Source organism: Cuculus canorus, chromosome 25 (assembly GCF_017976375.1).
Source record: "Cuculus canorus isolate bCucCan1 chromosome 25, bCucCan1.pri, whole genome shotgun sequence".
NCBI lineage: Eukaryota > Metazoa > Chordata > Aves > Cuculiformes > Cuculidae > Cuculus > Cuculus canorus.
Window position 1 is genome coordinate 4318081 of NC_071425.1, and position 138561 is coordinate 4456641.

Genomic DNA, 138561 nt, shown 5'->3' on the forward strand with positions numbered 1-138561 from the left:
ATAATAAGATAATAAATAATAATGAGGACAGGCTGAGGCAGTTGGGGTTGTTCATCCCAGAGAAGAGAAGGCTCTGCGGAGACGTTAGAGCAACTTCCAGGACTGAAAGGGGCTCCAGGAAAGCTGGGGAGGGGCTCTTGATTAGGGAGTACAGGGACAGGACAAGGGGGAACGGTTTTCAGCTGAAAGAGGGGAGATTGAGATGAGAAATGTTTTCCAGTGAGGGTGGGGAGGCCCTGAGGTTGTCCAGAGCAGTGGTGGCTGCCCCATCCCTGGAGGAGTTCAAGGCCAGGTTGGATGGGGCTTGGAGCAACCGGATCCAGTGGGAGGTGTCCCTGCCCATGGCAGAGGTGGAACTGGATGGGCTTTGAGGTCCCTTCCAACCCAAACCGTTCCACAATTCTATAATATCAGCAAAATAAAACAGACACCAGACCCAAGATGAAAACAATCCAGCAAATCACCAAGAATAATTATAGGAACATACTGAATATTTCTTTGATTTACCATTAACTCTAGTAATGAGTCAGACAAGTGTTCTAATTGCATCCATGAATAAGCTGCTCTCTTATAAACGGCTTCAGATCTGCAGGAAGGAACTCTTCGTGTACGGAATCAAATGCAGAGGGAGGATTTTAAAGAGTAAACCACTTCAGCAAAACACTATACACGTAGTCATTGCTGCTTCCCAGCGATATCAGTAGGTCAGGGAGATTGGAAGTGGATGGGCTTTAAGGTTCTTTCTGACCCAAACTGTTCTGATTCTACTAATCCAAGCAGTGCGGCACAACGTGTTGCTAGAGCTGACTGTCCTTTAGCCAGCTTGCACCGGTCCCAGTGTAGAAAAGGCTCAGGCACTCCCTAAGTCAGTGAATTCTCACGAATATTTGTGCTGCTGCTGCAGGGATGCGTAGAGAAAGCCCTTGGCCAGACAATGCTGGAATCCAGCTTTCCCTCTGGAAGCCCTGTGCCACACTAACACACACCCCAGGTTCTGCGAGCACTCCTACAAGCAGGGAGCGACCGCTCCGGAGAGAGAAGGAGGCAAAGCAAGGCAGAGTTCCAATAAACTAAAGATGCACTTTCACAATTGAGTCCCTTTCCAAACAATAATTGACAAAATGCAGTGGGAGGGCTGGGAGCGCAGGCTAAAAGAGCTCCCGGAGATCTCTGTACAGTCCATCCAGGACAGAGCCTGCTGTGGGCATCCCAGCTGCTGCTGTCCTCTCCTTCTTCCACCTCCTACATCTGTTACATGGATTTGCCACTTTAATATACTTCTAGAGCCAGCCTCAAAGCAGGTCATTTACAATGCATAATGACTACATGGCTCTGGAGTAGATGCATTTAATATCTCTACATTATACCACAGAAAGTAAGCTCCCCCCTTCACCTTTTTGAGCAGACGCTGCCATCCGTAACCTATCAGGAATGCAAAGATCGTTCCCTGGGAAACAACCACCACCACTGTTACCTTGTGTACTGAGGAGTCTACAAATCAGGATGCAGAGCTGGAAGTGGAAGCAGTGCGGTGACACCATCCTGCATGTTCAGGTTGTAGTAAAAACTGCCATAATTTAGCAACAGTGTTAAAGGGGATTCTTAATTATACCCCACCCCCAACTGCTTTAGCCCTCTCCAGGCTAAACAGACCCAGCTGGAATTCCTAGCATATGGCCTCTCCCAGCATAAGAGTCTTCAAGGTGTGCACCATGCAGGTGTTTCCAATATCAGCAGCAGCTGGGGTGGCCCCGGGCTCTTGCAGGTTAAAGAGTTCTGAGCAAGAAATTTTTCCCTCCCTTACCAAGGAGGGAAAAAGAAGAGTGATAACACGGGAAAAAGAAGAGTGATAACACGGTTCACTCACTCCCTTATGTGGGACGTGTCTGGTATAGCAAAAAGGCACCAGAGGGACTGCATACACATTTAATTCACATGTGCTACTCTGTGTTCCAGGACGCTGTTCTGTTCTCTGAAGGACCAGAAGGCCCCTTTGAGAAGCAGTAGAACCCTACATCAAAATCCAATATTGCCAAACATAAAGGGCTTTTAACTACTGAGTAATATTTTTACTCCGATGCTTAATTACCCCCTCCAGGCCGCAAACCTTTCACCGCTGTTTCAGTCTGCAGCCTCCATGATAGCTATGAAACAAACAGCAATGACACATTTATTCCAACAACGTTAAAGTAACCGAATGGGCTTTGTCACTACATAACTCCATGCTGCCTAGCAGCAAAATGTAAAGGACAGTCTGAATTGGTAATGGGCTGCTTACTCTCTGCCGGCCTCCACATCAGGATGGCTGATAAGCATGCAAGATAAAGCTAAACCTAATTAACATACATGAATTTTAACCAGGAATCCATTCCCATAGATTAGAAAAGCCCTCAACAGCCTCTGCGCCCCCCTCTCGCTCCCTCCCCAGGCTTGTTAACAGTTTCTCTGGTAAGATAAGGCAGCCTCACAGAAAGACTACAGCTCATTTGTGCTGGTGAAAAAGCAGGAAGAGTCCCAGAACACCTTGGCAGGGCCTGGGGCTGCACCAGATCTCAGATGCTAAGGTCAACAAGATCCAGGCTAAATGCTTTTCATGAGCCTGCCTGGTGCTACAGCTGCGATTCCTACTCTGCGTAGCTGAAGCAGGCGAAGTAAAGAACAATAGAATCCGTGCATGGTATAGCCAGGCAGCTGGCAAAGTGCATTACCCAGAATCAGATGCAAAGAATTCTCAACACCTTAAGGGGAAAAAGGGATGGGCTTTCACATAGCTACTGCTGTGTCTGCGAGACAAAGCCAGCTGGTTACTGCACCAGTGCAAGGTTAGCTCTCATTAGCACAGAATGTACTTTGTTCCCTCAAAGTACTAAATTCCTCTCCTTTGCATTAGGAATTAATCAGCATTAAATAGCCTAGAGAAAAGGGAAAGAATTAACTCCTCCCACCTCCTCACATAGTTTTGGAAACTTCCAAATAACAAACCATTACTTGGATGCACAGGCTCCTGCTGATTCAGAGGAAGCATGGCCTGAAGGTGGTGTCACCTACTGACCAGAGGCTGGATCAAAGCTCTGTGCCCAACTGATCCTTCCGGCAGCTGGGACGGTAAGGACAGAGCGTGCACACTGAGCAGCAGCACAGCTCAGAAGGCCTGGAAGTTGGCCCTGCTGCAGCTGCATTGAGAAAAGCTCTTGTTAAGTTACAAAAGCGGAGCAGTTTAATTACAAATATAGAACTTCCCTGATGGCAAAGCCTCAGGCAAACCTGCAGCAAAAACCAAGCTTTCTTTTGTTTCTTCCCTCTCTCCAGTGAACAGCATAAAAGGCATGTGTTACTTCCTAGGGCAGCGTGCACGCAGGCCCTTTAACCAAGCGCTGAGCTCTTTAATGACATTTGTCTGCTCCCTCAGTTCCCTCTGTCACCTTCAGGTGATCACTGTAAAAAGCACAGTCTGGCCCAGCCACGCCTCAAAAATGCATTTACCTTAGAGGCTTCTTGCCCTGGGAATTGTCAAATCCAGATGCTATTCCATGTAGGAGGAAATGCAGCTTGGTCCTCATGTATAACACGGCATTTTCAACCCTATTGTGGCTGTGAAGCTCCAGGTGGTGGAGCTTTGTTACTGAAGCTGGAAGTTAGACGAGAGAAATCAGCATGGATTCCACACTGAATCTGAGGCCACACCATCTCCTCGGAAACTGCCTACTGCTCTGGAAGCATATCCTTCCTCTACTAGCTACCTGTTTATTCAAACCATCTCACTTCATTCAAATCTTAAGCACGATGCAGAGTATTACAAAAGTTTGCAGATGATACTTGATTCGATCTAGATTTTCCACAGATGTTAGTTTAATTACCTCCAAGGAAGAAGGGTGACGTCACAGGTGTCGTTCCTAAAGAATTATCTAGCTGGAGCTAGTGTCTTACCTGCTAGAAAGGATGACCTTTCTGTCAAGATGTGAGGGACAGTTTGACAATGGCAGAGGCAAAACAGAATTGCTTGGCCTTTTACTCCATGTAACAGGCAGCATTTAGTCATCCTTCCAGCTATCTCCTGTAATGGAGACTAAGAACTTCCCCCCCCCAAACCAATGTGGGCTCTAGAGATAAGAGCAGCACCAGCTTGATGGTGAAGCTGTGTGGAACAGCCTCAAGAGTTATGAAATATTGTCACACAGAAGAAAACAGTGATGTACATCACCTGAGCAAATGCTCTCAGCACTGACACTACCGGTAGCAGTACCTTATCTGACTGCATTTGCCTCCATTTCGCAACTGCAAGGCACTCGATAACACGTTTGCATCTCAGGGTAATAGAAATTACAATTCTGATTCCAGCTCTGAAATTCTAATTCACAGTTTTGACTCCTCTAGTCTTCACACCTCCCCATTCCAGCAGGCTGCATCTCAAATATTCTTTTAGTGTATGGCTCAATGCAGAAACTGAGTGATGGATTCACATAGGAGCTAAACAACGAAGCAAAATACTTGCCAAAACAATTTTATTTCCTTTGAGCATTCCAATATTTATAAACATACTTTTTATAACTTCCCAAGATAACCTAGCAGCATCTGACCCCAACAGTTTTCTGAACTTAGCTACAACTCTTTTTTTTTTTTTTTTTTTTAAACAACAGCTTTATGAAAACAGATTCTGCTCTGAGAGTACAAAATGATTTATGAAATGGAATTGCTTGGCAACAGAAACAAGCAACATTTTCTCCTATAAAATGCAATTTATTTTATTTTCAGTCTCATTTTACAGGCAGGGACTATTAGAAGCAGATTCTTGTAGGGCTTATTATAAGTCACTGGGATACTAAAGTGCATCTGTTTATTCTCTCTTCCTCACTGCCACATACACTTCTCAGAAATCAGAACGACGACATTGGTATAGGCATGTGGTTTTAAGGATTGGCTTACATAGAATCAAGTGTTGGCTTTTTCAGGGGCTGGATTTGCCTGGTTTTAGGGCAAGTTGGCTTTTTTATATACAAAAGGAGAGCCATTTGTAGTTTTCAACACAAATATAATCCATGGCCCAAGATTAACCAGGCTGATGCGTTAGTAATCACTAACTAATATTCCACTGGATTGGTATACACCCTTACGCAAGGTATGTGTGTATGCAAAATGAAAATATGGAGGTTAATCGGAAGTGCAATTAAGATTTAATTCAAGCCCTGAGCCCAGTATTACTCTTAAATGCCTGTCTCCAAAACAGGAACTGGCTGCAACGGCACCTCACCATTTGAAGCAGCCGTATTCTACATTTTCTAAGTTTTTACATTTGTTTTACATTAATATAAAGGTCTATTTTGAAATAGAAATGTTAATCCTTAAAGAACAGTGGGTAATTCCATTTTTATATGGTAAAGTTGTTTAAGTAACTTCATTGTTAATAAGAATGTAGTCATTTTACTCTGAACAAGAACACTACCTGCACATAATTTCTGTGTAAGTGACTTAAAACCTCCCAGTCTTTAAAATAATTACCAGACTATCAGCACTGATGAGAATTTCTGAGCGATGCAGATCACCCTTAGGACACAAGGTAAGCGTCAAACTCCTGGCACTCGAAGAGAGCGACACTGTCCAATACCCACTCCCGAGTCACTATGGCAACGTTGTTCTTTTGCTGGAGTGCTGTAAGACAAAGACACAAATGATAAAACTCTTATCGACAAGTCAAAGCAAGCTCAAGGTGAACCTACCAAGGGCTTTCAGATTAAACTCTGTCTTATTTTTAGCATTTTAAAGGCATTGCCAAAACACCAGAGTCTAAACCCAGTGGTGTGTCACTACAACTCCTTTGAACGATGCAGGGGATATGGCTGCTCCAAAGGAATAGCTGTTTGGCAAATGGTCAGGCAGGCAGCTTTGAACAGCACAGAATAAACACTGAGAGCAAAGAGTGCAGTCCTTGTTATCTTTTAATTTCAGACCTCGGTGACAGAGCCTCTGTTCCTGTCTGCTCAGGCACACTGAGTATGTGACAAGCAGTGAGGCTCATTAAGGGAGAAGCAACAGAAAATTACTGAAGTGCTCCCAGCCTGTTCTTCACCGTTTCAGGATTTTTGTCTTTATTTTCTCAGTTTCCTGGTACCATGGAAACAGCTGTTGTTTGCACACCATCCTGCTGCTCCATCTTTTTGTTGAATTGTACTGCAACCTAACTAGCTCTCATTCATCCCATAACTCCCACTATCAGATTTAGAAGTAGAACCACAGAATGGTTTGGGTTGGAAGGGACCTCAAAGCCCATCCAGTTCCAATCCCCCTGCCATGGGCAGCGACACCTCCCACTGGATCTGGTTGTTTAAGGCCCCATCCAACCTGGCCTTGAACACCTCCAGCCACCACTTCCCTGGACAACCTGGGCCAGGGCCTCCCTATCCTCATTGTGAAGAATTTCTTCCTAATGTCTAATCTAAATCATCCCCCTTCCAATTTAAAGCCATTCCCCTCATCCTAACACAATATCCCCTCGTAAAAAGTCCCTCCCCAGCTTTCTTGTAGCCCCTTCAGGTACTGGAAGGTCGCTATAAGGTCTCCTCAGAGCATTTTCTTCTCTAGGCTGAACAACCCCAACTCTCTCAGCCTGCCCTCGTATGGAGGTACTCCAGCCCTGAGATCACCTCTGTGGCCTCCTCTGTACCCATTCCAACAGTTGCATATCCTTCTTATGTTGAGGATTCCAGAACTGGACAGAGTCCTTCAGGTGGGGTCTCACCAGAGCAGAGTAGAGGCAGAGAATCACCTCCCCTCAACCTGCTGGCCACAGGCAAGTTAGTTGGAACACTTCTACTTTCCAAGTCTCATGGTTTCTTTGGAGCATTTTGATTAAAAAGAAAACAAAACCCAAAAAGTGTAAAGCTGTATCAGTTCATGCTTTGTAGCTAGACATTCTTTCCAGACCAAGAGAATCTTGTCCCATCTGAAGTGTTCTCCAACATCCTACAAGGGCATGCTTCCCCACCTTTCAGAAAATGTCTCCAACCAGAAAATTTTCTGTACAGCTGAGGATATGCAGGATAATCAAGCCAAGAATAAGATTTCCCTGTCAGATTACCTTTTGAGACACTGTTGCCAATTCTTGAGACAACATAACTCCTCCTTGCAGATTTTTCTGCCAAACCATACCTCCATCTCCAGATGCAGCAGGATTTTACTTTCCCTATAAACCTCTCTGATATTTAACTATTAAAAAGACTGAGGTGATAAAGATGTTCAATGTGTACCACAAGACTCCATTACAGCGTGTCATTTTACCTGTATAATCCATGTCTTCTGTCCAAGCATCTGGCTGCACAACCACGACAGCAGTAGAATTCTAGGATTTCAAGATAAGGAAAGAAAAATGCTACTGTTATCTCTCTGTCATGAAATCACTCTCACACCTATCTGCAGCAAGTGATAACTGGGCTGACTTTGCTTCAGAGCGTCACTTCAGATAGGGCTTTAAGAAGTCATCGTAGAGGGAGGAAGGCATTAGGTCCTAAGCTTTTTCTACAAATTCTCTCCAGGAATGCTGTGATTAAGTTAAGGCACTAAAGGCTTTTTGTGCTAGGAAGTGAGGCTCCGTGCTGGTTTCAAGAGAGATTAGCTATCTGTCCTACAGAGCCTAGAACACAAGAGCGGTTGCGGTGCAGCTCGGCAGCATTCCTGTGCAGACAGTTCCCTCTGTACACAGCCCTTGCTAAGCCCAGGAAGGTCATGTCATCTTTCACCATGTTGTGCATTACACAACTATAGAACGTTGCCTTTGGCGAGCGTAACGTTCACTAACGCTTACCGTTGTGTGTGTGAACAGATGAAGTTGCTTCACCACTGAGGCACCACAAAGGTCCACCATCCTTTCTAGATGTTCTGAAGAAATCAGATAAACAGTCTGTTACTCAATGTTTTATACCACATTGAAATTGACACTGTTCCCTAAGCCCTCATGTGTTTGTTCCAAAATATTATCATAATTTGAAAGAAACATAAGCCTTCATAGAGTAAAGTCCTTTCACTTTCTAACCTGTTGAGGAACATCAACTCGCCCTCCTGCCTCACTCTCAAGTGACGATTAAACCCACCAAAGCAAATCCTGGAAAAGTAAAACACCACACGCCCAAAACTTCAAAGAGAAAGTCACTAACAGTTTATTTCCTCTTATCATAAGGATGTAAGACATGCAATTAAAAATCAGAAGTTCGAACTGTGATTCTCTCTCATTAACAAAAGTAGCCAAAGTATTTAATTTCCACCAATTTGTTGAATTGGTAGTGAAGAAGATAAGCAAGTCTCTTAAATACAAGAGCCATAACTGATGATTGCTGCAGCAGGTGAAAGCACTGCATCCTCTGTAGTAATTATGGGAAATGTCAAGAGATAGGAGGATATTTCACCAGTCAAAAATAAAGTTATACTGGACAAATCTGAAAGTATCTGCTGAATAAGCCACAATACATGGGAAGAGAGGAACAAATATTATAAGTAGAAAAATTCTAGCTTAAATTTTCAAAACATCTACTATACTTTGTTCAGTTTTAAACTCTTGAAAAGAGGCTGTCCTGCCCAGCCTTTTCTTTTATATCAACTCCTGGCTTTGTTTTGTGTTTCATTTCTAACATCTACTGCTATAGAGAGATTACACTGCGAATGTGTCAACTGCTAGAAAAATGATATGTGGGAACTGTTTACTAAGACAGAAATAAAAAATGCTCAAGTAGAAGCGTTCAATAGCATCTAAAGCAATTACCAGGCAGTATGATATTAATGCTTTTCCCTTATCACTAGAGAATCAGAGATAAACTAGATAAAAGACCTGCTTTAAAATACAGCAACATTGCCAGAACATTTCCCTGAGGATATTGAAATAGAAGAGCATGCCGTTTCCATTCAGACCAACAGGATAAAGTTCTTTACACGCATGGTACCTCATGTGGGTATTTCGAAAGCTTCAGATTAAAAGAGCTACAAGACAGCCCAAGAAGAGGTCAAACACAAAACTCTGCTGAATGCACACAAACCCCCTCCAAATAATTTTTTATGTTAAGAGTTTGTTTAATCCCACTAAAGTGACACACCTGTAGTCATATCAGTGAAAGGACCATAGCAACAGATCTCAAAGTCTTTAAAGATCTGAAAAACAAGAATATGTTAATAGAATACATACGGTATCTTTAAAGGACAATACTTAACATGCTGGTTTCATTACACTGCTAGGACTGGTTATTGAGGTATCACTATTTCACAAAGTATATCTGAAGTTCTTTCTAACTTACAAAACAGAAGAACATTATAAAAAAAAACCCCAAAGTTGTATCATCCTATCCCAATGTTATAAAAAGATAGTGTTCACTGTAGGTCTAGTGAGTTACTTGAGTGTATCTGCTCTGCTGCTGCCAGAGCTCACCTGGCATGTACAAAAATGCTTAATTTGTACAACTCTGTACATATGGAACAGCAAAGAAATTGGAAGAAGTTCCAGACATTCAGCTAGCACAGCCACATATCTGAAACAGTCACAGCAGGACAGGGTACTCCTCTTACCTTTCCAGTCAGACACTGTCGAGCCCTCTTAGGGCCTTGGTGGTTTCTGCCATTGACTACATCTCCTCTAACTTCGAAGTCCTCCTGGAATATAACAAACAAGCAATCAGAAGGTTTGCACCAGAAAGCAAGCATTTCTGCTCATTAGATATATCCATACTGTGCCACTAATATGACAGTCATCAAAAATCTGTACTGGAGAACGAAAATCCAAATACCACCCAGCAATACAAAAATCAGGGTCACACCAAATAAGCCATTTCTGCTTGGAAAGATGGTAAATGTTGGGACAGGTTTTCAGTAGTTGGCTATTCTGAAGTTTCAAACAGAACGATGTATATAGCTATGTTCTAACATCATTTCCTCAAGCAAACAAAGGATCTTTCCCTCTGTGCTGTAATCTATCAACATCACTAGGAGCCCTTATAAAAAACATGCCTATAACCTGTTCGACAAAATAATAGGGACCCATTGTCTTTAATAACAATGAATACATTTAGCCTAAGCATGGCTTTTGGTCCTAGCATTTGGTAAAACAAGAAGCCCAGTTTTCAGAGCCAAATTTCCATATAGTAAGTGTTTAGACAATATCTGAGACTACTAATAGGTCTATCAGCGTAACAGCACTCCTTACACATTGGACATTTCAGTCTTGAGATATGAGACCTACCTCATCCAGTACCCTTCCTTCTTTGAAAGACTGAATCACCCCTAAGGGAAAAGATCAGAAGAGGACAAGTCATTTTATTCAGTAAAATTGTTTTTCCACTGCCAACAGTCTGACTTAATTGCTATGTTAAATTGAAGGTACTTGTACTAAGGGAAACTGAATGCGGTGTGACGCTTGAAAGAAGTCAAAGAATTTTTTACCTTTCATAAATAATATTAATTTTGCACTAACAGATACCACACATCTCAAAGATTTAAATTAAGAGGGAGAAAAAGCATTTGTGAGGGCGGAGAGCAGTGTGGTTATTATGAAGCAAGAGATGTATTCAGAGAAGAAAGAAGCTTGATATTGTTGTTTGTTGAGTACATTTGTGGTAGAAAAGCGGACCCTTTAGCTCAAAAACAAGCTGTACTCACACTGATAACTGACTACCCATTTTCTTCCTGCAATACCCAGAAAGTATTTCAGTGTCCGTTCACACACCAGCTCTTTATCTGCAGAGAAAATGAGAATAAGGTCTCTTTCAGTTTTGCCATTAATGAACAAAATACTAGTCAAGACAGTGCACACTAACAGCAAGATTCAGTGCTAACTGACAAACTTCTAGATGACCAGACATTTCAGATCATCTACTCTACCAGGAGAGGCACAGCGGCAGAAGGCAGATTCAGTAGAGAGCTTAACTATAACCTATGTTTAGGCACAGCAATACAGTAACTTAATTTTAGTAATGAACGCTATGCCTTTCCGAAGTCAATATAATGCAGTTTCAGAATACATTTGTCAAATGTGAAACACTAGTATTATACTGAAGTTTCCATAAAGTTCTTTCAAGCTTTTAATAATGGATTCTTGAGCTCTACTTGAGCAAAAACTAAGTACCTTAATGAAGCACACAAATGATAGCTATAATGAGATGGGAGTACTGCTCTGTTCTAATGGAGGCACGCCTTCACTATCACCTGTCAACAGTTATATCTACAGTTAAGCCCTGCTTTCAGTTTTCTATCAAGGGTAAGTTTCTTTTCTAAATTTAGAATGAAACAGTTTTTACAATCCTTGCAAGGAATTAGGAAATCAAAATTGCATTTTATTTCCAGAATGCCTGTATTGTATTTCTTTAGGAGCTATCTCACTTTCTTTCTGGTTGGTTCTGAACTACTTCATGCTAACCTGCTGTAAACACCTGAAAATTGTGCCCAAACAACTAGATATTAAGAAACTTTAACTTCAATTCACACAAGGAACCAAAACTTACCCTTGCTCTGATTCCCTGAACAAGAATAAGAGAGACTCCCAAGCTTAAAGAAACTATCATACAGAAGAAAACAATTAATACTTTCTCAAAGTTATTCAAATTGATTGCTGAGCTGTCTGCTTGGTGGTTAGCCTAGAATTAAAATCCTACATGAAGTGCAAATATAGGATTTATTCACATAGCTCCCAACAAACCTGTTTTCATGATGACGTGGGTTGTTCCTTCAGTCATGTGATTTGTTAAAGTGCTCTGGGTTTTTCTTGCAAAATTCTGGACCATCAACTGAAAAACAGTTAAGTAAATTAATAACTAGCAAGGCAGATAAAACCTCAACAAGTCTAGTTTACAGGAGAACATGACAGTTACTTAAAGTAATGGTTTTATTTGTGTTGGCACACAGCATGTACTTTTCCTTAAAAGTTAAGAATTCTGGCACTCTTCAACAGCCTAAAGTAAGGAAGACCTCTTGGTCAGTAGTTTATAAACTACAAGCCATATCATCCTGGAAATAAATTGTAGAAACAGGTTTATTAACAATTCGGATGATTAATTACAGAAATCCTCATTTACGGGTCAGAATTTGGGGAAAGAAGCAACACCAGAGAACACCAAGGGAACTAACGAGCCAACCAGTACCCTTCCCCTCCAAGTCTTTCTAGAAACACAGCCTTCTTGCTTTGGAATAATGTGGTTTTCCCTTGGACAGTAAAGCAGTTATTTAAAAAGTTCAAACTTCACTAAGCTTAATAGCACTATTTACAGACAGCAGAGAAGAGAAGGCTCCGAGGACACCTTATAGCGACCTTCTAGTACCTGAAGGGGCTCCAAGAAAGCTGGGGAGGGACTGTTTACAAAGGCTTGCGGGGATAGGATGAGGGACAATGGGTATAAACCGGAGAGGGGCAGATTTAAGCTAGACATAAGGAAGAATTTCTTCACCATGCGAGTGATGAGGCCCTGGAACAGGTTGCCCAGGGAAGTTGTGGCTCCCCCATCCCTGGAGGGGTTCAAGGCCAGGTTGGATGGGCCTTGGGCAGCCTGAGCCAGTGGGATGCCCCTGCTCATCGCAGGGGCTTTAAGATCCCTTCCAACTCTAACTGTTCTATGATTCTATGATTCATATTTTTAGGGGAGAGAGTTTGACTTGAGCTGCTGCATTACTGAGCTGCAATCCCTGTTAGTTTAGTTTCCCTTATACTTAGGCCTCCCCATGCTGAGGACTATCACGGGAAGCAGGAATAATTAACAAGTGATCTCCAAAACTTGCGAAATATACTTACATGTTCACTTTGATTCAGACCTGATGCCACAATCGACATTTCCTTCCTGTCAGTCACAACTGGACTTGTAGCATTTTCTTTCCCAGCTGCATTGTGCAGAGCAGATACAGGAAAACGCACACTTCTCTTCGATTTACGCTCTTGAGCGCAGCTTTTATCAGCATTCTGAGCTACAACAGAACTATCTGTTGCTTCTGCTGCTCGAGGGTTAAAAAGTCTTGCCGAGGAGGAAGAGTTATTTGGACTCCTGGTCACATTTCCAGAGAGATTTGATAAGACAGATGTACTGTTTGGCCTGCTTCCAGATTTCTGCTCATCTGTGTTTCCTGAAGGAAAACAGAAATTACTCCTTGAAACAATTTCATCCTTCTCGCAGTTGTGGTGGAAGGCTGTTGCTCTGCCTTTTAAGTTTAGATGTTGCAGTCCTTTCCTCTCCTTATTTGTTTATTACTTCCTCTTTGCCTCTATCACTACTTTTTCCTGATCTAGAGCCACGACACTGGAATACTTGTGAAACTTAGTAGTATATCCGTGAAGAAGCACCAATTTATAAGTGAGATGGATAAGAACTCTCATCACTATAAAAACACTGTCCAGCCCCATCCCAGTGGGCAGCTGGACAGTCGGCTACCAAACGAAAACTATCGTCTTTTTAAACTGACCAGGAATATATAACTTAAAATCCTTGACTTAAAAGAAAAAGTTGTATCTTGCTGGTATGTAAAAACACAAAAAAAGCAGAAATCGGAATGTGTTGGATTTCTCTTAAATGTTACCTGCTTCAAGGCAATGCTGACTATATTCCTGCACTGCTTCCCGCGCGGGTTTTGTCTTTTCAGCAGGAGCTTTGTTCTTCAGAGTGTTGTCATGCTGAAGGCCTTTCTCCAAATCTGGTCTCTTTAAAAAACTGGATTTAGAAGAGCGAAGTGACAATTCTGAAGACCTAGAGAGAGGGAAATTGGTTTTAACTCTTTTAAGTATCAGAACCATGTTTAAGTATCAGAACCATGTTGCAAAAGCTTAGTTGTTGTGATTTCTCTTTTATAGATTTTTCAAACTCAAAACACTCACCTTTCTCTTTCTAACTCTTTGGTTTTACTGTTGACAGAATCACTTGGCATAGCATGGAACTCATTGGCCGAAAATCCCATTGAACTGCTGCATTTATGATTTCCAGAATTTCCTTGGGAGGCTGACTCCCCTCCTTTAAAAAAGAAAAATAATTCTTAAACAAGCAAAATCAAACCAATTGTTGTTTCTTGAGGTAAGAAGTCAAGCATTCTCCAAAAATCTCAATCCAGATATACTTCAGAGAGGCAAGTGCCCCAAAACAGATCTCCACACAAAATACTAAGCCATTCGAGGCACAGCTACCAACGACTTTTATTTCACATATTAAATCATCTACAAAACTAACATGTCAGCTCTGTATTTGGTGAAAAAAGTAGGAAATAAAATAGACTGGAGGCAAATTTACACTATCTAGTGCAGTCTGTTTATGACATCACCACGTTACCATATCTCAGCTCGCAAGCAGTTGAGAAGCATTTACTTGACAGCTAGAGATGCCTGTAATTTTTATTAAACCATCAATAACTCTAATAAGTTTTATGCGTCAGAAATCCATATTCTAGCATAACAATTTAAGCAAGCATTACATTAATGAAATTATTCTTATTAGTTTTCCCATCTGAAGGGAACTAAACCATTGATCTGCTGACTTAACTGTGGATGGACTGCGAAAGATTATCTTACGAATTTGGCCTACTGGAACATCTCCATCTCCCCTCTTTCTGCTGAAATCCCTTCCTCCTTGTCCTATCCCCTCCCTGATCAAGGGCCTCTCCCCAGCTTTCTTGTAGCCCCTTTCAGGACCTGGAAGGTTGCTATAAGGTCTCCTGGGAGCCTTCTCTTCTCCAGGCTGAACAACCCCAACTCTCTCAGCCTGGCCTCACAGCAGAGGTGCTCCAGCCCTTGGATCATCTTTATGCCCTCCTCTGGACTCACTCTTAGCTTTAATGAGCTTTGTTAACTAAGCATGGATTATAACCAGTCTCTCTTAGTATTGAGTGTGCTGTTAATGTTTCAACGGCTCGAGATATCCAAAAGATGAACTAGAAAGAAGGCTAAAAGCGCAGTGCAGCTGTTAAAACAGTAACACAGAATCAGACGAGGATTACAGCAAGTGTCTTCCACAATAAATGGCCGTTCTTCCCTGTCAGGAATCCAGGTACCAAAGCAGCAGCCGCGGAAGGGAAGGATGCTTTACCTCAGATTTCTGAATGAATGTAACAAAGCGCTGTGTATCTTTCAAAGGCTCAGCCTCTTTGCTTTTTCTGTCGTAGCTTCCTTTTCTCCATGAAGGAGAGACTACAGACTACACTGACAACAGAACCCAACTCACCAACACACAAGTAGAAGACCTCATTCAGAAGATCAAAAGCACTCTACAGATCGCTTTGTGATATCTGACTAGCACCTGCGGCAGAGATGAAAGCCTTTTGAATTTAGATAGAAAAGGCTCCACAGAGAAAACCATACATGGTAGAGTCATGATAAGACAATAAATAACTTTGAATTCCAGGGTGTTGAGTTATTCTAGCTGCCCTCGGAAAATAAAGTTAAATGACTGAAATGAGACAGCAGAATTACAAATAAAGTTTTAGGCATTTATCTAGTGCAGTTTATCTAAGGGTTCAATAAGTGTTACATCTTCTAAACCTCTAAATCAGCATCAGGTGCCTTTCTATAACAACACTGAGAAGTTCAACAATGAACATCTAGCCCTACTGTAGGATTTGTTCAAAGAACACTCTACGCTCTTTTCCAGACTGGTTGTCAGAACAGCAATCTCAGTTTCTTTCTTGCCTTAACAAAGAAAAACCTTAAATAAAGCCCTTTCACTACTACTTACACAGCTGGCAGCAACTCCCTTTATCCCCAATACACAATAAACCTTTGGTGATTGCTTTGCCATTCGTTCACTGCTTTATGCACTTCCCAGCTGGGAACTCTGTGTTCATGTTCCATTCAGCAGGTTTACACACCACAACAGGTTTTCTCCTCTACTTTACCATCAGCAGCCTGACCTGGGCAGTATTATTTGATGGCCAATACATACCTGGCCTAATTTCCTCCTTGTTTCCTGGTATCATAGAATCACTAGTTTGGAGAAAACCTTTGACATCATCAAGGCCAACCATACTTGTCTGCTACTAAATCATATCCCTAAGCACTTCATCTACCTGTCTTTTAAATACCTCCAGGTACACTGAAGCACCATTTCTCCCACAGCATTAAAACTCAAGTCCTTTTGGGTGTTCAGCCACTTTCTCTGTCCTTTACCCATTTCAGTGAAAGAAAACAAGAGCAAAACTAGAACTGACAGTACAGCAATGCAGATCAGTCCACGAGGCCTACTCACCACTTGTACAGCCACAACAGGTAACCTCAACCAGGTCTGTAACAACAGGGTTTTAGACAACGTATAGTACCCAAGTCATTAATGAAACGTGTACATCTCACTGAACGGTAAAATTTAGTTAAAATTCTGCTACTGTATCAATTTTAAAGCACTATAATTTGTGGTAGCGGGTAAAAAGAACTACTAGTAGTGACACAATTGTTTGTAAAACAACTGGGAAAGGTTTTCATTGCTTTTTACCTCTTTCTTGTCTCATGTGTTCCATTTGAAGCGTTCCTTCACTACTGGAATGTGGCAGTTTCTTATGGAGAGGTAAAAGTTCACAGTCCTCACTTCCATGCTGCTTTAGCACTGCTTCAAGTACAGCCATTTCTTGCTGAAGTTTCTTTAGGTTATTTTGCATAACATTCTTCTGCTGCAAAGGAGACACAATCGTGCCAACATTAGCAAACACCGTTTTAAAAAACAAGGTTAGTTTCTCTAACAAATGCCTGAAAATTAGAAAGAGAATCATAGAATCATAGAACAGTTAGGGTTGGAAGGGACCTTAAAGATCATCTAGTTCCAACCCCACTGCCATCGGCAGGGACTAAGAAGATTAGTTTGAATTAGCTTTTACTATGTGTTCAACACACTACATCAGAAGCAAAAAAAAAAAAAACAAGCCAAAAAACAAACCGAAAGTCTGTGGGGAAAGCTTAGAGCAGCTTCTGATATGGAAAGGGGCTCCAGGAAAGCTGGGGAGGGGCGCTTGATCAGGAAGTGCAGACACAGGATGATAGGGAAAGGTTTTAAGCTGAAAGAGGGGAGATTGAGATGAGATCTTAGGCAGAAATGTTTTCCTGTGAGGGTGGGGAGGCCCTGGCCCAGGTTGCCCAGAGCAGTGGTGGCTGCCCCATCCCTGGAGGGGTTCAAGGCCAGGTTGGATGGGGCTCGGAGCAACCGGATCCAGTGGGAGGTTTCCCTGCTTATGGCAGGGGGTTGGAACTGGATGAGCTTTGAGGTCCCTTCCAACCCAAACCATTCCATGATTCTATGAAGCAAAACCAGAGCAGATACCTGTACCTACAGATACTTGTAGGCATCTAGGTAATCTAGCAACACAAACAATTACAATGAAAGCAGTTTCCCACTCTACCAACTTCACAGCTTTCATCTACTTGCTTATGTCCTAGAACGCAAACTCCTCGCAGATTTTAGTGTGCAATTTTATTTACCTGTGTAGTAAGGATTTCACTCTGAGAAAATGGTTCATATGAATCTTCTACATAACTTGTTTCACTGTCATAGCCAGATGCTTCACCTTGAAGAAGGTGGAAGAAAATCTGAGTTAGTTAAAGCAAAAGCCACCCCAAACACTGTTCATAATCTCTTAGCAGACAGACCCATTAGCCAACTGTTAACTAGAATGATAGAGTGACAAATTAAGCTAGAAGCACAGGTCTACTTTAACTGAATGTTTCAAACACCATGTCACACATATGGCGAAGTTAATGCAACTCGGAGAGTTTTAATAATGATGAAAGAGTCCTAAATATTTATGAAAGCCCTAAAAAGGTCAAAATAAGCACTACAGAATTCTACAGCCAATTTCAACAAACATTTCACCTAGGGAAGCAGCTTAGGGAGGCTTTATTAAATTTTGCTGAAAGATGCAAGTTGAAGCAAGGAAGTGAGCGTCAAGCTCAAAAATTCGTTCCCATCAGACAGACTCAGTCTGGCCTCTAGTGCCCAATGAATTTATTTCCACTCCAAACAAAGAATACAGGAAACTTAATTCCAGGAATAAATCACCAAGTATTCCTATTTTTTCTTTGATTGTTTAGGGCTGATAGGGTCCTTTCAAAAAGCAAGCATGACATAAATACAAAACAAAGTTCCCATGCAAACATCAAAAACCCAGGTGCAATGAGATTACAAACCCTGCTGCAGAGACAGAAAATCTGGTTAGTACCTAGGTTTGCTCCCACATTTGGGTCTTCTTGGCATTCATCTTTGAAGTTGGTTTTGGTTCTTTTCAGCGTTCCATTACAACTTTGAAAAGTTTCTTTACTCTCATTCATGTTGCTCACTTCTTTGGATGTATGATCTTGGATGGAAGGTTTCTTCGGCTCTTGTGCTCCATCAGCTGATCCTTCAGACACATTGGACTGGGAAGAAAATAAGTTGACAGAGCACTCTGACTCCTGACTCGGTGAGTCACACCCATTGCTTAGGGCAGCTGCAGGCAGCTTCTGCAGATCATTGTCACCAGGACTCCTGTTGCGAGGCAACGTCACGGGGCTCACTGAAGACTCCAGCACAGATGCCACTTGTTCATTGATCTGCAAAGGTGTGCTTACCGATTTGCCAAATATTAATGCCTGAAAGCATGGCAATTCTTCATCGTCACTAGACTCTTCATCTGAAGATTGCAGTTTCTGCGCTTTTCTTCGAGGTCTTTGAATACTTTGTGATGTTGGCACAGAACTAACATTTCTATTCTGTAGTTCTTTTACCAGGGCATTGCCACTACTTTTTACAAACACAGCAGATCTCTCTCTCTTATCGGTGTCGGAAAAGCTGGTGTTCTCTCCAGTATCATCACAGCACAGTAAGCCATCAGGTGTTTCAGATGAACCTGTAAGATCACTGTTGCCTTTAAGAGGATCTTCTTGAGCTTCTGAAACCGAACACTCTGGCACTCCTGAGCCAGCAGCTTGGGTTGCTGGTTCTTCACTGCCCTTCACTTGTTTTCTTTGTCTTTTGCTACCTTTTTTCCCAGTGATTTCATGGTTGAATTCAGCAGGCCTTTGCTGACCAGTTGCAGGACAGATCATGGATCTTGACTGAAAATGTCCTTTGCTGTCAACAGTTTCAGCCTTTCTGGCTTGATTGCTTTCTGAACAGGAGCATATTGAATCAACTGTGCTTAAACTGCTTCTTTTGAAAATGCTCTTTTCTGTATCACTCTGATCACTTTGATTTCTTTTACTTTTGACTGGATTCTGTTTCAATTCCCTTTCCATCCCTGTGTCAGCTGACATTGTCATTTCATTTCCCCGCTCTCCCTTTTGCAATTTGTTTTTGTCTTCAGCCCTAGCAGTACCCATTTTTATTGGCATCGGATTCCCTTGATTTCCAGCCTGTGAAACATCATCTTGATGTTCCTCCACGCGCATAAATTCAGCGTTGCTGACAGACGAAGTCACAGGACTAGCACAAGCAGATTCACAGGTCTCGAGCTTTTCTTTCTCACAAACCTTACTCAAGTTTTCAGCGGTTTTCTCTTCCTGCAAGTTTTCTGGGCTTAAATATTTGCTATGTTCATTTTCCACCTGATCAGCACGTGGCATCTTTACAGTTTCAGCAGCAGCAGTCTCTACTGCACATGCCCTCATGGGAGGATAAAGGCTAAATGACAGGCGTTTTGAATGCCTAAATATATTTCGCAGATACTGTGTGTCTAACTCACTGTCTTCAGCTTCCTTGGTCAATTCTGAAACCTTTTTAGCCATTGGCAGCTTCTCCATTCCGCAGTCCTCTGGAATATTTTGTGTATCATGTCCATTATCCTGGGGAAAAGCAGTACCCGATTCAGTGGGCTCTTCAGTCTGCTGGGAAACAGGCTGCACAACAGTCATTGAAAGAGACTGCAGGAGGGAAGGGCGACCTTGTATTTCGCCTTCTTGAGAACCTGCATCAGGTGAAGCGGAACAATTTGAATACTGATGGGAAGATGTAGGACTGAAGAGGCATTTTGCAGTTTCCGCAGCATCAGATAAATTCTTTAGTTTAACCTGTATTTCATTTTCTTCAAGATCGCCACCCTCCAGGCCAGCAAGTGGTTTGCAACTTAATGTATCCTGGGGCTCACACAGGTCCTTGCATTCGGAAGTGTGAACTAACACATTCCTTTGGACTCCAAAGACAGACCCTTCATAGTCACTGTCAGACTCTCTTGCTCCCTTAGTTACTACTCCTTTTCCTGACTCTTTTTTCATTTCTTCAGTAAGTAACTGAAGCCTCCTGCTGCGCCTGACTTGTCTTTGCTCAGAATCAGCTTTCCTTGCTTCTTCGCTGCTTGGATAGCTGTCAATCTGTGGCTCAGTTGGATCAGGAGAAACAGTGTTTCTATCCACTACTAACTGTAGAGCACACATGGTTCTAGTAGGATGCCTACATTTTTTTGATGCAGAATTTCTCTTTTTAGTGCTTTTCTGATCACAATTATTCAGTTCAAATTCCCCGTCATAGAGCTTGCCAGTCACCTTTTCAGTAGCTTTTTCCTGTACGGATCCTCCTCCTTCCTGAAGTTCTCCTAATGTATTATCTTCTCTGTTCTCAGAGAGGTGACTCTGATCAACAGCAGAACTTTCATCATATCTTTTCTTTTCAGCCTCTCCAAGGCGCTCGTTAACACTAACACCCAGAGGGCACCCGTCTGCCTCTTCTGTATCTGTTCTCTTGATGAAATCCTCAGGCTGCAGGACACAGGCACTCTTCCTTTTCCGTTTCCGTCCATCTTTGCTGGAATTATTCAAGCACTCCTCAGCAGCAGTCACATCTTCCTTTTTTGTGGCAGGTAAAATGTCTCTCAAGATAATAGGGGGATTTGATCTCCTCTCTCTCTTGTATGTTTTCCCAAATATTCGGTCTTTAATGCTATCTGCTGTTTGTTTCGACAATCTCTTGTTTCCTTCAACCACTGCAATTTCCATGGAACCTACCATAGGGTCAGTCTTTTCTGAAATAGAAGAATCCTTATCTGATAAACATGTATCTCCTTCACCCGAAACATCAGTTTCTCCACTAGAATCGTCCTGCGAAGACTTGGAAGACAGAATCTCATTGCTTTTTGAAAACCATTCGTTGACTTTCTGAATGCTTCGCTTCAGTCTCTTCCTAGAGACTTGATTCAGGGTACTATCGTGTGGTGTGTCTGGCTGAAGTACTTTCTCCAGAGGAGGTTCTTCTTCATGGAAAGAATTGTTCTTGGAGTCATACATTTCCACAGCTTCCACACTTTGTTTAATATCTATTTCTTTGCTTTCATCCAACCTGCTCTCTGAGCTATCTTTTAAGCCAAGCTCTTTGCTTTTACTATTGCACTGAACTTGCTCCACATCCATTTCTTCTGTGTTCCTAAAGAAAGATGAGTCCCCATCCCTTAAGGGACTGGCATCACCCATTCTGTCACACTGTTCCGTGAGTATGTCTACAGCAGGAAGATTTAAAGGAGAACTTTGACATTCAGTCACATTCGCTTCGCTAGGTTTGGCATATTCAGTGATGCTCCGAGTGCCTTCCTTTGACAAATCACTTTCACCTGAAGATTTATAGGTATTATAAATTATTAAGTCAAATTGTACAAGCACAAGAACAATGATAAGCTTAATGGCTACTTCGTTTTAAAATAAATGTTCTTCTTTCTGCCCAAAACAGAATATTACACTGCACAAATTTCCCACCAGAGAAAGGGAGAAAGATCAAATTACACAAGACATATATTCATCCAACTTCTTACATGGATTACCAGTCACTGCTCTCAACTTCTATTACAAGGGATAATACAGCTCATGTAGAACAGAATAAGTTTTGCACTTTGATCAAGTTACTTTTCCCCTTCCGTTCCTCTGCACAGAATATCCACATTTTAAGTGGCTAGTCTACAGATATAGGCTTGTATTACCCTTTCACTACCTGTAGGCATCAACAAAACTACAATATACAAGACCGCAAGCATATGTACTTAATCATGTGAAACTGAAATGCTAACTTGTGGTCTTGCTTTCAAGCTTAATCATTCTTGTTATCAAATAACACACACACCTGTGACATTTGGTAGAATTAGAATTATGTCTTTAGCACCCAGCTCGTCAGGCTGTGCATTGGAAGAATACTCAGTCTCCTTCTCAGCACTCTTTACTTCTTGTAGCTTTTCTTGAGACAAAATCTGAAGTACTTCTTTGTCTTCTAACCTGTTGGAAAGAGAAATCTACTTTCCCTACAGAGAAAATTACAATAGACATAATGGAAGATGATACTTAATGTTCCCTTTTTGCTCTCTGAAATAGCTCTTAGAGAAGTCACGCTGCATGACTGACACTAACAACAATTAGATACCTTCAAAGTTTCACACCATTTCTTCAAAACACCTCCTCACACATTCCTGAATTTAACATTTTCTTTCTAAAGCATAGTACATGCTTTTCTCTTCAAGATCTAAAGCCCGTGGAAGCAACAGAACATCTAGAAAACAGGTTTAAAGCAAACAAACCAATGGGACTCAGCTTCCTGTTCTACCCTGATGCCCTCAAAGTTGAAAATCACTTATCAGCTTGAAGAATTCTATCAGTCCTATGCTAAAAAACTAAAACATAGGAATGAGAATATTGAACTACTGTCTTTAGAAAACATGAATTTCTTGATCACCTTTACTTACCCAGTATCGCTTCCCCTTTTAAAAGGCTCTTCTGATGAATCAGATCCTAAAAACAAATCAGCTGTTACTCTGTTTGAATTCAGAGAAAGATGACTTCTGTTTATTATCACAGAAGCACGCATCCTTAGTTCTTTCTAGAGATAGATTGTTTCAACTTTTATCAATGAAATCAAGTCAGTTATGCAGTATTTTACCCAATTATGATTTCTATGTATAAATATCCCCGTGGCTCCAGCATAAGATTCTTTTCAACTACAGTGACTGACAAAGGCGAGCCACTAAGAGTTAATTAGCTAAGAGTTAGTTCCCAGTTTCTAAATTCCAGATAAGACAGCTGATAATATTTAGAAATTTGAACTGCAAGTCAGAGCAATGTATTCCAATATTTGTCTCAGATGCTTTGATCAATCTTGGAAGAAGCCAGGATATAGAGGCATGAAATATATTATTTTCTCAATTAGATTTCATTATCATCTCTGCTTATTAATGACAAGCACTGACAATAAGGCCTTCTAAGTTTAGAAAACAGTAGTTACCATTTGTTATGACAACTATGACTTTTTCACATCTGTAAGCATCTTCTCTTTGGATCTGGACACTGAGTCTTAGAGGCTTATGACAGCAGCATTATTTCCTACAATATAATAAATTATGTAAACCCCCTTTGATTTACCAACTTCGAATTGTGCATCATTTATCCCTTTGATCTCATTTTGGGCGTTAGGGAGAAATTAGTGTTTATAAAGACTTTGAACTTCATCACATTTCGTTACTTTGCAAGCACTATATGTAAGTTCAACAAGTGTGGATCTACAACAGATCTTACCAAGCTCTATATAAACCCCTTTTTCTGAGTCACGCTTCCGGGCTTTGTTTCCTACGGGACACCTTTTGACTCTGGTGTCTATAAGCTCTGTATCCACATTAGCTTCCTGCTGACAGGAGAAAAGAAAGGAAGAGTTATTTATGAAAGTAGGCAAAAAAAAAAAAAAAGTAGTAATTAATTAAACTACAGCAGGAAGAGGCTGATACATATCAACCAAGTATTTAAATTGGCAGCTTCTAGACAAAAATCATACTATAATACCGATATTAGTAATGGAAAGTGTTAATAATAGTAATTGCCACACATTCAGCAGCTCAAATCACTAACCATTTTATGTTACTTGATATTCTGCTCAGCATCAAGCAGATGAGACAAGAAACAATGTACCATGAGCAAACTGGGACACACAGTAATCACCCTAAAAGTTGGGTAGTGGCTTAAGAATTCTTAAGACATTCACGGTCTTACCACTAAAAAAGCAACCTGATGATAGCTAGCCAGAGTCATGAAACTACCAGTTGAAAAAGCTTTCAATCCTAGCTTCAGTGGCAGAATATATTATGGCAACACTATCTTTAATTTCAGGTCATTTTATGCAAAACAACTTTTTAAAGCACGTTAGGAAGAAAAAAATATTTGTGTATCCTTGTCTGGAATAACATTCAAGTTAAACAGCGATCTGAAAGCAACCCAAAACCTCCTATTCCATTAACTTTTTATGTGTACATTTACATATTCTGAATGAAACATCGAACAATCCACAGAAATAATACAGAGAAAAGAAATACCAAGGTGCAGTTTTCTTGGCCATTTTCTTTCGCACTTTTTTTCCTCTTTCTGAAGCCCTTACTCTGGATGACAGAACTTTGCTCACACAGGGACTCAGCAGCAGGGGCTTCTCTGGGTGTTTTAGGGAAGCGATGACCACTTAAAACTGAAAAACGTCAAAAGGAAAATAAAGCAAAAATATTTTCTTACACTGAGCACAATGGGTATTATACATCCATAAAACATCCTTGCATAGACCCTAAGAAGCTAGCACACATACAGCTAAAATACAATTATCGAAGGAAGAAATCTAAGTGAATTATTAGTCTGATTGCTCTTCTGAGCACTCTTCAAGTATTAAGCAAAATATTGAACTTGCCATCTAATTTTCCCAACCAGTTTTGCTCATATGTATTTTCTAGGAAGAAAAGGATCTAACAGCAGTCATTTTAGAATGACTGGACAAGTTGAAAAGGATTATAAAAGAAAGCCTAGTTTTTCTAGCACAACATACTAAGAACAAAACCCCAAACCAAAACTCACAAACCATCACCCGCCCTCAACAACAATATCGTTTCCCCAAACATGTTTCCCCAAACATAAACAAGCATGTGTCTGACTTGCCAATGCCCTTTACAAGGCGAGAAGTAGTAGAAAAGACAAATCTGGCTCCAAAACGATACATCTGAATGGGACAAGTTAACATGCACTGTTGTAGCACTAATTCAGGTTCTAAGACTGTATCTAAGAGTAAAAGCTGCAAGACTGGGCATAACGAAGAGCAGGACTTTGCCTATTGGATACATTCAACCATACTTCAGGAACTGAAAATAAGATTGGTTTGAGTCATCAAACGCACGGTAAAAAACCCTATTGTAGGAAAAACGTGGGAACTTAATGGAATTTATGCTTCTACATCCAAAAAAAGCTTTCAGTAGTTCTTCCTGCACAGTAAATAAGATATCCTGCAAATAATTACGATACAAATGTCAAAATATTGTTAAAAAAAAAAGGGAGGGGGTATACATTCACATCACTTACACTTCACTCCAGTGTCAAGCTCAAATGCACGGATAGTTTCCAATAATCCCTCAATTAGTTGTTTAAATCTGGAATTTTCTTTCAGACTTCTGAAATAACATCACCACATGAGTTGTTTTAAGACTTAAGTATGGGTCAACTACTCACAGTTCCTATAATGATTCTAAGCCCACTTGCAAAGACATGTTACCTTTTGGTGACTTCAGTCTTGCACAGAGGACACTCTACCACACCTTTATTCTTTTTGCTGAGGAGTTTGAACATGCAGAACCTAGGAAAAAAGAATAATCACAATGGTAACAAAAGGACAATTCAACTTTCTTTACAACCGAACACGCACCACTTTGTAGAAATCCTTCATTATCAAGTTGAGTGCTTATATTCTTGTTCTGGTGTTACGATGAATTAATCAACCCCCTTTGACTCAGCTGTGAAACTGCAGTTATTTCTTATTCAGAATTGATTTTTCCCCTAAAAAAGCCACACATTATGTTATCAAAACACACTATACATCATTAGTGGTAAAGACAAGACATACGTGCAGAGAATAAGAACAGATTGACTAAACACTCCAATTACAAGTTTTCAAACCTACCTGCAGAATATGTGATCACATTTTGTTGAAACTGGCTCTTGTATCACATCCAAGCTACGAAAAGAAAAATGAAGGAAAACAAAAGCACAGAAGTTACATGAAAATAGCAGGAACAAAATAAGATTCAGAAGTAGTTGCTTTTCTGAACTTAAAAAAGAAATTTAAAAGGATATTGACTGGAAAGAAAAGCAGGCAGCGCTGGACAATCTTTCAATTGAGAACCAGGTACATTAACAAATGCTGTCATTATGTGATACATACACATCTACTCGCTCTTCACAAACTGTCTCCATTTTCTGGAAGCGCTAGTTCAGTGGGGCAGGAAACTTAGTGTCAGAACACCGGTTTTCTCTCTAAACCCATTCCTGTCTAGCATAGTGTGAAACTTATCAGTTAACTTGATACTAAGGCTTTCAGAAAAGCCCTAACCAATTCACCTGTTCAACTCACATTAAACTATAACCTACCTGCAGCGTATACTAAAAAAAAATGAAAAATCATTTTAAAAGGTACTGATCTAATGTAAACATACATTATGTCACAAACCCAGCTACAGAGTAAGGTTCCAGAGTTTCACAGACTGTGTATGTCCATAAGGAGCCTCCCTGTGATTGTGTTCAATCCACAAGCCAGCAGCACACAAAAAACTTATTCAATTATTCCAAGTAAACTGCCAAAACAACCTATCTTGGACAAAAACAACCAAAATGAACATAACACTTTTATAATGGAACAGTTTAACTTGTGCCTGCAGCAAAATACACACCATGAGCCAAAGGCAGCCTCACATTACTTTCACATGTGTTATCTATTTCTCACCTCATTAATTTCTATTTGGGGATGTTTCAGTACTTTAACTTGCCATAGTAGAAAAGAAAATTTATACCTTTATGCCTTAATGTCACATATGAAAATAAGGCGAGAAGGGCCAAATCTCAACATATTTACAGCCTACTGCCCAGTTAATAGGTGCCAACAAAATTGCTAAGCGCATCAAAATCTTGGTTTTGAACTGCCATCCACAATGGGCCTTGCTATTTCAGCTAAACAGGACACACTTCCATGACATTTATTGCACAAACACAAAAAATAGTAGACAGTGAGAATCTCCATTCCACGTTGAAGCTTCCTCCCATTGCTCAGGAGCACCAGACAGTGTAAAATCGCTTTCTGAGATAAAGAACAGCAGATGTAAGAAGCCGTTTCTATTCTGGCTCCTGTAATGTTGTTTCTTAAGTCAATGAATAACCAAACAGACCAGCCCACGGCGCTACATCAGCAGAAAGCACACTGCCTCTTCAAAAGAGTTCAGATGCCAGTTTTTGACATTCTATGCTTTCTGCTCTGTGCCTGTCACAGAGGTTATTAACAACAGAGAGATTCTGGTTTTCCCATGACCGTAAAGCAAAATGTTTCCAAACAGATTTAAAATGTAAGGGTTTAAAAGCATTTGCCACCATAGACAAAATAAACTTCAGCAGTTTCATTGAACGGAGGCAAGAGTCTTCCAAAAGCTTCTCAGACTTTCTCGGTACTGAGGCTTTAACTAGAATCTATGCTATGTCAGAGTTTGCATTAAAGAACTACAGACCTCCCTACCTTTGAGAGACAAAGAAAAACATGCAAGTTGCTTTGCAAGCAACAATCTAATCCAATCAGCTAAGTTTTTTTTCCTCATTGGATAGAGAGCTGGTGCTTTTAGATTGCAATAAAAAAAAGCAAAATTTACTAGAACATCAGAGCGAAATACAGGCTCTGTATAGCCCTTTCTCACTTGAACTTTAGAAAAGACAGATATGTTTAACTCTAAAATGCAATTCTTTTTGTTTCCTGATAGCCCATAAGCCTGACAAAACATTTGAAAAGAAAGGAACAGAGAAATGAAAAAAACCCAAAAGACTTATCAACTCTACAAATACAGGGCTCACTTTATTCTCCCGACATTACCATATTGGGCATTCCAAGTTCTTCTGCATAGCTGAAAGCACATTTTGCACATCTCCAACAGCAATCATTGAGAAGTCCATCCTTCACATCCAAAAATACTACACAGGGAAAAATAAAAAGTGATCAGCTTTTTGTTTCTGACCTGTTGCATGCCCTGACCACGTTTTCTCCTGTATAGCTTTTCTCTATAGTGCTGAACAGCAACACATCACTTCTATTGCTTGACCAAGGGTTTACAGTGCTGGTGGAGTTCGGACTGCGCAGTTAAAACCTTTCAAGTTTCTTGTAGTCAAAGCAAACTGAATGAATTTTCAGAAGCAGCATTCAAGAGAAACACAGCAAGAGTACACAAGCACAAGAGCAAAAAAAGTAGCTTTCCCAGTGGAAGTTGTTCAGCCTGGAAAAGAGACGGCTGTGGGGAGACCTTAGAGCAGCTTCCAGGACTGAAAGAGGCTCCAGGAAAGCTGGGGAGGGGTTCTTGATCAGGGAATGCAGGGACAGGATGAGGGGGAAAGGCTTAAAGCTGAAAGAGGGGAGACTGAGACGAGATCTTAGGAAGAAATGTTTTCCTGTGAGAGTGGGGAGCCCCTGGCCCAGGTTGCCCAAAGCAGTGGTGGCTGCCCCATCCCTGGAGGTGCTCACAGCCAGGTTGGATGGGGCTCGGGGCAACAGGATCCATCTGGAGCACTGTGTCCAGTTCTGGAATCCTCAGCAAAAGAGAAAGATGGAGCCGTTGGAACGGGTCCAGAGGAGGCTACAAAGATGATCTGAGGGCTGATAGAGCACCTCCCATACGAGGACAGACTGAGAGAGTTGAGGTTGTTCAGCCTGGAGAAGAGAAGGCTCAGAGGAGACTTTATAGCGACCTTCCAGTACCTGAAAGGGTCTACAAGAAAGCGGAGGAGGGACCATTTACAAGAGGTTTGTAGTGATAGGACGAGGGGGAGACTGGAGAGGGGCAGATTTAGACTAGACATAAGGAAGAATTTCTCCACCATAAGTGGGGAGGCCCTGGCCCAGGTTGCCCAGGGAAGTGGTGGCTGCCCCATCCCTGGAGGTGTTCAAGGCCAGGTTGGATGGGGCTTGGAACAACCGGATCCAGAGGCCCCTTCCAACCCAACCCATTCTAGGCCTCTAAGGGAACGCAAAGGAGGCAACGGACCCCGAGGTCCGGCGCCCCCTCAGCGAGCCCTGAGAACAAAGAGAACCCCCCTGGTCTTGGGGCGGCGGCGGCAGTTCGGGAGCAACGACCCCCGCGGCCTCAGCCCCGCCCGTCCCGTCGCCTCAGAGCTCTCCAGTCGCCGCCGGTGATGCGCACCAGGACGCTATCGAGACAAAGGCAGACATAAGCTCAGCCGCCCACCCCGCGGCCACTCACCGCCCTCAGCAGCCGCTCTGCGCCATCGCACTTCGCGCCTTTTCCGCCCCAGGCCCCAGCAGCCAATCCCGCTCCTAGGCTGGACCACGTGATCTCAGACGCGCTTTCTTATTGGCTGCTTCTCCCTCCGCGGCGGGGTGGGGCAAGCAGAGACTCTTTCGATTGGTTTTCCTGCCCCCTCACGTGATCCCCGCCGTGTGTCTCTTAGCGGAAGTGCGTGTCCTCCGCCCGGCTCTGTTTGTTGTTGTGCTGCCGCGGCGTCTGGCCCCGCCCCCACAGCCAATCAGAGCGGGGCAGCGGGTGATTGGCAGGCGGGACGGCCAATAGCAGCGCGCGGAGGGCCCGCGGGGGGCCGCCCTCAGGCCGCCATGTTAGATCGGCCCGGTCGCTGAGAGGGGCTACGCTGCTTGGCCGGAGCGCGGCATGGAGCCGCAGGTGAACCTCTGTGTCACCTGCCGAGGGGACACCCAGACCTTCCTGGTGGCCGACTCGGCGCACACCACCTGGGCCGATGTGGAGGCCATGGTGAGCGCCTCTATGGTGCCTTCTCCTCTTTCTCTCTCCCCCCGGGGCCTCCCCGTCTCCCCTCAGTTTCCTTTGGGCCCCCCTTGCGTCCTCCCCAGTTTCCCCACGGGCCTGTCCCCTCTCTCCCCCAGTTTCCCCACGGGCCTGTCCCCTCTCTCCCCCAGTTTCCCCACGGGCCTGTCCCCTCTCTCCCCCAGTTTCCCTATGGGCCTGTCCCCTCTCTCCCCCAGTTTCCCTATGGGCCTGTCCCCTCTCTCCCCCAGTTTCCCCACGGGCCTGTCTCCTCTCTCCCCCAGTTTCCCCACGGGCCTGTCTCCTCTCTCCCCCAGTTTCCCCACGGGCCTGTCTCCTCTCTCCCCCAGTTTCCCTATGGGCCTGTCTCCTCTCTCCCCCAGTTTCCCCACGGGCCTGTCCCCTCTCTCCCCCAGTTTCCCTATGGGCCTGTCCCCTCTCTCCCCCAGTTTCCCTATGGGCCTGTCCCCTCTCTCCCCCAGTTTCCCTATGGGCCTGTCCCCTCTCTCCCCCAGTTTCCCCATGGGCCTGTCTCCTCTCTCCTCCAGTTTCCCTATGGGCCTGTCCCTTCTCTCCCCCAGTTTCTCCATGGGCCTCTCCCCAAATTTCTCCTGGGACACTTTCCCTGCTTTACAGGCATTTGGAATTGATGTTGTTTGCTTGGGTTTTGTCATTGACAGTAGTTTTTACTCCTGTTGTGGACTTAGACAGCCATGAAAAGCCTCTTCTGCATAAAGTTGCTCGCGGGTTTCTGTTTTACCATGAGAGGCGGTGGTCTGGCTGTGTGCTTTGCTCTTACCTGCAGTTATGGATTGTAGAATCACAGAATGGGTTGTGTTGGAAGGGACTTCAATGCCCATCCAATTCCAACCACCTCCCACTGGATCACATTGCTTCAAGCCTCATCCAGCCTGGCCTTGAATCTCTCCAGGGAAGGGAGCCTACATGGAAGGTGCAGACTGTTTACAAAGGCTTGTAGTGATAGGAGGAAGGGCAATGTTTTTAAACTGGAGTGGGGCAGATGTAGACTAGGCATATGGAAGAATTTATTTGCTCTGAAAGTGGTGAGGCACTGGCCCAGGTTGCCCAGGGAAGTTGTGGCTGCCCCATCCCTGGAGGAGTTCAAGGCCAGGTTGGATGGGCCTTGGGCAGCCTGAGCCAGTGGGAGGTGTCCCTGCTCATGGCAGTTGGGTTGGAACTGGATGATTTTTAAGGTCTTTTCCAACCCAGCTATTCTGTGATTCTAGGGATAGGGACAGCCACAACTTTCCTAGGCAACCTGTTCCTTGGATGCTTGGTTTTGGCACTGTCTGTAAAGTGCATTCTGTTCCTCTTGTATTCTGTTCTTCTACTCATTCCTGTAGATACACTGAAGTAACACTTGGCACTTGCTTATTGAACATTTCCCTGAAGGCTTATCTCTGCTCTCAGGGGTACTGAGTCCCTAACATACGTTTTTAGTTTCTTGTTTTCTGGTATGTGTTAGTTGAGAGACAGCAACTTTCTTGGTTGGCCGGATATGAAGGCAGCTGCTGGCGTAGGTTTGTGTATCATGCACTTGGAGAGGTTTTGTTTGGATGTTTATTTCCAGTGCTATTTAGCGAAAATTCCTGTAATTAGAAGGTGCATTGATTTTATTTTCTCTGTTTATTCTGTTGCAACTGTTTGGATTTTTTAGCTTGCTCTTAAAGTTGCATTTCTTGCGAATATTTTATTTTCTCTTTCACTGTTTTATTTAGCTATCGCATGCTAGTGTACCTCATAAGAGGTTCTTGCATTGTGAATTACTCAAGTTCAAACTGCTTCATTTTCACTCATTGTGTTCTAGTCATCTGGAAGAGGCACCAGTTCAGGCTTAAAACACTTGATGTTAAGTAAACCCTGCAGGAATGTCTGAACTATGCAGAACGCTGCTTGCATCACAGCTGGAAGCAGGTTGCTATGTAAGCACAGTGTTGCCCTTAATCCTCAGTAGCCTGAGAGCAAGAGTGGGAGTGTTCAAGGCATGTTCTGTATGACAGTGTTTCTCTAACCAGGGTGGTAGCGCTGGGTGCCTCTGTGCTTTGGTGTGCTGTGTGGATTACTGTTTTAAGGGGGAATCTGTTAACTGTGCCTTCTTTATGTTTTAATGCGTTATTAAAGATGTCTGATATTTATAAGAGGTGACCTGATCTCTGGTTCTAGCTGGAGTTTTAGGGGAACAGCCTGCGGTAGGTAGAGCAGATACAGACCATGGCTGCTGCTTGAGGGGCTGAGTTGTTTCTCTTGCTGCACTCCCAGAATTAATTTGGGATATATGACTGGAAGAACCTGCCGGCGGAATTGCAGAATGTGTGCAGCTATGGCATTGTGCTCTTGTGCTGCTGTGTGACTCCCAACATCGGCTGCCTTCTCAGGCTGCTAGAGTTCCTCTGCTAGGTCCAGGCTAGCAAAACCTGGATAGAGAGCAGTTTGTTTCAGAGAGAATTTCTGTTGAGCAAAATACACCTTGGCAGGTAAATGATACAAAAATGTATGTGAGCCTTAGAGTGTTACTCAACACAGGGAAACAACTGTCTTCGCTTATGGGTTGTTCGCTGTTTTTTTCTTTCTTCTTAATGCAGTCTACAAAGTAGCTGCTCGGCTTTATTCTAATTCTGATCTCTCTAATGAGTTTAAATGTTCAGATGTGCAGTGTATCAGCTAGTGCGTGGTAGAATGAGATACTGCACTGTTTTTAATACTTCAATTAATCCTAGTTTCTCAAAACACAAATAGGTTTGGGGAGGGGGAGAAGTTGCTCAGTTGTGAGCTGTTTTCCCGGTGCTTTATAATGTAAAAGTTAGCACTTGGCAACAGTGGGCTTTGGCCTTTTTATATGACAGTGTTTACTGGGAGTTCGTTAGCCCTGAGCTAGTCCTCTGCTAATGGAAAGGTTATTGTTATTTGTTTTAGGGTAAGCATTAACTAGAGAAGGTGAGATGTGAAAGAAAAGAATTGTTTTCATTCGAGGAAGTTAACAAACGCTGGAGGCAAGCAAAGCACTGGGGAGAGCTGTTCAACTCCAGAAGAATGGATTTGGTGAAACAGTGTTAATTGCCACTGACAACTGAAGGGAGGCATGGGGAGGGTTAAAATATATTTCTCAGCTAATAATCCTGATTAACTGAAAACATTTGTAGTCCTGTTTCATTGTGGTTTTGTGTTTTTTCCCTTACAGGTTAAAGTTTCATTTGACCTGGACAACATTCAGATCAAATACATCGATGAGGATAACGATGAGGTAAGACAGCCCCCCTCCCCCAAATGGGTCTGCTGGTATATGACTGGTGTGAACCTTTCTGCATCTGGATAAGTAGTGGTGGGTCCTTTAGGAGTGTCTGTTATGCAGTCCAGAGGCGATGCTTTTGCTATTTTGATAAGAAAATGGGTGTTAGCCTGGTGTTTTAATTCTAAATGTAGTAAACTTATTCTTAAATATATATTTTTAGAAGCTCCTGCTCTGTGCTCTGGGATGAGGGATGCTTCTCTTGAGGGACTCCTGATTTTTTGTTTTATCAAGAGTAAGGGAGTTGTAGCCGTTTGTGTTTGCAGCCATGGTAAAGCCCTGTCTCCTCAATCTCCGTTCCTTCCTCTGAGAAATGTAGGTCCTTTATCGCTAGCATATGTTCGCTTCAGTGATCTGGTGTACTCAAATCCTCGGCTTGTTTCATGCAAATACTGTAATCTCCAAGCAGATTACTGACTGCAAAAACAAATTGGTTACTTCTGGTTGTCCTTGTGGAGTAACTTCCAGCTTAGCACAACCTCACCCTCTCATATTCTTTTTGTTTATCTAGAGATTTGTTCTGTTAAAGAGCTACATTCTACTCTAAAACTTTGCAGACTGTGTTCTGCTACCTGGTTTGTTGCTCTGTGAAATTGCAGAGACAGGGATCTTTGTCTTTTAAGATTTTCCCCTAGGGGGAAATGTCAGGATGCGTCCAGCAATGTTTCAGGGATGTGTTCTCCCCTTGTTTTCCTGTGAGTATATATAGATGCATCTGTGAAAGATCTTTTTCAAAGGCTACTAGAGTAAACATGATTCAGAATCATGCAATGCTGTAGTGATTAAATAGCTCCTGGTATTCGTAATGTCTGTGTGCAAAATTGGTAAGTAGGGGACCTGTAGGCGATGGGCTTGGTGTGTATTTAAATCAAAGGAACAGTGAAGTGTTTCCTGTTGTGTGTTAGAAGCAGATGGGTCAAACCTCTGTGTACGTGCATAGCGAACCCAGCAGTAGCAGTGCCAGCTCTTTTCCAGTAGATGGGACCACACTTGTTCTGGATGCCAGAAACCTTGCTTATTGTGCAAATCTAGTAGAGAACATGATCTGCTCCTCAAAGCCACAACCCTAATTAATGAATAGACATGGCAGCAATAACAAGCACCCTGAGGGGTGTGGTATTTCGGAAACTCTGAAAAATACATGTATTCTGAAAGCATGTTAAGAGAATTGCGGTAATATATCAGGGTTGTCACTCACTGCTGTTTCTCTTTGCAGGTCTCTGTGAACAGCAAAGGTGAGCTGCTATTTTCCTGAAGTGGAATCAGTAAAGACACCCTGCTTCTGTTCATGTGTTTGGAGAAGCAGATGAGAATGCTTTGCTTTTTGATTTTTGGATTTTATGTGTGGTTGGGCAGGAAATTGTTCCCAAAGGACAACGTTTTGATCCATAGGAGCAAATTGGAAATGGCTAAATTAATGGACTGATAAGTCCCTAGGCTGTGAGAATGTTTGCTTGTTGCTGTGTATAAAACTTCTTCCTTCAGTAGCTCTATTTTTAAAGAACTTACAGAAGGTATGGGAGACACTTCTTGATGTAAGGGTCCTCAGATGCCGTGTGCTAAACTTAGATCTATTGTTTGAGACAGGGAAAACTTACATTTCTTTCCCTTTTTCTTTAGAGGAATACGAAGAAGCTCTGAAGGTAAATAGTCTCTGACTTTTTTCAATATATTGACCCTTCTCCAATTAAAATTGATGTAGCTGAGAAAACAATAACAGCATTACCTGACCCATGGAAGTCAGAATAGCTCAGTTTTCTAACTTTGGATACTAGCTTGAATATTTTGCTACATTTTTTTTTCTATCCAGGCTAATCTTGATTTGTATAAATTAGTTGAATGGGGCAGTTGTGGTTCAGGGCTCAGAGCAGCCCATTCATTGGGTAAATGACTGGCTTTCTCAAACGCTTAAACAGTAATCCCGTGTTTGGAGATATTAGGCTTTAATGAGATCCCTTTAAAAATCTTGCTGGACTCTAATGTACTCTTTGACTATACAACTTGAATTGGTGTCAACACTTGGTTATTTTATAAGCAGTTAATTTTACTTACACAAAAGAAGAATTGAATTCCTTTAGATTTCAGTTATAGGATACTAATGCTTTCAGAACTTTTTGTTCATGGTCTGAATGTCAAATCTGATAATAATTAGAAAATAGCAATACATTAAAATTTACTTAAAGTGCTTGCCCAGAATCTCTACTGGTTACTGGCTCCTAGGAACAACGTTATGGTAGATTGAAAAATTCCTGCAGAACATCTGCATAATTAACCTTTTGCTTGTAATAAACTTTTTAATAGCTTGTTAGTAACCTTTAAGGAAGGTAGAATAGATTCTCAGCTGACCATACCTTGTATTCCACTCACTGTCTCTGTGTCTGTGTTAGTCTTTCGCCAGCCTTTCCATTGTAGTGCTGTGTTTTCACAGGATATGTTGGTTGTAAGTGGAGTAAATATTGGTCTATTTATGTACTGTTTATTTAGATCGCAGTTAAACAAGGAAATCAACTTCAGATGACTGTGTATGAGAGAAAATCTTCTCCGAAAGAAGCCTCATATTCTTGTTCTTCACAACTGTGTGAAAAACCTGTGGTAGAAAAGTTGGCATCAAAAGATGAGAAGAAACCTCTTTTGTGCTATTCCATGCAAGCTCAGGGGTTGGAAGAAGACATAAAACGTGAGAAGGAGTTGACAATTCAGGTAGGATGCAGAGCTGGATTGTATATTCATCAAAACAAAGAATCCACAACTGTAATTCACTTTATAAACTGATTGTCATCTTTACCCATCCATAAAAATTGAGTTCAGAAGTTGTTCTTCATTTTGAGCTATATGCATTTATTATTATTATTATCATTATTATCATCATCATCATCATCATCAAATTACTTGAATAGCTTCAAGAGGATATTTTGATGCTGCATTTAGAAAGACAGGTTCTTAAGCACTGATCATTCTTAAGCATTTTGGTAAACAAAGCACTTGGTCTCCTGAAGGCTTGTTTGCTGTCTGGTAACTTCTGGCTGACTTGATTTCTTTGGATTTCATGTGAAATTACACTCACATGCTAAGAAATCACAGAAATCTTTCAGGAAAATGTCAGTGCCTGCCTTGTCTTGCTTTTCCAAAGAGCTTGAAGAGGTTTTTCTTTTGTAAAGACACTTGAGGGGGGACCTCTTCGGAGGTGGTTTACTTGTTGTATTGAGGGTTTTCTGCAGCCTTGCATACTTAAGGTTTGTGACTTATTTTTGTGGTGTGTTTGTTCTGTTTGTTTGGGTTTTTTTTTCCCCCAGGAAAAGCTAAATCAAGCTACGACAGAAAGAACAGATGAAAATCCTCCAGAATGGTTTACTAGCTACTTGGAAACAGTAAGTGTGTTTTCTTCTGAATGTTAGTATTCTCAAAGGAACACACAAGAGGCCGTAGGTGGAAAAGATAACCGTGATGCTTAACTGATCGCACTTGCTCTCAGTACTTGTGACCAGGATCCTAAAGGGCATTTAAGCATCTAATTGCTTCACTTTTGTGGTGATAAATGGAAACTAGTTGTCTAACTGTGACTGTACAGAGTAGGTGTTACCTTAAAAAAAAAAAAAGTTTTCTACTTGTTAAAAGTGGGTGGTTGTAGTTTATAAACTTGATTGGTTTCAGTGTATTTTTAAGCAGCTCCTGTGCTGGAGTCGTTGTGGTGCAGGGCACTCGGAGAGCGTGAAACACCCTGCTGCTATCGGAGGCTCTTGTTTGACCAGTTCCCGTAGGGTAATACTTTGAGTTTCCGGAGATTTGAAGGTCGTCATTTGATAGCCTTGCTTTTCTTGATTGTTCAGTTTAAGAAAATACTTTCAGGAGGCCAGCCAGTGTAACATTGATTAGTAAGACGTGGGTGTTAACTTCTTGGGAACAGCTAATAAACATCGCGGAGAAGCAGTTAGATACAAATGCTAAGAGTTAATTAGCTAGGGTGTCCTTGAAACTGAAAGGTACAGTGGTACAGTACTATTATATATATAATAATATATATTCATTTAAGCTTTTATTTCTAGCATCATCCTTCCTTTGCCACCTCTTCATACAAACTAAAATTAGAGGAATTTAATGATTGTATTTTAAAACATCCCTGCTGGATAAAGTCAGGACTTGATGATGGAGACTCCAGAGGCATTTGTTGGGAGTTGTGTTAATTGTTTCAGATGAGTTTCCTGCCCTTCGTGCAAGGTTATGGAAGACTCTTAATATTGTAAACATAGATGTATGATTTTTAATTTGCCTTGTTAAAACCTATAGACTGGTATTTTCTAAAATCCAAATCCTCTGAGAAGTACGATACTTGTTTCATTTCATCTGGAATCTGCTTGGGGAATGAGTAGTGGATTCTATGCTGCTTTAATGTGTGGGTTGGGAGACTTGGGACAATCTAATCCAACTTTTGAAGCTGCATAGGTGGATCTCATGCATGACTACTTTAATTTTTTTCCAGTTCAGGGAACAAGTAGTTAAGGAAACTGTTGAGAAACTGGAACAGAAGCTGTATGAGAAGCTTGTTCATCACAATCAGCAACCGGATTTTTCTGAGAACTCGGTTACAGCAGCATCTCCAGCTACAGAGAGCCCACCAGGGAATGGCAGCCAGTGTGACTGGCTGATCTCCTGCTGCAACTGCCAGGCTCGAATTGTTGGAGTTCGCTACCAGTGCAGGTAGAATGTGATGAGAGATGACTGGGTGGGAAACCTAACGTGTAGGACATGTGAATGAGCCTGAGCAACTGTCTTGGTGTTGTAGACTTCTCAGTTTCTGTTCTGTAATATGCTGTAATTGTCAGAACTTCTAGTACACATCTCACAAACAGCTCATGTTCTCTGCTATGGTGACCAGACTTTTTGTGCATAAGAGGAAGACTAATGCTAGTTTGAGAAAACATTGTTAAAACAAAGTGAGAGATCTTTAACACTTGCTATAGTTTCAAACGCTTTACCTTTATTGTGTATAACATGTAGTAATTTTAAAGTGTTTTGTTCAGTTAACTTAGCAAAAGGGCAAAACTTGGAACAGCCAGTCTGTAATAGTCCTTTATCTGGCAGTCTGAGACTAAGGCAGGTCATGCCTTTTGTTAATGAACTTGTTGTGGTCAGTTTAATAATATGAAGTAGATTTTGTTGGGCGTCTTGAGTGAAGTGTTGAAAGTGAGATTGTTTGAATGAGGCAATTGCTTAAAGGTATGTTAGGACTAGGCAGCAGCAGTGAGTGGAATGCCAGCAGGGGGTTTTCTTCTGATGTTTGTTTTTCTTGCTGGCAGGAGTTGACAGTCTGTTTTTACCAGTGCTGTTTTTGTAGGTCCAATTTGTTTTGCATCCCTGAATACTTTGGTTGACTTATCCTCTGTGTTTTCATAAGTATAATGCTGGTTTTGGCATCAGATTTCAGTATAATGTTTTACCTTTTATAGCAACAATTGTTAGTCACTTGTGCTAAAGGAAGCATCAGTTTTTCAATATGTCTTCAAGAAAGAGGCAAGAACTGCGGTGCAGTTTTGCCAAGAGGAGAGATACTGATGTAGGTATTCCAGATGGCTCCAAATATTGGTGCATAAGTGAGAGAACTGGCTTCTGTTTTGCTCATGCACTGCTTACGATGGTATTATGAACAGAGCTGTTTCTCTGCAGAAACGTAAGGATTAATGATCCTTCAGTGTCTTTCTAGTGCACTAATTCTTTCTCTGCCTCTTGGTAACCTTCTCCTTTTTCCACTTTGCAGCCTTTGTCCAGCCTACAACATCTGTGAACAGTGTGAAGCAGGAACGTATGCCCATGATCCTAATCATGTCTTGTTAAAGCTGCGGAGGCCTGTACTATGCGTTGCTGAGAACTACAGCCTTGCGGAGTTTTCATCTCGCCTGCCTGCTACTCTGGAGCAAGTTAGGTAAATGGTGGCTCTTATCAATACCTGGCAAGATTATCCTTATAGCAAAGTGGAAACACCGGTATTGGCGTTGATGTTCAGCTTGTATTTTAGATATAGCAGTAACAAGAAATGGAAATAGTATTTAGACTTAATTGTGACTATGTAACAATAGCTATGTGCCTATAAATGGCCTGAGTCATGAACCTGTTTTTTATAACAAAGTAGGAAAGACAGATTTTTTTTCATGGGTGGGTAGCAAACTTTGAGGACTTGTTTTTTCTTTGAGCATACTCTAATTTGCCCTTAAGTTTGTTGTTGTATTTTTTCACTGAGGCCATTCAAAATACCCTCACAAAGCAACTTTGAAGATGTTCCTCAAGACATCTGGTATCCGGTTTAGGAGCATGAGAAGTTTCCTGAAGTGTTCCCTTTGACTAAGGCTGCGTTGGCTAAATTCTAATCAGTTTAGTGTATTGTAACAAGGTGGCTTATTCTCTTTGCAGGCTCCAGAAACAAATGGACAAACGATTTCTGAAGGCAGAAAAGCAAAGATTACGAGCAGAGAAAAAACAACGAAAAGCAGAGGTCCGAGAGCTGAAAAAGCAGCTAAAACTGCACAGGAAAATTCATCTGTGGAACTCTGTCCATGTATTGGAAACTAGTGGCTCGCCTCCTCTGAAATCTGAGAGTCTCCAACCTAATACCTTCCCGTAAGAGATGGTGTTAGCTGTGCATTTCATTGTGCTGTCTGTCTTTTTGTGATGAGGCCAAGTTCAAGTAGCAGGAGGAAGGTTATGAAATCACTCACTTAAAGTATCATTTGTCATTGGAACCTGTGAGAATTTTATCTGAATGGAATTTAGAGTGTTTTTATTGCTACTTGACAGGAGACTAGGAAAATGAAAAAGCAACTGATGGTTATTACCAGAAACTTATATATAGATAGATTTAGGAGGAAGGGAAAGACCTAGGAGTTTGTATCTTCCTGCTATATTAAGTATCTGCATAAAGTTAAGTACATCCTGTGTGCTTATTTTCAATGCTGTCTTTCTTTTCTTATGTGATCTTAGGCTGAGGCTCACTAGACAGCACTCAGAGCAGGTGACCACTTTGCATTTTCTGTTTCCTTTGGTTTTATGAATGTACAGGTATAAACTGTGTAGTTCTGGTCTCTTTAATTCATCCCTTCCATTTAGGGCATTTAAAAGTAAAATTAACATCAGTTGGTTACTTAAATATGTGGGGAGCTTGAAATAGCTTTCTCTGCTTCCTTTTTGCTGAACTGGCACATTACAGAAACAAAACTAATGCAAATCGAGGTCCAAATTCCTTTCTTTAGACCTTTTAAAGTCAACGTGCAGATGAGCTGCTTCACTAGTTCCCTTTCACCTGAATTAAGAGTAAAACTTTGGATTAAATCTGGTTTTGAGCCCCGTTTAGGGGAAAAAACTGTTATCTTACTGGAAAATGTTGCTTGTGAGGCCAAATAAAAGATACCAACACTTAGACTACAGCGCAGTCTTTTTGATTCAGCATTTGAAAGATAATGACCTCATTCTCTAATGAATAGCATAGTGAGATGAAGAAGAGGGAACCTTTTTCTGTTAAACCTGAGTTCTGTAACTATAATAGTATTCTTCCAAATAGGCAAATCTTGTTTTGATGTTTCTTTTTTTCCTTAAGCAAAGAAGAGCAATCTGCTGTGTCATGTTTATACTTCAGAAGTAATCAATAGCTAAAATGTTAGAATTTTGAAACACTTGTAGAGATAAGAGAAGAAAACAAACTAAATGGCCTCCTCTGCTTTTAGCCAGTGAAATAGTGGCTTGGTTTTGGTGGATTTTGGCTGTAGTTCTTGTTTGTTTCTTCCCTTCCAGTCCCAGGAGTCCCTGTCAACCCTTCCAAGCAATTGTCCCTACACTAAGTGCGGTATTTGTGGATGAGAATTTGCCAGATGGGACCCATTTGCAACCAGGAACCAAGTTCATCAAGCACTGGCGAATGAAAAATACTGGCAGTGTGGAATGGAGCTCAGACACAAAGGTATCTTTGCTATTACTTTTACATCATAAAATAGTTCTGGAAGATAATATTTGTATGCATTAGGGCTCTGAATTCTGTGTAGTAACCCATTTGGGATTTCATTTGGCCTGTTAATTCACAAGCTGGGAGTTCTCAGGCAGTGAACTGCCTAGGTATTCTTCACAACTGTGGACTGTGGGAGGAAAGCAATCAAGATGAGCATCAGTGAACATGTCTTCTAATGCTGTTATAATAATGTTACAGATCAACCTTGTTTACAGCAGGCCTGTTGCTTTTCTGACTCCAGAAAGCTTTTCTTTTATGAATGACTGAGTTTGTATTGAGTGCTGAGTTCTTCTTACTTTGTGGTGACAGTGACTCCTGTGAGAATGTTTATTAGCAGCCTCTCTTCTTCATGCCTGATATCTACGAGGCCTTTCAACAGAGGAACTTTACCTACTCCTTACTGCCCAGAATTTGCAGAGACACTTGTGAAGTTAACTTTTACTTTTTCTGTTGAATATTTCAGCTGAAACTTATGTGGGGAAATCTGACCTTGGCATCCTCTGAAAAAAAAGATGTGGTAGTACCATCGCTTCCATCAGGACAAGTAGGAACCGTTTCGGTTGAGTTTGTAGCTCCTAATATAGAAGGAACTTACACCTCTCACTGGAGGCTGTCGCACAGAGGGGAACAGTTTGGGCCCAGGATCTGGTGCAGTATTGTTGTGGATCCCTCCCCAGCGGCTGACTCTCTAGAAAGCAATTGGAAGGATTCTGATTCCTGTCAGAAGGTTAAAGCTTCCAGCACCGAACAGGCAAGTGGCTCATGTGGAATTTGGGGCAACTCCGTAATCTACACTCTGTTGGTATTAGATCTTTTTATTTTGGCTCTAAAATGAGTTGAGTTAAATCCCTTCAAGTTACTTGTGTTCTTATATGCAATATGCAGGCTTTACATTTAATATAATTGTTTTATTTGCTGCCTGCCTAATGGTGTTCTAGGATTATTATTTTTTTTGCTTTTCCAGCATCCTTCCTCAAAGACGGAAGCAGGTGCTCAACTGATGGGTGAAATCATGCAGCAGACTGAAATACCTCTGCCAGCTATTCCTTTAAAGATGAAAAATCTACCTACTGAGAGAGAGTTTTATATCCCGTCTGTTGATCTCCTCACTGCACAGGTAAAGTGGTAAAATTGAGGTAGAGATAAAGCAAACCACCTTGGGTGTGATAACTAGGTACAGAGACATCCATGAGAATAAAAACCTTCTGGACTCTAAAATAGCCACTGTATTTTGGGGAAGAGAATATTGTGTTTTACATAACGGAACTCTTTTCTTTAATTGGTGTCAGGGACTGTGACTGTAGGTATGTGCAGGACAAACAGATCTCAATAAAGAGTCATAGTCTGGTCTTTGTGTACCCAAACAGGGGAATACTGGGCTTTGCCTCTTCCTGCCCTAATTTGTTTACCATATTCTGCGACGTGGATATAAGTTACGGGAGAATTGACTTCTATGAGATAGTGCCCTGTAACTAACAAAGTGGAGTAGACATATTTCTAAGTTCATGGGATCTGATGCTAGAAAGTACAGCATAAGATTCCAGTCCAAGGTTTGCTGATGAAAACTGTGTTTCTTTCCATAGGACTTGCTGTCCTTTGAGCTGTTGGACATCAATATTGTGCAGGAATTGGAGCGGGTGCCACACAATACTCCTGTCGGTAAGGTTCTCCTCATATTCTACATGCTGTCTCTAGCATTCTGAGTTAACTGTTTACCCAATGAAAAGCTGAATTTAGTTGTGTAAGAGGTTTATTTGCTCTTCAGGCTGGAGTGTATTCCCAGCTCTTCTGTCTTTTTGTTCTAATTTTTGCTGTACATTATTGTAGGAGATATTTGATTGTGCTTTGTATCCTCTGTGTTTTTGAGTCTTGGCTTCTTTTCAGCTTTGCATCCCCAAGACCATAAGATCCCAGGTGTTGAAGAAGGCTGTGATTTTCTTTGCTCAGCCAGTGTAATGCAAAGCTAGTTGCTTATTTCATCAAATTATCTTGTCGGATTACAGAGTTTCTGCAGTCGTGGAAAAACACCACCTTAAAAGGGATAACTTGTTAAAAAGCTCCCTCCTGGAGTAAGGAAGGCTCTTGTTCCTTTAGTGCCAATTACCTTTGCCTTTGTTTTTCAGACATGACTCCATGCATGTCCCCTTTGCCACACGACAGCCCCTTGTTGGAAAAACCTGGCTTAGGTCAGATAGAGGAGGAGAACGAGGGGAGTGGATTTAAACCAGTGCCTGGTAAGCAGTGGTCATGGCGAGCTTGGGAGCATGGGGAGGAGGGGATATTGGTGCTTCTGTGCCGTTTGCAGTCTTGATGCCTAAAAAGAATTATAACCCCTGTCTTTCCCTTCTGTGGAGAGACAGTTACTTGGCTCCTAAACTAATAGTCTGATGCTACTCTGATTTTTAGGTGTTGGAACATAGTAAACATAAAATTCAGAAATACAAATGCTTCTCTTGAATTGTTGGGAGAATTAACAATTTGCCCTTTATACAGTAGATTATACTCAAACACTCCAGATGTGGCCTCCATACTTCACAATCACTTTCACTTTAGACTGAATTCCAAAAGCTTTCAGTTTTTAAAGAGAATTAACACACAGAGTCAGTATTAGACTTAGCTAGTCTAAAAAATACTTACGCTTATATTTCCTTGTGGTGGTGTTAGAGTAATCTGCTGTTTCCCTTTCAAAGGAATGACGGCCTGTTTTCCTGCAGATTCTTGCACAGTGAAAGCGAAAGCAGAACATCCAGAGGAAGGGGAGGAAGATATGAGTGGAACTCAGTTTGTCTGTGAAACTGTTATTCGCTCTCTAACCCTGGATGCTGCACCTGACCATAAGCCCCCACAAAAAAAGCAAATCCTCCGCAGTAAGTATTGCCTTTACCTGCCTTCTCTGGCTTTGCTTTTCTGCAGTCACACGCTTGTCACAAAACTACCCTGCACTGCCAGTGGCGATACCACTCTTCATTGTTTCCCCCCTCCCTGATTACTTTATTAGACTCTTCACAAACATTACAAGACACCTTTGGTTGCAGTATGATAAATGAAGAATCTTCTAGGATAAAAACTAAATCCTCTTCCAAAAAGGAAGCAAAGATACACCAGCCAGAGGCAATGACAGAAAATGAGTTGGGTAAGTAAAATAGGTTTCAATCTAAGATAAAGGTGTAATGCAGGCTACAAAAAGAAATCAGACGTGAAAAGATCTGGTACTGTTCTAGGACATTGATCCTCGTTAGATCAAGAGAATCATTATTAGATCAGAAAAACAGTGTCGGTACTTTGAACAAACAGCTAGTTTAGCAGCTACTTTAGAGAGAAAAAAGTTAAATTTGAGACGTGCAGGTTCTGGTGAGGTGTTCAAACAAGTGCTTGTATGGTAAACATGGCTAATACTTCTGTGTTTTGTGTGTGTAGCTTGACGTTAGTGCTTTGACCTTTCTGATGCATGTAAACTGAAAACTGCTTTTAAGTTCTGAGTGTAGCTCTTGTTCCTGTTTTTATCATAAACAGTAATAGCAGCAGCATATCTGTGTAGGTTTAACAGTTAAGAGCTATTACTCTTTCACACTACACCCCATCCTTCCCCCAAGAGACAATAAGAATTATACCATTAAAATCAGCTGCAGAGGTTTGTGGTTGTTGCTGAATCCTTCCCTTTTCTGTCTGGGACAATACTGTCTTTGTTATCCAGACAAAATGGACAATTGTTAGTACTACTCCTTTCTCCCTCTTAGGGGACCTTCTGCTGTCTGAGAGAGCAAATGCCTGTAGTGACACTGGCAATTCTGATGAAGAGGAAGATGATGATAAAGATGATGTTCAAAGCCAAGGCTCCTCTGCTTCATCAGAGGATTATATCATTGTTCTTCCTGAGTGCTTTGACACCAGTCGTCCTTTAGGGGAGTCCATGTATAGTTCGGCTCTTTCTCAGCCCAGTTTGGAAAAGACAGGAGAACCTGAAACAGGAGCAGAGAATCCAGGAGGAGGAAGCCAGCCACAGATCCACAGCTCTGGTGATATTTTGACAATTTCAGAAGCACTGCCTGTAGTGCCATTAATCCCAGAGACGACTGACACCTCACCCCTGGCAGAAAGGTATGCTGCTTGGACAAGGACTAATGGCTACCATAGCATTGCTGTAGAGTGTGTAGGGTGTTGCACTTGAATTCAGCGTCCAAACGAACTGTTGCAACAAAAGTTTTGTCACATACTGGAGTGAAAGTCCTATATCCTGCAGCTTTTTATAAAGCCTGTACTCTCTCTGGTCCTCACTTCATCGGTGAGAAAGGAAGGGAGCATGTGAAGCTCTTTGTTTTATCTGTTGATCTTGACTTACTACTTTAATTCTGCATGGATACGTGTAGGTAAAAGTAATTATTTTGCCTTATGTTCTCAGGAATCTTGCATCTCTTCCTACCTTCCAAGAACCAAGCGTGTCAGCTTCAGAGAGTATCTCTTCTCCTCATAATCAAATAAGAGAAGGTATTTACAGTACTTAATGAAGGATGCCTCCACAGTTATTATCACCTATTCCTTATGGCTAGTACTGGATGTGATATCTTGTTATTTGTGAGGAGAGCAGAAATCTACCAAGTAATGATTGTTTTTTTGTCTGAGTGTTGAAATTTTACTATATAGAAGACTTGAATAAAGAAATAATTGACTTTGTGGATTGGCTAAAGAGCATCTATTCATTAGAAATGGTGGGAAGGTACTTAGAAGTACTTGTAGGCATCTGGAAAATTATCTCGTGCTGGAATTAATGAACTGTGTACTTGAGCTGTTGTTACAGTCACTGAGAGCTGAGGCAGCAGTTCATGTTAGTTCAATCTGACTAATCAGCCAAATTACTTCTGAAATGCTCTTGATTGTTTTGACTGCAGTGGGAATGGTGTATACCTAGTTTGTGTCTGGATAACTAACTTGAAAGTACTAATTTTGGCCTGAATCCCACTCCTTTACATTTATGTGCACATTGCATCTCTTCAGTTTCTCATTGACTGAACACGTTGTTGAAACACGTTGTTTCTTCCTGTTCCAGAACCCAGTGGTGAAGACAATCATGGACCAGGAGCTTCTGGAGTTCTAATGAGTAAACAGAAGTGCTCAGAATACCCAAGGTAATGAAGCTGAAGCTGTGACTTCACAAATACTGCGTTAACCAAGAACCGCTAAATTAGGCGCTTAGTCCTGGCTTACAGACTTCACGTACTCAGTGTTTTGGTAGAAAGGCCTCCCTTCTTAAAGGAAACGTAAGCTGAATTATATAATGCTGTATATTTTCATAAGATCTCAGTTTCCACTTAGACTGGACTGTGAAGGATGCAGAATTGGCAAGCAAAAGTGTGTGAAGAACTCAAGCTGAATCCTAAAACTCTATGAGGTTTTGTGGAAAATCTTGGGGTTCTTAAAATAGGGATTTTGTAAGTTAGCTACAAAATTAAGTATCTTTAGGTACTAAGACTGGAGGAATAAGACTAAACACTGAACAGACTATTAAATGACTTAAGAACTGGTGGAAAACAAATGGAAGTTACTGTGGCCTGAATGGATGTGTCACAGTGCCCAGCTTTCATGTATAGACTTTCTCTTCTGAGTGGGAATACTTCATTCTTTGCTTTCCATAACATGGCTGCTTGGAAACTTAACATAGTTCAGCATAAACCCACGACTTCGTAGAAGGAATCAAGAAAGAAGGAATGAGCTGCCTGGAGAGCTCAATTCCTGAGCAGTAACGATTCCTTTGGATCATAGGTTGCTCTCTGCAATAAGAACTAAACCTCAGGTGGTGCATCAACAGGGAGAGACTTGCATTTCATGTGAAACAAATGGCTTTCCTTACCCTAAAGTGACACCTGGCTTCTCTGCAGATACCCTCAAGGAAGCAGCATTGCCGGAGAAATAGTTAAAGGAGCTTTGTCAGTTGCTGCTTCCGCCTACAAAGCGTTATTTGCTGGACCACCTATTATGGAACAGGTAACTGTTCTGCATGCTGTGTTTCGTAGAATGCCAACCTTAAAACTGTAAAAAGAAATTCCTCATAATATCCAGCCTAAATCTCTCCTGGCACATCTTGAAGCCATCTCCCCCTGTCCTGTCAGTGGCTGCCAGGGAGAAGAAACCAACCCCCACCTTCCTGCAACCTCTTTTTCAGGAAGTTGTAGAGAGCATAAGGTCTCCCCTCAGTCTCCTCTTCTCTAGACTAAACAACAGCGGCATGTAAGAGTATTAATTCACCTTTGTAAATGAACAGTGAAAGTATAAACAGCTTAATTGTGGACAAAAGGGCCTCTGTGCCTTAATTATATTCCAGTATAAAGCAGGACCACTGCTTCAAATAGCAAAGAGTAAATCTTTTTATAGTTTCTTGCTGTTCTTGTTTGAGCTAAAGCAGAAGTGAATTTTCTGACTTAGCTAAGCCTTGTTTAAGTTCACTCTCTGAAAGTTGACTGCATGTTTTCAGGCAGTGTCTGTTTCTAGAAGCAATAACGCCACCCTCTGTTTCCAGCAGCCTGCAGCTACAGAAGAGCACACTGCCGTTCTTCTGTCCAGTCTGTGTGAAATGGGCTTCTGTGACAGGCAGCTGAACCTGCAACTGCTGAAGAAACACAACAACAACATGGTTCAAGTGATAACAGAATTGCTTCAGATCAATAACAGTGACTGGTACAGCAGTAGATGTTGAACCTTCCTGGTGGAGGGAAGAATCCTCTGAGTAAACTCTCATTAAACACTACAACAGCAGCGGGCTGCTCCTCGGCTGCTTTCTCTTTGGAGGTGTGACTGAACCTTTGGCTTTTCTTTGAGCTTTCAGCTTTTCTCTCATGGAAACGTCAAACAGTGCTTGTCACAGCATCTCATGAATTGGAGACCAGGATTTCAACTGTTGTTTGGACCCCGGTAGTTACAGGAGTAGTCTTTAAGTCTGGAATTTCACACTGAATCCTTTTTGTCAGGAATCTCATAGAAATACTTTGAATTTCCCCTTTTATTGTGTAAGAATTTTTTCTTTAGGCAGCTGGAAACTTGTTTTGTTAACTTTTAACAAGCTTTGGGATAGAAACAGTGTAAAATTCTGCTGTAAAATGTAGTCCTGCTTAATTTACAAGAGATGCCCACAGCCAGCAAGCTGTTCCTTCTGATATGGTTTAGTAATTGATTTGTCCAGTGTATGTAACAGACTTTCAACCTTGTGGGTGATTCTTAGAGGACAAAGGTTGCTCATCCATGAAAGCCATCTTCAGCCATCAAACAACTTCTGAAAAGTCTGTAAGTGTAACACACTCTTAAACTGATGAATACCAGGAAAGTGTTTATTGTAGAGAGCGAATGTACCAGCAGCATCCGAACAGGCTCTAGCAGCAATAGTGCACAATGTAGCTCTACCAGGAAATTGGAGCCAGCAAAGTATCCTGTTAAACATGGAGAAAAAGGGTAGGAAAGACCTTTCTGAGAATCTTTACGGGCACCTTGTAAAAATGTTGAAAAGTTGAAACGCTTAACTTTTTTCAGCATAGTGCAAACCTCTTCTTCTCTTAACACCACATAGAAGAACTGAAGATTATGTAGAAAACTAGACCTGACTTGGAGTCCAAATTCTGGCAGTGTTTAGGAGTGGGAAGAGTGCTTGAGGTAGGGATGTGTGATTTACATTCTAGTTTGAAAAATGCATTAACTTTAAGCAGTTTTAAATGTATGTTCTCCTGTGGTAGTTCTAGCTGCTCCTGTGTTTCATAGACACAGCCCTAGGATTCCTTTTTCTCACAAGATTCTGCTTTAGATGCCCATATTTGATTTGGAAATTGTAAGAATTCCCTTCTAGGTGTGCTGAGAGAGATTGGATTTTGAAGACTCCTGAGAAACCAGCACCCTACACTGCTGTGCAGTGACTTATCCATAGGTGACTTTCAGAGTCCTGACGTGACAGCAGTGTTGGCTCCATTTTTTCTTTCTTTCAAGCAAACTCTTACTGCAGCAAGGAAGAGAGACCATTGATCCTAAAATGTTTAATTACTGCTGCTTCAAACGGAGGTGTTCCTGCTCTGCCACAGCATTGCTGAGGCAGTACCAGTGCTGTGACTGGCCAGGGAACAGCAGTGATTCTTTTTCTTTCTTTTAAGACGCAATACCCTTAGAGATTAGAGATAAGATACCATTAAAATAATTGAAGAAGAAATGTATCATACCACTTGTGTTCTAAACCTATTTTTATAGATTGTGGAAGATATACTCTTAAATGTTTATTTTGAAATAACAGTGGAACTGTTTTGCAGTGTTCCCTGGCTCTGTACGCCAGTACAGTGCTCTGCTGTGGACCAGAGAAAGACCTTGCTGTAACTTGCAGCTTCTATGTTTTCCCCTTTAACTTCCGTGTGCTGTTCTGAGTACCTTTGGGATCTGCTTGCTCCAGGAGGAGGGAAGGACAAGGATGAAGCACAGGAGCCAGTGCAATTTCTGAGCTGGTATAGCTATTGGCTTGGAGAGGGAACACCCAGCAGGACACGAGTGCTTTCTGTGTTTACTTTGGTTCTGGGAATGCTGATGTGTTCTGTAAATGAACAAAACACTAACAGTTTGAGGAGGAGCGCTGCGTTTCCATGTGAAAGGCTGTTTTCTGCAGGTTACTCCACCGGGGTTTGGGTACAGTGCGCTCTGGCTGCAGACAGAACCGTTCCTGTTGGCTCTGTATATTTTGTTCATGCATGGTATAATTTATAATATATTCTATAGTGCATCTCTTGCCTCTCGTCTCATTTAACATCTGCTGCCACGGGGGAGGGGGCCTTTTCGTAGAGTCATAGAATAGTTTGGGTTGGAAGGGACCTTAAAGATCATCCACTTCCAGCCCTCTGCTGTGGGCAAGGACATCCACATCCAACCACTGGCTCTGATTGCTCCAAGGCTCATCCAACCTGGCCTTGAACATCTCCAGGGATGGGGCAGCCTGGGCCAGTGTCTCACCACTCTCAGAGTGAAGAATTTTCTCCTTAAATCTAGTCTAAATCTGCCCCTCTCCCGTTTATCCCCGTTCCCCCTCATCCTATCCCCACAAGCCTTTATGAACAGCCCCTCCCAGCTTTCCCGTAGCCCCTTCAGGCACTGGAAGGGCGCTCTAAGGAGGGGTTTAAAAGACGGGTAGACGAGGTGCTCAGGGCCATGGTTTAGTGGCAGATAGGAGTGATTGGAGTCGATGAGCCAAGAGGTCTTTTCCACCGATTCCGTGTCTCCCCGCTCCTTGGCCGCCCCCGAGGGCACTTGGAAGCGGGGGCAGCGCCGCGCCCCGCCCCGGGCAGCCCTGCGCCGCTTTCGGTTCCGCTTTGCCCGGACGGAGAGCGGTGAGTCCGGGGGGAGCGAGAGGGGACGGGAGAGACCCGGGCTCGGGGCGAAAGTGGGGAAAAATGAGGTGGGAGAGGCGGTGGAAGGGGAGAAGAAAGCGGGGGTGAGGGAAAGGCGGTGGATGGGGAGAAAAGGGGGGTGAGAAGAAAGGAGACGGAGAGGAAGGGAGAAAGGAGATGGAAGGAGGGATGGGATAAGGGGTGAAAATGAGGTGGAAGGGGGAAAAAAGGGGGGTGAGGGAAAGGCGGTGGAAGGGGAGGAAAGGAGGGTGGGAAGAAAGGAAAAGGAGAGGAAGGGGGAAAGGAGATGGAAGGAGGGATGGAATTAAGAGTTGAAAATGGGGTGGGAAAGGGGGTGGAAGGGGGTGGAAAGAGAGAGAAGGGGGTGGAAGCAGTGAAAATGGGAGGGTGGGAAGAAAGGAAGAGGGTGAAGTGGGTGGAAAGGGAGAAGAAGGCGGGTGGGAAGGCAGGAGAGAAGGTGGGGAAGAGGAGGGTTGGAGGGGCGGTGCCGGGGCAGCCGCGGGCAGCGCCCCGCGGGGTCTCTCCCTCCGTCGGTCCTTCCGCTCGTGCCTTTCCCGGCTGTGCTCCGGCGGTTGTGCCGGGAGGGGCTGCGGGAAAGAGCGGAACAGCAAAGCCCAGACCCTCTCCTCCCCACCTTCCCCTCGCTCTCTTTCCTTTTTTTCTCCCCTTTCTCTGCTCTCTTTTTCCCCCACCTTTCCCCCTCCTCTTTTTCCCCACTTTCCCCCCACCTTTACCCCCTCTTCTCTTTATCCCCCCACCTTTTCTCCCCTCTCTCTTCTCCCGCACCTTTACCCGTCTCTCTTTTTCCCCACTTTTCGTCTCTTTTTCCCCTCTCCTTTCCCTCTCTCTCTTTTTCCCTTACCTTTCCTACCCTCTTCCTTTCTCCCCCACCTTTCCCGTCTCTCTTTTTCCCCACTTTTCCCATCTCTCTTTCTTCCTCACTTTTCCCCCTCTCTTTTTCTCTCTCCTTTCCCTCTCTTTTTCCCTTACCTTTCCTACCCTCTTCCTTTTTCCCCACCTTTCTCCCTCTCCCCCTATGTTCCCTCTTTTTCCCCCACCTTCCCCCCCTTTTTCCCATACCTTCCCACCCCCCACCTTTCTCCCCTCCTCTTTTTCCCCCACCTTTCCCCCCTCTCCCCCCTCTGTCTCCCCTGCCTTTCCCCCCCTCTCTCTTTTCCCCCACCTTTCCCCCCCCAACTCTGTTCCCCCTCTTTCCACAATGCTGGACCCCCCCATGTCCAGCAGAACTTGACTGTCCGGGGCACTGGGCTGCCAGAAACTGTGAGAGATCCCTCCATGCAAAGCCTCCAGATCATAGAGGCAAATGTAGGAGCTCTTATTTATCAAAGCTGAATGTCCTTCCTCCATCCCAGTTGCTGAAACAAGGCTGCGCAGAGCAAACACCGGCACAGGCTGCATGGATGGAAACCGTGTTTGATGTCTTCGTGATGACAACACAGCTGCTTTTACGCAGCTTGATATCATTACTGCTTTTGGGAGGATTATTGGCAGTTGGTGTAAAAGTTCTGGGTTGACAGAAGCCTGGGAAAACAAATTCAACTGTATTTTTAACGTCTAGAATCTTTAAAATCCCTTAGATTCTATTATTTTATTGTATCTTTTAGATGCTGTTTGCACATTATTTTATTTCACTCAGGCTGTTGTTGCTGACACTGTGCTTGACTGGGAATGCCAAAGCCTTGGTGTTCAGGTGAGTTCCCTGGTGGATGTAGGTGAATAATCATAGAATAGTTTGGGTTGGAAGGGACCTCAAAGCCCATCCAGTTCCACCCCCTGCCATGGGCAGGGACACCTCCCACTGGCTCAGGCTGCCCAAGGCCCATCCAACCTGGCCTGGAACCCCTCCAGGGATGGGGCAGCCACCACTGCTCTGGGCAACCTGGGCCAGGGCCTCCCCACCCTCATAGTGAAGAAATTCTTCCTTATGTCCAGTCTAAATCTGCCCCTCTCCAGTTTATCCCCGTTCCACCTCGTCCCATCCCCACAAGCCTTTGTAAACCGTCCCTCCTCAGCTTTCTTGTAGCCCCTTCAGGTACTGGAAGGTCGCTATAAGGTCTCCTCGGAGCCTTCTCTTCTCCAGACTGAACAACCCCAACTCTCTCAGCCTGGCCTCGTATGAGAGGTGCTCCAGCCCTCGGATCATCCTTGTAGCCTCCTCTGGACCTGTTCCAAAAGCTCCATTTCCTTAAGCTGAGGATTCCAGAACCGGACACAATCCTCCAGATGAGGTCTTCCGAGAGAGGAACAGAGGAGCAGAATCCCCTCCCTCCCTGCTGACCACACTTCTTTTGATGCAGCCCAGGATGTGATTGGCCTTCTGGGCTGCGGGTGCACTTTGCTGGCTCACATTGAGCTTCTCATCGACCAGCACAGCAAGTCCTTCTCCTCAGGGCTGCTCTCAATCACATCATCCCCCATCCTGTGTTGAAACCACAGATCACCCTGACCCACGTGTAGGACTTTGCACTTGGCCTTGTTGAACCTCCATGAGGTTCTCACAGCCCCACTTCTCCAGCCTGTCCAGGTCCCTCTGGATGACATGTCGTCCTTCCAGTGTGACCCGTTGAGAACGTGGTGGTTCCTCTTCTGGGCTATTCTCTCATTACAAAACCTTTGGGAGCTTTGAGTCAGCATTCCCTTCTCTTACCAAATGCTATGAGGCAGAGGAGAATCTGGTGTGCTCTTCTGTAGGGTGGCATTTTCGGACACTTTCACTGCAAACGGGGTGTGTAGAAGATGGAGTGTTTAAAACAGTGAATTAGGTGCAGTAACACAGCTTTTAAAACAACCTTGGAACTGGGCGTCAAGAAAACTGCTCAATATTAGGTTATTACAGATGCTACGGGTGCTGCTTTTGGAGACAGGTTCATAGAGATGATTTTTTTTAATGCGTGTTTATGTTGAACAGTGAGCGAGAATTTTGCCTTCAACCATGAGTGGAAAACTTTCCCGGCTCTGGAAAACCCTTGACAAAAAGAAGAGTGAAGGCAAACTGATCTTACCCAGGCAACTGGATGATGAAGATGAAATTGCCAGTTACGCCAGCATCAATGACTCCGCTGTGTCCTGTGTGGGCCCCGCACGTCAAAGCTGTGTCAACTGTCCAACGTGTCAGGGAACGGGAAGGATCCCCAGGGGTAGGTGATTCTTCTGCGTGCTGACTTTTTGACCCTTCTGGCGTTGGTACCCATCTCTTCCCCTAAAGACCTGGGTTGAACCAGTTGGTCTTTGTTGTATCCAGTCTAGGAACGTCCTGTTTTGGTACCTCCAGCTCACTTGGGACTTCTGGAAGCTGCTTCTGTTGGGGGTGTGGATGGGGTGGGCAGGCAGGTAGTGCTGTTTCTCAATCATTGCTCAAAGCCCATTCTGGAACCACTGAGGAGTTGTTTCTGCCCAGAGATGGGAATGTCCAAACTGAAATCTTAGTGGCATTGCACTTGCTTGCTGGTCGGACAGCATCACCTGTGGAGTGAGAACAGGTGGACATTAGGCTGCTGCGCAGTGTCCTGCAATGCAGTTGGTTTTATTTACTCGTGTGCTTAGTGTGATCACTGCTCTGCTGCCGCCTCTTTCAGAGCAGGAAGAGCAGCTGGTGGCTCTAATTCCATATGGTGACCAGAGGCTGAAGCCCAGACAAACGTAAGTCCAGTTAAATTTTTCCCTTTTCTCATCTTTTAACTACTTCTTCTGTGTATGAAGGAAAGCCTTAGTCCTTTGGGTGTTTTGCTCTTTGTATTCTGTCTTGCAGTCAAATAGAACGGTTTGGGTTAGAACGGACCTTAAAGCCCATCCAGTTCCAACCCCCTGCCATGGGCAGGGACACCTCCTACTGGATGAAGGTGTCCAAGGCCCCATCCAACCATTCTAGATTTAGCTTTTACTGTGTCTTTTCAGCAGTAGCAGATGTTGTACAGCTTTCTGTCTGCAGTTGTTCGATCTCTAACAATTTGTACCATAATTCACCATGTCAGCGCGTGGGGCTCTGCCCTGCTTTGTAGCTAGCAAATAGTTCCGGATAAATCCATCCTAGTTTTCTGATGCCCAAAGCTGTTATCATCTCCCAGAGCTGCAGGTGCTTGCAGCTGATAAACCAAAGGAATGAGCGTGGCCTCGGTGCTGTTTTGCAGGAAATTCTACGTATGTCTTGCTGTGACGATCTGCCTGCTGACAACATCTCTCAGTATTTTCTTCCTGTTTCCTCGTGGCGCTACTGTGCTGCCGGCAGGGCTGAGTGCCTCCTCCGTTAGCTTTGATGCCACCACAACCAGTATAGACCTCAACATGACGGTAAGCGCTCAGCGAGAGTGGAGCTGAAGGACTCTCTGCTTATCTCCGGCTGACTGATCGCTGCCTGAAGTCAGTTTTGCCATCCCCACCATCTCATTCCACTCTCTGGCTGCTTGGAATCAACATCCAGAGCCTGTTAGAACATCAGAGACGTGGCAGGTCTGGCTGCGAGCGAGCAAGTCACACAAAGTGGCCAAAGGGGCTGCGTAGAAGCAGCACTGTGGTTAATTCTAGGAATCCTTTTTCTTTTGGACTCTTGAGCCACTTGGTTGTCCTTCATAGACTGTCATGGGAGACGCTGCAGTGTGAGTGCCGTTGTGGCCGGGCTGGCTGTGAGGATCTGAAAGGGATGATGTGGTCTAGCGTTGCTGGAAGGTCACAGCAGGAGCATATTTAAAGGTGATTTGTGGCTTGTTTCTCCCTAGAACGTGCTGAACGTAACTAATAACAACTTCTGCGGAGTCACAGTGGTGCAGCTGGAGGCAGAGGTTTTGCACCAGTCCCTGGTGGTGGGGAAAGCCACCACGACAACCCTGCTGAGTATGAGCCCTTTGCAGAGCAGCCAGGTGAGCTCTGTTCTTTCTTGTTTTCTCCTAAACTCATCTGGATATCCCAGACAGGGAGGTGCTCATTGTGTACTCGATCCACTCCTTTGTCATCTGTCTGCCAAATACTCAAAGCTCTTGCAGCTTCCCACATCCCACCTTGCAAAGGGGTGTTGTAAGAATTTACGGATTGCTGAGTTTGAAGCTATTACATTTCTGGGCAAGAAAGACCTGTCTGCTCTTCCAGTGGTGAGTTGGGTTGTGCGCTTGCCTTAAAACAATGGCATGCTTAAAAACGGGTCAGACAAAACCCTGATGGGAACAGTTGGAGCACAGCACGTTCTTGGTGTAAGGGTCAGGTATGTGGCCTTTTCAAGGCCTTTTTAGATGTTATTTCTGATTCTGTTTTCTTACCTACCGTTAAAAACAACTGTTAGACTAGATCTTGAAATTCAGGTTCAGACATCTAATGGGGGTTCATTCTCCCAGCTTCAGCTCTCTGAACTGTACACAGATGTACTTCCTGCTTTCTCTTTCCAGTCGGCACGGTGGGGTTGGGCTGGTGGTTGGACTTGATAATCTTAGAGGTCTTCTCCAAGCTCAATGATTCTGTGATTCTCTTCTATTCACCTTCGCAGATCTATTACACGGTGACCGGTAAGATAGTGGATGACACCACCTAGTGAGTAACTACTGAAGGTTTCTTGTCTTGGTTAGTAATTAACATCAGCACTTGTAGGCTTTTCGTGATGAGATTTCTTGTGCCTGTAAAGCGAAGCTGAGTGAGCGTATCCTTTTCAGTTTCATGTGTGGAGCTGATCTGGATACAAACCTGGGACATCCATTTTAAACTCATTTCCTTTTCTGTTTATTGGTATTTTCTGCTTAGTGTTGGCTCAGCAATGATGTTTTCCCTACACTCTCAGTAAACGATGCTATCAACTTGATGTCTAGGTTGTCATCTTTAAATGCTTAATTTGTGAGCAGCTTTATACCTTGGACAAACTGCATTTCTCTGCAAATGACCCACAAACCACATGAAGCACCCAAAGCTACTGTGAGGGCAGGACGGTGCACTGTCTTTTACAAGACCTGTGCTTACTAGATACAGGGTTACAGCAGCAAAAACATGTTTTACTGGTGCAGATACCGCTGGGCTTGGAAGACTTTGCCTGCATAGCAAAATACTGCAAAGCCAGGCCTTTCTGGAGGAGCAGGGAAGCAATGGAATGATTGAGGACAGGAGACACACATGGTACAGGCAGCTCCTGTGCAATTAACTCTCTCTTTTCTCTTGTAGTAAGATTTGCACCTGGATGAAAGTCAAAGTTCACAACATTCTGCTGCACATCGAGTAAGTGATGCCTGGTTCAGAACTGTAACTCATCCCCACGTCGCCTGCAGTGTTTCTCAGTGGTCACTGAGTGGTTCCTGTGGTCGCTGTCAAGACCTGAGCTGCTGGCAGCGTGAATGTGCTGTTGCCCAGATTGGTTTGCTGAGGTGTGAGAAGGAGATAATTCTCCAAAGCTATCGCTGCCCTGAGAAGCCCCTTAGCTTCAAGGCTTCCCGACAGCTCAAGCTGTCACTGTTGCTTAAGGCAAGCTGGCTTGGCAAGCTTCCTTCTGGAATACTGATTGGAGCTGTTGGGAAGTAATTCTTTGTTCCAGAGTGAGAAGTACTGACTGGTTGGATTGTGCCTGCTTGCCTTGTGGTGTTGGAGGCAGACTCGTTCAGCCTGGACTCTGTGGGGAGGATTGCCTCTGAGCGTTCTGAAAGCAGCTGCCAAGAACGAGGCACCACAAAGCAGGTTCTGCCGGAGATTCCTTCGGCTGAGGCAGCCCCTGTTCGGGGAGTGGGCTGGAGGGTCAGAGTACGAGAGGTGCTGCTCTGCACGGGCTGGATTGATGGCCCACGGCCAGTGGTATGAGGTTTAACAAGACTCAGTGCCAAGTCCTGCACTTGGGTCACAACAACCCCATGTAACGCCCCAGGCCTGGAGAAGAATGGCTGGAAAGCTGCCCAGTGGAAAAGGAGCTGGAGGTGCTGGTTGACAACAGCTGAACGTGAGCCAGCAGTGGCCCAGGTGGCCAAGAAGGCCGACAGCACCTGGCTTGGATCAGCCATGGGGTGGCCAGCAGGAGCAGGGAAGGGATCATCCCCCTGGACATGGTGCTGGTGGGGCCACATCCTTGAATCCTGGGTTCAGTTTGGGTCCCTCACTCCAAGAAAGACCTTGAGGGGCTGGAGCGTGTCCAGAGAAGGGAACAGAGCTGCGGAAGGATCTGGAGCCCAGGGGTTCTGGGAGTGGCTGAAGGACCTGGGGCTGTTCAGCCTGGAGAAGATGAGGCTGAGGGGAGACCTCATCGCGCTCTGCAGCTCCAGGAAAGGAAAATGTTGCAGGAGTGTTATGCTGGGGTAGGGCGTCTCAGTAGCTGCCTACGATGGCCAACACATCTGTTGTTGCAGTGGTGATCTTGTAAAGGTTTTCCTTAATGCATTCTGAAGGATGCTTTTCCTCTCCAACAGGGGAAATTGAGCTGAGGGTATATTGACAGTTGTGTTCCGGGGCTGCGTAACAGGGACAAACCAGAACAGCAGTGGGAGGTCACCATGGGGCTGCTGCGTTCGGAGAGGTCTTCTGTGGTACAAGCACAAGCACAGTGTTGATCTGCTTCTGTCTTGCAGGGGGACCATAATGTACACATACCTGAGCCTTTCCGAGCAAGTGATATTTGAAGACTACCAGTACGTAGACTGCCGGGGGAATGCCACGCTGCCTCAGCCGCTGCGTCAGCGCCCACCGTGACACGGACAGGGTGCAGAGCTTTGTGGGTGCAGCGCATCCTACCGCAAAGGCAAGTCAGGGCGAGACAAGCTTCTGGGGTGGCTTCCCAATCTGTGCCTTAAACGGGAGGTTCTGTGTTTCTTGGATAACGCTTCCATCCCTCACGCAAAGATGACGACGTGCTTGGCCTTAAGAATGTGGACTCTGCCGCCCTGAGATTGCAGCTTTCCTTTTTCAGTGCCTTATCACAGCTGATGCTTCAGCAGAGTGACCGGCACACAGGGTGTCTCTGCCTGGCGGATGGGAATGGGAACGCTCTGTTTCACTGCTGTTTTGGATGAAGCACCCTATTAATCAGACTAACTCAAATCGTTTCCATCTTGCTTAACTTTTGCCGTTCTGTCCTGAATTTAAGTATTTTATCACTTGGAAAAAGAAGGACTGTGATGAGCCTTTTTGCCTGGATTGCATCTATGCCACACCAGAATGTAACGGCACTTTCACAGCCTGCCCAGCAAGAGGAAGAAACAGCGATGATGTCTTGCTTATCTGAGCTTTAAGAAAAACTGCTGCGTGTAGTGCCAAAAAATGTTGTGAGAGAGACTCGGGGGTGACCGTTGTTTTACACTGCCCTGTATAGAGTGAGAATATTGCATCTAGGGGAGAGGAGGGGAGACCTTCTCACTCTAACACGCCCTGAAAGGAGGTTGTAGTGACGTGGGTGCTGGTCTGTTCTCCCAAGTAACAAGTGATAGGATGAGAAAAAATGGCCTCGAGTTGTGCCAGGGGAGGTTTAGACTGGATATTAGGAAAAAATTCTTTGCTGAAAGAGTAGTGAAGCCCTGGCAGAGGCTGCCCAGGGTAGTGGGGGAGTCGTCATCACTGGAGGGGTTCAAAAAAACCATGTGGCCATGGCACTTTGGGACATTGTTTAGTCAGCATGGTGGGGCTGGGCTGATGGTTGGACCGGATGAGCTTAGAGGTCTTTTCCAACCTTAATGAATCCATCATCATAGAATAGTTTGGGTTGGAAGGGACCTTAAAGATCATCCAGTTCCACCCCCGCTGCCATGGGCAGGGACACCTCCCACTGGCTCAGGCTGCCCAAGGCCCATCCAACCTGGTCTTGAACCCCTCCAGGGATGGGGCAGCCACCACTGCTCTGGGCAACCTGGGCCAGGGCCTCCCTACTCTCACGGTAAAGAAATTCCTCCTTACGTCCAGTCTAAATCTGCCCCTCTCCAGTTTATACCCATTGCCCCTCGTCCTATCCCCACAAGCCTTTGTGAATAGTCCCTCTCCAGCTTTCCTGTAGCCCCTTCAGGTACTGGAAAGTCGCTATAAGGTCTCCTTGGAGCCTTCTCTATTCCAGGCTGAATAACCCCAACTCTTTCAGCCTGTCCTTGGATGGGAGGTGCTCCAGCCCTCTGATCACCCTTATAGCCTCCTCTGGACCTGTTCCAACAGCTCCATCTCCTTCCTACGTTGAGGATTCCAGAACTGGACACAATACTTCAGCTGTGGTCTCCCAAGAGACGAACAGAGGGGCAGAATCCTCTCCCTCGCCCTGCTGGCCACGCTGCTTTGGATGCAGTCCAGGATGTGATTGGCCTTCTGGGCTGTGAGCACACATGGCGCCTCATGTTGAGTTTCTCATCCCTCAGCACCCTCAAAGTCCTTCTCTGCAGGGCTGCTCTCAATCACATCATTCCCCATCGTGTACTGAAATCAGGGATTGCCCTGACCCAGGAGCAGGACCTTGCACTTGGCCTTGTTGAACCTCAGGAGGTTCTCACAGCCCCACTTCTCCAACCTGTCCAGGTCCCTCTGGATGACATCCCATCCTTCTGATGTGGTGACTGCACCTCTCTGCTATGTGTCATCTGCAAAATTGCTGAGGGTACCCTCGATCTCACTGTCTATATCATTGATAAAGACATTGAACAGTGCCGGTCCCAGTATGGACCCCTGAGGGACACCACTCGTCACAGATCTCCATCTGAACTTTGAGCCATTGACCACTACTGTTTGAATACAACCGTCCAACCTCCTCGTGACCACGCCCCTTCTACGCCTCACATGTAACCACGCCCCTTCTACGCCTCACATGTAACCACGCCCCCTCACAGCTACGCGTGGCCACGCCCATTCCCTGCAGCGTAACCACGCCCCCTTCTCGCCCCTTCGCGTCGCTATGCCCCTTCTCTTCAGCGTGGCCACGCCCCTTCCACGTGACCACGCCGTTTTTCTCCCTCGCGTGACACCGCCCACTCCCGCTCCGTCTGACCACGGCTCCTTCAACATGACCACGCCCCTTCTCACACCTGACCACCCCCCTTTCCACATGTAACCGCGCCCCCCCTCATGTCTGCCCATGCCCCCTCCCTGGATTAGCCACGGCCCCTCGCACGTCTGACCACGCCCCCTCCCCACATGCAAAACACTTCCCTTATCACATCTGGCCACGCCTCTTCACGCTTGGCCATCGGCCATCCGCTTTGCCTGGCCACGCCCCCTTCTCGTCTCACTGACTACTTCCCGCCCACTACCCCCCGTGACCACGCCCCCTCACTCATGGCCACGCCCCCTCTTCAACTCCGCCTACCACGCCCCGTTCCATGACCACGCCTCTCCCTTCTGGAACCCCAACCCATCCGCTCCAGCGATGAAAATAACTGACCCGCCCCACACTTCCGCCCGCGCGCCGGAAGTGGAAGTGTTGCCGGTGGCAGCAGGAGCAGCGGCGCCATCATGGCGGAGGTGGCGGCTCTGGATGAGCTCGCCAAGCTCGAGTATCTGTCGCTGGTGTCCAAGGTGTGCACCGAGCTGGACAACCACCTGGGCATCAACGACAAGGACTTGGGTAAGCGCGGCGGGGGGGGAGGGCCGTGGGGACCGTTCCTGTCGGCCAGGAACTCGGGGATCAGCCGTGGGATTCCTTCGGGGAACGGGCCGTGAGCCTGAGGAAATGCCTGGGCTCCCGGGAGAGAACCCCCGAGATTCCCTTCCCGGGAGAAACCCCCTTCTCCGAGCCCTTATCCCCGGGAGAGACTCCCTCGAGGTCCCCCCCACGCCCCCGGGAAAGGCCACTGCGCTGAGGTGAAGGATTTGTGCGGTCTCGCAGCGATTTGCTCTGATTTCCCTTGTGCTCCTCCCCCGCAGCTGAGTTTGTGATCAATCTTGCTGAAAAAAACAGTACGTTTGAGACCTTCAAAGCAGTTCTTCTAAAGAACGGGGCCGAGTTCACTGTAAGTGAGATCTGAGCATTCTTGACGTGTTCTTCTCGTCCTAGCGTCTTTTATGGAGCGTTTTGTTTAAGTAAAGAGTTGTGAGAGGTCATTAGAGGTTTTCTTCTATTGCAGAATTACACTCTAATTAGCCTTTGAGTATTCCGGCCTCATTAAGCCAAGCCTCCCCCTCCCTCCTTTTTGTAAAAAACATTGAGATCTTTTGCTTTTGAAAAACTTAGAGGTCTTTGCAAGGTGTCCTTCTGAGGCCTCAAACCGCTCATTGTCTCGTGCAGCGTTACAAAATATGGAAGGGACAACTTTTTATTGAGGCAAGTGTTGTCTTTTTAGAATATTTAGGTGCTGGGTTTCCAAATTCCTCAAAAATCACTGCAGTGGGGTTAAATACCTGGTTGAAAATGACAAGTAGAAAAGTCACTTAAATGGAATTGCTATACGAATTTTTAGATCCAGCTTACCAAATCTTCTTAGGATGTGCCTGAAGTCCGATGATGTTTTCTAACAGTGCACCTGCGTCTTCAGATTTGAGCTTGGTTTTGTCCTGCCAGTAATCCCTTATGTGTGCTAATCATGAAGAACAGCGTTGCAGTCATTGTTTAAAAGTATTTTGTTTGACTTTTCAGGATTCCCTTATCAGCAACTTGCTACGACTCATACAGACGATGCGGCCTCCACCAAAACCGTCTATGAGCAAAGGTGCGGATCGTCCTGTCCCTTCTGTCAATGCAGTGTGAAAAGGAAAACAAAACTCGTAGATGTTTGTAGGTTTTGGCGATTGTTGGTGAGATCAGTGTAATTGTTGTTCTGGACTTGTAAGGCAACTTCAGCCTGGAGAACAGAAGGCTCTGGGGAGACCTTAGAGCAGCTTCCCCGAATTGAAAGGGCCTCCAGGAAATCTGGAGAGGGGCTCTTGATCAGAGAGTGTAGGTATAGGATGAGGGGGGACGGCTTTTAAGCTGAAAGAGGGGAGATTGAGATGAGATCTTAGGCAGAAATGTTTTCCTGTGAGGGTGGGGAGGCCCTGGCCCAGGTTGCCCATCCCTGGAGGGGTTCAAGGCCAGGTTGGATGGGGCTTGGAGCAACCGCATCCAGTGGGAGGTGTCCCTGCCCATGGCAGGGGTTGGAACTGGATGGGCTTCGAGGTCCCTTCCAACCCAAACCATTCCATGATTCCATGATTATTGTGGCAAGAGGCTCTGTGCTCTTCACGACAGATTAGCAAAGCTGTCTGGGCTCTCAGAATGCACTTTTGAAGGTGTGTTTATATTTCACAGATTCACTAATGATCAGGATTTTATTTGTAAGGAGGTAACACTGTGATCTTTGAATAGAATCTCTGTAAAATCTGCATCAACTGTTGCATTTAGGTAGAAGTTCACCTTTATATAGTTACAGAGAAATCAAGAGCAAGTTCTTCCATTTTTGCTAAGTTTGGTTGTTATCTTTGTTTTAAATCTTAAAATTAGAGGCACTTGTCAAACCCAAATCAGAGAAGGAAAAGCTGAAGGAGTTGTTCCCCGCCCTTTGCAGGCCGGATGATCCCAACGTCAGGGTAAGGTCATCATTTCAGATTTCTTTTGAGAGTGTGTGACAACACGATTTTTTTTTTCTTGTTTCTCTTAGTTTCAATTTTTGTTCATGTTAACCTGAGCTAAAAATAAGTAAACTATGAGAAAGTTTAAGAGAAGCAGAAGGCTGTTATTACTGCATGTAGCTGACACGAGAGGCTATTGCAGCAACAACCACATCAATACGGTGCTGCAGAATGCCTGGATGATGAGGCTCTTGTAGTGGGAAATTTGTAGCCTGGCCTTTCTTGCCCGATGTTCTACGTAATGGTGGATTACAAACCAGATAAGCGTTGGACATTCTGATGCTACGAGGGATTTGCTTTTTGCATTTCTGTACTAATTTGCAATGTGGAGATGAAAAGCTCTCTTGTATAAAAGCAGCCTTGTTTCAATGTTATGGCAAAATAGGGGGGTAGTGTTATTCTTTTTTTTCCCCATGTCCTTTATTCTGTATGATCTTTTTTTATCTTACATTCCTTTTCAATAGGTAGACATGTGATTATCCTTTCTGTAGCTTACTTCTTTGTTTTAGATCTTTATCAGCCTCCTTACAGAGTGTTCTCTCTTGCAGACCATGCTGGATGAAGACGACGTGAAAGTGGCTGCTGATGCACTTAAAGAACTTGAAGCTTTGATGCCCAGTGCCGACAGACAGAGCAAGCACAGGAACAGCGACCACAGGTCTCTGGGGGAAGGGATGGGCAGTTGCTGTTACCTGCTTGAGTTGTGCCGATGTGGAATTTCACTGGAAATGTGTGATTTTTTTATTTTTTGTTAGGTCAAAGAGGAAGAAGAGGAGCCGAAGCCGTAGCCGTAGCCGGGACAGGAAACGAAGGCACAGATCTCGTTCTAGGTCTCGTTCTAGGACTCGGGATAGGAACAAGGGAAAATCCAGATACCGGTCAAGGAGCAGAAGTCGAAGTCCCCGTAGGGACCGTAAGGATCGAGAGAAGTACGTTGAGAGGAGCAATGAGAGATGGAGAGACAAGCACGTAGACCGTCCACCGCCTGAGGAGCCTTCCATCGGGGACATCTACAATGGCAAAGTGACGAGCATAATGCAATTTGGATGCTTTGTGCAGCTGGAAGGACTGAGGTACCTCCTGATAGTCTCAATAAATCTAGTACTGTTCCCTTGGAGTTCTCTTTTCTGCTGGTGCCGTAAAGAGGTTCTGAGGCTACAGTGAGGGCTTCTGGGTTTGGGTGCCAGAATGCTGATCTGTTTCAGAAAACTAAATCCAACAGCAGAGAACGTTCTCTTTATAAAAAACCTGTTTGTGGACATATGCAAAGAATCGATTGACAACAAAATACTTTAATCCAGGTTCTGAATGATTGGAAGGACTGTCAGAATGATGATGTACGATGTCTCATGCTCCTCCTTCCTCTCTGCTTCACCTACAGGAAGCGTTGGGAGGGCTTGGTGCACATCTCGGAGCTGCGAAGGGAAGGACGAGTTGCCAATGTTGCTGATGTTGTGAGCAAAGGACAGCGAGTGAAAGTCAAAGTGTTATCCTTTACTGGATCCAAAACCAGCCTCAGCATGAAGGTATGGAAGATGTTCTACAGTGCTTAAATTAGTTTGTGGTCCCAAAATTTGTAAGTATTGTGTCTCGCTTTGCTGTTTTTTAATCTTTTTGATGAAAACTGAGACATAGCCCTTGAAATAGGATTGAAAAAGTTGTGTTACTGTTCTGTGTTTAAGAGGCTAGTTAGTTTTTACTCGTTTTCCGTAGGTTCTTGGTTTTGGTGAAATGTTCCTAATGGATTTTTTGACTTGACGTGAGCAACAAAGCAAACCTCATGCTATTGCTGTGTTTGTCAGTATGAGATAAACGTTCTTTATAAAACGAAATTACTGCCATTGCCAAGGTGGAGCAGTGTCCCAGGCTTCGGAGTGTGCTTACTTCACGATTCCAGCTGGAAAATAAAAGCATGCAAGATAGCATTTTGTGGGGGCTGTTGTTGGCAGTAGTCTCAGTGTTCAGTTTTTTGTCTTGCATTAGAGGAAGCTCCAGTGTTGGTATAGGTAAGAAGTGCTGTATAGGAAGAATTGACTGATTAATCTAATATAGGATGTTGATCAAGACACTGGGGAAGATTTGAATCCAAACCGGAGGAGGAACCTGGTTGGAGAAACCAATGAAGAAACCTCTATGAGAAACCCTGACAGACCCAGTCACCTGTCCTTGGTGAACGCCCCGGAGGTGGAGGACGACAGTCTTGAACGGAAACGCCTCACCCGGATTTCAGATCCAGAGAAATGGGAAATAAAACAGGTGGGGTTTTGTGTTCAGGGAAATGAGGTATTAATCCCTAGAGCTGCTGTGGAGTTTCATGGACTTGAATGCAGCTCCTTGATTATTTAACTTCCTCGTTACCCCTAAATTGATGCCTTTGTGCAGCTTGGGCCTTGTAGCTTAGTTCTGACTATGAAAGCAGCACTGCTTTGAGCAGGAGACTGCAGTAACCTCCCGAGATCCCTCTGACGTGGGGGTGTCACAATCTATGTCCATTGACACTTGGGTGATATTTGATTATCAGTGCAGTCCTGCCTTCTCTCGTGAATGGTGTTTAGAATAACGAGAGGAGTGTTGGCTCGGAGGCTGCATGTGTTGGGGAGATGTGTGTCAGAATGTAGGACCATGCCTTCCTTCTGAAGTCACGATGTTCCTTTGTTCCTGTTTTACGAGTCTGGCAATAACATTAGAAGTCAGACTCGCTCATAGGTGTGAGTTGTGTTTATTCATGGGGTCAAATTGATGTTGTGTTTGTTCTGTTCCCAGATGATTGCAGCGAATGTGCTTTCCAAGGAAGAATTTCCTGACTTTGATGAGGAGACTGGAATTCTTCCTAAAGTTGATGATGAAGAAGGTAGGATTTCCAAGTACTCTTACTGTGAATTCTTTGTGTTTCTGGACGTGTTTGGATTAGACAAGAGACGATAGATGTCAGCGTGGATGTGAAACATCTCACAATTTGCTGTCACCTTAAACATTTGAAACTAGGGTTGCTCTCTAGCCTTATTATTAGTGACATGTGGGTGTGCCCTGTCTCTGTGTTCTTATTTGTGTTGTTTTCACTTTTAAAACTATCCAATTACATCATAACGAAGCATACACAGGAACCTCCATTTGAAGAGGTTCTTTTATGTACCTGAGAGAAGATGTTTCTCTAAAAATTGTCACTTGTGGATTTTAGATGAGGACCTTGAGATAGAGTTGGTTGAAGAAGAGCCGCCTTTCCTTCGAGGTCATACTAAACAGAGCATGGATATGAGTCCCATCAAAATAGTAAAGGTAAGAGGTTTCTAGGACTAAACCTGCTATACCTGGTTTAATTCAGTAAATATTTGGGAATTTAACAGCCGGTTTTTCACCTGGACATTAGTGAGAGCCCTGAAATACGTTAGCACTGAACTGAATATCCTTTCTTTACTTACAAAACTGGTTTCTTAACTGATGTCAGTGAAGTGGAATAATAGAAGCAAAACATGCGGTAGCCTGCAGCAGCAGCAGCCATTTCACATAGTGTGTTAGGACAGACTTCCTTTGTTCTGCTTTTTCGTAGCTTTTGAAAGTAGAAGGTGGTAGAGAAATACTTTCCACTGATTGTGCCCATAATCCTTCTGGCGGACAGTGTAGGGATGCTCCATGTTAGTCGTTACCATGTCAGTTCATGAGGCTGGTCTAACGGAAATACCCTGGGACTCAAATAGATCAAAAACTAACATCTTCAGAAGAGGCATCTAGTGGAGATTGATGACAGAGAGAACTGAAGTTGAAGGATTGGGCGTGCTTGAAATGTTACTTTTTTTTCTTGCTTTCCAGAATCCAGATGGTTCCTTGTCCCAGGCTGCAATGATGCAGAGTGCTTTGGCTAAAGAAAGACGAGAGCTGAAACAAGCCCAGAGAGAAGCGGAGATGGATTCCATCCCCATGGGACTCAACACGCACTGGGTAGACCCTCTCCCTGACGGTACGAATGAACACATCTCATTGTCAACTCTGCATTTTTTGTGACGGTTGAGCAACGCGGGAGAAATGTCTTGGTATTGTGTTGGTCTGCCTCGCTCTAAAAGCGAGTCAAATGCTCGTCCACTGAAATGGGAATGTTGGGGGAAATGTACAGGTATATCCTGCTGTCCCTCAAGGATGTATTGCTAAAAGCTGGATGGTGAGCTATTTTTTTTTTGAGGAAATTCATGTAACAGTGTGGGGGTATGTGTAGGAACCTAAAAAATACCTAAACACTCCAATGTAGAAGGCGTGGATGATGGAATAGTAGGAGCAGGATCACCAGGCTCTGTGCTGTGTGAACGTAAATGTAATGGTGAAATCTTTTCTTCTCTAGTGGATGGCAGACAAATAGCTGCAAACATGCGAGGTATTGGGATGATGCCAAATGATATCCCAGAGTGGAAGAAACATGCATTTGGTGGCAACAAAGCCTCTTATGGTAAAAAGACCCAGCTTTCCATCATTGAGCAGAGAGAGAGTCTCCCAATCTTCAGACTGAAGGAGCAGCTGATACAAGTAAGACTTGAGTTGGCATTCTTGATTGAGCGAGCAAGAATTTAAACTAACTCTTGTTTGCTTAGCTTGTTGACAGGTGGATAGTCAGTCAATAATTTTAAGTGCGGAAATTTAATTATTTTAAAGGATTACCTATCTACTCTAGTAAAGCTCCAGATATTTATTGGTTTAAAGTAAATACTGAAACTAGGATCGTATTGGCAAGGGATGAGTCAGCTAAAAGGTGAAGCAGTTTGCTGACTTGACCAATACGAACTCTGGTATGATTTTTGGTCTAGGTTAGCTGGAGCAAGAGCAGTGGCTGCTCATTCCAGTCCTAGATGTATTTTTGTTTGGGTTTTTTTGGTTTTAAATGCTGACAAGTGTATCTGTTATGACCTTTTCTAGGCTGTTCATGACAACCAGATTCTGATTGTTATTGGAGAGACAGGATCTGGGAAAACAACACAGATCACCCAATACCTGGCTGAGGCGGGATATACTTCAAGAGGAAAGATTGGATGTACTCAGCCTCGCAGAGTGGCTGCGATGTCTGTTGCGAAGAGGGTGTCGGAGGAGTTTGGTTGCTGCCTGGGACAAGAGGTAAATTTCTGTGCTGAAGAGTGTGCTAAAATAAGCATAAGGAAAAGCAGTAAAAATCAGTACTGAAGCTTGTTTGCTTGCATGTTCATGTGTCTGTTACCTTGTAGACTGCAAAAGGAGTTTCAAGATAATCAGATTGGGAATTCATAGGGCTAATAAGTTAGAATCATAGAATCATAGAATCACAGAATGGTTTGGGTTAGAAGGGACCTTAAAGCCCATCCAGTTCCAACCACCTGCCACTGGCCGGGGCACTAGCCAGTTGCTCCAAGGCCCATCCAGCCTGGCCTTGAATACCTTAAGTCTGAGGAGGTCTTGAACTTAAGTTCAGCTGGCTTTGAGCTTAATTCTCTAGCTTCAGTTTCTGTGCAACTCTTCTTTCTAGGTTGGCTACACCATTCGATTTGAAGACTGCACGAGCCCTGAAACCGTTATCAAATACATGACGGATGGTATGTTACTGAGGGAGTGCTTGATAGACCCTGACCTGACTCAGTATGCCATTATCATGCTGGATGAAGCCCACGAGAGGACTATCCATACAGATGTGCTCTTTGGACTCCTGAAGAAGGTAATGTAGCATTTGATTGTTACTGCCTCAGCGTCCTCTCTGTGCTATGTATGGATAGGAGCACTTGGGAAAGGCAAGGTCAAATCAAGTTCACTCGTGCCATAGAAGTCTCTTCTGAAGGCAAAGCAAATGCTTCTGAGGGTTTGTAGTCTAAATTTGACAAGATGAGAGCCTCTGTGTGAAGATAAAGCAAGCGAAACTCAGCAGAAACAATGAGAATTGGCAGTGTGGGATGCTCGTAACAGTGGATGAGGAGAGGGGTGTTCTTGCTCTGACAAAGGCTTTCTGTGATCGGTAGATAAGAAGGATTTGAAATGAGACCTTAGCAGTCGATTGTTTGAAATTCTGGGTATTGGAATGAGCTGCTCCTCTACTCAGACGTCAGAATTCCTGATGTTACTGGCTGTATTTCTCTGACTTCATTCAGGTTCCATATGTCCCAAAGGTAATAAATGACTTGAGCTTTCTGTTCTGCTATAGACAGTGCAGAAGCGGCAAGATATGAAGTTGATAGTGACTTCTGCAACCCTGGATGCTGTGAAATTCTCTCAGTACTTCTACGAAGCACCGATCTTCACAATTCCTGGCAGAACGTACCCAGTCGAAATCCTGTACACAAAAGAGCCAGAGACGGATTATTTGGATGCCAGCCTGATTACAGTTATGCAGATCCACTTAACAGAGCCTCCAGGTGAGCAGAGGATGGTCTGGGGTGATTCTAGGACTCCAATGCCTATGAGCAAGGTCTTTCTAGAAGTCATGGATGATCTATGAGTACCATGAACAAAATGCTCTTGACGTTGTCCTCTATTGCTTGAAAATAGATTAAGTAAAATGCTGGAGACGTTGGGTGGAAGGCTGAAGTCTGCTGCTCCTGGCTAGGAGTTGTTGCCCAGGGGCTAGGGAAAGTTGGAGATGTTCTGCTTAAAATGGGAAAGATGAGGGATGGAAATGTGGTACTGAACAGAATTGACTCTGTTTTAATTTACTTCCCCTGTAGGTGACATTTTGGTGTTTCTAACTGGTCAGGAAGAGATTGACACTGCCTGTGAAATCCTGTACGAGAGGATGAAATCTCTAGGACCTGACGTTCCAGAGTTAATTATCCTGCCAGTATATTCAGCTTTACCCAGTGAAATGCAAACCAGGATCTTTGACCCAGCTCCACCAGGAAGCAGAAAGGTAATTTCAGCCGAGTATGGCTTCATCTCCTGTTGAACACGTTTTAACAGTGAGTTGTATTACATTGCAAATTATATCGCTTTTTTTTTTTTCTTTTTCACACTTCTGCCTCTGTTAGTTGAATCTTCAGGCAAAATGATGTAGTTCTGGAGAAAAGCTGGCTTATCTGCAGCTTAGGGCGTGTTTTTGGTAGCGTCTGTGCCTGTACGTGTTAACTAAGCTTTTGAACGCGTATAGAAAAACATCTGGTGTAGCAAACCTCTGTGCGGGATGTTCTTGGTGTGGTTTTTAATGCTCCCTTTAAAGGATATTACTAACTTCAGTGAAATGGATGGAGGTACGTTTCCTACCAAACAGCTAAGGAATAGGTAGACAGAGGTTCTCTGGAAGATTCTTCTTTTAATATGGACAGTGTTTGATAGGCAAAAATTTTCCCTGAATTCATTGCAGTGTCTTACAGACTTAGAATCATTTTTCACTTGCTCTTCATTATGAATTTTATCATACTCTTGTCCCGTATTGCCCAAACCTAAATGAAATGTAGATACTTAGGCCCTGTCCATAGTTGGCTGTAGATAACACTTCTTTCTGTTCCTCAGTGAACGCGTTTCTCCTTTTTGTGTTAAATGATAGCAGTTGTGTGTATAACAGACTGCTCATATGATGTAGAAAGGATTATTGATGTCAAGTAGCATGGTTGGGTTGGTAACCAGGGAGAGAACGAGTACTGAATCAACTGTTGTGTGCAGGTTGTCATTGCCACTAACATTGCTGAGACGTCTTTGACTATTGATGGCATATATTACGTAGTTGATCCCGGTTTTGTGAAGCAGAAAGTTTATAACTCCAAGACTGGAATTGACCAGCTGGTTGTGACGCCGATTTCCCAGGTAGGTGTTCTGTGTTTAACTGTTGTTTGTTAATCTTTTCTGGTAATGTGTGTCTTGATGAAGGCATCCAAGTGCATGGAGGCCAAGTGTGGCAATGATAAAACCACATCTTTGATGACTCCTTTAGGCTGTGCCTGAGGAATACATAGTTTCCGGAGCTATTCATCTCTTTTGATGAATGCATGTCAAATTACGAATAATTAATAATTTTATTTTACTCGTTTTCACCTCTTTCTCTTTGGCCTTGTTACCTTTAGGCTCAAGCGAAGCAGCGAGCAGGAAGGGCTGGGAGAACTGGACCAGGAAAATGCTATAGGTTATATACAGAGCGTGCTTATCGAGATGAAATGCTAACCACCAATGTGCCCGAAATCCAGAGAACTAATTTGGCCAGTACAGTGCTTTCCCTGAAGGTGGGTGTTTCACAGACCTGTAGCAAGCCAGTGTGATCATAAGCGTTTTGGTAGATGAGCCTCTTTATGAGCCCCATGAATTACTTGTGTGACTTCAGATCCCTCTGGTGAGCAGAGGTATTTTGGAAGGGAAACTGCCTGAAATGTAGGTCTCAGGCCCTGAGAATGCTCCTTCATTTTTCTGTCGAGGGTTATAATGTTGAGTATCCACCTGCATTATTACAAGTCTCAGCTGTGCAGAACTGTTAGTTGCAAGAGGTTTGAGAACCAGGAGTCTTAGGGGCAGTACAGGTTCCCTGTGGAAGAGACGTTTATTTTAACAGATCGGCCACACTGTTGGAGTGGTGTTTGATCTCCAGCCATCTATAACTTCTGTGTGCCATCCCTCTGGGGCTCCACAAGCTAGATCTAACGCAGTTGGGGAACAAGGAGAAGGAAGGATGGAGACATGGTTAGTGTCCGTTGGAGCTGTCAAACCACACTGGTTTACGAAGCGGGAAGTCCTCAAAACCAGCATTTAGCCAGTGTATCTCCTTGGTTGAATCATCTCACTCGAGAGATGCATGGACAGTACCGAGGTAACAGACCGTAAAAGTGAACGGTGGATGAAAGCCATGAGCCAGCATGGGTTGTTTCAAGTGTAGAAATACAGCCATGTATTCCTGACTGCGATTACAGTCAGGATAAGGACGTGCGTCCAGGGTTACTTAAAGTTCTGCAGTGCCTCCTCGACGGTTACTTATCTCTGTCTGGAGTTTGGTGTCTTCTCGGTGTTCTAACTTGTGTTTTCTCCCCTGTGTCTGTTCAGGCTATGGGCATCAACGATCTGCTCTCCTTTGACTTTATGGATGCTCCCCCAATGGAAACTCTAATAACAGCCATGGAGCAGCTCTACACCCTGGGAGCTCTGGATGATGAGGGACTACTCACTCGACTGGGACGCAGGGTAGGCCGAATAGAATGCTTCTCACGTCAACCCAGTCAGTGCTAAGAGTAGTTGTACAAGGACTTGCCTAGCACTCTTGGCTTCCTTTTCCTGTTTTTCTCTTGTATTTTATTGGTAGCTTTTCACCTCCTGTAATTATGTACCTTCTCCTTTTTAAGGAGCAGCTATTGTTTCTCTTCATTCATAGGGTTTTTATTAATGTCTAAAAATTTTCTGTAAGTGTTGGTGTATTCTTGTGATAGTGATTATAGACAAATCATTTGTTTCACATTGAGTGAAGTTATTCTGGGCAAAGCATACTGCCCTGGAAAGGGAGCCCGGAAAGAAGAGCGTTGCTCTCTTGCACTGAGAGAGCTCAAGACTTTTCCAAGACACTGCAGGGTACCCTGAAACATGTTTCTTGCAGATGGCGGAGTTCCCCTTGGAGCCTATGCTGTGTAAGATGCTGATCATGTCCGTGCATCTGGGATGCAGCGAGGAAATGTTGACGATAGTCTCCATGCTGTCTGTACAGAATGTGTTCTACAGGCCGAAGGTAAGAAACACCACCCAGAAGCAGCAGTTGTGATGGTTTGCATGTCTCTGAGTGCCTCAGGTGTGAGAGAGTGAGCGTGTTTGCCAAAATACGCCTGAACCTTGGCTAGGCTGTGCTCACGCGTTCTGGTTCTGGTGTGCTGTGGCTGTGGATGTTGATAGCTTCACCCGTGGGAGAATCTTCAGGAGAGTCTACATGAGGTCTTTCTGGCAAGAACAGTTCTAAGCTTTCCTTTCACACAGGTGTATTCTTGGCTTAGTGAGAGCAGTCCCAGTGACCTCTAGGTTGTTGTCGCTTGGTCCTTAGTCACTCAGTACTCAACATTTTGTGTTGGCTTCTCAGTCTTACATAGTCTGTTTCTTAGTAGAGTTAAAAAGTCATGGTGTGAGTGACAAGGGGCACGTGTCCTCTTTCTTGTTGCACAAGGGTTGTCTTAACAATGGGGATACCTGATTTATGTGTATTTTATGTGTTAGGATAAACAAGCGCTTGCTGATCAGAAGAAAGCCAAGTTCCATCAGACAGAAGGCGACCACCTCACACTTCTGGCTGTGTACAATTCCTGGAAGAATAATAAGTTTTCAAATCCCTGGTGCTACGAAAATTTTATTCAGGCCCGATCTTTACGCAGAGCACAAGACATCCGCAAGCAGATGCTGGGCATTATGGACAGGTGAGCATGACACGAAGGAGGAGTAGTGACTTGGTTTTCTTAGTGTCTTGATTTGTCTAAACAAAATTTGCTAATGTGCTGTTGGTCGCTGCACCCAAATCTGGAGAACTCTGATTATTTTGCTGTCTCATCTTGTGTGACAGGCACAAGCTGGATGTGGTGTCGTGTGGGAAGGCAACGGTTCGAGTCCAGAAGGCTATTTGTAGTGGGTTCTTCCGAAACGCAGCAAAGAAGGATCCCCAGGAAGGTTATCGGACTCTTATCGATCAACAAGTAGTTTATATCCACCCATCCAGTGCTCTCTTCAACAGGCAGCCAGAATGGTAAGGAAAGCAGTGTCGTGGAACTTTCTGTTTCAGTTCAGACTTTAGCACACACCACAACCTTTTGAGTTATATCTGTGAAACACAAATCAAATCATATCCTGGTGATTTCTCAGCAGTGCGCAGAGTGAGGAAAGTTTCAGGTCTGCTTTTGGCTCTTTCCGCTGCTAAAATGAGTGCATGTGTGGGGCTGAGACTTATTTAAGACAAGGCCAGGCCTGAAGCTTGCAAATGCTGTGTTTCTGTTTGTGGAAGTGAGCTTGAAAGAGTGAGGGGGCGGGCAGGGAGGGAGAGAATTATTTTAAATGGAATGAAGGAGATCTATGCAGATGAGTAGTTGTGAATTAGGAGAGGAAAAAAGGCTCTTCTGGATGGTTCTTTTGGAGCTTGTAAGGGGCCTTATGCTGAATGAGGGTGACTCAATCAGAGATAGAGGTACAAGGTTAGATATTTCAGGCCACGCATTTCTCTTCATGTTTGGAAAAACTGATTTCCAGTGTTGCTGCTCCTTTTCACAGGGTGGTGTACCATGAACTGGTGCTGACCACCAAGGAATACATGCGTGAAGTGACGACTATTGATCCTCGCTGGCTGGTGGAGTTCGCGCCTGCTTTCTTCAAGGTTTCTGATCCAACTAAGCTGAGCAAACAGAAGAAGCAGCAGCGGCTGGAACCCCTGTACAATCGCTACGAGGAGCCCAATGCTTGGAGGATATCACGTGCATTCAGACGGCGATGAATCCTTCCCTCATGGACTGTTATGGGTTTTATAGTTGTGGGACTGTGATCTTTGCACTGTTGCAAATGTCCTGAAAGGAGTGACTTTCAATCGAAGTTTGCCTATGAATGAATAGAAAATAAGTGTTTTCAGAGCAAAAGCACAAGGAGGCGATCTGTGCTCAGGTTCCACAACCACGAGGGGAACGACTATCGTCTTCTCTGTGTGCAGCAGCATTTCAGAAGTGGTTCTTGAAGCTCTTCTTTGGTGGTTCCCCTTTCAGGAAACAAAACCTGAGACTTGGAAATGTGGGCACTGACCTGAAGAACAACAAAAATATAATGATTGAAAAATAGTTGCTCACCAAGCTGTGTCTCAATGGCCAAACAGAGACTGGAATAGCTTTTATTTACAGTGTTAAAAGGGATTTATTTCTACTATTTATTTGTAGTATTTATCTCTACTGGACAGTGGCTGTTTTTTTGGGAGCTGCTTGTTCTTTGTTTTTTCATCTTTTATGCGCTTTCCTGTTCAGTATAACTATTTGTCTTTTATGCAAGCTGTGTGGGGTGAGATTTAGTATCTGTGGCTTTGGGATAAGGCTGGAGGGATCTCTTGAAACCCAACCAGAATGTCGGTTATCCTTGGACAATGGGCGCAGGTCAGACTGCAAGGCTTATCCTTCATCACCATCTCCTGTGTGCTGAAGGCTGGTAAGTTGAGCCCTAATAAACCACATCCACTCTGCGGCACGGCTCCCTCTGAAGGTAAGTGGTTACGGATGTTTATACTTTTTTTACAATGTTTCATGTGTTTTATTCCCAGTTAGAATGGTTGGTGACATCACAACTGCTGGGTTTTTTATAGAATATGCTCTTACAGCTCCAATGTCTGTAAAGCATTGTGTAAAGCTAAATGCTTTAAATTGTAAAGCATTGTTCCTTGTTTAAAAAGAAACTTGTCATGCGGTGTGCGCTATGTCAGACTGAAGCTAACTGAAAATTACGTGTTCTTTTGCAAACAGAGGAAGCTTATTTGACTCCTTACGTGCAGAAACTCTGTTTTTATTATTTACCAGACACTTGTTTTACACTCGGTGCATTTGAAGATTGTTTCATGCTGAAAAGCTGCATTGAAAATCTGTATCTCTGTACAGAGGTGGACAGGGATGCCGTGTATAGTGTTGTATTAGATTCTATAAATGCCCTGAGCTTTCCTGTGGCATTACGTCTTCACAAAGTTAAATAGCATTATTAAATTTGTAAGTTTGGAGGTTTTTTTTCATGATGGCGTCAGGCAGAGAATGTTGTCCTGTGCAATTCCGAGCCTTCTCCGAACTGCATTTGTTACTGTTTTCTATGAAAACTTTTGCTTGACTTTCAAAAGCCAAATGGAAGATGTCAAAGAGCAAATGTACCCGGTGGAAGTCCCAGTTGTACAGCAGGTTTGGAGGTGTTTCTGTTCCAAAGTAATTTTGTATTTGCATCTCCAGTGCCTTTCTGTCTGACTTTTGGTAGGGGAAAGGCAGCAAGAGAGGGGATTTTCTTGAAGCAAGCAGTTGTCTTCTGTTCTGTCTGTGTTACTGCTTCCCTTGGTGGCACTCTTTTAGTAATATCCTTTAATTCATTTACAGAAACTTTTCCATGTTGTCCTCAGCTGCTTGTGTTGGGAATACCCTGCATCCAAAACTAGCCTTGAAAACATGAATGTTGGCTTACAAACTTGAACCACTTGCTTATTTTAAGCAAGCTTTATACCTGTTACTGCTTGGAGTGTAGTGACAGGGTGAGGGGAATGGTTTTCAGCCAAAAGGGGAGTGATTTAGATGAGATATTAGGAAGAAATATTTTCCTGTGAGCATGGGGAGGCCCTGGCCCAAGTTCTTCTCCCAAAGAAGTTGTGGCTGCTCTATCCCTGGAGGTACTCAAGGCCAGGTTGGATGAGGCTTTGAGCAGCCGAATCCGGGGTAAGGTGCCCGTGGCAGGGAGTTGGAACTGCATGGGCTTTAAGGCTGATGTGCTCCTCGCGGAGCTGGGGGCCTCATTCTGCTTGTGGAGATGTGAATGGAACAAACAATCCTTGTTTCAGACTCTGGCAGCGTGTGCCATAGGCCGGTTTCCACGTGTTAGCCGATCGTCACAAACAAAGGATTCACAGCAGAAGGATAACTCACACATTCATGTGTACTCAAACACCCAAAATAACCTTTTGCCTTTGATGCAAGAAAGATAAATATGATTTTTACAGGCAGCCCCACACGTGCTCTCTCTGTTACAGTGACTACCGTAACCTTGTTAATGGCCTTGTTACCAGCACCGGTGTGACAGCACCATGCTGCTTGCACAATGAGGGGTTTGTTTTTCAGTAGTTAGGTTTTCGTGAGGTTTCTGTGGCAACTGCAGAAGGCTGTGAGACCGACCCCTTAGCACTTGCATGGAATTTTTCATTTATGAATGTATTGTTCTTTCAGGGCAGCTGGGAATACAGTGAGCGAGTACCTGATTTTAGTAAATGCGTTTTGGGTGCATATGTTCCATAACAGACATAAATCCTCTGGCTGGTCTGTCACAGAATCATAGAATCAATGAGTTGGAAAGGACCCACTGGATCATCGAGTCCAACCATTCCTAAGAATCCCTAAACCATGTCCCTCAGCACCTCATCACCCGTCCCTTAAATACCTCCAGGGAAGGTGACTTGTCCACGTCCCTCGGCAGCTGTTCCAGTGCCCAATGACCCTTTCTGTGAAAAATTTTTTCTTGATATCCAGTCTGACCCTCCCCTGGTGCAGCTTGAGGCCATTCCCCCTTGTCCTGTCCTCTGTCCCTTGGGAGAAGAGCCCAGCTCCCTCCTCTCCACAACCTCCTTTCAGGCAGTTGTAGAGAGCAATAAGGTCTCCCCTCAGCCTCCTCTTCTCCAGGCTGAACACCCCCAGCTCTCTCAGCCGCTCCTCATAACCCTTGTTCTCCAGCCCCTCACCAGCTTCGTTGCTCTTCTCTGGACACACTCCAGAGCCTCAACATCCTTCTTGTGGTGAGGGGCCCAGAACTGAACACAGTACTCGAGGTGCGGTCTCACCAGTGCAGAATTACCTCCTTGGACCTGCTGGTCACACCGTTTCTGATGCCGTTGGCCACCTGGGCCACTGGTGGCTCCTGGTCAGTCGCTGTCAACCAACACTCCCAGGTCCTTCTCCTCTGTGCAGCTTTCTTTCCAGACTTCTGATGGTCTGTAGCTGCACAGGGTGGTTGTGCCCGAAGTGCAGGACCCGGCATTTGGCCTTGTTAAACCTCCCGCCCTCTTCTCCTCAGTGTGACCACGCCCCTTCCCACATGTAACCGCGACCCCTCTCCCGTGTGACCACGCCCCCTCCCCTCATGCAAAACACTCCCCTTCTCACCTCTGGCCACGCCCCTTTCACGCCTGGTCATTCTATTTGCCTGGCGACGCCCCTTCTCCTCCCACTGACCAATTCCCGCCTACTCCCTCGTGACCACGCCCCCTCACACATGGCCACACCCCTTCGCCAAACCCTCTGACCACGCCCCCTTTTCCATGACCACGCCTCTCCCTCCTGGAACCCCAACCCGTCCGCTCCAGCGATGAAAATAACTGACACGCCCCACACTTCCGCCCGCGCGCCGGAAGTGGAAGTGTTGCCGGTGGCAGCAGGAGCAGCGGCGCCATCATGGCGGAGGTGGCGGCTCTGGATGAGCTCGCCAAGCTCGAGTATCTGTCGCTGGTGTCCAAGGTGTGCACCGAGCTGGACAACCACCTGGGCATCAACGACAAGGACCTAGGTAAGCGCGGCGGGGCGGGGAGGGCCGTGGGGGCCGTTCCTGTCGGCCAGGAACTCGGGGATCAGCCGTGGGATTCCTTCGGGGAACGGGCCGTGAGCCTGAGGAGATATCTGGGCTCCCGGGAGAGAACCCCCGAGATCCCCTTCCCGGGAGAAACCTCCTTCTCCGAGCCCTCAACCCCCGGGAAAGGCCCCTGCGCTGAGGTGAAGGATTTGTGCGGTCTCGCAGCGATTTGCTCTGATTTCCCTTGTGCTCCTCCCCCGCAGCTGAGTTTGTGATCAATCTTGCTGAAAAAAACAGTACGTTTGAGACCTTCAAAGCAGTTCTTCTAAAGAACGGGGCCGAGTTCACTGTAAGTGAGATCTGAGCATTCTTGACGTGTTCTTCTCGCCCTAGCGTCTTTTATGGAGTGTTTTGTTTAAGTAAAGAGGTGTGAGAGGTCATTAGGGGTTTTCTTCTGTTGCGGAATTACACTCTAATTAGCCTTTGAGTATTCCGGCCTCATTAAGCCAAGCCTCCTCCGCCCTTGTTTTTGTTAAAAACATTGAGGTCTTTTGCTTTTGAAAAACTTAGAGGTCTTTGCGAAGTGTCCTTCTGAGGCCTCAAACCCCTCATTGTCTCGTGCAGCGTTACAAAATATGGAAGGGACAACTTTTTGCTGAGGCAAGTGTTGTCTTTTTAGAATATTTAGGTGCTGGGTTTCCGAGTTCCTCAGAAATCAGTGCAGTGGGGTTAAATACCTGGTTGAAAATGACAAGTAGAAAAGTCACTTAAATGAAATTACCATATGAATTTTTAGATCCAGCTTACCAAATCTTCTTAGGATATGCCTGAAGTCCGATGATGTTTTCTAACAGTGCACCTGCGTCTTCAGATTTGAGCTTGGTTTTGTCCTGCCAGTAAACCCTTGTGTGTGCTAATCATGAAAAACAGCGTTGCAGTCATTGTTTAAAAGTATTTTGTTTGGCTTTTCAGGATTCCCTTATCAGCAACTTGCTACGACTCATACAGACGATGCGGCCTCCACCAAAACCGTCTATGAGCAAAGGTGCGGATCGTCCTGTCCCTTCTGTCAATGCAGTGTGAAAAGGAAAACAAAACTCGTAGATGTTTGTAGGTTTTGGTGATTGTTGGCAAAATCAGTGTAATTATTGTTCTGGACTTGTAAGGCAAATTCAGCCTGGAGAAGAGAAAGCTCTGGGGAGACGTTAGAGCAGCTTCCCCGAATTGAAAGGGCCTCCAGGAAATCTGGAGAGGGGCTCTTGATCAGGGACTGTAGGGATAGGATGAGGGGGGACGGCTTTTAAGCTGAAAGAGGGGAGATTGAGATGAGATCTTAGGCAGAAATATTGTCCTGTGAGGGTGGGCAGGCCCTTGCCCAGGTTGCCCAGAGCAGTGGTGGCTGCCCCATCCCTGGAGGGGTTCAAGGCCAGGTTGGATGGGGCTTGGAGCAACCGGATCCAGTGGGAGGTGTCCCTGCCCATGGCAGGGGTTGGAACTGGATGGGCTTTGAGGTCCCTTCCAACCCAAACCATTCCATGATTCCATGATTATTGTGGCAAGAGGCTCTGTGTTCTTCATGGCAGATTAACAAAGCTGTCTGGACTCTCAGAACGCACTTTTGAAGGTGTTTTTATATTTCACAGATTCACTAATGATCAGGATTTTATTTGTAAGGAGGTAACACTGTGATCTTTGAATAGAATCTCTGTAAAATCTGCATCAACTGTTGCATTTAGGTAGAAGTTCACCTTTATATAGTTACAGAGAAATCAAGAGCAATTCTTCCATTTTTGCTAAGTTTGGTTGTTATTTTTGTTTTAAATCTTGAAATTAGAGGCACTTGTCAAACCGAAATCAGAGAAGGAAAAGCTGAAGGAGTTGTTCCCTGCCCTTTGCAGGCCGGATGATCCCAACGTCAGGGTAAGGTCATCTTTTCAGATTTCTTTTGAGAGTGTGTGAAAACATGATTTTTTTTTTTTCATGTTTCTCTTAGTTTCGATTTTTGTTCATGTTAACCTGCGTGTCTCCTCGCTAAAAATAAGTAAACAATGAGATATGAAGTTTAAGAGAAGCAGAAGGCTGTTATTACTGCATGTAGCTGGCACGAGGGGCTATTGCAGCAACAACCACATCAATATGGTGCTGCAGAATGCCTGGATGATGAGGCTCTTGTAGTGGGAAATTTGTAGCCTGGCCTTTCTTGCCTGATGTTCTACGTAATGGTGGATTACAAACCAGATAAGCATTGGACATTCTGATACTACGAGGGACTTGCTTTTTGCATTTCTGTACTAATTTGCAATGTGGAGCTGAAAAGCTCTCTTGTATAAAAGCAGCCTTGTTTCAATGTTATGGCAAAATAGGGGGGTAGTGTTATTCCTTTTTTTCCCCATGTCCCATATTCCGTGTGATCTTTTTTTATCTTACATTCCTTTTCAATAGGTAGACATGTGATTATCATTTCTGTAGCTTACTTCTTTGTGTTACACTCTTTATCAGCCTCCTTACAGAGTGTTCTCTCTTGCAGACCATGCTGGATGAAGACGACGTGAAAGTGGCTGCTGATGCACTTAAAGAACTTGAAGCTTTGATGCCCAGTGCCGACAGACAGGGCAAGCACAGGAACAGCGACCACAGGTCTCTGGGGGAAGGGATGGGCAGTTGCTGTTACCTGCTTGAGCTGTGCTGATGTGGAATTTCACTGGAAATATGTGATTTTTTAATTTTTTTTTTTTGTTGTTAGGTCAAAGAGGAAGAGGAGCCGAAGCCGTAGCCGTAGCAGGGACAGGAAACGAAGGCACAGATCTCGTTCTAGGTCTCGTTCTAGGACTCGGGATAGGAACAGGGGAAAATCCAGATACCGGTCAAGGAGCAGAAGTCGAAGTCCCTGTAGGGACCGTAAGGATCGAGAGAAGTACGTTGAGAGGAGCAATGAGAGATGGAGAGACAAGCACGTAGACCGTCCACCGCCTGAGGAGCCTTCCATCGGGGACATCTACAATGGCAAAGTGACGAGCATAATGCAATTTGGATGCTTTGTGCAGCTGGAAGGACTGAGGTACCTCCTGATAGTCTCAATAAATCTAGTACTGTTCCCTTGGAGTTCTCTTTTCTGCTGGTGCCGTAAAGAGGTTCTGAGGCTACAGTGAGGGCTTCTGGGTTTGGGTGCCAGAACGCTGGTCTGTTTCAGAAAACTAAATCCAACAGCAGAGAACGTTCTCTTTATAAAAAACCTGTTTGTGGACATATGCAAAGAATCAATTGACAACAAAATACTTTAATCCAGGTTCTGAATGATTGGAAGGACTGTCAGAATGATGGCATACGATGTCTCATGCCCCTCTTTCCTCTCTGCTTCACCTACAGGAAGCGTTGGGAGGGCTTGGTGCACATCTCGGAGCTGCGAAGGGAAGGACGAGTTGCCAATGTTGCTGATGTTGTGAGCAAAGGACAGAGAGTGAAAGTCAAAGTGTTATCCTTTACTGGATCCAAAACCAGCCTCAGCATGAAGGTATGGAAGATGTTCTACAGTGCTTAAATTAGTTTGTGGTCCCAAAATTTGTAAGTATTGTGTCTCGCTTTGCTGTTTTTTTCTCTTTTTGATGAAAACTGAGACGTAGCCCTTGAAATAGCATTGAAAAAGTTGTGTTACTGTTCTGTGTTTAAGAGGCTAGTTAGTTTTTATTCATTTTCTGTAGGTTGTTGGTTTTGGTGAAATGTTCCTAATGGATTTTTTTACTTGACATGAGCAACAAAGCAAACCTCACGCTATTGCTGTGTTTGTCAGTATGAGATAAACATTCTATTTAAAACAAAATTACTGCCATTGCCAAGGTAGAGCAGTGTCCCAGGCTTCGGGGTGTACTTACTTCACCATTCCAGCTGGAAAATAAAAGCATGCAAGATAGCATTTTGTGGGGGCTGTTGTTGGCAGTAGTCTCAGTGTTCAGTTTTTTGTCTTGCATTAGAGGAAGCTCCAGTGTTGGTATAGGTAAGAAGTGCTGTATAGGAAGAATTGACTGATTAATCTAACATAGGACGTTGATCAAGACACTGGGGAAGATTTGAATCCAAACCGGAGGAGAAACCTGGTTGGAGAAACCAATGAAGAAACCTCTATGAGAAACCCTGACAGACCCAGTCACCTGTCCTTGGTGAACGCCCCGGAGGTGGAGGATGACAGCCTCGAACGGAAACGCCTTACCCGGATTTCAGATCCAGAGAAATGGGAAATAAAACAGGTGGGGTTTTGTGTTCAGGGAAACGAGGTGTCAATCCCTAGAGCTGCTGTGGAGTTTTATGGACTTGAATGCAGCTCCTTGATTATTTAACTTCCTCGTTACCTCTAAATTGGTAACCCCTCAGCTTGGGCCTTGTAGCTTAGTTCTGACTATGAAAGCAGCCCTGCTTTGAGCAGGACACTGGAGTCACCTCCCGAGATCCCTCTGACGTGGGGGTGTCACAATCTATGTCCATTGACACTTGGGTGATATTTGATTATCAGTGCAGTCCTGCCTTCTCTCGTGGATGGTGTTTAGAATAACGAGAGGACTGTTGGCTCGGAGGCTGCATGTGTTGGGGAGATGTGTGTCAGAGTGTAGGACCGTGCCTTCCTTCTGAAGTTACGATGTTCCTTTGTTCCCGTTTTACGAGTCTGGCAATAACATTAGAAGTCAGACTCATAGGTGTGAGTTGTGTTTATTCATGGGGTCAAATTGATGTTGTGTTTGTTCTGTTCCCAGATGATTGCAGCTAATGTGCTTTCCAAGGAAGAATTTCCTGACTTTGATGAGGAGACTGGAATTCTTCCTAAAGTTGATGATGAAGAAGGTAGGATTTCCAAGTACTCTTACTGTGAATTCTTTGTGTTTCTGGACGTGTTTGGATTAGACAAGAGACGATAGATGTCAGCGTGGATGTGAAACATCTCACAATTTGCTGTCACCTTAAACATTTGAAACTAGGGTTGCTCTCTAGCCTTATTATTAGTGACATGTGGGTGTGCCCTGTCTCTGTGTTCTTATTTGTGTTGTTTTCACTTTTAAAACTATCCAATTACATCATAACGAAGCATACACAGGAACCTCCATTTGAAGAGGTTCTTTTATGTACCTGAGAAAAGATATTTCTCTAAAAATTGTCACTTGTGGATTTTAGATGAGGACCTTGAGATAGAGTTGGTTGAAGAAGAGCCGCCTTTCCTTCGAGGTCATACTAAACAGAGCATGGATATGAGTCCCATCAAAATAGTAAAGGTAAGAGGTTTCTAGGACTAAACCCGCTATACCTGGTTTAATTCAATAAATATTTGGGAATTTAACAACTGGTTTTTCACCTGGACGTTAGTGAGAGCCCTGAAATACGTTAGCACTGAACTGAAGATCCTTTCTTTATTTACAAAACTGGTTTCTTAACTGATGTCAGTGAAGTGGAATAATAGAAGCAAAACATGCGGTAGCCTGCAGCAGCAGCAGCCATTTCACATAGTGTGTTAGGACAGACTTCCTTTGTTCTGCTTTTTCATACCTTTTGAAAGTAGAAGGTGGTAGAGAAATACTTTCCACTGATTGTGCCCATAATCCTTCTGGCGGACAGTGTAGGGATGCTCCGTGTTAGTCATTACCATGGCAGTTCATGAGGCTGGTCTAACGGAAATACCCTGGAACTCAAATAGATCAAAACCTAACATCTTCAGAAGAGGCATCTAGTGGAGATTGATGACAGAGAGAACTGAAGTTGAAGGATTGGGCGTGCTTGAAATGTTACTTTTTTTTCTTGCTTTCCAGAATCCGGATGGTTCCTTGTCCCAGGCTGCAATGATGCAGAGTGCTTTGGCTAAAGAAAGACGAGAGCTGAAACAAGCCCAGAGAGAAGCGGAGATGGATTCCATCCCCATGGGACTCAACACGCACTGGGTAGATCCTCTCCCTGACGGTACGAATGAACACATCTCAGTGTCAACTCTGCATTTTTTGTGACGGTTGAGTAACGCGGGAGAAATGCCTTGGTATTATGTTGGTCTGCCTCACTCTAAAAGCGAGGCAAATGCTTTTCCACTGAAATGGGAATATTGAGGGAAATGTACAGGTATATCCTGCTATTCCTCAAGGATGTATTGCTAAAAGCTGGATGGTGAGCTATTTTTTTTAGGAGGAAATTCATGTAACAGTGTGGGGGTATGTGTAGGAACCTAAAAAATACCTAAACACTCCAATGTAGAAGGTGTGGATGATGGAATAGTAGGAGCAGGATCGCCAGTGTCTGTGCTGTGTAAACGTAAATGTAATGGTGAAATCTTTTCTTCTCTAGTGGATGGCAGACAAATAGCTGCAAACATGCGAGGTATTGGGATGATGCCAAATGATATCCCAGAGTGGAAGAAACATGCATTTGGTGGCAACAAAGCCTCTTATGGTAAAAAGACCCAGCTTTCCATCATTGAGCAGAGAGAGAGTCTCCCAATCTTCAGACTGAAGGAGCAGCTGATACAAGTAAGACTTGAGTTGGCATTCTTGATTGAGCGAGCAAGAATTTAAACTAACTCTTGTTTGCTTAGCTTGTTGACAGGTGGATAGTCAGTCAATAATTTTAAGTGCAGAACTGTAGTGCAGAAAATTAATTATTTTAAAGGATTATCTATCTACTCTAGTAAAGCTCCAGATATTTATTGGTTTAAAGTAAATACTGAAACTAGGATCATGTTGGCAAGGGATGAGTCAGCTAAAAGGTGAAGCAGTTTGCTGACTTGACCAATACGAACTCTGGTAAGATTTTTGGTCTAGGTTGCTGGAGCAAGAGCAGTGGCTGCTCAGTTCCGTCCTAGATGTATTTTTGTTTGGGTTTTTTTGGTTTTAAGTGCTGATAAGTGTATCTATTATGACCTTTTCTAGGCGGTGCATGACAACCAGATTCTGATTGTTATTGGAGAGACAGGATCTGGGAAAACAACACAGATCACCCAATACCTGGCTGAAGCAGGATATACGTCAAGAGGAAAGATTGGATGTACTCAGCCTCGCAGAGTGGCTGCGATGTCTGTTGCGAAGAGGGTGTCGGAGGAGTTTGGTTGCTGCCTGGGACAAGAGGTAAATTTCTGTGCTGAAGAGTGTGCTAAAATAAGCATAAGGAAAAGCAGTAAAAATCAGTACTGAAGCTTGTTTACTTGCATGTCCGTGTCTGAGGAGGTCTTGAACTTAAGTTCAGCTGACTTTGAACTTAATTCTCTAGCTTCAGTTTCTGTGCAACTCTTCTTTCTAGGTTGGCTACACCATTCGATTTGAAGACTGCACGAGCCCCGAAACCGTTATCAAATACATGACGGATGGTATGTTACTGAGGGAGTGCTTGATAGACCCTGACCTGACTCAGTATGCCATTATCATGCTGGACGAAGCCCACGAGAGGACCATCAATACAGATGTGCTCTTTGGACTCCTGAAGAAGGTAACGTAGCATTTGATTGTTACTGCCTCAGCGTCTTCTCTGTGCTATGTATGGATAGGAGCACTTGGGAAAGGCAAGGTCAAATCAAGTTCACTCGTGCCATAGAAGTCTCTTCTGAAGGCAAAGCAAATGCTTCCGAGAGTTTGTAGTCTAAATTTGACAAGATGAGAGCCTCTGTGTGAAGATAAAGCAAGCGAAACTCAGCAGAAACAATGAGAATTGGCAGTGTGGGATGCTCATAACAGTGGATGAGGAGAGGGGTGTTCTTGCTCTGACAAAGGCTTTCTGTGATAGGTAGATAAGAAGGGTTTGAAATGAGACCTTAGCAGTCGATTGTTTGAAATTCTGGGTATTGGAATGAGCTGCTCCTCTGCTCAGACGTCAGAATTCCTGATATTACTGGCCGTATTTCTCTGACTTCATTCAGGTTCCGTATGTCCCAAAGGTAATAAATGACTTGAGCTTTCTGTTCTGCTATAGACAGTGCAGAAGCGGCAAGATATGAAGTTGATAGTGACTTCTGCAACCCTGGATGCTGTGAAATTCTCTCAGTACTTCTATGAAGCACCGATCTTCACAATTCCTGGCAGAACGTACCCGGTCGAAATCCTGTACACAAAAGAGCCAGAGACGGATTATTTGGATGCCAGTCTGATTACAGTTATGCAGATCCACTTAACAGAGCCTCCAGGTGAGCAGAGGATGGTCTGGGGTGATTCTAGGACTCCAATGCCTATGAGCAAGGTCTTTCTAGAAGTCATGGATGATCTACGAGTACCATGAACAAAATGTTCTTGATGTTGTCCTCTATTACTTGAAAATAGATTAAGTAAAATGCTGGAGAGGTTTGGTGAAAGGCTGAAGTCTGCTGCTCCTGGCTAAGAGTTGTTGCCCAGGGGCTAGCGAAAGTTGGAGATATTCTGCTTAAAATGGGAAAGATGAGGGATGGGAATGTGGTACTGAACAGAATTGACTCTGTTTTAATTTACTTCCCCTGTAGGTGACATTTTGGTGTTTCTAACTGGTCAGGAAGAGATTGACACTGCCTGTGAAATCCTGTACGAGAGGATGAAATCTCTAGGACCTGACGTTCCAGAGTTAATTATCCTGCCAGTATATTCAGCTTTACCCAGTGAAATGCAAACCAGGATCTTTGACCCAGCTCCACCAGGAAGCAGAAAGGTAATTTCAGCCGAGTATGGCTTCATCTCCTATTGAACACGTTTTAATAGTGAGGTGTATTACATTGCAAATCATATGGGTTTTTTTTTTCTTTTTCACACTTCTGCCTCTGTTAGTTGAATCTTCAGGCAAAATGATGTAGTTCTGGAGAAAGGCTGGCTTATCTGCAGCTTAGAGCATGTTTTTGGTAGCGTCCATTCCTGTACATGTTATCTAAGCCTTTGAAAGCGTATAGAAAAACATCTGGTGTAGCAAACCTCTGTGCGGGATGTTCTTGGTGTGGTTTTTAATGCTCCCTTTAAAGGGTATTATTAACTTCAGTGAAATGGGAATGCAGTTCCTCTTGGATGGAGGTACATTTCCTACCAAACAGCTAAGGAATAGGTAGACAGAGGTTCTCTGGAAGATTCTTCTTTTAATATGGACAGTGTTTGATAGGAAAAATTTTTCCCTGAATTCATTGCAGTCTCTTACAGACTTACAATCATTTTTCACTTGCTCTTCATTATGAATTTTATCATACTCTTGTCCTGTATTGCCCAAATCTAAGTGAAATGTTGATACTTAGGCCCTGTCCATAGTTGACTGTAGATAACACTTCTTTCTGTTCCTCAGTGAACGCGTTTCTCCTTTTTCTGTTAAATGATAGCAGTTGTGTGTATAACAGACTGCTCATATGATGTAGAAAGGATTAGTGATGGCAAGTAGCATGGTTGGGTTGGTAACCAGAGACAGAACGAGTACTGAATCAACTGTTGTGTGCAGGTTATCATCGCCACTAACATTGCTGAGACGTCTTTGACTATTGATGGCATATATTACGTAGTTGATCCCGGCTTTGTGAAGCAGAAAGTTTATAACTCCAAGACTGGAATTGACCAGCTGGTTGTGACGCCGATTTCCCAGGTAGGTGTTCTGTGTTTAACTTTTGTTTGTTAATCTTTTCTGGTAATGTGTGTCTTGGTGAAGGCATCCAAGCGCATGGAGGCCAAGTGTGGCAATGATAAAACCACATCTTTGATGACTCCTTTAGGCTGTGCCTGAGGAATACATAGTTTCCGGAGTTGTGCTGGAAATCTCTTTTGATGAATGCATGTCAAATTATGAATAATTAATAATTCTTTTTTACTCGTTTTCACCTCTTCCTCTTTGCCCTTGTTACCTTTAGGCTCAAGCGAAGCAGCGAGCAGGAAGGGCTGGGAGAACTGGACCAGGAAAATGCTATAGGTTATATACAGAGCGTGCGTATCGAGATGAAATGCTAACCACCAATGTGCCTGAAATCCAGAGAACTAATTTGGCCAGTACAGTGCTTTCCCTGAAGGTGGGTGTTTCACAGACCTGTAGCAAGCCAGTGTGATCATAAGCGTTTTGGTAGATGAGCCTCTTTATGAGCCCCATGAATTACTTGTGTCACTTCAGATCCCTCTAGTGAGCAGAGGTATTTTGGAAGGGAAACTGCCTGAAATGTAGGTCTCAGGCCCTGAGAATGCTCCTTTATTTTTCTGTCGAGGGTTATAATGTTTATCCACCTGCATTATTACAAGTCTCAGCTGTGCAGAACTGTTAGTTGCAAGAAGTTTGAGAACCAGGAGTCTTAGGGGCAGTACAGGTTCCCTGTGGAAGAGATGTTTATTTTAACAGATCGGCCACACTGTTGGAGTGGTGTTTGATCTCCAGTTTGATCTCTTCTGTGTACCATCCCTCTGAGGCTCCACAAGCCAGATCTAACGCAGTTGGGGAAGTTGCTGCCTTTCCCCCTTTCTGGGAACAAGGGGAAGGAAGGATGGAGACACGGTTAGTGTCCGTTGGAGCTGTCAAACCGCACTGGTTTACGAAGCGGGAAGTCCTCAAAACCGGCATTTAGCCAGTGTGTCTCCTTGGTTGAATCATTTCACTCGAGAGATGCACGGACAGTACCGAGGTAACAGACCGTAAAAGTGAACGGTGGATTAAAGCCATGAGCCAGTGTGGGTTGTTTCAAGTGTAGAAATACAGCCATGTATTCATGACTGCGGTTACAGTCGGGATAAGGAGATGCGTCCAGGGTTGCTTAAAGTTCTGCAGTGCCTCCTCGACGGTTACGTATCGCTGCCTGGAGTTTGGTGTCTTCTCAGTGTTCTAACTTGGGTTTTCTCCCCTGTGTCTGTTCAGGCTATGGGCATCAACGATCTGCTCTCCTTTGACTTTATGGATGCTCCCCCAATGGAAACTCTAATAACAGCCATGGAGCAGCTCTACACCCTGGGAGCTCTGGATGATGAGGGACTGCTCACTCGACTGGGACGCAGGGTAGGCCGAATAGAATGCTTCTGATGTCAACCCAGTCAGTGCTAAGAGTAGTTGTACAAGGACTTGCCTAGCACTCTCTTGGCTTCCTTTTCCTGTTTTTCTCTTGTATTTTATTGGTAGCTTTTCACCTCCTGTAATTATGTACCTTCTCCTTTTTAAGGAACAGCTATTGTTTCTCTTCATTCATAGGGTTTTTATTAATGTCTAAAAAGTTCCTGTAAGTGCTCTCTTGCACTGAGAGAGCTCAAGAGTTTTCCAAGACACTGCAGGGTACCCTGAAACATGTTTCTTGCAGATGGCGGAGTTCCCCTTGGAACCTATGCTGTGTAAGATGCTGATCATGTCCGTGCATCTGGGATGCAGCGAGGAAATGTTGACGATAGTCTCCATGCTGTCTGTACAGAATGTGTTCTACAGGCCGAAGGTAAGAAACACCACCCAGAAGCAGCAGTTGTGATGGTTTGCATGTCTCTTGAGTGCCTCAGGTGTGAGAGAGTGAGCGTGTTTGCCAAAATACGCCTGAACCTTGGCTAGGCTGTGCTCACGCGTTCTGGTTCTGGTGTGCTGTGGCTGTGGATGTTGGTAGCTTCACCCATGGGAGAATCTTCAAGAGAGTCTACACGAGGTCTTTCTGGCAAGAACAGTTCTAGGCTTTCCTTTCACACAGGTGTATTCTTGGCTTAGTGAGAGCAGTCCCAGTGACCTCTAGGTTGTTGTCGCTTGGTCCTTAGTCACTCAGTACTCAACATTTTGTGTTGGCTTCTCAGTCTTACATAGTCTGTTTCTTAGTAGAGTTAAAAAGTCATGGTGTGAGTGACAAGGGGCACGTGTCCTCTTTCTTGTTGCACAAGGGTTGTCTTAACAATGGGGATACCTGATTTATGTGTATTTTATGTGTTAGGATAAACAAGCGCTTGCTGATCAGAAGAAAGCCAAGTTCCATCAGACAGAAGGCGACCACCTCACACTTCTGGCTGTGTACAATTCCTGGAAGAATAATAAGTTTTCAAATCCCTGGTGCTATGAAAATTTTATCCAGGCCCGATCTTTACGCAAGGCACAAGACATCCGCAAGCAGATGCTGGGCATTATGGACAGGTGAGCATGACACGAAGGAGGAGTAGTAACTTGGTTTTCTTAGTGTCTTTATGCTGTAGCAGCTAAATAAAATTTGCTAATGTGCTGTTGGTCGCTGCACCCAAATCTGGAGAACTCTGATTATTTTGCTGTCTCATCTTGTGTGACAGGCACAAGCTGGATGTGGTGTCGTGTGGGAAGGCAACGGTTCGAGTCCAGAAGGCTATTTGTAGTGGGTTCTTCCGAAATGCAGCAAAGAAGGATCCCCAGGAAGGTTATCGGACTCTTATCGATCAACAAGTAGTTTATATCCACCCATCCAGTGCTCTCTTCAACAGGCAGCCAGAATGGTAAGGAAAGCAGTGCCGTGGAACTTTCTGTTTGAGTTCAGACTTTATAACTGAAAGGGTTGTGGTGCGTGCTATCGGTGAAACACAGATCAAATTATATCCTGGTGATTTCTCAGCAGTGCACAGAGTGAGGAAGGTTTCAGGTCTGCTTTTGGCGCTTTCCGCTGCTAAAATGAATGCATGTGTGGGGCTGAGACTTATTTAAGACAAGGCCAGGCCTGAAGCTTGCAAATGCTGTGTTTCTGTTTGTGGAGGTGAGCTTGAAAGAGTGAGGGGGCGGGCAGGCAGGGAGAGAATTATTTTAAATGGAATGAAGGTGGAATGCAGATGAGTAGTTGTGAATTAGGAGAGGAAAAAAGGCTCTTCTGGATGGTTCTTTTGGAGCTTGTAAGGGGCCTTATGCTGAAGGAGGGTGACTCAATCAGAGATAAAGGTACAAGCTTAGATATTTCAGGCCCCGCGTTTCTCTTCATGTTTGGAAAAACTGATTTCCAGTGTTGCTGCCCCTTTTCACAGGGTGGTGTACCATGAACTGGTGCTGACCACCAAGGAATACATGCGTGAAGTGACGACTATTGATCCTCGCTGGCTGGTGGAGTTCGCGTCTGCTTTCTTCAAGGTTTCTGACCCAACTAAGCTGAGCAAACAGAAGAAGCAGCAGCGGCTGGAACCCCTGTACAATCGCTACGAGGAGCCCAACGCTTGGAGGATATCACGTGCATTCAGACGGCGATGAATCCTTCCCTCATGGACTGTTATGGGTTTTGTAGTTGTGGTACTGTGATCTTTGCACTGTTGCAAATGTCCTGAAAGGAGTGACTTTCAATCGAAGTTTGCCTATGAAATGAATAGAAAATCAATATTTTCAGAGCAAAAGCACAAGGAGGCGACGTGTGCTCAGGTTCCACAGCCACGAGAGGAATGACCCTCGTCTCCTCTGTGTGCAGCAGCATTTCAGAAGTAGTTCTTGAAGCGCTTCTTTGGTGGATCCCCTTTCAGGAGACAAAACCTGAGACTTGGAAATGTGGGCACTGACCTGAACAACAACAAAAATATAATGGTTGAAAAATAGTTGCTCACCAAGCTGTGTCTCAATGGCCAAACAGAGACTGGAATAGCTTTTATTTACACTCGTAAAAGTGATTTATTTCTATCTATGCTCTTGGACAGTGGCTCTTGAACAGTTTTTTAGGAGCTGCTTGTTCTCTGTTTTTTCATCTTTTATGCACTTTCCTGCTCAGTGCAACTATTTGCCTTTCATGCAAGCCATCTGGGGTGAGATTTAGTATCTGTGGCTTTGGGATAAGGCAGGAAGGATCTCTTGAAACCCAGCCAGAATGTCGGTTATCCTTGGACAATGGGCGCAGGTCAGACTGCAAGGCTTATCCTTCATCACCATCTCCTGTGTGCTGAAGGCTGGTATGTTGAGCGGTAATTAACCACATCCACTCTGCGGCACGGCTCCCTCTGAACGTAAGTGGTTACAGATGTTTGGACTTTCTATACAATGTGTCATGTGTTTTATTTCCAGTTGGAATGGTTGGTGACATCACAACTGCTGGGGTTTTTATAGAATATGCTCTTACGGCTCAAATGTCTGTAAAGCATTGTGTAACCGTTCCATGTTTAAAAAGAAACTGGCCGTGCAGTGTGCGCTATGTCAAACTGAAGCTAACTGAAAATTACGTGTTCTGTTGCAAACAGAGGAAGCTTATTTGACTCCTTAGCTGCAGAAACTCAAACAAGCTGTAAAACACTTGTTTTGCACTCGGTGCATTTGAAGACTGTTTCACACTGAAAAGCTGCATTGAAAATCTGTATCTGTGTACAGAGGTGGACAGGGATGCTGTATATAGTGTTTTATTAGAGTCTATAAATGCCCTGAGCTTTCCTGTGGCGTTACGTCTATGTGAGTTTGGAGGTTTTTTCATTATGGCATCAGGCAGAGAATGTTGTCCTGTGCAATACTCTTCTGAGTATGTTTTCCTTCTCCGAACTGCATCCGTTACTGTTTTCTATGAAAACTTTTGCTTGACTTTCAAAAGCCAAATGGAAGATGTCAAAGAGCAAATGTACCCGGTGGAAGTCCCAGTTGTACAGTAGATTTGGAGTGTTTCTGTTCCAAAGTAATTTTGTGTTTGCGTCTCCAGTGCCTTCTCTTTCTGACTTTTGGTAGGGGAAGGGCTGCAACAGAGAGGATTTTCTTGAAGCAAGCAGTTGTCTTCTGTTCTGTCTGTGTTACTGCTTCCCTTGGTGTAACTGTTTTAGTAATATCCTTTAATTCATTTACAGAAGCTTTTCCATGTCGACCTCAGCTGCTTGCGTTGGGAATACCCTGCATCCGAAACTAGCCTCAAAAACATGAATGTTGGCTTACAAACTTGAACCACTTGCTGATTTTACGCAAGTTTTATACCTGTTACTGCTTGGAGTGTAGTGACAGGGTGGGGGGAATGGTTTTCAGCCAAAAGGGGAGTGATTTAGATGAGATATTAGGAAGAAATGTTTTCCTGTTGAGTGTGGAGAGGCCCTGGCCCAAGTTGCCGAGAGAAGTTGTGGCTGCCCCATCCCTGGGTGCTCAAGGTTGGATGAGGCTTTGAGCAGCCGGATCCGGGGGAAGGTGCCTGTGGCAGGGAGTTGGAACTGCATGGGCTTTAATGTCCCTTCCAACCTAAACTGTTCCGTGAGTCCCATTCCCACACAAGGCTGGCAGAACGGCACGAGCCTTTGGGAGAGAGAAAAGGAATGTAGATGAAGGCTGAAGCTATGGTTGCTCTTTTTTCCCCTTCTCCTGGAAGAATGAGGAACAGTGTGAAATGCTGAATGATTCCTCAGGAATTCTGAGCTGTATGTGACCTCTCTATTCCTTGACCAGGTGGTGGTTTGTGGAACTTTAATGCAAGTAGCACAGGCTGCGCATTGCTGGGTTCCTTAGAGGCTGATGTGCTCCTCGCAGGGCTGGGGACCTCATTCCACTTGTGGAGATGTGAATGGAACAAATAATCCTTGTTTCAGACTCTGGCAGCGTGTGCCATAGGCCGGTTTCCACGTGTTAGCCGATCGTCACAAACAAAGGATTCACAGCAGAAGGATAACTCACACATTCATGTGTACTCAAACACCCAAAATAACCTTTTGCCTTTAATGCAAGAAAGATAAATATGATTTTTACAGGCAGCCCCACACATGCTCTCTCTGTTACAGTGACTACCGTAACCTTGTTAATGGCCTTGTTACCAGCACCGGTGTGACAACACCATGCTGCTTGCACAATGGGGGTTTTGTTTTTCAGTAGTTCGATTTTTGTGAGGTTTCTGTGGCAACTGCAGAAGGCTGTGAGACCGACCCCTTAGCACTCGCATGGAATTTTTCATTTATGAATGTATTGTTCTTTCAGGGCAGCTGGGAATACAGTGAGCGAGTACTTGATTTTAGCAAATGCGTTTTGGGTGCATATGTTCCATAACAGACATAAATCCTCTGGCTGGTCTGTCCGCGCACAGGGAAGCCAGGCTACACTGATCCTGGATTTGCTGGTGTATTTGGCTCAAAACTAGATCCCCTCATCCCCAAGCCTGAATGCGGAGCAGAGCAAGGACAAGTTTCTCCCAAGAGTGTCTTATGGAAGCCTCTGTGGGAGAGTTGAACAGGGTTGTGCAGGAGCTACTTCTCTCCCTGCTGGAAGCTCAGCTGTGGCAAAGCCCAAAGTTTGTGGCCCAGCAGAGCAGGGAGCTGGTGAGTCTCACACGACAAATTGCACCCGTTAGCTCGGCAGCCTGTTAATATGAGAAGTGGTTCCTTTGCCCTAGATGGTTCACTGTAAGGGTACATCTGGCATACGCTGTAACATAACGTGTTAATTATTTACTATGAGCAAAAATGAACTTTGAAAATGTTCTGGGTAACAGATTTATGGTGCTTCCTGCTGGGCTCTGTGCTGTTGTAGAGCAGAGTAACAGCAAAGCCGTTGCAACAACAGCAACCACAGGGAAGAAACAATTTTAGACAAAATTACGTTAGGAAGCAATGACTGCTGAGAGTTTATTTCTTGCTGGCCCCAAGACTTCATCACATCCTCATAAATAAGCTGCTGGAATAAATCTTGAATATAATGGGTATAGAATAGTAAAAAAGTGAGAATGTTAAGTACACTTGCATCTGGATCTCTTGAGTGTTTCTTGTGTGCAGAATTCTGTCTTTAGAGGGTTTTCTGTGAAGGAGAATGATGTCTTTCTTACGCACCTGATATAGAGCAATGTTTGGCTGTGAATTTGCGTGGTGAAAGGATACTGAATCATAGAAGGTTGGTTAAGGTTGGAAAAGGCCTCTAAGATCATCAAGTCCAACCATCAACACAATAACAACATGCCTACTAAAAGGAATTAAGGTTGTTTTACCCCAGCTGTGAATGCTTTCACCCAGGAACGCACACTTCTCCCAACTCAAGTGCCAAAAGCATTCAGCTCAGGAAAAGGCAGCTTGCTGTCCATGGCAAGAGTTGTTGCAACTCTTGCATGAAGGGGAGCGTGAGCAGCAAGATAGCAAAGATGAAACTTCTTCTGTGTGGTGGGATGGGGATGACGCTTCCAGGACCAGCATGAGAAATTCCGGACACTGTGTGTGTTACCTCGAACAACTTTTCCTACTCAGCTGTCTCTCTGTCGTGCTGAGCTGCAAGGGCAGGGTGTGTTTATTGACTCCCAGCTCTCTGATCTGGATATAAATCTCTGCCCTTTGGAGGCCACTGCCCCTCAATTATGAGAACCTGATCTTGCTGATTCCCAGAACTGCTCTGTAGCGATCGATCTGTTGCATTGACCTGAAAAACCTGGGTGAAACATAGGACTGAAATGTCATCCAAATGTGAACCAGCTCCCTGAAGTCCCTTCTGGGAAGGAAGAGGGGCTGGGCAGAGAGTTGCCCCAAGAATACTGGATAAATGTGAAATCATTGGGAATTTTGCAGATTTAGATACCGAATGAAAGCACGCTACTAGTCTCATTCATTAGAAACACAGTGTTGCAGTAGGGTACAGCGTGCATCAATATTTTGTCTCCAGAAGGCACAAATCTGTCCCTTAGGAGGTATCTGACTTGAGGAAGGTGCAATATGAGGTTGTTCTTCCACCTCAGGGTAATGCCTGTCCCTGCTTTTGCCTTCGCTGAGTCCCACGTGGGTGCTGTGTCCTGGTTGGGCGCTCGTCTATGCCTCTGTCATTGCTGCTGGGCCCTGTGCTGTCCTGATCTTTGCTCCACCTCAGCTGGTAGTAACACTTGCTTTTCTAGCTAGCAAACTGGAAGTGTCACTGCTCAAGGCAGAGATGAACTTCAGGGACAAACTAAAACCATGATGGCCAACACAGTGTGCAAGTGTGGGTGATCTCTGCAGCTGCAGAGAACCCTTCTCCTGCCACCAGGCACAGCGGGAGGTTATGTATTTGGTTGTGATCTTTCAATCCTGGTTGCAAGGATGTCAAGGGAGTGAAGCATTTGTTTCTTGAGCCTCACCAAGATTCAGAAGTCACCACACATCCCTGAACTCCCTGGATCAGCTACCCAAAACTGCAAGCTGATGCCAAGTAGATGAGCAAGGGAAGACGAGCCAGGGGCTGAATGAAGGTGCACTTGCCAAAGACATAGACCAATTTATTAATTATAGTATTTTTACACTCATAAATAGTAAAGGCAGCTTGTACTAATGGGAGGGTTCCCTTTCACCCTCACTGCTGGGCTACCAGAGGCAGTGTGCTTGCCAGATGAGAGCAGGGTGAGGCCAGAGGACCACAAACTGCTCTGGATCACGCAGGGCACGCAAAGGTGTCGGCAGAGCGGGCTGCTCCAAGTATCTGCCCTCTGCCCAGGCAGAGAGAGCTGCCTTTCCTGGACCTCATGCAAGGCTGGAAGGGTTGGCATTGGCCATGCAGGGAAGAGTCATCGGGGGGAAATTAGGCTTTCAAACAATATACAGAATTCCCTCTCCAGGCTACCCCATTGGCAGTGCTCTGTACTCAGCAGCTGAACCATCAGCCCGAAGCAGTAGGAAACAGGCTTTGTGTGTATGGAGACACAGCCTGAGCTGCTAATTCAAAAGTGAGGCACCTCTCAGTGAAGATGTGGTGCCCATTGTAATTGTTCACTATTGTGGAAAACCAGTTCAAGTCCAGTTAAGCTGCCCGTGCTGCACAATAGCTGCCTTTCCAACACATCAGGATTCCCTCAAACATGCAAACAGCCGTGGAGGTTAAGTCTAAATTCGGATATTAAGCACTACATGTGGTTTAGGTTACTTTGTAAGGCATTTTCTTAACACACCTCCACCAGGTTCTTTTCTTGCCTTGGGTGATTTTCTAGGTGAGCTCAGGATGGGCACTTTCAAGAGCCTGATAGGTCTTCAAAGATCCTGAGGATGGTTGTGGAAGAAACTGTTTGGCTCAGAAAAGCCACAATACTACAATGAACTGGTGGCTCTGCCTCCTGCAATTCCTCTGCCTGAAGGTGATGGTGGCTTTGACCTGTGCCCCACACCGATGCCATCAGACAGCTCTGTGGTTCCCATAAATAGTATGTTGTACTCCAGGACTGCTCTAATCCTGCCTGGTGCCTCCAGCTCCCCTGCTTCGAGTGCCTAAATACCAAATGGCCCCAGCATGAAGTGTTATGAGCCAGGAGGTGATAAGGCAGAAGCATGCACATACAAGACAAGAAGTAGTCCCCATTCCCACAAAGCAGTTGACAGGGAAGGCACATGATCTGTGACCACGGTGTTGCAGCCATCCTGGGAAGAAGGAAAGATTGGCCTCGCAGAGGTGAGTCTGTGTGGGTCAGAGCCATCGCTTGCTGCAGGCAGGTTATGCAGAGGTTCAGTTCACATACTGGAGGAATTGAGGCAACAACAGCAGCATTGTAGCATCCTCACATCTGAAATAAAGCCCAGTAGGACAGCATCTCCTCCCTCGCCAAAGAGAGGGACTGTGACAGGCTCGGTTTGTTCTGACTGGAGGCAGCAATTCCCTGATACGCTGCTGAAGTGGCAGCTCTGCTGCTCAGAAGGTGTCTGCATCACTGAGAACAAGTTCTAGCCTGACATATATGAGGGTTGCAAAGCACACCCGAACCCTGTCAGGTGATTGATCCACTTCTGTACCTGGACACTTCTGCTGACCAAGGGATTAGTAGTTCAGTGCCACCCTAGGCTGGCCTGGAAAAATGCTTATACTCATTGACTACTATCCAGACATCTCCTTACACACAGAGCAAGGGTGGCACAGTGCTCCAGCAATACTAGTACGTGTAGCCTTTGCTGTAAAGCTGTGGAGGGAGGCTCCCAAGGTCCGGCAGGTAAGTGGCATTCTCATCCAGATGAGAAAGGGGCACGGTGTCCTCTTCGCTGATCTGCCGGTCAAACTCTGCCTTCAGAGTTGGCCGCTGGTTATCAGGGAAGGCCAGAGAGAACAGGGCTTCGGGCTCACACACGAACTTGTAGACGTAGCGCTCTCCAGCCACCTGCAGGGAAGATGGGAGATGAATGCTGCAGACACAGCAGCACTAGGCAATGTTCCTCGGCAGCGGAGAGGGCTTGCAAAAACATCTGGCTGCTCTAGCGCGTTGCCCTGAGACATCTCAGAATAAATTTCTTGCGCTGTCCTCCTGCTGCTCTGCTCTCCCCTCAAACAGCACCCTGGAAATGGGATGCTGCCAGCTGACTCTGTCCAGGTAGCAACAGCATCAGCAATCCCTGACCAGTCTGTACTGTGACGCAGTTACACTCAAAGTTATCCTCTTCAGTGCCCGGGATCTGGAAGAGCTCATCCCTACTACCGAGGACAAAGCCCCAAGCAGCCTTTTGCTCACAACCAGCAAATCTAGACTCCTATGTCCTTGCATCTGTATAAATTCCAACTCTCCTGACTGCAGATATTCAGAAAAAGAAATAAATCATGTTTCCCTTTTGCTTTATTCCACATACTTGCCTAGATTCACCTCCTTTAGACCTTCCTCACTTGACTACTGCAAAGAAAAGTTATGGGGAAAGAAATCCCAGGGTGCCCGACTGGCTCGAGCACGTTGTGTACCTATAAGACCCCCTGTCTCAAACAAGAGGAGCACAACTAAAGGCATGAAAACTCCATCTGCTTTGCAAACTGACCTTCTGCATGATGCCTTTCTCGTAATAGTAGCGAAGGGATCGGCTCAGTTTGTCGTAGTTCATGGCTGGACGGTTTTTTTGGATACCCCACAGCCTGGCAACCTGTAGGATAAAGCACCAAAGTGCATGAAAATCGGGGAACCCAACCTAAGGACAAAATCACATCCAGCTGATTCCTTTTTGAGGAACAGTGCCACCACTCATACCAAACATTTACAACATTTAAAGAATAGACTCAAACAATAATTCTTCAGCTTCTCAACAAAGAAGAGTAGAGCTCAAAGTAGAGCACCCTGTATCACAGAGAAGCATTCTTCTTGCCACCGCAGAGCTTAGTTGCTGTCACCACTTCTCTTCACTCTTCAGTACTCTGACAGCTTAAAGGACTGCTTCATCCTATGCTACACTTCATCTTCAAGGATGACTTATCTACCAGGATAGAGATCACACCATTCCCACCCATCTGCCATGGGCAGGGACACCTCCCACTGGATCTGGTTGCTCCAAGCCCCATCTAACCTGCCCTTGAACCCCTCCAGGGATGGGGCAGCCACCGCTGCTCTGAGCAACCTGAGCCAGGGCCTCCCCACCCTCATCAGGAAAACATTTAGACTAGAACATAATTTCTTTTTACTGTCATTAGTAGCGTTCAAAACTCCAAACCTCAACATCAGACTCAAGTATGGAGCATGATCAGACAGTACAGGTCAGTGCAAGCCTGAGAGTGAAGTGTGCAGGGAAGTGGAGGCAGTGGGCGATGGCTTTAAACTTCCAAGCAGCCTTTCTTAAAACTGATATTTGTGTCACCCAAGTATTTTAGCATCTTCTAAAAACCTTGACTTGCTGCAGGGTCTAGTGAATACCACTGATAGGCAGGAGCCTTCACAGGGCAGAGGAAAAGCCACTTGGGAATTGACAGCCTCAGGAACAGTGGCTGCTCCCCCTAAGCCTGTAGAGAAGCCAAACAGTTTCACCTCCTCTGGCTCAATGAGCTTGAATTCCATCCCTCTACCCGTCCAGGCAATAAAGTGAGAATTGGTTGGATCATCCAATAAAGCCACAAGAAATTGCCAGAGCTGGAGAGATCCTCGTCTTTGGTATGGAGGTCCTTCCCGGTACCCGGTGGCTTCCTGCTTGATGTCTCCTGCTGAGAAGAGCAAACAAGGTGTTTTTAAGGGAATATTTCAGTTCATACAAAACAGAACAGCCGGTTTACCGGCAGCTCTTCCCAGAGGAGCTCTGGTGAACCTCATAATTAATCTACTTATGCAAGAAGGCATGTTCGCTACTAAAAAACTCCCAAAACCCACAGCTAACACACCTGCAAGAGCACAGTGTAACAAACTATGCGGACAGCGGGCAAGTGGCTAGCAAAGATGCTGGAAAACCCTATCTTACACCCAAACTGCAAGTCATTCTTTCTCTGACCTTCAAATTTTTCTGGGACAACACAGACATCATCTGGGAAGGACCTCATCTGCTTGTCGTAGCTGCAGCCTGAAAGAGAAAGTGGCATCCACAGTCATGGAGAAAGGCAGGGTGATACTGGAGGACAACGCAGTGCAGGGAGAAGGATCTAATGGATCTTCTAATTACCTAATGGATCTTCTGTATTTGAATGGCTTGGATAACTCTCAGCATTTATGTACATGGAAGGACAGCCAGGAACATCTACAGAACAATTAAACACATTTCATTAAAAAGCAGAGGAGGCAAAATGATCTTGCTTTGCAGAGACAGAGAGGCAAGTGCAGCTGCCTTAACAACATCTTCTTGGGGCCCTCCTAAAGCATTAGTGAGACTGAGAATTTATGTCTCAGCCATCCTACAACTTCATGTTCTTCATGCTTCCAAGGATGGAGCACACTGATACATTTTTATGGTGCTATCATACTTCCTTCGGAGTAGCCAGGAGAGACGGTCCATCACCTACACAGGGCCAAAATCTTGAACAAAAAGCTAAATTTGCGTTGCACTTCTCCCTCATGTTGGTTTAAGACACTGCACTCTGCTGCCCTGTTCGCAGGTAGGGTTACATTTTTCCAGGGGTGCTATGATGATGTTAATAGAGAGGAGCAGCATCTGAATGTTTACTACAGACAAATGTCCTTTCCGATGTCTTAAGTATTCCTGGCTTTTTCGCAGCATAAGGCACACTCACAAACAGAAAACATAAAGGGAAAAATAGCCTGAGCTTGAAAACAAGTAGAAAGTCCTGCCACAATCTCTGCACGGTGTAGATTTTACTGGGCACTGCAATTTATATCTGCTTTATCTTGTGTTTTCTGAATCAAACTTATTTTCCATCCACAGCTGAAACGGGAGTTGGAACTGGGAGCTTTGGAAAGATTTCCCTTGTTTCCTTCACACTCCTGTGTGCAGCCACTGCTTTTAGCAGACGTTTTGCTGATGCTGACAGCAGAAGGGTACTTGGAGCTGACGGGCTTTGTGTTATTACAGTCATAAACTACTCTCACAAGAAGCGTTCTTCTGGGTTTGCACATTTTCTTCCTCTCTCTGGACAGAAGGAGCCAGTGAAATTGTAACATCAGCATAGCCACAGCGGTGGATTCTATACCCTCATAGCCACAGCGGTGGATTCTCTACCCTCATAGGAACTATTTTTATTTACCTATTTATTTCTGCTTAAGGAAACAATTCAAAATGTCCATTAAAATACCAGGAGACTAGAAGTAACGTTCTCTCTAGACGAGGGGATTGCAAAGTCTTTGGACGGGTCTGCTGAAAACATGAGTTTTATCCCTTGTGGAAAAATAAGAGGATTACCTAACTGACCTGGTATCTAGAGAGCTATTTTAGGGATGAAAACCCTTTTTTCTCTTGTGACCCTCTGAAATCTCTGCTATCTACTCTGTGTCCTTCATTTTCTATGGGCAGTTGCAGGTGGAGGTTGGCACAAGAGGCACAGAGCAGCATCCTTGCACTCTCCCAAGGCAGCCCAGACCCTGCTCTGCGCTCGTGCCTGCCCTTGCAACCGCCCAGTTTATCGTTAGCCACTCGAGCCTCTTCAGACTGGTTTAGTTTTAGACTTTTAGATCCGTTTGTGGGAACAAAGCTGGTTTCTTTTGCACGGTGAGCTCCAAAATGCAGCATCAGTTTGCTCTGTTCCTGCTGCTGTGAGTTCCCAGCGGGCATCAACCACCCGTGAGAGCTCAGCAGTGAAAGCTGACACCCAACAGCGGGCTGGGAGAGCTGAACCTCTGTTCTGTGAATTAAATTCTTCTCCTTCCAGCCAGGGAAAAGGCACAGGGCCAGATCGCATGGTGAGCTGCAGCTTGGAGCTGTGCAGCACAGCCCCTGCACCCACAGCAGCTTCCCTCTGCCAATGCTTGAAGGTTCCCTCCTGCTGCAGGGATCTAAGACAGTTTTTCTGTACGAGCTCCAAGATATTCGATTCCTTACTTCCTGCTGCCATTTAGAGAATGTTTTCAGTATAATTTCTGGAAAGCTGACCTCGCTTCTCTCCTTTCTACGGCCTTTCTACCAGCTCACACATTGCCCTGAAGAGAAAACCTCCCCAGGAAACCGCCCTTTTTTCCCTTTCTAATGGTGTTGAGTGGCTAATTATGAATGAGAGTTTCCCCAGTGGCTGCTTGTTCCCTTGGGCGAAAAAAAAAGCACGCCTTTAATCTAATTTAAATGGGTTTAACATCACCTTCTAGGTGCTATATCTTGCTAAAGCTTTCTACTCTCCACCATAAAGTACTGTGTGGTACGGGAAGTGAATGTCCCACTCTTCTCTTGGATGCACTGAAAAGACAGAACTGTTTGTCTTTCCTGCTACGCAGTCGGTTTCCCGGCGCTCCTGAAGATGAAGTAGTGCTGTTTCAAAGCCCAAAGCCCACCAGTGATGGATGGTCACTCAGGAGATTGCTCACTCTGAGTCGATTTATAACTTGCCATAACCATTCCGCAGTGTGGCAGCAGCAGAGGGGAGAGAGGGAGGTGCAGGAGAAGGCACTGCCAGGGCTTGTTGGACCTGTCGTGCTGGCCTGGGGCTTGATGCCAGGTGAACAGAGTCACTGGTCACCTGTCACTAGGTGAACGTGCTGAGGAGCATGTGTGAGCACCTCTGACTGCACCTGCATACCCAGAGCTCAAAGTAAAGAGTGGAAGTTTGAGTCAACCCCTAAATCAATTGCTATCATAGAAAAATAGGATTGGAACGGACCTTCCATTGGGTTGGAAGGGACCTTAAAGATCATCCAGTTCCAACCCCCTGCCATGGGCAGGGACACCTCCCACTGGATCAGGCTGCCCAAGGCCCATCCAACCTGGCCTTGAACGTCCCTCCAGGGATGTTCAACTTGTTCCAGTGCCTCACCACAGAATCATAGAATCACTAGGTTGGAAAGGACCCACGGGATCATCGAGTCCAACCACCCTCATCATGAAGAATTTCCTCCTAATGTCTAGTCTGAATCTGCCCCTTTCCAGTTAATACCCATTCCCCCTATCGCGTGCAAACATTTTAAAGACCACCTTCCCCAAAACACCTGCTGAGCGGGACTGCGGCATAGTGGTCACCCCGCCAATTCCTGGTTTACGCAGTCAGAAAGAGCTGGTTCTGCCTACCTGAGTCGTACATGTAGTCCACGCGCTCCTGCTTGATCACCACAGCCGCTGGGTAGGGACGGCTGCTGCCCGCCTGGCTCGCTTGCTCATACCGTGGGTCGTGGTACTCCTGTTTAAAGCCCTGGTGAGGGTACTGGATGTGGGACTTGGACATCTGGCGCCGGTAGGCAATGGGATCTTCCTGGGCCATGCCTTGGGAGGAGGGGAAGGGACGGCACATCTCCACGGGTGGCTGGTATGCAGAGCTAGAAGAGGGGAGAGGACATGAGATGGCCTCAGGTTGTTACTAGGGCTGTTGGAGCTGCATGCATGGCTGGGGACAAGGAGGAGACCCCACTGAAAGGTGTTTCCAAAGGCAGCTACACAACCATCATTCAAAGAATCTGAGGGGTTTAAAGTTATCGACTTCTTCAAACTCTAGGCAGTGGTGATGGGTCTCGGGTCCTTTGGATGGGAGGATCCTGTGACTGCTGGCAACCGAGCGCTTTAATCTGAACGCTGCAGCCCCTCATCCCCAAATCAGCAAGAAGGGCAATGCTTCTTGCCAGTGACTGCCTCCTCCCGGCAGTAACGTACCTGTTTTCATTGAGGTATCCGCAGCTGGAGGTGGGGTGGGGTGGCCCCGCAGGGGTTGGGAAGCTCCCGTCCTGTCTTGGGAACTGTTGGAGCGGTGACTGTCTTGGGGTTCCTGGGTTGGGGGACTCAATTCCAACTTGTCTGGGTTGATTATAGGCACTGGGACAGTCAAAGAGATATTGGAGCATTACAGTTCTCCAAGAAGGCTTTGTGGCAGCACCCGGGGACAACGTGTCACAGGCAGACGCGCTGTCCCTCCATGCAGCCACTTAGGTCAGAAAACTCCCAGCACAAACTCCTTCCTTTCTGATTATTGGTTGACCCCAACCACAATAGCAATAACCTTGAAAGCATAAAACTGGAGGAGGTATCTGTACTGAAGAAGCTGTGCTATAACACAGGCGAGTCCCTGGCACTGTGGGCAAGGTGTCAGGGCATGACAGATTTTGGAAGGCAATGGGGAGAGAGAGGCACGTGACAGATGTTAAAACTGCTCTTAGCATCAGGACAGCTGAGGAACAGCACTAGGGAGAAGAAAAAAAGAAGCTAGCCCAGCTCTACTCTACACAGGTCTGAGCAGGCTGCCATGAGCTGACCCGCTGGTTAATTTGTTTTGCACCCAGAGGACGGATCAGACCGTTGTCCTGACTTCGTCATTAGATAACACAGTAGCACCTGGTTTCTTATCAGCTCCTGTCCCACCCCTGTGCAAGCTGTGTTACCTGGCGTAAAGGCACTGCTCCCCATTGTGGTACTGGAGTGGCTGCTTGTGGTTGCAGGACAGCGTGGGGTCTGACGAGGGACTCTGCGGCTCCTTTTTAATCTTGGCAGGAGGACTGTGAAAAGCTACTGTGGAAGAGAAGTGAGAGATCAAGTCAACACTTTTCTTGTTTGTGGAGAGATTTACTTTTATCAGCCAGTAAAAAGACGGTTGAGATGGCATCACGCCTTCCTTGTTCAGCTGGCACTGAGAGAAACCAAATACCAATATGCACTACTGGTCACTGGACTTCCCTGAGAGCTACACTTTACCTAGTAAGGTTTATATCAGAGAATCATGGAATGGTTTTGGTTAAAAGGGATCTTAAAGCCCATCCAATTCCAACCCCTGCCATGGGCAGGGACACCTCCCGCTGGATCTGGTTGCTCCAAGCCCCATCTAACCTGGCCTTGAACCCCTCCAGGGATGAGGCAGCCACCACTGCTCTGGGCAACCTGGGCCAGGGCCTCCCCACCCTCACAGGAAAACATTTCTTCCTAAGATCTCATCTCAATCTCCCCTCCTTCAGCTGAAAACCGTTCCCCCTCATCCTATCTCTGCACCCCCTGATCAAGAGCCCCAAACTGATGGCAGGTGGGAGTGCACTGAGCCAGCAATCGCGCCCCACACCTCGAAGGGCTTCAGTAGCCCAAGCACAACATTCCTGCATCTGTGTAAAGACCCAGGGAGGAGTTGAAGGAAAAAAGGCTCCTCTACTCCTGGGACAACCATTTCCCTTCTATCTTCAGCCACTCACTTCAAAGTATGGAGTAAACGGTTATACAGAACCCAGCTAAAAATACCAGTGTATCAGCTGAGTCTCAGAGGAAAAAGAATTATAAATTGCTCTGTCCGGTACGCTGAACTCCACTGGAGTTTCAAAAAGCTGGATGTGCTACGAGCAGCCAATTCTTTCCGGCTGCTAATAGCTGGAACAGGCTATCACGTTACAACTGGCTCATTCATTCATTCGTTCATTCAGAGTGAACCATGGGACCAGCCCTCTCCTCAGTTATAGGTCAAAAAGAGGAAGAAACAAGAGAAATGACTCAGAGAACGACCTTGGCCACACTGCAGGGCCAACTCTAGGGGAAGGAGGTAGATAAGAACAACCAGTAAGAGTGCTTGAGTTTAGTTTTCATAGGGAAAACTGCCCTGGGTGGATGGGTATCAGCACAAAGCTGGCAGCCCCAGCTTTCAGTGGACATCTCAGCTCTTGAGGAGCTCCCAGGGAATGGTGAAGCATCTTCTTTCAGCCTTGATGGGTCTGCCAAAAGTCAGGCTCTGCGTTCCTGCGGCTGCTTGCGACACAGAGCTCTTGAGAACACTCTGTATTCGCTTCAGGCACGTAGTCTTAGCTCAGCATCAGCGTCCAAATGGAATGGGAGGCTCAGCTGCAGCAGGCCCAGTGTGAGGAAAGCAAAACGAGTTGCGTGGCTGTTGTGTGGAAGGTTCCTCTACCAGCAGCACCTGTGCAACAGCTGAAATGCTATGACCGGTTCGCAGAGCAAATATTTGTGGTACAGTCAGTACACACCTGGGCAAACACATGCAGCCTATTCAGTGGATGGTTCCTAAGGACAGAGAGCACGCAGGCTGGCAGGATCATCTCTTCACGTGGCTTCATGCTGCAGCAGGCAGGACCATGATCTAACAAATGCCTCGCCGGCAGCAGATGCTCAGCCAGAGGCCTCACAGCTTAGCAGAGCCCCCCAAAAGCACCTGCAGGAGGCAGAGCACCTGCAATTCCACATGCAGTCCAATTTCTTTTGCTTTGGGAGGAGTAGTAACACAAATTGTCCAGAGCAGTGGTGGCTGCTGCATCCCTGGAGGGGTTCAAGGCTGGGTTGGATGGGGCATGGAGCAACAAGATCTAGTGGGAGGTGTCCCTGCCCATGGCAGGGGGTGGAACTGGATGGGCTTTGAGGTCCCTTCTGACCCAAACCATTTGACGATTCTCTGCAGTTTTACCTCGATTGCCACAGTGATGCATTTTCGCAGCTCTTCAGAGGCGTCCAATTATCCACACAGACACCAACTAAAACGCACATCTGTTGAAACCACCCTGCAGAAGGGACTGTGGACAGATGGAGATACTTCTGCATTGTCCGGATGTGGACAGTTAGCCTGGGTCACTGTCACAACAGTGTAGGAGTAAAACAAGTGCTTCATCCTCAGTGCCTGTGCGTTGCCTTTCTGTATTCCTTTGGTTGAAGTGCATCCTGTCCTTCTCCCCCGCGCTGTGCAAACCCCCCTGAGCTACTTACGATTTTCTGAATGGAAGTCAGGCACGAATTGCTCATCGCTGTCTGGAACCTGAGCTGCCATCGGAGAGGAGAGAGGGAAGACGGGGGTGGGGAGAGAGAGAGAGAGAAGAATTAAATAACAGTAAGGCAGAAATAAGTCTACGCAGGAATTATCCGAGCTTTCTGCTGGGCTGTGCTTTAGGGACTAAGGATGGTTTCCCTTTGGGATTAATGAATACAGTTCTGCCTGCAGATTTACCCCTTAGCAGCCCGCCAGCTTCTTTCTCCTCTGCATTGGAAATAAGGACAACAGCAAGTTTTTTAGCTCAACAGTTTTCTTTAGAAACATAACATGCAGGGATTTTAAAGCATTTAGCATAGGAAAATAACTATAAATCTGGAAAGGCTATGCCAGAGTGAAGGGCAGAACAGGAAATATCTATGCTTTCATATATGATCTTTTCAGTAGCTCCAGAAGCGGTAGAGAGCTCAGCAGTAGCGCAAGAGGCTACAATTTGTAAATCAGCAGAAAGAGAGCTTTATGTTTATCCTCCATAAGTGTTATCTGGTAGCAGGAGAGGGAAACGGTTAACAGTGCCTGGCGTGTACATGTGATTTTGCAAATGGGAAATGCAAGTGGAAGGGCTGGTGGAGTTATAGAAGACCTGACAGCAAACAGCTGCTCTTTCCCCACAAATCCAGGCAGTAAAGCTTATTTCTAGGCATCTGCCCTGCGGACAGCATTGTTAGCACAGCTCCAAGAATAACAGCAAGGTCTAGGATACACATCATCTTCTCTAGCTCCTTCCCTTATTTGCTGAGAAAAGCTCTAATGGACATCGCCCTCACGCATTCACAGAGCGAAAAATTCATTCAGATTTTTCAGCTGCAAAGAATCGTCCATGCTTGACCCACTCTACAAGGTGGTTCATGTCTGTCTTTCCTTTGCAAAAGCAATGTAAGAAAGACCGAGCAGAACTCTTGGACAGCCTGCACGCCATGGAGGACGTATGGGGTTGTTGAAGCCCAGCTTGCAATCATAGAATCATAGAATAGTTCGGGTTGGAAGGAACCTTAAAGATTATCTAGTTTCAGCCCCCTGCCATGGGCAGGGACACCTCCCACTGGCTCAGGCTGCCCAACGCCCATCCAACCTGGCCTTGAACACCTCCAGGGATGGGGCAGCCACAGCCTCCCTGGGCAACCTGGGCCAGGGCCTCCCCACTCTCATAGAGAAGAAATTCCTCCTTCTGTCCAGTCTAAATCTGGCCCTCTCCAGTTTATACCCATTGCCCTTCATCCTATCCCCACAACCCTTTATGAACAGTCCCTCTCCAGCTTTCCTGTAGCCCCTTCAGGTACTGGAAGGTCTCTATAAGGTCTCCTCTGAGCCTTCTCTTCTCCAGGCTGAACAACCCCAACTCTCTCAGCCTGTCCTCAGATGGGAGGTGCTCCAGCCCTCGGATCATCCTTGTAGCCTCCTCTGGACCTATTCCAACAGCTCCATCTCCTTCTTATGTTGAGGATTCCAGAACTGGACACAATCCTCCAGATGAGGTCTCACAAGAGAGGAACAGAGGGGCAGAATCCCCTCCCTCCCTGCTGACCACACTGCTTTGGATGCAGCCCAGGACACGGTTGGACTTCTGAGCTGTCATCCTTGACAATAGGACACCAAAGCAAGTGATACTTACATATATAAATATATATATATATATAGGCACATTTACACATATATATACAGACACCTTTACGCACATAGGCTTATATTTGTTAGCATTTTTCACACGGCCAATTGTTTTGAACTTATATTTCCAGATTGCTTCCTTCCTAGGTTTGTTTCTCTTACTTCAAAAGTAACAGCAAGAACTGTAGATAAAATAACAAAATAAAATAGCTAAATTTCTTATCTAAAGGCAGAGAATAGCTAATAAATATTTTCGCTTTCTTTTCTTTCTCTTCTGCATTGTTTAGGGAGGTGCAATTAAATTTTCAGGTGCCTTCATCTCATGAGCAAATGCTGACAGAGAGATGCGTACAAGACTAATGAAAAACAATTATTTTCACCATTCAGAAAAATAATTGGACACACCGGTGAACATAGAAAAGCCAATGATATTGTGCTTCAGAGGGCAACTTTTCTTGTCAAAATTCTGGAAATAGGGGTCACCATGGGAGCAAATGTTTCCCCATAAACGCGGTTTAAATTTGTAAGCTTGAATATTAAAATCTGCATTGAATTTCCCCGAAGGTTTTGTTGGATACTGATTTGATGCTATGAACTGTACAATAAAAGACATCTGCCTACGTTCTAAAAACATGCAGTAGGGTTTGCATTCTCTTTTACTAATCATGTTTAATACCAGATCACTTCTTTTCATGATGCTCCGAGGTGAGGCACAACCTTCCCGTCACCCCAGGGTACCCGGGAATTCATTCTGCAACCACTGTGCTCCTGAGAAATAGATTGTGAGGGATCCTATGCAAATGATTTAGATTAGGGAGCTAAAAATATTATGGAACATTAGAAAGTCTAAAATCCAAAGTTCCCAAGAAATCAATTCTGGGCCAAACTTATCTTATTGACAGCTCAGGGTTTTGAAGAGAAACCAGGCTCAAGCACGTGTGCACGCTCAGCTGCTTTACGACCAGCAATTAATACCTCTTTTTCTGCTCTGTTCTAAATTACACGAGTGTTTTAATCCTGGAAAAGCCTCCAGGTTAATTCCTCGGGCATCCTTACAATTCTCACACTCCTGAACACTGCTTGATCGATGTTTCGGTTCAGTTCGAAAGGAACATAAAACACTTGTTTTAGGAGGCTTAAAAAAAAGAGAAGAGTTTGATAGACTTCTCCTTTGCTTACAGGAAAATTAGGGGAAATAACCCTAAAATAATATGCTCAAAAATTTATGCATATTTTTATTATATTCAATACTATATTATTGTTTAATATTTGTTAAGTACCTATAAGTAAGTGCCTCTGTATTTATGAAGAGTCTGTACTTGAGGATATGGTTTGAATTTTCTACAAAATGGATTATTTACAGTACTGAAATTAAAGCAAATTCACCACACTGTTTAAAACTACTTTCGCTAAGAATTCTTGGAACTCCCTGGGCTTTGAAGTCTTTTCTTCCTTAAAGTCAAAAAGCAAGACAATTCAGACACCGAACTGAACAGTGTGTGAATTCCAGGAAGGTCCCTTCAAAGAATTATCTTTAAAAAGCTAAAAGAAAGAAAGAAAATTGAGAAGCACCGAATTAAAAGAATGGTTTAAGAAAATATTAACGTTCTGGCAACCAAAGGGACAAATTAGCATAAAAGCCACCAGTTACGCTCCAAACGAAAATCGTAACTGGGAAAGTGGGCCAAGTGCCATTCATAAGCAAATCCCCAACACAATCGTGCGATTCAAGAGGCTCTATTTCCACAAGGCAGAGGTTGGCAAGTCTGAAAAAAACCACCCCACTTTTTGGAGCCAAGGGAAGGAAGCAAAGGAGCGATGCGGGGAGCGAAGGGAGCGATGCGGGGAGCGAAGGGAGCGATGCGGGGAGCGAAGGGAGCGATGCGGGGAGCGAAGGGAGCGACGCGGGGAGAGAAGCGGGGAGTGATGGAAAACAACTAGAAGATGAAGGAAACCAAACAGGGCAAGGGGAAGGAGCTTACCTTCTGTCAGCCACGTCTCCTGGAGCTGGCTCAAGTCCTGGAAGAGATCTGCGGGAAAAGCCAGAGCTTTCCTCAGTGGAGTGGGATGCTCCAGCGCGGGGATGCCGGGCAGAACGGGGTCGGAGGAGCGGGGAGGTGGAGGGGGAGGACCAGTTCCTCGCCCAGAAGCCTTCACCATCCTCATCCTCCCTTCCACCTCCTTTCTCCACCCGCTCTTACCTTCCGAATCCTGCTCCGGCTGCAGTCCCGGCTCGCCGGGGCTCCTCATCAGCGCTCCGACCCCCGGAGCCGCCTGGCGCGGGGGCTGCTGCGGGAGGAGCGGCTCGGGCTGGGGTCCCTCGGACCGGACCCCCCCCCCGAATCCGATCCCCCCCATCCCTCCCCGGGGGCCCCCACTTACCTGCGGGAACGTGAACGGCACCTGCTGGTCCAGGTACCCCTTCATCCCTCCGCACGGGGAGCCCGGGGGGGTCGGAGAGGGTGAGAATAAAGGGGTCCGGGAGAGCCCGAGGGGATGGGGTGGGGGTTAGGGGGGTCCAGGGGGGTCTGGGAGAGCCCGAGGGGTGGGGGTTACGGAAGTCCAGGGGGGTTCGGGAGACCCCAAGGGGCTGGGGTGAGGGTTAGGGGGGTCCAGGAGAGCCCGAGGGAGCCGAGGGTGGTGTGGGGTTTAGGGGAGTCCAGGGAAGTCCAGGAGAGCCCAAAGGGAGTCGAGGAGGATCGGGGGGGTCCAGGAGAGCCAGAGGGGTCAGGAGGGTCCAGGAGGGTCCGGGAGAGCCCGAGGGGTTGGGGGGGAGTGGGTTAGGAAGGTCTGGGAGAGCCCGAGGAGGTCGGAGGGAGATTGGGGGGGAGGTTAGAGGATGCAGGAGAGACCGAGGGGACGGGGGGGAGAGTTAGAGGGATCCAGGAGGTTCTAGGAGAGCCCGAGGGGGTCGGGGGGAGGGTTGGGGGGGTCCGGGAGAGCCCGAGGGTAGGTTACAGGGGTGTTGGGGGGGGGGTTTAGGGGAGTCCGGGAGAGCCCGAGCGGCTGGGGTGAGGGTTAGAGGGATCCAGGGGGTCCAGGAGAGCCCCAGGGCTTGGGGAGAGGTTTAGGGGGGTCCTGGAGAGCCCGAGGGGGCCGGGGGGGTTCCAGGAGATCCCGCAGCTGTCTGTGGGACAGCGCGATCCGCACGGATTCCCGGTTGCGGGGGGAATTGGGGCCGCAAGGAGGGAGCGATCCCCCCCGGCCGCCCCCGCTCAGTCCCTTCGGAGCCCGAGGATGGGCTCCCATCCCCGCATCGCCCCGACCCCCCGCTCGCCTCTCCAGCTCCTTTGTTTCATTGAATTTGTGAATGAAGCAGCGGGTTGGGACGCTCGGGCCAATGGCGGCGGCGGGGCGGCGGGGAGGGGGCGGGGCTTAAAGCCTGTTAGCCAATCGCAGCGCAGCGCCGGGGCTTCATTCACCCCCGAGCTCCCATTCATAAAAAACAACCCCAACCCTCCCCCGGTTCATTCATAAAAGGCTCCGGCCTCGCCTCCCGGGGGCTCAGCTGGAATGCCAAGCACAGGAAAGGCTTGTCCCTTCCTCACCCTGCAGGAACCTTCGGTTCTGTCCTGGGGAAGATCTTGGAGGATCAACAAGATTTAGGAAAAGTTGCGCTGGCGTGAAAATAGTCAAAGCCCTGGCTGTGAAAATCAGAGAATGGTCGAATGGGTTGGGTTGGAAGGGATCTTAAAGCCCATCCAGTTCCAACCCTGCTATGGGCAGGGACACCTCCCACTGGATCCGGTTGCTTCAAGCCCCATCCAACCTGGCCTGGAGCACCTCCAGGTGTTCACCACTTCCCTGGGCAAGTTGGTCCAGGACCTCCCCACACTCATAGTGAAGAAATTCTTCCTTATGTCTAGTCTAAATCTGCCCCTCACCAGCTTATATGTATTCCCCCTCATCCTGTCACTATAAGCCTTAATCTGCCCCTCACAAAAAATCAGCATTAGTCTCACACATTAAGGGACAAGAGCATGAGGAGAAGGCTCCAGGGGGACCTTAGAGCAGCTTCCAGTACTGAAAGGGGCTCCAGGAAAGCTGAGGAGGGATTTTTTACAAGGGTATGGAGTGATAGGACAAGGAGGAATGGTTTTAAATTGGAGGGGGGAAGATTTAGATTAGACTATAGGAAGAATTTCTTCACCGTGAGGGTGGGGAGGCCCTGGCCCAGGTTGCCCAGAGCAGTGGTGGCTGCCCCATCCCTGGAGGGGTTCAAGGCCAGGTTGGATGGGGCTTGGAGCAACCGGATCCAGCGGGAGATGTCCCTGCCCATGGCAGGGGTTGGAACTGGTTGGGCTTTAAGATCCCTTCCAACCCATTCCATGATTCTATGAAAGAAAAATCTAATCCTGGGATTTGCACAGCAAAAAAGTGAGTTTGTGTGGTGTTGTGCTCACCAGGTCCCGGTTTCTGTGCCACGCACGTGCATCCTGTTATGTTTTAATATTTCTTCCTTATTGAAATTTCTCCTTTAAGTTCCAAGATAATATTTAACATTTATTGATCCAATTTATCCTACAAAACGTATCGGTTGCAGTTGGAACCTGGTGATAAGAATATAATCATTCATGTAATATTATCACCCGGAAGAGATGTAGAGACTTGGGAGAAAAAGAAGAACAATTATCTCTAAGGCTGAACAGAAACTGTATGTTTTGGACATGGATTCCCTATAGCTGACACCACCAGTGGGATCTACTTACTGTGAAAGGGTTATCTGCTATACAGATTAAGGTAATTGAGTATCTAGTCAATATATTCTTTATATCTATATATCTCTATATCTTTTTTTCTTCTAGCAGCCTATAGCTTCAGGGTCCCAGGACCCCAATCCATCAGGAAAACCTGACTGAACCACAGTTCTAAACTGTCTGTGGGAGCAGAACGAAAACATAGTGTCAGGAAGTTTACATCCAGCAACAATTCCAATGTCCCCTAACACTGTAACCATGGTTAAACGCAGCCCCGGAGTTTAAACTTAACTCAGGTTTGAGAAGGTCACTGAAGGATGTGAGTTCATCTCCTGAATTTTCAGTTTTACTCAATTAATTTCTGCCCCATATAATAATAAACTATTCTGGTTGTTAATTTTAATCTAGTTTTATCAGAGAAAATTTCTCGTGGCTCGATTGCTGTTAGGTGATTTATACTTTAAATGTCTTACAAAGTCTAAGCATCAACAGACATTCACGCTTTGCACTTTTATCTCTACATATCAGACTGAAACGGCAGTTTGACTCTCGATTCTTAGTGCTGCCCTTCCTGGTTAAGAGATAATGGAACCTTTGTTACTTTGGATGTGATTTCAATGTGCGTCTGTGCTTTGAAATCTAAACCAGAAGGGATTTTCTACTGTAATATTTGTTTACTTTATGACGTTCTGATTTCACATCCAACCGGCAGTAACAGAACTGCCGAGGAAGGACAAGACTCGAGTCTCAGCACAGTTGTCTTTTCACCTCCCTGTCCCTGTAAAGAGGGAATAGAGACGCTCTACAGAACAGGGCTTGTGAAGGGTGGCTGATGACCTCAAAGCCCACCCAGTTGCAACGGCAGAGACACCTTCCACTGCACCAGGTTGCTCCAAGCGCCACCCAACCTGACCTTGAACACCTCCAGGGATGGGGCAGCCACCACTGCTCTGGGCAACCTGTTCCAGCACCTCACCACTCTCATTGTGAATAAATTCTTCCTTATATCCAGTCTAAATCTGCCCCTCTCCAGTTTATACCCGCCCCCCTCACCCTATCACCATAAGCCATTAGGAATAGTCCCTCTCCAGCTTTCCTGTACTCACTTCTATTATGAGCTCTTAGCCTGGAAACAAATAGCACCGAGTACGTCACCTTAAAAGCAAAGAAACCATTAAGCAACAGTACAAGGGATGCAGTAATAGATTAGAGCAGTCATTATCATGGTCCAGCTGATCTTGACGGGGAATTAAGTACCACAAGGTGAAACCGATGCTGCTGATCATGAGCAAGGCCGGTCTCTGATTTATCCCTTGATGACAACAATGACCTCGGGGGATGAATCATGCTTTAAATCAGTTTGCCTGTCCTCCCTTCTCTTTCTGTGTTCTGTATTCAGTGATCTGTAGGAATCTTTCCTTCTGTTTTCCTGTAATTGAAACAGTAGCAGTATTAATGGTTAATAATTTGGAGGTTGCAGAGTTTATAAACAGTTCATAAGAGAAGAGAGAAAGCTTGGATTCCTGGGAAAGCTGCTGGCTTCACGTCAGGAAGCGTTCAGGATGGGCAGGTCAGTAGAAGTTACAAATAACATTTTTTTTAAGCTTGCTTTCTTGGTACTTTCTCTTCCATCCCTCATGTGCTTCTTCTACAAACACATCAGGTTTGTTTCCAAAGGCTGATTAATCAGATATGGGAACGTGATTCTGGAGTTTCTCTTTGCAGCAATTAACAGTCAGGGTGATTAAGTACATTCTATTATTTTTTTTTTCTTGAAGTGTAAACTGTGTGAAGAGATCAGAAGTGATTTACAAACCAGAAAGAAACCGCTCTTGCTTATAGACTATTAGCAATAGATCTATTTGAATGCTGTAATCCACGCTGCCTGAGATGTTTCTTCTTTGGGGTTATAGTTTGTTTTTTATAGTTGCCGGTTGAGTTCTGTGTCCACCCCCAGGATTTAACTGTTTCCATCTATTGTACTGGTTTGACAAAACCCAGTCCTGAGTTTCCGCTGCATCCCCTGCACTCGGCACCAGCTATGGGTATTGCAGGGTAAAGCTCCCCGTGATGGATCCTGACACATGCAGGAACGAATGGCGAATGTCTTGGTGACAAAGCGAAAGCTGAAAAAAGCTCTCCGTTCCGCAGAACGGAGCGGGAACAGACCTGCAGGTTTATAAAAATAGTAATAAAGAAACAGCTGGATGAAGAGCTCGAGTTTCTTAACGTCGGGCGTGAAATCACAGAATCACACAGAATCACAGAATCACCAGGTTGGAAAGGACCCATTGGATCATGGAGTCCAACCATTCCTAACACTCCCTAAACCATGTCCCTCAGCACTTCATCCACTCGTTCCTTAAACACCTCCAGGGAAGGTGACTCGACCCCCTCCCTGGGCAGCTGTTCCAGTGCCCCATGACTCTTTCCGTGAAGAATTTTTTCCTGATATCCAGTCTGACCCTCCCCTGGCGGAGCTTGAGGCCATTCCCCCTTGTCCTGTCCTCTGTCACTTGGGAGCAGAGCCCAGCTCCCTCCTCTCCACAACCTCCTTTCAGGCAGTTGTAGAGAGCAATAAGGTCTCTCCTCAGCCTCCTCTTCTCCAGGCTGAACACCCCCAGCTCTCTCAGCCGCTCCTCGTAACCCTTGTTCTCCAGCCCCTCACCAGCTTCGTTGCTCTTCTCTGGACACACTCCAGAGCCTCAACATCCTTCTTGTGGTGAGGGGCCCAGAACTGAACACAGTACTCGAGGTGCGGTCTCACCAGTGCCGAGTACAGAGGGAGAAATCAGCCCAGCTTCTCTTCGATACGCTGTTGTTCCTTGGGTAGGAGAACCATGAATAAGGTACTGAGCCTGGTCGTTGCCTATCCAGTATCAAACATCTTTCCTAGAATTGTGGGATGGTTTGGGTTGGGAGGGAAACTCAATGCCCATCCAGTTCCACGCCCTGCCATGGGCAGGGACACCTCCCACTGGATCCGGTTGCTCAAAGCCCCATCCAACCTGGCCTGGTTTCTTGCACTTTTGTGGCTTTATGAGACACGACCCGGAGACACTGGAGAAAGCAGTTCTCTATGAGGTCTTAGGAATAAAATGCTTCTTTTTAGATATTCATGCCAGCTACTTTTTATAATCTTCTGACTGAGAGAAGACATTTCAGGCACTTTGTCTTCAGGAAGGAAGCAATTAAATTATTAGCACTTTGAGAAATTAAATTATGTAAGCTATGGCAGAATAAGTTTAGCAAAATGTTATAATGTAGGAAAACAATTAAAAAGAGTTATATAAGGCTGGGTGGCTTCTTTATTGTAATAGAGTGAGCAGTTAATTGATGGTCAGATTGCTATAATGTACCAGGGCAGTTGTGACAGCAAATAAAGACATCTCTGCTCAGGATATATGGAGATGAAGTGCAGAGAAAAGGACGTGTCTGGGGAAAGGGGAGGGAGCAGCAGTCTGCTACCCTCAATTCCTTTTCCCTGTATGCTGTGAAAAGAGATGAAGTGTAGAGAAATTCCTTATTCTTTTCAGCTTCCAAGGCCTGATGCTGTGAGATTGTATTCAGCTGTCTTTGGGACAGTCAAGGGGGAAGCGGAGCTGCTGCGGCATTGGATGCCCGAAATGGGAGATGCGCTCTGCAAAGTGTTATGGATTTGAGGAAGAGGCTGGAAGAGAAACAAAGCTTGAGGAGCACAAAGAGTACAATGCTGAGAAAAAGCTTGGAGGAGCGGAGAGCACGAAGTGTGCATCGCTCAGGAGTTGAATGGGAGCTGTACTTGTTTGTAAAGAATTTGAAGAAATGCCTGCCTTGACTACCAATTTGTGCTTTTATCGGATATGATCATAAGATTCCCAACCTTTATTTTGTGTAGGATAAGGCAAGTATGAAGCGTTAAAAGTCAAGAGTACAAGGAGAGAGCAGTCTCCGGTGCGGTGGGTTGGGGTCTCCGGTGCGGGTTGGTTGGGGTCTCCGGTGCGGGTTGGTTGGGGTCTCCAATGCGGTTGGTTGGGGTCTCCGGTGCGGTTGGTTGGGGTCTCCAATGCGGTTGGTTGGGGTCTCCGGTGCGGTTGGTTGGGGTCTCCGGTGCGGTTGGTTGGGGTCTCCGGTGCGGTTGGTTGGGGTCTCCAATGCGGTTGGTTGGGGTCTCCGGTGCGGTTGGTTGGGGTCTCCGGTGCGGTTGGTTGGGGTCTCCAATGCGGTTGGTTGGGGTCTCCAATGCGGTTGGTTGGGGTCTCCAATGCGGTTGGTTGGGGTCTCCAATGCGGTTGGTTGGGGTCTCCAATGCGGTTGGTTGGGTCTCCAATGCGGGTTGGGTCTCCAATGCGGGTTGGGTCTCCAATGCGGTTGGGTCTCCAATGCGGTTGGGTCTCCAATGCGGGTTGGGTCTCCAATGCGGGTTGGGTCTCCAATGCGGGTTGGGTCTCCAATGCGGTTGGGTCTCCAATGCGGTTGGGTCTCCAAGCTTTGCTCTCTTCCCTTTTCTTTGCTCTACCTCTCAGTTTTTACTATTTAAAATAAATAATATTCTGCCCTAAAACGCTCCTCTCAGTTTCGTCTTGGAAGTGGTGATCTGCCTTCCTCTGTTCCTGTGATTCCAGCTCATACGCAACGTGTCAGTGAGGGGATATGTGTGTGAGCGTAGGGATGACGAGAGAAATACAGAGATGCTACTGGAATAAGTAGCAACAACAAAAGGATTTTGCCAGTGTCACTTGGCCGTGAAACAGGGCAAAAGCAGCTGAGGCAGTGAGGAGGCAAAGAAGACGCAAGCAATTACCAAACACTTGATCAAGGCAAGAAGAAGAACCCAGATTTCACTTGTGGATGGGTACCAAAGCAAGAGCCGCAGCTGTTAGCAGGTACTGGCAACTTATCCCATTACAGTCGAAGTAACCGCCAATAAAACCTAATCAATGAAATCCCTTTTAAGTTGGTTGGATCAGTGACCCAGAAAATAGCTCCCCTGCAGAAAAGGAAATGATAGTCTATAAAGTGAGAAGTCAATGGGAAAAATCTATTAAAGCGAATGAGCTATAAGGAGACCTTTGGTGTTAAATGAAACCTTTTGGAAAGAAGCCACAAGGCTCACAGCAGACTTTTTTAACCCTCCAAATGCTGTCCTGCCAGAAAAGGGCTGTTTGTCCTGGTACAGCCCAGGAGAGGGCACTGCAGCCAGCCCTGCTCCCACTCTGGCCATTCCATGCCTGGCAGGTGGAAAGAAATGCAGCAGAAATGTGTGAGCAACCAGGGAGGCTTTGAGACTCAGCCGAGAAGTTCCCAACAGGGAATTGCAGAGCATCCAGCAGTGTTGGTGATGATAATGGTGATCGCTGGACTAGGGATAAGCTCATCTTCTAGGACTTAGGGGGCTACGGGAAAGCTGGGATGGGGCTCTTCAGCAAGGAGCGCAAGGACAGGATGAGGGGGAAGAGTTTTTGGCTGGAAGAGGGGAGATTGAGATGAGATCTTAGGAAGAAATGTTTTGCTTTGAGGGTGGGGAGGCCCTGGCCCAGGTTGCCCAGAGCAGTGGTGGCTGCCCCATCCCTGGAGGGGTTCAAGGCCAGGTTGGATGGGGCTTGGAGCAACCGGATCCAGCGGAAGGTGTCCTTGCCCATGGCAGGGGGTGGAAATGGATGGGTTTTAAGGTCCCTTCCAATCCAAACCCTTCTATGACTTCGAACTGATTTCTCCTCCTTCCAAACAGTCGATTCACAGCATACTTTTGAGTTATCGCTCAGGATTTTTGTACAAAGAAGTCAGGCAGAAGCCGAGCAATCAGCACAACCTCTCGAGCCTAGGACGACGCAGAAGATGAACCTGGTGGACCCAAGAGTGCATTATGATGGCAAAGGTTTTCTGACCCTCGCATTCAAAATAACCCACCCAACCAAAGAAGCTGAAAGTGAAAAATGATTCCGTTTCTCATAGGGTTCTTCTTTTGGTCCCAAAAGCAGCTTTCCGTTGTCTGGCTTTAGACAGGACTGATGGATTGTTAAGAGTAGAAGACAAAAAGCAGAGACTGCTATGCTACTGCCTCTTCTCAGGAAATTGCTGTTATGTCAGAAACTAAACAGGGACCCAGCAGACATGGGAATATCATTAAATCATAACAAAACTGGGAAAAATGTCTTGAACGAAGTTATTAACACAGACCTCCCAAAAATTAATAATTCAGACTGTGCTCTGCATTAAATACCACCTAAACTTAATTTGGCTCAATTAACCTGTAAAATATTTTTACAAAGTACTGGATCATCTGCCATCCCCATTTATTACATAAAAACGAAGAGAAACTTAGTGATGGGAAAAACTTAGTTATTCAGAGCTAGATCTTGATCAGTCAATACAGACTTTATCCTTGCACATGAATCACAGTAAAGAAGCTCAGAAGGTCCACGTGGAAGCAGAATTATCAGGCAAATCCATTTCCATATTTTCAATTTTCAAAGTATTGGAAGTAATAGAGCAAATCTGTCCCCCGGGACACTTGGCCCCTTTTGCTTTTCTCTTCACTTGCTGCCTTTGACTTTTTTATTACATGTAAGCAGAAAAGGCGGGGCAGGGGGGGAAGAAAACTTGTAAACACCAGGAGACCGGGTGAAAACCATGTGTAACCTCCGCGTACCCTTTTTAAAAGCAGTAAGGAAAATTTTATAGAACTACAATTTGAGAAAACTTCTTTTCTAAAGAAGCTGCCTTGGGACTGGAAGGTCAGAGAGCTGCGGGAGTTGAGATGCCTCTTCCTGTAGTTGTGCTAAAAGTCCAGATTCTGAAAAAAAGGATCCTACTTTATCAGATTTTGAGGTTGTTTTCTTTATAGACTGTTTAGTCCTGGTGTCTGGCCAAGCAGGCTTGCCAGGGAGAACTTGGTGCTGAGGGGAAGAAGTGAGTCATTCATTTACAACACAACGCGTTTTCTGAATGAAGGCCCTGGTGGGGTGGGGTTGGCGCTGCGCTGTCAGACAAACTGATGAATGGCACACTGAAAGCCTAAACATATGTAAATATAATATGTGTTTGATATGAAATTAGTTGGAAAATTGTTATTTAAAAGCATAATGCATAAATGTGCCTCTGGGAATAGTCGGTCCTTGGTCTTGAAGGGGTAAAAGGTGTCTTCTCTTTCTGACTATGGATATATTTATCTGGAGAAGCTAAGAAAATTCCCTTCCAAACCTCACTGTGAATAAAAGACACTATGGAGGTGACACTGACCAGGATGTGAGCCCTGCCTGGAGCTGGGGAATCATAGAGTCACCAGGTTGGAAAGGACCCATTGGATCATCGAGTCCAACCATTCCTAACACTCCCTTAAACCATGTCCCTGAGCACTTCATCCACCCGTTCCTTAAACACCTCCAGGGAAGGCGACTCGACCCCCTCCCTGGGCAGCTGTTCCAGTGCCCCATGACTCTTTCCATGAAGAATTTTTTTCTGATATCCAACCTGACCCTCCCCTGGCGGAGCTTCAGGCCATTCCCTCTTGTCCTGTCCCCTGTCACTTGGGAGAAGAGCCCAACTCCCTCCTCTCCACAACCTCCTTTCAGGCAGTTGTAGAGAGCAATAAGGTCTCCCCTCAGCCTCCTCTTCTCCAGGCTGAACACCCCCAGGTCCCTCAGCCACTCCTTGTAAGACTTGTAAAGGAGCAGCTCTTCATGTTTCAGGGGTGAAAGGATGGTTGAGATTCCTGAGCAGCGTGTAGAGAAAGAGCCTTGTCCCACCACATCCAAGGCCACGTCCTGCTGGAGCCTTCCAGTAATTAAAGGGAAGACCTACAGGAAAGCTGGGAAGGGGCTCTTGATCAGAGAGTGCAGGGATAGGATGAAGGGGGAATGGTTTTCAGCTGAAAGAGGAGAGATTGAGATGAGGTCTGAGGGAGAAATGTTTTCCAGTGAGGGTGGGTTGGCCCTGGCCCAGGTTGCCCAGAGCAGTGGTGGCTGCCCCATCCCTGGAGGGGTTCCAGGCCAGGTTGGATGGGGCTTGGAGCAACCGGATCCAGTGGGAGGTGTCCCTGACCGTGGCAGGGGGTTTGAACTGGATGGGCTTTGAGGTCCCTTCCAACCCAAACCATTCCGTGCTTCTATGATTCAGCGCAGCAGCTGAGGGCCAAAGGTGTCTCTCCCAACCTGTGGCATCTGCGGTGGTCTGAAAAGCAGTGCTGTGCTATGCCTGGAAAACAACACCCCACCCTGCCCTCGTCTCTGTGTTGGAAGCCTGCAAGGGAAGGGACATCGCTTTGTGCCTTATGGAGGGAGAGAAACGCTTTTAAAAGCAAGAAGTAAAAAAAACCATCCATGCCCAGAGCCCTGGATCGCAGAAGCTTTTGCAGCCTGACATTGTACACTTGCTTCTCTGACCCAAATGGGATGTGAGCACGGAATAACTGATCCATAGCTGTATGGGAAGAAACGCTCCCACCCCTGGCGCAGCACGGGGTACACCAGTCAAGATGCTGCTTGATCTGTTGGGAGAGACAGAAAGGAGTTCTTTGGACCATTGCTCCATCCTATTTGCTCCCTTTCTAATCTGTAGGCACCAACTCCTCCTCCTCTCCTTGCAGTGAAGGAACGTTATGCTCGTTTAGTGTCCCTTTCGGCAAACCCTGGGCATCGGCGTTATGAGCAAAGTCGACCCCCTGCGGCTCCTTCTGTTTACTCCAGCAAAGAATGAAGTGATTAATGAGGCCAGAACACATCTTTTCTCCCCAGGAGCCACAAGAGAGGCGCAGCTGAATAAATACCCCATGTTATTGTGGTCTGCTCGGGTTGGGAATTAAACTGCAGGTAGCAAAAAGCGTTGCCAAATGTAGTTATTGTCACAGTCTGTGTGCATTGACAAACTCACAGGTGAGAGCGAGGCAGAAAGATTGATAAGGACAAAGTTACATCAGTTTTAGAAAAAAGAAGGAAAAAACACCAAAAGAGCCCAAGATAACAGCCCTGCAGCCAAGAGGGGTAATCGTGTCCTGGGGTGCGTCCAGCACGGCAGTGCTCGCTGATCGAGGGAGGGATTGTCCTGTTCTCCTCTGCGCTGGTGCGGCCCCACCTTGAGCACTGGGTGCAGTTTGGGGAACCAGAGGATAAAAAGGATCTAAAGCTCCTAGAGAGTGTCCAGAGGAGGGCATGGAGTTGTGGAAGAGTTTAGAGGGGAAGAACGTGAGGAGTGGCTGAAGGCATTTTGTCTGTTCAGCCTGGAGGAGACGAGACTGAGGCCCCTCACACGGAGAGGAGGAGGAGCAGGCGCTGAACTCTTCTCTCTGGTGACGGGACCTGAGGGAATGGCAGGAAGATGCCAGGGGAGGGTTAGGTTGGACATTAGAACAGGTTCTTCCCCAGAGGGTGGTGGAGCCCTGGAACAGCTCCCAGGGCAGCAGTCACAGCCCTAAGCCTGACAATATTCCAGCAGCGTTTGACCAACGCCCTCAGACCCATGGGGTGAATGTTGGGGTTGTTCTGTGCAGGGACAGGAGTTGGACTCGATGAGCCTTGTGGGTCTCTTCCAACTCAGGATGTCCTGTGATTCGATGATAACAGTACCAGACCTTCAGGATGACGTTTTATTTCTGCTGTCTGGGCAGTCTGTGAGCTCTGGAAGGAGCAGAAAAGTGCCGACTGAGATGTTTACTCTTTTTTTTTCAGTGCTTTTGCTCTCCACAGGTTGTTTCACTGAATTTTGTCCTAAACCAACAAAAAAATGGAGATTAGAAAACTCAACTAAAACAATGAAGAAGGAACAAAATTAAGTCTTTAGGATGTGTGTAGTTCTAGGGTCTCGATAATGAGCCCCTCTTAGGAGATGACTTCTTCCTTTCTGGTCTTTTAGAAATGCAGTACCTAAAGGCTGAGTCCTAATGGTTACAGACTCAATATACCACACATTTTCCAGACCTTCATAGAATGCATTAGGGTTAAAACTTGCATAGATGGAATCTTAAGCAGCAGAGAGTAATGTGAACAGCACCCCTGGCTCTTTACATTCTGCCTTGCCCGTACCCTTCTCCTGTGACCTGACCAGGCATCGCAATTTATAGTTGCTCTGGTGGCAATGCTGTGTATTTCCTGAAATAAGATGTTTTCAGGATTGAGTGTAATATTCAGCTCCTTGCTGGGCTGTCCAAGCTTATTGAAATACCTCTTGGTACGGGAGGGCAAAGGGATGCGTCCGGAGTTTGTGTTCGGTCCCTGGTTTCACGGGGCTCATGGATGGCTGCACCTCATGTAAATAAGAACGGGAACACAAAGTTAGCGAGAAGGGGAGAAGCAGGAGGAGAAAAAAGAAGAAAGAAATCACCCGTGTATTTCTATCAAAGAAAATTAGTGTTGAGTTAATTTATTTTTGTGTTGTATTTGACTTCTGAAGTGCGTTAAAGTGCCTCGGACTTGAAACTCTTCGGTAATCCTTTTCTAGAGCCCACAGAGAAAAACAAATATGGTGATATAAGAAATAGAGCAAAAGGCACAGGGAACCTGCTGAAGGCTCCGGCTGTTCAGGGTCACAGGTTGCACCGCACAGCCTGCTGGCTTGGGATCAAGCTCAAGGTTCTTGAACGATGGAAAAACCTTTGGCAGTGTTTTTCAGTGAGCCTAACTCGCTAACAGGAGCTGGCTGAGGGAACGCAGAGATGCTGTAACAAATCCCAGCTTCCTCTGAAATTTCCAAACATCTTTTCTTTTTTTTTTTTTTTTCCCTGCCAGATTCCAGACAGATGAAATTTTCTTGGCACAGACCTATTCCTGGCAACGTCTCTCCTCTGAATCACGATAAATCAGGACTTGAAGGTTAATTGATTAACAGTGCAGGAAGAGAAGGTGCCTGATTTTGTAGATCAAATAGTCTCATCTACCCACTGTTCTGCCTTCCCCCTCGGGTCTCACCTGGGCTATTTCTCATTTGCTGGAAAATCCCAGTTTTAACTTGATTCCAACAGTTGCTGGGCCCAAGTGATACTGTTGTTTGTGTGATAGTGTCAGGAGTGAGTGCATTCCTCGGATCATAAATCATCTCAACCTGACCCCAATTAACTACAGACCCTGGATTTCATTTCTCTCAGTTCTTACCAGCCATAACAAATTAGGTCATTCTCTGTCAGTGAGACACCGGAGCAGACACCGCTGGGAAAGTCACAGGGGACTCCACGATCCAGCTATGTTGCAGGAAGAGCAAAGGAGATGCAATGGGTCGTATCTTCCTGTTGCTTTCGAAATAGGAGCCATGGGATACTTGGCAGCATAGTATCCTTATGAAAATTCTCAACAGGAAAACTATATATCTGTCCGTTTTACTTAAATTTTGGCCATATAGAGAATAGTAGAATCACCAGGAAAAGACCTCTTGGATCATTGAGTCCAACCATTCCGATCTGCCACTAAACCATGTCCCTGAGCACCTCATCTGCCCGTCTTTTAAACCCCTCCAGGAATGGGGACTCCACCACCTCCCTGGGCAGCCTCTGCCAGGACCTGATCACCCTTTCTGTGAAAAATCTTTTCCTGCTATCCAGTCTGACCCTCCCCTGGCGGAGCTTGAGGCCATTCCCCCTTGTCCTGTCCCCTGTCACTTGGGAGAAGAGCCCAGCTCCCTCCTCTCCACAACCTCCTTTCAGGCAGTTGTAGAGAGCAATAAGGTCTCCCCTCAGCTTCCTCTTCTCCAGGCTGAACACCCCCAGCTCTCTCAGCCGCTCCTCGTAACCCTTGTTCCCCAGCCCCTCACCAGCTTCGTTGCTCTTCTCTGGACACACTCCAGAGTCTCAACATCCTTCTTGTAGCGAGGGGGGAATGAGATGATCTTTGATGCCTGCGGCTACTTATCTGTCATAAAATGTAGTTCATAGAATCATTAAGGTTGGAAAAGTCCTCCAGAATCATCCACCAAACTCCTTTATTAATATATTATTGGTTATGGCATAGACATTATAAAGCATGGAGAAAAGGAAGGCTTTGCAGAATGGGTCTTTGCAAACCAGGATAGAAATAGGGAGCTTACAGTTTGGATTAATGATTTGTTTATAGGCAAATCCTAAAACTAGAAAAATTTCAGGTTGAACAGGATTCGATAATTATTTGCTGACCTAATTCTTGGCATGCAGAGGTGCTCTGTGCTGCCGCTTCCTCACCTGCCACAAAAAGACTTGGAAATTTGTAGTTTGAACGTGTAACTTGCTCTGCAAACACCAGTCCCTTGAATTTCCCTTCACCCCTGCTGTGGTGGGAACAACCAGCCTTAACTGGGAATATTTAACGTGCGTAACAAGACATAAGTGACCACAGGCAGGAAATCCTCAGACACAGGAGCAGCAACGTGCGCTTAAGCTCTCATCCCAGTGCCTGGCAAACGATCGGGGCAGGCACCCAGTCCACCTTCTTCCTCTTGTGCCTGAATATCTTCTTGCAGAGTCCCAGATGTTCGAAGGAACACCCTCATGGCCTGCATCATGCAGTTCTGCACATAAAAGCCAAGTGGATACCCTAGAGCAAGAGAAAAGCGCTCGCAATCCTGCCAGGAACATGCAACGGAGGTGAAGGCATCTCAAGAACTGTGGCATGTAGGCTCACGACCGGGCTTTAAATCCTAAGGCTTAATCTTATGGTTGGACTCCATGATCCAGTGTGTCCTTTCCAACCTGGTGATTCTGTGATCTGTGTATAGAGCACACAGGTATGGTTTAAACTATATGCATCATCTTCTCGCTTATATCTTCACTGACTTCTGCGATGGTCGGGTTTCAAATCCTATAAAACAGGAGCAAATGTCATGAAAGCAAGTCAGAGCTGCCAACGACGTTTAGTCTGGTTGAACATCCCTCTCCCAGGAGCAGCTGTAGGACATAAATATGGCCTTGAGTGAGTGATGTGCCAGTCTGGCAAGTCCTGGGGTGGGTTATTTACTACTTTGAGAAATGCACTCTCAACATCAGCAGCCAGGTTTTTTCCTTTTGTTTCCAATAAAAACTACCTGCCTTTAACCCCGTCGTATACCATTGCCTACTTCTACAGTAGAGAAATGCAGTTTTTATTTGTGAAACCTCATACCGTTAAATGCAATGAGCTCATCTTTTTTCTTGGCATCATCTCATCTTGATTCTGGCAGAGACACAATGAAATTACAGCAAAGAGGAAACTGTAAAAAGAGAGCTCATTTTTCTCCTAAAAATAAAGTGAGTCAAGCTGGCCCTGGCAACTGCAAAGGAAAGTGAGAATTCGAGCCAAGTTTCATATTTGAAGTTATACACAGATTCCAAATCCAACATTATTACCCTTGTGTTGTTTTCCAAATGGTGAGTTCCTTTCTTCACATATGTGAAAGATGGCAAAGGAACCGCAACTGGAATAGAAAAGCGTAGTACGGTTGGAATGGACCTGAAAAAAATCGTCTGGATATTAGGAAAAATTTCTTTACTGTAAGAGAAGTGAAGTACTGGCAGAGGCTGCCCCGGGAAGTGGTGGAGTCCCCATCCCTGGAAGAGTTCAAAAACCACGTGCCCATGGCACATTGCCATATGGTTTAGTAGATACAGGGGTGTTGGATTGATGGTTGAACTGGATGAGCTTGGAAGTCTTTTCCAACCTCTGTGATTCTATGATTCTGTTTCTCAACATCCGGGGGCTGCTCTCCAAAGGACAATTTTTTGACTGCCCTCAAAATATTTGACCTCTACGTGTGGGTTCAACTTCAGAAAGTTTCAGGCATAACTTCACCTCCAGCTGCTCCCTCCACTTGTCACTCGCTGAGAAATCCTCACGACGCCAAAAGAAAAGAAATATAAAAGAAGTTATGTAGAAGCAGTAATGAAAAGCTGTGCAGGACTCTGATCTCTCAAAGATGAGTAGTTATTCCTTATAACAACAGGAGAAGAATGAGGGAGGAAATTCTTCCCATCTAGTCCACTCTCCTGAGTCTCCCCCTGGAGCCCTGAGTTCAGTCCTGGAGTCCTGAGCACAGGAAGGACATGGAGCTGTTGGAGAGAGTCCAGAGGAGGCCACGGAGATGATCCAGGGCTGGAGCACCTTCCCTACAAGGACAGGCTGAGAGAGTTGGGGTTGTTCAGCCTGGAGAAGAGAAGGCTCTGGGGAGACCTTAGAGCAGCTTCCAGTGCTCCAGGAAAGCTGGAGAGGGGCTCTGGATCAGGGTGCGCAGTGCCTGTGGGATTCTGGGTGACAGATTATCATGGGATATGAGCCTGGGGTGTCAGAATCTTTCACCAACTTAAAATTAAAGGCTGTAAGAGAGCTTAAGTGTCATTTCGCACATCTCTTTCTTGCTCCGAAGCCAGGGACCTATGGCATGATTGAGAGGAGCCTGAAAAATGTTTTATTCTTTAAAAAGGAAAGAGAGAATCATGACTCAAACCTCAATAGTATGAAGTCACCATCCTCTCTGTTACTCACTCCCATTATCTCTCTGCAATCTGCTCCCATAGGAGCTTCCAGACAACCGGCTGATTATCCTTCTATAAAAGTTACTTAAAAAAAAAAAATTACAGCGTAGAGAGAGATGGAAAAGTCTGGTCCTGTATGAAAATCCTTCCTTCATGTAGAAATTAAAACAATGTGGCATTGTGCAGGGGGAAAGAAGGGAAACGAAGCCGTAGGGCTTTGCAGACACCTGCCCGTACCCTGTGCTGCAGTGGAAACTGCCCCATCATAATTCACAAATACAGCCTGAAAGGTGATAGCCTGAGGCTGAGATTATTTTACAGCCGCACCAGGCAGGTTTCAGTCAGACAGAAGCCCTTCTACTGTAATCACTGGAAGAAAATGGATTTCCTGTCTATCTGCCCAGAAGTGCTGCACAGACCCAGTGTTCAGAGTCCGATCACAGACGCAGACGTATAATATTTCTTGAAGGGGCTGTTCGCTTTCCTCAAGGGAAGGGAATTACCCAAAATATTAGATAGTGGCTGATGAAACTTAATATGAACGGTGCTAGAGGTGCAGGAAGAAAGTGGGGTAATTGAAAGATTGTGTCTGTTCTTTAAGCTGGGCTGCTCCGCTGTGTGTACTTGTCTCCGTGTGGAGGAAATTCTACTGGAAGTAGGATTTGTAAGCTTTGCTCATGTAGAATATGACTCAGTCAAAAATCTCTGGCTGTGAAATACTTCCTAAAAGGGCTCTCGTGTTTTCCAGACAGTGTGAACTGAAGGAAACTCTTCATTCATCACACCACACGCTCCTAATCAGGAGGACTGCGTGTGTGGGGGCTTTAAGAACTCTCCTCATGGTGGGGGGTTGGAGGAGAAATGTGCACTTTGAGTAGCGATCAGGCATCCCACATGCCACCAGTATGCTCTGGGGGTCACCGTGCTTCCTGTAGCGCCCAGCTGGGATGTGTGCAATGAGCCACGGGGCATCTCTGTGCCCCCAGACCTGTTTCGTTTATGAATGGGAAGAAATGAGTCAATTCCCAGTTGCTGGGATGGGAAAGATTGTTGAAAGATAGGAACGTAGGAGTTCTTGGTTAGGAGAGGAGGAAGTCTGCTTTGGATGACAATGCCCGAAGTGAGGACTTCAGGTGTGTTGGATGCATACAAATTCTCAAACTTCCCATAGACCAATGTGTTGGGTAAAACATGTGATGCTTCATGAGCCTCAGCATCTCCAGAGGTCCTTAAGAGGCAGTAGGACCAGTGGTGGTTTTTTTTATGTAAAATGCTGAGAAACCTCTGATTGCTCTTCCCCAGATTTCCAGCCTGATGTATTTTCAGCTGAACCCTTCTCCAGCTTCCACAGAAACATAGTTCTCTGCCATCTGGTGTGCATTAACCTTTACACCTCTTAACAAAACATTAGGCTTTTTGAGTCATTTGATAAGGCACATCCAGTGAAAAGAGAAAAAATAGCAGAATAGGGGTTTTCCCACATTACGTTGACAGGGATTGTTGTTTCTACAGCAGAGCAGCATCCTAGCAAGGATTAATGTTTGGTCTTGCTGCCTTAGACCCAGGAAGATGTGATCGTGCTTGGGCTTAGAAGGTGGAAAGGGAGAACTTCTAATTCTGAAAGAAACTCCAGGATTGCTTTCGTGATGGGTAAGAAGGAAACACCAAGCAGGGGAGTTGCAGAACAGCGGTCTCTCAAGACACGACTGGGCATGTGTGTGTCAGCGTACAGACTCGACCCATGGGCCAAAGGTTTTCCCTTTCTGTCCACTCTTCCACGGATTATCTCAGCAGACAATGCTCAGTAGCTGTAACGTAGCTGTTCTAAGAATTGTAAGAACTGCTCCGTCGTTTGTTTATTAGTGTAAGATACTAATTGGTTAAGTCTAGAAAAGCTCTCTCTTACTCCTGGATATGGAAAAAGCAGGATCACAAGTGCTTGTATATGGTCTGTGAGATTTCACAATGAAATACGGGATAGTCTGAACAACATGGGCTATCGCGGAATCATAGACTCGTAGGATGATTTGGGTTGGAAAGGACCTTAAAGATGACCTAATTCCAACCCTCCTGCCATGGGCAGGGACACATTTCACTGGATGGGGCTGCTTACCCGCATTATCTCCTAATATTGCACAGCTAATCAAAGAATAGTGGTGGCTTCCTCTAGCAGGCACAGTCTGCTTGGATCTTTTCAGTGCACACGCGTAGCTGGTTTCACCACGTTTACCTCTGTTTATCGTTTAAGCTGAGAATTCTGATATAGGTCTTTAGCAGTATTTACAGTATCAGTCAATATTCCCATGGCATAACCACAAGCTGGGTGGGTTTTTTTTGGAGCTGGCACTGTTTTATCCAACATTTACCACCCAGCTCGCTGACAAAAGATGTGCAGACACCAAATATACAACGGGTGAGACAGTACCTCTGCAACTATAGGTTTAGATCACGTCTTGGCCAAGATGTACACTGAAATAAAGTTTGACAGAACCCAGCTATATCCTGTGGGGGATTCTTCTCTGTCTTGTTATTCAGTACAATAAGTTTGCCTTGTCAGGCCTGATCCAGAGCATTTCCTGTCTCAGGAGCTGAGGCTGGTGGTGTTGGTGCATCTCCAGAGACCCACCTTACCGGAGTAATAAATGTAGAGATAGAGGCTGCCAATGCAAAGAGCAATGCTCTGGCTGCTGGCAAGTCATAGAATCATAGAGTCACCAGGTTGGAAAGGACCCACTGGATCATCGAGTCCAACCATTCCTAACACTCCCTAAACCATGTCCCTCAGCACTTCATCCACCCGTTCCTTAAACACCTCCAGGGAAGGCGACTCGACCCCCTCCCTGGGCAGCTGTTCCAGTGCCCCATGACTCTTACTGTGAAGAATTTTTTTCTGATATCCAACCTGACCCTCCCCTGGCGGAGCTTCAGGCCATTCCCTCTTGTCCTGTCCCCTGTCACTGGGGAGAAGAGCCCAGCTCCCTCCTCTCCACAACCTCCTTTCAGGCAGTTGTAGAGAGTAATAAGGTCTCCCCTCAGCCTCCTCTTCTCCAGGCTAAACACCCCCAGCTCTCTCAGCCGCTCCTCATAAGACTTGATCCACTATTTGCTAAAACGGTATGGAATTCAAGGGAAGGGGTCGATGCAGCGTGTTGGAAGAGGTGTAAGATGCATTTGCTCATTTTCACAACTCACAGACTGGTTGTGCAGGTCGCATATCCAGCAATGCTCACCGATGTTTCTTATCTTTGTTTATAATGTCAAAAAAAAGAGAGCCTTGTAAAGTTCATGTGCCTGCCACCCAGATGTGAACAGCTGGCTCAGTGAGGATGGTCTGATTTCTCTCATTTCCTCTGCAAGATAAACTACCTGAGGATTTATTAGACTCTTTATAGGTCAAACTAGAGAGTAAGCAGTCACGCGTAACCTGATAGGAAACCTGAGAGATGCACCCAAACCACAAGTCTTGACCGTATTCTGGATGCCCTTTGGGGCTTTTTTAAACTGTCCTTTGGAAAATCTCTGTTAGATCACCTGTCTCACCCTTCTGGAAACTGATGCTTGCCGTAAATTCTTGAGACTGTCTTGGAATTTGGACATCTATAGGAAAGCTGTAGGTATCACAGCTTCTCTGAGTAACAGCCAGCCAATTCAAACAGCTCTATCCTTCAGATTGTAGAACCATAGAACAGTTTGGGTTGGAAGGGACTTCAAAGATCATCCAGTTCCAACCCCCTGCAGGGACATCCCACTGGCTCAGGCTGCCCAACACCCATCCAACCTGGCCTTGATCACCTCCAGCCACAACGTCTCTGGGCAACCTGGGCCAGTGTCTCGCCACCTTCATTGTGAAGAAATTCTTCCTAATGCCTAGTCTAAATCTGCCCCCCTCCAGTTTATACTCATTCCCCCTTGTCCTATCCCCACAAGCCTTTGTGAACAGCTGCTCCCCAGATTTCTTGTAGCCCCTTCAGGTACTGGAAGATCACTATAAGTTCTCCTCAAAGCCTTCTCTTCTCCAGGCTGAACAACCCCAACTCTCTCAGCCTGTCCTCGTAGGGAAGGTGCTCCAGCCCTCCGATCATCCTTGTAGCCTCCTCTGAGCCCATTCCAACAGCTCCATCTCCTTCTTAAGTTGAGGATTCCAGAACTGGACACAATCCTCCAGATGAGGTCTCACAGGAGAGGAACAGAGGGGCAGAATCCCCTCCCTCCCTGCTGGCCACGCGGCTTTGGATGCAGCCCAGGACACGGTTGGTTTCTGGGCTGCGAGCGCACATTGCCAGCTCATGTTGAGCTTCTCACCAACCAGCACCCCCAAGAGATGCATAACTCTTCATGATCTTTGCCTCTTCCATCTGTGATCTTTGCCACTTTCCACGGTACGAGCAGGTGGTTTAAGAAAACATTAACAAGGATATGCCAGAGCTTTAAAAAGGGTTTGAAGGGGAAAAAGAGCTGTTGATTCTAATTTTTCACTTTGCTGTCTCCAGGATGAAATACAGTCATATCCACTTAAGTAATACCTTGTGAAAAAGGAAGTGTCGTGTTTTTATTGGACACCTTTTATTACTAGCCACGGTGAAAAGTGCAGTTGTGAGCAAGGATCTGCTCTGTGGGCCTTTCACCAGCTTGTCATCCTGGCAGAGGAGGGCTCCTTCTCGGAGAGACGGAGATTTACAGCAGCAAGAGTTATTCTTTCCAAGGCCTGTAGTGATAGGACGAGGGGTAACAGTTTTAAACTAAAAGAGGGTAGATTTAGAAACGAGGAAGGAATTCTTCACAATGAAGGTGGGGACGTCCTGGCCCAGGTTTTCCAGGGAAGTCGTGGCTGCCCCATCCCTGGAGATGTTCAAGGCCAGGTTGGATGAGGCTTTGAGCAACTGGATCCAGTGGGAGGTGTCCCTGCCCATGGCCCAGGGCAGGGGGTTGGAACTGGATGGGCTTTGATGTCCCTTCCAACCCAAACCATTCCAAGATTCTATGAAACCAAGGGCTAACAACAGGAGTCACGGGATGCAGAAACTCTGTAAAACAAACGAGGATCTGTGCGATGCTGGCCTCTGGCTAGGTAGATAAAATGTCTATAAAAATCTATGACCCTACTCTCTTCCTGTCTTTCGAAGAGGCAGGACAGATATAAAGGGCTACAGCCCATATTTTTGTGTTTATAGCTATCCCCGTTCCCTGTGGGAATTCGCACTGCCTGTATATGGGAGGAAAGCTTTCCTTCTCCGCCTGCATGTGCTTCCTGTGGAAGAGCCGCCAGACCTTCCCGCTGTCGTGTGGGTGATGGTGTGCTTGGATTATTTATTGAGAATCAGGCATGGGAAGCATTGCCAAACATCCCCAGGTAGCTCACTTCCCTTCCGTGTGGAAAGAATAAAGCCTGGTGTGTATTTCTCTGAAAAATAATTGCAGGTCAGAGATTTTGCTCCCAGACGACAGACTTTGCCTGAAAGATTCTTGGCACCGGAGGTTCAGGGGTCAAATGCTTTGATGTCAGGAGTGCAATGGTCCTTCACAAAACGCTAAAGTCTTAGAATAAGCAGATGGTTTCATGTGGAAACTGCCTAAGCATAAAATTATCTCGCCGGTGACTCATACCTTTTTTCTCAAAAGCCGGAGCAAGGACTGTTTAGAAACTGTAATTACGGTCATGGACTGAGATCCCATTGACTAACTTTTAAATTAATTAGGATGCGATATGCTACTGTTGACAGCTTCCTTGAAAGGGAAGGTGTATTATCTTGCTTTCTTGGTGAGGAGCTGATTTTGGTTTACGTTGGTAGCCAAGAATCCAAAAGTTTTTATCATAAACTAAGCTGCTCCTGCAACCTGCAGAGTTCCTAACTGGGGGGGAGGCAGAGAGGGGATGTGAGGTGCATAAGAGCTTACAAGGAAATGAGTCACAAACGACTCCTGTCCCATGGTGTTTTTGTTCCTGGAGATGAGTGTGTTGTTTTTCTGGAATCCTCAACATAAGAAGGATATGGAGCTGTTGGAATGGGTCCAGAGGAGGCTATAAGGATTATGTGAGGGCTGGAGCACCTCCCATAGGAGGGCAGGCTGAGAGAGTTGGGGCTTTTCAGCCTGGAGAAGAGAAGGCTCCAAGCAGATCTTATAGCAACCTTCCAATACCTAAAGGGGCCACAAGAAAGCTGGAGAGGGTCTGTTCATAAAGTGTTGTGGCAGTGGGTATAAACTGGAGAGGGGCAGATTTAGGTCTGACATAAGGAGGAATTTCTTCACTATGAGAGTGGTGAGACCCTGGCCCAGGTTGCCCAGAGCAGTGGTGGCTGCCCCATCCCTGGAGGGGTTCAAGGCCAGGTTGGATGGGGCTTGGGCAGCCTGAGCCAGTGGGAGGTGTCCCTGCCCATTGCAAGGGTTGGAACTGGATGGGCTTTGAGGTACCTTCCAATGATTCTATGTAGGATGTCTGAGTTGTCACCAGAGTTCTTCACAAAACAGCTTTCTTCATTGTTTGCCAAGGGCTAAACTGGGGAGTTTAGTCAGAAGCTTCATCAGAAGGCACCAAGGTTTAAGCAAAGCCATAGGCATTTTCTGCCCTAAGAGTTACAGCCAATCGTAGCTGCTTCTCATCTGTGCATAGGCAAGTTTTCTAGCTATCTATTTGGGGTTGGAACTGGATGGACTTTGAGGTCCTTTCCAACCCAAAACATTGTAGGATATACTAGAAGTTTTGGCTGTCGGGGGAATAATTTCAGGCGGACTTGTTCTTAAGACTTCTGGTGGTGACCTGGCAGTTTGTTTCTCTATTGGAAACCTTCTTCTACGTATTATTTATATTAGAAGTGTGGACAGTTGGCCGTGGCTCTAAAGGTTGATGGCAAAGTTTCTTGGTGTCCCTAATCTCTGTCAGAGAAAAAGGTGATGAAAGACACAGTATGTTTGCTGCATTGAAAAGCACAGATGCCTTTCATTTGTGTGAAACTTGGATCAGTTGCAAACACTAAAAAAAAGTCACAAAAAATAACCTCCCGCTGGGAAGTTTGTGAAAAGGGCAAAGTTGGACGCTTAACTGTAAATGTCATAAATGCAGATATTGATTTATAAAACAGTAATGCGTGTAAATCCACACAATACCCAGACTAACGTTTGGGTTTATATGTAGTTTAAATATACACATGTACATGTTTATTCAGATGAAGATTTTGTCTCCAATGAAAAGCGAAACAAGACTTTGTAGACAGTAAACCAAGTTTAAATCACTCATTGTTTTCTACTTCTGACAATCCTGATTTCACAAAGAAAACTGTGGGTTTCCAGAGAGACTCCGTAAACCCAAACAAAATGCAGCATTAACGAGTAGTTTCCTTTAGTTAAATAGAGTTAAATATTGAGAAAAAGAGAGCAATGGCTGTTCCCTTGAGGTCTTAATCTCTGCTGTACCTGCTGTGATATTTGGTTATGACTGCCTTGAACAAATATTTGCAATTGAGATATAGCAATTTAATTTCAGGATTTACAGTAAGCTTGGAAGAAATCTTCCTCTGCAAATTGTGAGCGTCAACAGGGCACTTGCCCTCTTGGACCATTGATGTGAAACTGATAAGCAGAATTCAGTTTATATAGTTTGGGTCTCAATTTTCTATTTCTTAACCTTACTGCCTGGCCGTACAGGTGATCGATTCATACTGCAAGAAAAATCAGGGGCTGTCTAATTATTTATTTCTCTAAAGTAAGACACAAGGGAAATGAGCCTTGTCAAGTCCAAATGCAGAATGGAGAGATATGACCAGGGAAAGCCTGGATGAGAATACAGTTGTGTTATACAGAATACTTGCTGACTGGCGACCTGTGTTTTCTGAACATTTGGGAGCCTAGAAAACATCGCTCCTGTTGGATATTCAGTGTTTGCTAGCTTTGATTCTGAAGACAATCCAGAGAGTTAAATCCATTGACAAAAATCAAAATCATGCCCTCCTTTGGCTTCTCTGATTTTTTTTTCTCTAATTGTCTCTGTAACCTAAAGCATCATCCACCTTCTAAAGACTCAGGGGTACAGGTTTAGCAGGCAGGATCATCTCACGGTGTAGCTGACCCGGAGCAGTGTTGCATCCACTTTCTGCTCAATTCTTCTCTCTGTGCTCCTCTCCCATTGCTGCAGGGGTTACTCAGAGCTGGGGGAGGCAGCAGAGTCCACGTCTTCTGTGTCGTGTTCATGTGGGGACACTGGTTGCCCACCTTTAACACGTTTCCACTTCATCCTTCTGTTTTGAAACCACACTTTGACCTGGGTGATAAAAAGGTAATAATAATTACTTATTGCCTCAATCCGAGCCGTATAAGTAGAGCTGCACAAATATGCGCGTCTTGACAGACAGATGTTTTGTGGAATTCTAGAAGGAGAAGTTAAAAGAACCTCAGAAGTTTAAGTGATCCGTCTCTCTAACAGGGGCAGGGACAATTCTTTCTAAACTGTTCCAAGCAAATATTTCTCTGAGACCCACAAGTGCTTTGCCTACAATCTGTCTTTGTGTCAACTAACCCTGTCAATTGGATGGGCACAGTGCATCTACTACCTTTTAACATCTTGTCCATCCAATCTAAAGCTTCAGAAATCATATTTTGCTTCACTTAATTGAGCAATTCCTCTATTGTCCACTGAGCTTTTATAAGGAAACCCTGACTGAGATCACAATGAGAGAATAGAAATATCTGTCTCCTCTGAACTCCGTATTTTTGTCTTTATTTACAACCTCAAAACACTACTTGGCCTAGGAAGAATGCATGTGCCAAAGAGATGGCATTCTAATAATTTCCCGGTAATCACAGTCTAAGGTGATATCCATATTCCATCTGTAAGCCTTGACATATTGGATTAATAGAATCATTAAGGTTGGAAAAGGCCTCTAAGATCATCAAGTCCAACCGTCAACACAACACGACGGTGTCTACTAAACCATGTCTTGAAGTGCCATATGTACGTGTTTTTTGAGTGCCCGCATGGATGGAGACTCCACCACTTCCTTGGGCAGACTCTTTCAGTGCTTTACTGCTCTTTCAGTAAAGAGATTTCTCCTAATATCCATTATAAATCTCCTCTGGTGCAACTTGAAGACATTTGCTCTTGTCTTATTGCTTGTTACTTGGAACGTACCACTGAGTGGTGGTAAAAACCAGCTCAGTAGACATCAGTTATTCCCAAAACTATCTATAGTTTAGATGAATATAACTATACACAGTAACTACTCACAGAAATTCGTAACAAATGTCTTTTAAAAGAATGTAGAGGCTTCGTTTTCAAATACCTCTGTGCCATTGCAAAAGTACACCCTCGAGTAACGTATCTGGGCTTCAGCTTTAGGGAGATGTGGTGGTGGAGAAGGAAGAAACTGGGGAGGCAGATATTCAGAAAGTACCTGTCTCTCGGTGAGGTCCAGGTTCACAGCTATCTCGTATCTCCTGAGCCTCGTCAAGTAGTTATGGTGGGCAAATTCGGCTTCCAGCTCCCGCAGCTGCTCCTTTGTGAAAGCTGTCCTCTCCTTCCGGGACTTGCTGCTTGCTTCTGTCTTGTTGCTGGAATTCTGGTTTTCTAAGAGACAAGCACACGGGTTGTGTCATTTGTGGTTCCATTGCTCTGGGTGAAAAACAAACCCCAAGAGATTTCTCTCCATGCCCATAGTAGTACAGTCCCCTTCATTCTTGTCTCTTACTGAGCAAATACACCATTCCGTGTTTCCCAAAGACCAACAAATGTGACTGTTGAGAGAGTAGTGGGGATGTGGGGTTTGAAGTGTGGATCTTTCATTCCCTCCTAGGAACTTTGCCACCGGCTTCTGGGAGTGTTGGTTGCAAGGATTTCCTCCTGGGACTCTGTTCCCGTAGCAGATTACAGAATCATAGAATAGTTTGGATTGGAAGGGACCTTAAAGCCCATCCAGTTCCATCCCCCTGCCATGGGCAGGGACACCTCCCACTGGCTCAGGCTGCCCAAGGCCCATCCAACCTGGCCTTGAACACCTCCAGGGATGGGGCAGCCACAACTTCCCTGGGCAACCTGTGCTGGTGCCTCACCACTCTCATGGTGAAGAAATTCCCCCTTATATCCAGTCTAAATCTGCCCTTCCCCAGTTTATAGCCATTTCCCCTCGTCCTATCTCTACAAGCCACTGTAAAAAGTCCCTCCTCAGCTCCACCCTGGAACTTCTTGCTCCAACGCATGCCACTTGTCATGGAAAAAGCCTTCCTGGGTAGACGGGGAGCTCAGGTCTATTGCAATATTCTCATTTCTACTTCCGCTGGTGAAGATAAATTCAGCCCATTTCAGCCACAATTTCCCTTGGCAACCTGTTCCAGGACCTCACCACTCTCATGGTGAAGAAACTCTTCCTAATGTCCAGTCTAAATCTGTCCCTCTCCAGTTTATACCCGTTCCCCCTCATCCTATCAATACAAGCCTTTACGAATAGTTCCTCTCCAGCTTTCCTGTAGAACCTCTACAGGCGCAGATGTCGAGCGATGAAGGAGCTCTCCAATGCCAATAAGACTGCAGGAGCTAAAGCCTCTTCTGTCAAGCTAACCTGAGTTAAAAATAGCTACCGCAACCTGAATATACGCGTGAGCTCACCACTTAGCCCTGTGTGGAGGACATCCTTATTATGGGGCAGTTCCACCAGTCTTCGTCTCCCAAAACCAACGTGAAGAATTTTAAATAGCGAAATAGTTCTGGGAGCAGCGCAGGATGTGTAGCTTGGATCCTGTCACCCAGGCTGTGTGCCACATGGTGTTGTAAAGACACATATGGGTATTCGTGGCTGAAGGGTTTGTGATATTCCAAATGTGGAAATTGGGCCTCGTTGCTTCAGAGTTTTGATAACAGAATGTGGAAAATGGGAAATACTATGCGAAAGACAAATTGGCTCGAAGATTTTCCTACAGTACTGCCAGCTTAAAAAACAAAAGCTTCTCAGAAATCAGAGAAATATCAATGTCTTTACCACAAAGCATACATGCTTCCAGGATTCTAACAAGTGTCATTGTTTGGTGGAGCTGAGCAGCTGCCGTACCCCAGGACTGCAGCACAATCTTGGTAGGAACTCCAATTTTACCTGTTCTTACGCTATCAGGTTTCCAAACCAAAACCAGTGTCAGGCACTAATACATCACCGAATCACAGAATCACCAGGTTGGAAAAGACC

At 45.3% G+C, this 138561-nt stretch overlaps 7 protein-coding genes across 17 annotated transcripts in view; 4 read left to right on the top strand and 3 right to left on the bottom strand.

Annotated features, from left to right (window-relative positions):
• Positions 1–4533: 4533 nt before the first annotated feature.
• On the bottom strand, positions 4534–29198 carry BRCA1 (BRCA1 DNA repair associated). Of its 2 annotated transcripts, XM_054088601.1 has the most exons (23): positions 29152–29198; positions 27774–27871; positions 25827–25880; positions 25422–25502; positions 25232–25320; positions 24211–24356; positions 23423–23531; positions 22597–22642; positions 21984–22132; positions 18127–21480; positions 17390–17475; positions 16413–16587; positions 13820–13952; positions 13525–13691; positions 12749–13074; positions 11663–11750; positions 10627–10704; positions 10211–10251; positions 9541–9624; positions 9075–9129; positions 7796–7869; positions 7273–7333; positions 4534–5646 (listed from the first exon to the last, which is right to left on the bottom strand). In XM_054088601.1, exons 2-23 carry the CDS (start codon positions 27851–27853, stop codon positions 5543–5545), a joined length of 5580 nt encoding a protein of 1859 aa, XP_053944576.1. In that variant the 5' UTR covers positions 27854–27871; positions 29152–29198; the 3' UTR covers positions 4534–5542. The 2 variants fall into 2 exon arrangements, with proteins under 2 accessions (XP_053944576.1, XP_053944575.1); XM_054088600.1 differs by lacking the exon at positions 29152–29198 and having other exon boundaries at positions 23423–23528; positions 27774–27862.
• Positions 29199–29529: 331 nt separating this feature from the next.
• NBR1 (NBR1 autophagy cargo receptor) lies at positions 29530–49718 on the top strand. The gene is made up of 21 exons (XM_054088233.1): positions 29530–29676; positions 32888–32950; positions 34212–34230; positions 34616–34638; positions 35480–35695; positions 36289–36363; positions 37473–37690; positions 38748–38912; positions 39398–39604; positions 40772–40937; positions 41446–41733; positions 41947–42099; positions 42566–42641; positions 43106–43216; positions 43673–43849; positions 43981–44115; positions 44720–45080; positions 45382–45467; positions 46027–46105; positions 46856–46961; positions 47494–49718. The coding sequence occupies exons 1-21, from the start codon at positions 29575–29577 to the stop codon at positions 47668–47670; spliced, it is 3003 nt and encodes a 1000-aa protein (XP_053944208.1). The 5' UTR covers positions 29530–29574; the 3' UTR covers positions 47671–49718.
• A 1972-nt stretch (positions 49719–51690) lies between these two features.
• On the top strand, positions 51691–58798 carry TMEM106A (transmembrane protein 106A). 4 transcript variants are annotated; one of them, XR_008453565.1, is made up of 8 exons: positions 51692–52052; positions 53271–53499; positions 53938–54001; positions 54490–54649; positions 55075–55215; positions 55330–55876; positions 56495–56548; positions 57880–57931. XR_008453565.1 is itself a non-coding variant. In XM_009555449.2 (8 exons), exons 2-8 carry the CDS (start codon positions 53295–53297, stop codon positions 57998–58000), a joined length of 789 nt encoding a protein of 262 aa, XP_009553744.2. In that variant the 5' UTR covers positions 51696–52052; positions 53271–53294; the 3' UTR covers positions 58001–58798. The 4 variants fall into 4 exon arrangements, 2 of the variants coding, with proteins under 2 accessions (XP_053944207.1, XP_009553744.2); XM_009555449.2 differs by having other exon boundaries at positions 51696–52052; positions 55833–55876; positions 57880–58798; XR_008453564.1 differs by having other exon boundaries at positions 51691–52052; positions 55075–55876.
• A 1893-nt stretch (positions 58799–60691) lies between these two features.
• Positions 60692–76558, top strand: LOC128854579 (ATP-dependent RNA helicase DHX8). The gene is made up of 23 exons (XM_054088609.1): positions 60692–60842; positions 61142–61227; positions 61851–61923; positions 62694–62779; positions 63370–63479; positions 63577–63894; positions 64203–64347; positions 64874–65077; positions 65585–65672; positions 66000–66097; positions 66629–66776; positions 67152–67333; positions 67721–67915; positions 68301–68486; positions 68967–69177; positions 69487–69668; positions 70418–70558; positions 70816–70971; positions 71780–71917; positions 72324–72452; positions 72929–73125; positions 73269–73448; positions 73967–76558. The coding sequence occupies exons 1-23, from the start codon at positions 60731–60733 to the stop codon at positions 74184–74186; spliced, it is 3585 nt and encodes a 1194-aa protein (XP_053944584.1). The 5' UTR covers positions 60692–60730; the 3' UTR covers positions 74187–76558.
• Positions 76559–77779: 1221 nt separating this feature from the next.
• LOC104054451 (ATP-dependent RNA helicase DHX8) lies at positions 77780–110106 on the top strand. Of its 2 annotated transcripts, XR_008453563.1 has the most exons (24): positions 77780–77965; positions 78232–78317; positions 78941–79013; positions 79803–79888; positions 80496–80605; positions 80712–81026; positions 81335–81479; positions 82006–82209; positions 82711–82798; positions 83126–83223; positions 83755–83902; positions 84278–84459; positions 84859–85053; positions 85226–85411; positions 85892–86102; positions 86412–86593; positions 87359–87499; positions 87762–87917; positions 88748–88885; positions 89181–89309; positions 89787–89983; positions 90133–90312; positions 90829–91785; positions 108610–110106. XR_008453563.1 is itself a non-coding variant. In XM_054088213.1 (23 exons), the coding sequence occupies exons 1-23, from the start codon at positions 77854–77856 to the stop codon at positions 91046–91048; spliced, it is 3582 nt and encodes a 1193-aa protein (XP_053944188.1). In that variant the 5' UTR covers positions 77780–77853; the 3' UTR covers positions 91049–92543. The 2 variants fall into 2 exon arrangements, 1 of the variants encoding a protein (XP_053944188.1); XM_054088213.1 differs by lacking the exon at positions 108610–110106 and having other exon boundaries at positions 90829–92543.
• ETV4 (ETS variant transcription factor 4) lies at positions 93012–110858 on the bottom strand. 6 transcript variants are annotated; one of them, XM_054088217.1, is made up of 12 exons: positions 110705–110858; positions 110524–110611; positions 110305–110352; positions 106657–106710; positions 104352–104478; positions 103630–103788; positions 103054–103298; positions 100054–100128; positions 99886–99954; positions 99432–99604; positions 98458–98559; positions 93012–97814 (listed from the first exon to the last, which is right to left on the bottom strand). In XM_054088217.1, the coding sequence occupies exons 1-12, from the start codon at positions 110747–110749 to the stop codon at positions 97593–97595; spliced, it is 1407 nt and encodes a 468-aa protein (XP_053944192.1). In that variant the 5' UTR covers positions 110750–110858; the 3' UTR covers positions 93012–97592. The 6 variants fall into 6 exon arrangements, with proteins under 6 accessions (XP_053944192.1, XP_053944193.1, XP_053944189.1 ...); XM_054088218.1 differs by having other exon boundaries at positions 110524–110608; positions 110705–110825; XM_054088214.1 differs by having other exon boundaries at positions 110524–110632; positions 110705–110771.
• Positions 110859–134557: 23699 nt separating this feature from the next.
• Positions 134558–138561, bottom strand: part of MEOX1 (mesenchyme homeobox 1) — a 9253-nt gene continuing 5249 nt past the window's right edge. The window contains exons 2-3 of the mRNA XM_009555371.2: positions 136783–136955; positions 134558–135653 (exon numbers count right to left, since the gene is read on the bottom strand). Of these exons, the coding sequence (XP_009553666.1) occupies positions 135531–135653; positions 136783–136955 (296 nt within the window). The 3' untranslated portion in view covers positions 134558–135530. The remainder of the gene's footprint in view (positions 135654–136782; positions 136956–138561) is intronic.

Bases quoted from the DNA above. Each gene is read 5' to 3' on its own strand.
- LOC104054451 (XM_054088213.1), top strand. From the start codon at position 77,854: ATGGCGGAGGTGGCGGCTCTGGATGAGCTCGCCAAGCTCGAGTATCTG. The intron at 78,318-78,940 runs GTAAGTGAGATC...TTGGCTTTTCAG, and splicing joins AGAACGGGGCCGAGTTCACT to GATTCCCTTATCAGCAACTT. The intron at 81,027-81,334 runs GTACCTCCTGAT...CTTCACCTACAG, and splicing joins GTGCAGCTGGAAGGACTGAG to GAAGCGTTGGGAGGGCTTGG.
- ETV4 (XM_054088214.1), bottom strand. From the start codon at position 110,749: ATGAAGGGGTACCTGGACCAGCAGGTGCCGTTCACGTTCCCGCAG. The intron at 110,353-110,523 runs GTAAGAGCGGGT...CTTTTCCCGCAG, and splicing joins GCCGGAGCAGGATTCGGAAG to ATCTCTTCCAGGACTTGAGC. The intron at 99,605-99,885 runs GTCAGAGAAAGA...TGCTCTTCTCAG, and splicing joins TGTCCCAGAAAAATTTGAAG to CAGGAGACATCAAGCAGGAA.
- TMEM106A (XM_054088232.1), top strand. From the start codon at position 53,295: ATGAGTGGAAAACTTTCCCGGCTCTGGAAAACCCTTGACAAAAAGAAG. The intron at 54,002-54,489 runs GTAAGTCCAGTT...GCTGTTTTGCAG, and splicing joins AGGCTGAAGCCCAGACAAAC to GAAATTCTACGTATGTCTTG. The intron at 54,650-55,074 runs GTAAGCGCTCAG...GTTTCTCCCTAG, and splicing joins GTATAGACCTCAACATGACG to AACGTGCTGAACGTAACTAA.
- BRCA1 (XM_054088601.1), bottom strand. From the start codon at position 27,853: ATGGACTTCTCAATGATTGCTGTTGGAGATGTGCAAAATGTGCTTTCA. The intron at 23,532-24,210 runs GTATTTCTTTTC...TTCTCCTGTCAG, and splicing joins GCCAAGAAAACTGCACCTTG to CAGGAAGCTAATGTGGATAC. The intron at 9,625-10,210 runs GTAGGTCTCATA...GTTATATTCCAG, and splicing joins AAGGAAGGGTACTGGATGAG to GAGGACTTCGAAGTTAGAGG.
- NBR1 (XM_054088233.1), top strand. From the start codon at position 29,575: ATGGAGCCGCAGGTGAACCTCTGTGTCACCTGCCGAGGGGACACCCAG. The intron at 41,734-41,946 runs GCAAGTGGCTCA...TTGCTTTTCCAG, and splicing joins AAGCTTCCAGCACCGAACAG to CATCCTTCCTCAAAGACGGA. The intron at 44,116-44,719 runs GTAAGTAAAATA...TCTCCCTCTTAG, and splicing joins AATGACAGAAAATGAGTTGG to GGGACCTTCTGCTGTCTGAG.
- LOC128854579 (XM_054088609.1), top strand. From the start codon at position 60,731: ATGGCGGAGGTGGCGGCTCTGGATGAGCTCGCCAAGCTCGAGTATCTG. The intron at 61,924-62,693 runs GTGCGGATCGTC...TCTTAAAATTAG, and splicing joins AAAACCGTCTATGAGCAAAG to AGGCACTTGTCAAACCCAAA. The intron at 69,669-70,417 runs GTAATTTCAGCC...TGTTGTGTGCAG, and splicing joins CTCCACCAGGAAGCAGAAAG to GTTGTCATTGCCACTAACAT.